The 144,179-nt window shown below is 40.3% G+C and overlaps 2 protein-coding genes across 3 annotated transcripts; one reads left to right on the top strand and one right to left on the bottom strand.

The window, feature by feature from the left end:
- Positions 1-45,359: 45,359 nt before the first annotated feature.
- Positions 45,360-101,094, top strand: FBXL4 (F-box and leucine rich repeat protein 4). Of its 2 annotated transcripts, none has more exons than XM_081140770.1 (9): positions 45,360-45,512; positions 59,284-59,391; positions 60,078-60,627; positions 69,341-69,689; positions 78,079-78,323; positions 85,120-85,333; positions 94,975-95,046; positions 98,347-98,659; positions 100,590-101,094. In XM_081140770.1, the coding sequence occupies exons 3-9, from the start codon at positions 60,116-60,118 to the stop codon at positions 100,751-100,753; spliced, it is 1,869 nt and encodes a 622-aa protein (XP_080996896.1). In that variant the 5' UTR covers positions 45,360-45,512; positions 59,284-59,391; positions 60,078-60,115; the 3' UTR covers positions 100,754-101,094. The 2 variants fall into 2 exon arrangements, with proteins under 2 accessions (XP_080996896.1, XP_080996895.1); XM_081140769.1 differs by having other exon boundaries at positions 45,368-45,512; positions 69,344-69,689; positions 100,590-100,830.
- A 22,801-nt stretch (positions 101,095-123,895) lies between these two features.
- POU3F2 (POU class 3 homeobox 2) lies at positions 123,896-128,095 on the bottom strand. The gene has a single exon (XM_081140245.1). It carries the CDS (start codon positions 127,939-127,941, stop codon positions 126,613-126,615), a length of 1,329 nt encoding a protein of 442 aa, XP_080996371.1. The 5' UTR covers positions 127,942-128,095; the 3' UTR covers positions 123,896-126,612.
- Positions 128,096-144,179: the final 16,084 nt, after the last annotated feature.

Raw genomic sequence — 144,179 nt, 5'->3', positions numbered from 1 at the left:
AAACACAATCTTAAAATTAATGAAAAACTCTCTTTTTGCTGGTTTCTGTACACCTAAGTCAAATTATTTGTTTTATTAATTTCCTAGGAAATAGTTGCTTAAATTATGCTGATTGGCATATTCTTTAATCTTTATAAATCAGATAAAACTAAAAAATGGGGCAAGTCTGTCTGATGCTAAGGGACAGTGGCATTTAATAAGGCTAATTTCATAACATATATAGCTAGTAATGAGTATTAATTACAAATGGGCTTTGATTTTCAAAAACCTATCAGCCTCATCAACAATCGCTTACTCTTTTTGCATTATTTGGGGCTAAGTTGCTCCAGTGTTCACCTTCCCACATCTTTTGTGACTCCACTGAACGAATCTCACAGGAGCCAGGAAAACCAAGACAACCATTGACCCAGTGTACCCACCGTCTCTCCACTGGCATGGTCTCTTTCTGTTTTCTCAGCCTTCCCTTCTTCCTTTCTTCATTCATTCAATAAATATTTGTTGACTTTGCGTTGGGCTGTGCTCAATGCTGAAGAAACAACAATGGATGATATAGGCTTGGTCACAAGCCCCTGGAACCCATAGTCTCGGCAGAAGCAACTATACAAGCAATTACAACGTAAAACAGAAGATGCCATAAAGGAGAAACATAGAAGGAGAGCCCAACCCAAAGGCCTGGGGAAGACTTCCTGGAGGAAATGACACAATAGACACCTAACCGATGTAAGGGAATTGGCCAGTGAATAGGTGAAACATGTTTCTGGCAGATGGAATAGTATATGCCAAGGCCCCTATGCAAAGGGATGTGAAGGAAATCAATATGGCTAGAATATAGGACACTCATGAGGGAGTGGTAGTGATGACACTGCAGCTAGAGAGGTAGGCAGGGGCTAGGTCATGTAGGACCCTGTAGACCATGCTAAGTTAAGGCTTCATCCTTAGAGCAATGGGGAGCCATTCCAGGAACTTCTATTCAAAGCATATATATCTTGTCTTTTCTATTTATTTATTATTGATTTTAGAGAGAAGATGGGAGGAGAGAGAGATAGAAACATCATCAATGATGAGAAAGAGTTATTGGTCGGCTGCCTCCTGCACGTCCCCTACTGGGGATCAGACCCACAACCCGGCATGTGCCCTGACCGGGAATCAAACCGTGACCTCCTGATTCATAGGTTGACGCTCAACCACTGAGCCGTGCCAGATGGGGACCTATATATTTCCTATACTCCCTCTTGTTTTTCATGGGCAAGGGGATGAGGGACATACTTCCTTTCCTTGACAAATATACTGTCCTCTTCATCTCCCTGTGCTTCCCTCTGTCTCTGTCTCGGTGTCTGTCTCTGTGTGTGTGCACACACTGGTAGAAAAGAATTTCCCAGCTGGATAATTGGGATTCTCTTTCTCCAAAATAGTCTTCCAAAGTCTTCTCTGTTATCTTGAATCCTCCAACTCTTTTTTCTAAACTGTGTCTTCACTGATTTATAAAGTATATTTTTAACGACCTACTCTTGCCAGTCATTGTGTGAAGTATGGGGATATAATGGTGGGTAAAAACAGACACACTGCCTGCTCTTGGAATTTACATCTTTGCTGCAGTTTTCTAGAGAAAACCTTAAATTTCCCAGTGATAAAGAAATAAAAGTTTAGATGCACAGTGCAACTTTTCCCCAAAAAGAGCACTTCAGAAATTACAGATCTGGATTGAAATGAATTATTGGCTCATGAGTAAGCCCTGTTGACATGATGACAATAAATATTTAGGCAAGCTGTAAACTGATGTGCGAAGGCCACAGCAGGATCTTAACGTCCCTGTCTCTTTTCCCTGCTTCACTCAGAAATGTTTTGTGAAAATGTTTCAAACTGCTGTAGTACACTGTCACACCAAAGGCAGGTTTCCAGGGGAAAAGCGGCAGCAGCTTCTCTGCCACCGCAGAGATTAATATTTTTCACTTATTTATATCCTGTAGTATGTGACTCCACGGCGTGCCTGAAGGTGCTGGAGAGCAGGAAGCAAGAGGAGGAGCACATGCGAGAGGGGATTAAAACTTGTGCTGGAAACAGAGGAGACATGAAAATGGGAGAAAATTAAGTATATGCAGTTTTTCATAGAATTCCGTGAGGAGCATATTAATTAAATCAACCTCATGGCTAAATTCACATCCCATAGGTGATATGTATTAAGGCTGATATAATGAGAGGCTGACTCTAAGTGTTCAAGAATTAGTCAATGACTATTTATTGACTACCTCTGTACTAGATGGCACAGAGAGACATAAAGGACAGAAATCCAGGGAGGATGTGAGAGTTTTGTTTTCTTTTAACTCCATGCCACTGGTTCCAACGCTCTGGTTAGGAGGAGCTGCTGCTCCTCAAATTGGCCAAGCCTTAGAGATTTGAAAGATTATTTCTGGAATGCTGTGATATGGACCTTTTTCTTAACCAGGGAACTCATGGGATCTGGGTTCCCTCTACTAGGGGCTCGCCTCGCCAATAGAACCATTGGGGTAATGTTTTACTGAATTGAAAGTGCATTGGGGCCATGTTCCCAAATCTGGCTGTCTATCAGAATCCCTGTGAAGGCTTTTAAAAATACAAATTCATGGCCTACTGCCGAACCTTCTGAATTTTCAGAGTACTAGAGTCCTAAATTTTCAAAAGCTTTCAGGGTGAGTCTCATGCAACCAGTCTGCAAATGTGTTGGGGAAAGACTAAATAGCAACTCATATTAAGACTATGTTGTTTGACTCTAGTTTCCTTTCTGAATTTTGATTCAGTTCAACAATGATAGTTTAAATATCTATTGGCTATTCTTTGGGAGCCACCGATAAACATGGATGAAAGTTTTTTTTCTTAATGTCAATTAATAGTTATAGTCATTAACCTGCTGAGAACTTCACAAAGTACGATCTTATTTAATGATCACAATAGCCCTAGGAAGTAAAGACTATTATCCCATTTTATAGATAGAGATACTGAGAGAGAGGCAGCTTAAATATCTTGACTAAGTCATGTCAGGATCTGAATCTAGATCAATAGAATAACTCAGGAACCTGAGCCCCTAACTGTTCTGCCTACTGAACCTATCTGTGGATTTAATAGCGATGAGGCTGAGAGGAAAATACTGTCCAGAGGGCGCAGTGCATTGTTTAAACAAGAGGGAAAAATTATTCACTGAGTAAAATGTTTTAAGTGGATTACTTGCCTAAAGATTTTTTTTAAGCTAAATTAGTGAGCAATGTGTAAGCTTCATTCAGAGGTGAGAATCCAAATTTAAAATATTGATGAACTAAATATTTATGAGTGTGAGTAGACCATTACTTATTTACATAGGTAGATGAGAACATAGCCAAATATAGACATCTATGATTTTTTTTTACCTCAAACATTTCCTAGAATTCCTATTTTGATATATTTTAAGTGATTTATATTTATATCAATGCAGAGATGTTTATGTAGTTCAAGGCTGGTAGATTTTAAGGAATCTTCTAATCTAGCATGTGTGTGATAAAAGCAAATAACAAAATAACCTTGATGTAAATGACATACTTTATTAAATTATGGGAAATAATATATGTGACCACAGAAGGAAGTTCCTTCAATTATTTGATTGTGCTTTTTAAAATTATCTATTTTTAGTGCCTATCTATATAAAATAAGTGTTTTCATATAAGATGGTGGTGTTTGCTAACAATTCTGGTTTTGGCCAGGAAAGAGGGTGTTAAAGATAAGAAGCATTTACAACAAACGTACTGGGAACCAATAATATATGTCATGATCTGGGAAGCTCCTTAACTTGTTTTCACCACTTTAATCACAGTGTGACTCTGAGCAAGTTACTTAACTTCTTTGTACTTTAGCTCCCTTGCCAGTAAAATAGGGCTGATAATAGTACCCTCTTCTTAGGGGGATTGAAGGATGAAACGAAGTAGTGAATGTAAAGAAGTTTCAACAGTTCTTGGTGTATAGTGAGCACCCAATATTATTGTCTCCTGTTATTAATTCAATTCAACAAATATTTACTAAATGCCAGTCAAAACAGCAATAGTTTACCATTTTGTGGATAACTGTTTGTTGCGCACTAAGCCACACATTTTACATGTATTATTTCATTTAATATTCACAGTAACCCTACAGAGTCAATGTGCTTTTTACCTTATTTTACAGAAGAAGAGCCTGAGGCTTAGAGAGGTGACACAGGTAGAAGGTGCTGACACCAGTGTTCTAACAAGCAGTCTAACCCCAGAGCTGATTTTTCTGACCACCAGGCTACAGCTCCAAGCCAGGCACTTGGAAGCAACAGTGAGCTGTAGAGCCAGGGTCCCTTGCCCTTGGGAAGACAGCCATTAATCAAAGCAAATTCAGCAAAATTTATATTTATATCATTGCAGTGATATAAAATTTATATTTATATCAACTACAAAAATAATTATGGTCTGGTGCTTCTCTGGGGAAGTTAATTGATTGAAGAGTCAAGCAAAATTAGCCTGATGAAGAAAAGGTGACAGTCATTGGGAGAGCATTCCAGGCCAGAAAATATGGCACGAGCAAGGGCCCTGAGGTGAGAAGGAACACGGCTCATTCTAGAGAATGTTATGTTAGCCTGAAATAGGAGAACATCAAGGCAAGAGAGCAGAACACTTTTTACCCAAGAGAAAACCAGATAGTATTGAGAAGTAGTCCATCGATGAAGAACTGAGTAAAGGCAGAAGAGTGATCCAAATCATGTTCAACTCAGAAAAACATGACAAACGTAAAGCCAAGAGAGTTGTAAATTCCCTCTCATCACGGGTACTCCAGACATTCATGGACAAGAGAAACTCATAAATTCTAGTCAGAAGCAGACATTTTGTAGGAGGCATTAGCAAATGAATTTGCATATGAAGATCAGTCCTGTAGCCCAGGGATCAGCAGATTATGGTTTGTGGGCCAAATATGCCCATTTTCCTGTTCTTTTACAATCCACAAGCTAAGAGAATGGTTTGCACATTTTTTTAATGGTTGAAAATAAATTCAAAGGAGGGGCAATATTTCATGACACATGAAAATCAACTGAAATTTACACGTCAATGTCCATAAGAAAAATTTTAGTGGAACACAGCCATACCCGTATGTATTGTCTCTGGCTCCTGTCATGCTACACAGGGACAGTGTGGCCCACAGGCTGAAAGTGTTTACTAACTAGCCCTTTACAGGAAAGTTTGCTGAGTTCTACTCTAGCCTATCACCATTGGTGGAAATTATGTAGCTGCAAAAAGGAATTTTAAAAACAGTACAAATGCCCTCCTGTTTATAGTATATAAGGCAAAAAGCCTTTATATTTTAAAACCTGGACTTTTGAACCTTTGCAGACACTGAGAGGGCAAACTCAGTGCAATTAGTGTCTAATCTTCTATCCAAGGAAACAACAGTCCAGCATATTCTACTGTGGATCTGTGACTCAAAGCAGAGACGGTGGCTTTGAGACCGCCACCACCAGTCTTGTTCCTTTGTATATCCAGTGCCCAGAGAGGACCTACTTCATAGTGCTATAGGTTTAATAAGTGCTTGTTGAATGAGTCATTGGCATCTTAAGCAGATGATGCGGAATCAGGATAATGAAATTTAAGGCTTCTTGACAGCATTAGAAGAGCAGCACTAACCCACCCCTTCCTAGCTGAAAATCTCACTGATTTCCTAGTGATGAAAGACCATGATTTTTCCTATAACCAATTGTTGGACAGACTGGTGTTGACAGAGTAAAAACATATTAACCTACTTCCCCTCTCACCCCAGATCACAGCCTTTAACTGTATTCTGCCAAATCTTCCTTTTTCATTATTCCATAGCAACATCTTCAACAGTGTCTTTTGGTTAAAAAAAACAAACAAAAAATGTTCATTCTAATTGAGATCGTTAGTTTCATATCCAATTTAATGTTCCTCCATCCTCCTGTCCAGAAACATCCTGGCTTTGCTAAAGGGGCTTGGCTGCTCCTTCCATTGGGTCTCGCTCTCCTCCCATGGGTTGGCACAGAGAAGAGGACAGTAGAAAGGAATATGAATCTCTTATTTACCTAGGTGTGGCCCTGGTCCTCTCATGGCTGTCTCTCCTTCCTAGCAAAGAGTGGCTGGCCACGAAGCCTTCTCTATAGCAGGTGTCCATATGCTGTCTCTCTCATAGGACAAAGATGTCCCAGGCCTTCTACATCAGGGTTCTAGCTCTTCAGGGAGGCCCTGCAAGGATATCACACCTCCCCGCTGCATAGTGCCCTGACCAGGGAAGTCCACTCAGCTCGGTCACTTCTAACCTTCCCCACTTTCATCTCTAGGAATAGGCCCCACTACCTCTTATTTTTGGTGTCCTCCTGTTTAGCTACCTTCCGCTGCATCATTTGACCCATCCTTGCCACACCAAAGGATGGCAGTCAAGCCACTTATCTTTAGTCTTCTCTCCTCACTCTGCCATCCTTCTCATTCTTTCTACTCAAAAAGTCACCCAGAGTAGTATGCTGCATACTACATGTTCAATCCGAGAATGAGAGGCCAGTCTCTTCTTACAATCTCAATCTCCACAAGTAATTCTCTTAAAGCCCTCCTCTTAACTTGGCAGCAGAATTGAGATCTGTTAGGAAGACTGAAGAAAAAAGAAAATCCAGACAGCACGCCCCACTGAGCTGATGACTTTGACTCCAGCAATCCCTGACTCACTGTGGTAGCAGATCTTTCATGCCCAGTTCTTAGTAAGCTCTAAAGATGTTTACTTCTCATTGTTTTTTGATGTCTTTATAATATGGACTAATTGGTTGCTCTTTAGTGTCAGCCTTACATCCTACATGCCAATTCCAGGGAAATAAAAATAATTTCTAATCAATATCTTGTTATATCCTATACATTTCTTGCACTTTGCTCTTCACAGATTTATGTGACCACCTGATATTAAGGGGGATGGGCATTTCTTCCACCACAGCTTCTGGGACACAGGCCTCCTCTGTGGTTCTGTAAGTCATCCATCACATCCATTCATATATTCTTTTTGCTGAGATTTATATGGACTTACCCAGTACCAAGTGCTCTTTGGGGGCAATGAACAAAACAGACAAATTGACTACCTTCATTGATCTTCTACTCTAGTAAAGGAGCAAACATTTTATATGTCAGTAGATTATTATAGATAAGAACCTGAAAGTAGTTGGATCTCACTGAAAGCCTTGAGTTGTGCCAGATTCTGTCTGTTTTACAATGTGAGTCTCTTTCTCTCTCTGTCTCTGTCTCTGTCTCTGTCTCTCTCTGTCTCTCTCTCTCTCTCTCTCATTAATTAACCCTTATTCTGTCCAAGCTATATTCATTTGGCCACTACAAAACCCTTCTTACTGTCCTCTGCCCTTTACCTAATCTACAAAAGAGTTTAATTTTTGTCTCTTGTGCCCTGAAATTAGAACTACTGGGCTTCTCCTGGGTAATCCATATCTCTTTCCCATCTTTTAGGACCGTGGTCTCCTGCCTCTTTGATCCCACAGCCCTTCACTGAGTCTTCATTATGACATTTTCCACATTTGAGGGCAAGGACTAGGTCATTCTCTTTCTGACTCTCTCCCCCTCACACACACATGCCCCACCTCTATCAACATCACCACCACTGTCCAGGCCAAGGCTTCTAACACTACCATCATTGTGCCTGTACAAAGTAGGAATTCAACAGAAATAGTTTGAGCTGAATTGTTTATCCATTAGCAATTAACCTTTCACAATGCCGGTGCAGTATTTTAATAACTCTGCCTGGTCAGGAAATATAAGGGCTCCCCCACTTTCAAGCTGGCAACAGGGATAGTTCATCACAGATCATTCTGTAGGAAGTGACTGACCCTTGCTGCCTAGCTGTCGGTTAGCTGTGGCTATTGTAACAATAACCAGAAGCCTTCACATTCCATGTCCTCTCATGATCCATGAACTCCCAGAAAGATAGATACATAAAGGAGAGGTCTGTTTCAAAAAGCTCTGCAGTGTTATCCAGTCTCTAAAACCTTATTTATTGTGTTCATAATACGTCAATTTAGGACTCATGTTTAGTCAACTCCACTGAAAAATGTTAGAACTACAATCTGAGCTCCCTTTGTTGGTTTGAATTTTCCATAAAAGAATTTCTTCTATAATGAAAATAACCAAAAGGGCTTTCATTCATGAAAATATTTGAGGCATCCGAAAGCCTGGTACATGTAGGAGTACTTTTGTACTGGTCTTTTTGAAGAGAATTTCTTTTAACTCTTTTTTAACTGTATCAAAAATGTTATGACAGATCTCTCAGCAATTGCTTCTTCACAAATGACCATAAAATAGACACTAATTTTTTAAAAAAATATTTTCACTGGGAGTGGACAAAAGTGGAGGGTAGATCAAGGTTAGTCTCAGTCAAAGAAAACAAAGATCAAAATTTTTGTTTTGATCTTTGGGGTAATGAGCTAGGGGAAAAAAAGGATTTTCTAAATCCAATTTAGGGCAAATTTTCTATAACAATTGCCGATAAAACAAAAGAATAAATTGGGAGCTTTACATGTCATTTGTTCTCCATCTGTCTTTGAGTAATTGTGAAACATATTTTCCCTAATTTTGTCCCTTTGCTACTTTGAAACTCAGCTAAAGACTTGATCATTGAGTTAAAACATTAGAACAATTTCTTGACCCTTTAGCCACTCAATAATTTCTAGAAAGATGGTCTTTCAGATCTTGAAAGAAAAAAGTAAAATTTATAACAGAGAAGAATGTAGAGGAGGATTATATTGGGGATAGGAATAGATAAGATTATAGCCAATGATTTAAAATGGTTTGGAATAGAATTAGATTTTATTTGCTTCTATTTGAAACAAGAACATAATAGATGATTCCCTCACTAACCCACTCAAACATCTAATATTTATTTTGCAGCTCCTGTGTGCCATAATGCAGAGTAAAAGTGGATAACTAAGGCTCATAGAAAAAAATACCCAGGTAATAAAATTCAACTTACTTATTTTGAAGATTCTGTTATATTAGCAGCATATAATTTCCTCAAAGCATTCCATATCCTTCTGTATTAAAGATTCCTAGAAGTTTAATTAAGCCTTATTCAGGCTTAAATTCTAGCTTTCATAAAATCTATAAAATTTCAATGTTTCTGGGGTTTTCTAAGAATTATGAAAGCCAAAGCACTAAAGTTGTGCAAATGAAATTGGAAACTGCAGGACTGGTGATTACATTAAGTGTATTCTACATGTGGTAAAATGTATGTCATAAAAGAAAGTATTTAACATATTGAAAAACTAAGATTTTAATAATAAAATTGTTAATGATTAATAATATGTGTTAAGAGGGACATATTTCCTTTTCATCCTTAAAGAATAAATCCAAAAGAAACATAATTCATTAGTTTAGTAATTAAGAGTATAAATTAAAATAGAAACTAGATGATATTTTGCCTTTAAGTCAACAAATATCATTTTACAATGATAATGCCTGTTGCTGGTAGGAGTTCTTGAAAACAGGCAACGTCAAATAACCACCAATAGGAGTATAAATTGATACAGTCTTTCTAAAGGATATTTTAATGCATATTTCAAAAATCTACCAGTTCTACTTTGAGCAATGAGAGCTACACAAAAAGATAAATCTAAGGACATTCATTACAGCATTATGCATAATAACCCCAAATTAAAAATCATCAAAATGTTCAAGAATAAGGATTGTTAAAAATTTAGGTCACATTTATGTTTTGTCATTTTTAAAAGTCATTAAAATCACATTGTTTAAGAGATAATGGAGAAATGTTCATCATATACTGTTAAGAAAACCCCCCACAAATGATATAGCAGTGTACAGTACACATGTACTAGTCTGCTCAGGCTACCATAACAGAATACCATAAATTTCTTTCCCATGGTTCTGGAAGCTAGGAAGTCCAAGATTCATGGTGCTAGTCAGTTCAGTTTCTGGAGAGAACTCTTCTCCTGGCTTGCAGAAGGACTCCAGGTGTTAGAATGGTGTAGTCAGACAGTACCTTGAGTTCTGGCTACGAAAGAATTCAGAGCCAAGACTCAAACTATAAGAGAAAGTTTATTTAGAAAGTCACAGAGGTAGAAGTGAGCTGTAAAAGAAATGGGCTCAGGAAACAAGTTACAGAGACAAAAGAAGGGCTGTTGGAGCTTAGGAAAAAGAGAGTCAAGGAAAACACTCCTAGGGGAAGGCTTGGCATTTCCAAGACATTGGGGTCTTTGTCTTGAAAGCTTTTATCTGCTCTCCAAAGGTGGGTATTTCAGAGAAGATCCCAGGGGAGGATCTTAATGGAATATTCATCAGCTTCCCAGGTGTGTTCCCTCAGAGTTGTGGTTTCCACTGATTGGTCGGCAGTAGGGGAGGAGGGGTCATTTGTCATTGCATCTGGTCCTAATGTCAGCCATGGTGTCCCTTGTCTGGTTTTGGTACTTCTCTGGGCCTGGAGCTTAAACACAACTGAGGCCTAGATATTACCCCTAGGAGTTAATGCTTAAGGGAATGGTCGTGCAAGGGCTCACATAGGAGTTGCATGAGGCCACTCTTGGGCCCCTTGTTCCTTCTCCAAGGGGGTCTACCACATGACTAGTGACATGCTAGGGGCAGAAAGGTCAAGGGAGGGTCTGAATCACTTGGCCATAGATATGCTAGAGGAGGAAAAGTTACCTGGGGGCAAGGTCCATATTTTCCAAGTTTTGTTTGTTGCTAGGTACCTGGGGCTTTCCGCCTTGGTGGCCTGGGCTATTGCCCTTGCTCTGCTCATGTCTATCTAACTGCTTACCACAGTTGTGTCCTCACACAGTGGAAAGAGGGAAGTGAAAGAGGGGGGGCGGGAGAGAGACTGAGAGAAAAGAGACTCTCTGGAGGTTCTTTTTATAAGGGTACTAATCCTATGGAATCGAGGCCTCACCCTTATGACATCATCTAGTTGTAATTACCTCCTAAAGGCCCTATTTCCAGATATAGTCACATTGGGACTTAAAGCTTCAATATACAAACTGGTTGGGGATGGGGGACAAACATCAGGCTCATAGAAGCATGTATATTTTTTAATGTACAACATGTATTATATATATATATATATATATATATATATATATATATATATATATATGGAAACAGGCCTGAGGGATATATGTGACATACATCAAAATATCAACAATATCAACAATTTTTATGTTTAGGTAGTAGGATTGGAGGTAGTTTGGATTCTTTTTCTTTGTGAGTTTCTGTCATTTCTAAATGTTCAATTAAGAATGTATTACTTGCCCTGGTCAGGTGGCTCAGTTGACTGGAACATCGTTCCATATACCAAAAGGTTGTGGGTTCAATTTCTAGTCAGGGCACATACCCAGGTTTCAAGTTCAATCCCTGGTTGAGGCGAGTACAGGAGGCAACTGATCAATATTTCTCCTCGCCACCTCCCTCTCCTTTCCTCTCTCTCTAAAATCAACAAAAACATATTCTCAGGTGAGGATTAAAAAAAAAAGAAAGAATGTATTACTTTTATAATCAGAAAACACTATAAAGAGCATATGTATTTCTAATCCCATTGCCTTAGCACCAACCCCCAAGGAGCCCACCACGCGCAGAGCGGGCTGTCCATTGCGAGGCCAGTCCTGGAATCGCTTTGGGCAATGTATGCACAGCACAGTAGGGAACAGAGAGACGTGCTGAACTTCCAACGGAGCCCATAAGAGAAAATACAAAGACAAAGCTTTCACGGGATTTCAAGAAACAGCCACTTCTCCAGGAGAGCCTTATTATAAACGGGGTGTCCAGAGAATATGAAAGCCAAATAAGAATAACGAACGCTTGAGAGGCACTTTTAACTTTTCCAAAGCACTCTCACATTTATTAATTCATTTGATCCTCATAACAACTGTGCAGGCAGGGCAGCTATTAGTATTCCTGTTTTAACAAAGAAGACAGAAAGGTAGAGAGCGATTAAGAGGCAAACGCAAATCACGCAATTAGCAGAGCAGGGCTGTGCTTGGGACCCAGATCTCGTGCTCTGGGTCTCCTGCCCTTGCACCCCCATTCACAGGGCTTTTTTCACAGTAGAGCATCGTGGAAACTCTAGCATCTTTTCAGCTCTTATTCACAGAAAAAGTCCCTTAGCTTTCTTGTAAAAAGAATGAAGTCAAGTAGGGCTGTAAGAAATAATATAATTCAAAAGGCAAAATACAGCCTGCTCTCATGCAGACTGAAGGCTTTTCACCCAGAGTGTATTACATACTTATTTCTGGCCTTAAGAAGGTATCACCTTTTCCACTGATTATATTCTGTTGCTCATTTGCCCTGAGACCTAGACAGGTAACAGTTTTTTAGAAGTTAAGTGTAGCAAATGCTACCATGGTAAAGTGCTTAGGGACAATGCTTATTTAACCCTGAGTTGAGTGACTAGGGGTATAACACAAAATTACATGGCCCTAACCTCTATCTTAATTAAAAAAGGATTTCCTATCTAAGGACATGATTTTGTATACTAGACAACTTCACAGTTCTAACCAAATGCAGTGTAAGCATATGATTTAATCATTTTGTTTTAAACACTCAAATATGGCATTTTGGGAGAGAGTTTACAACTCTATTTTTAATCAACTGATTTAACTATAGATATTATAACTGCAAATAAAACACATTTCCAAAAAGCTGTTGTCTTTAGAATTGTAAATCTGGCAAGGTTTTTAGCAGTGGAGTCTTAGATAAATAAAAAGTTGCATCTTTTTAAACTACGGGTGTTAATTGGGCTTTACTTATCATCAAGAGGAGGAAAAGCAGATGTTGGTCTGAAACAACCACTTATCATTCGTAGTGGTCCAAAGAGATGGCATTTTCTTTGATGCCCTTATTTGTTCTGATTACTATTGACCAGATCTATCTACTGGTCACATAGTATTCTGACTTGGAAATACCAACCAAGGGTAAGTAATTCAGGAGATAGCTGTTACTAGAGAGAGGGTCCAACCAGAATGTCACAAGCATGTTTTGTCGGTGGACTATAGCCACGTCAAGGTGAGAGAAGCTAATCGTTTCACCTTGAAGTGCTAAATTAAGTAGTGTGAAGAAATCAGAAGACAATGGCGAATTAAATGAGCTGAGTGAATAACTTGCTATTTCCTTGCATAAATAAATTTTTTGTGATGATTAAAGCTTAGCAAATAAGTTCAGGGGCGGGGGTGGAAGAGACAATTATTCCACATAGCAGGAGAAAGCATCTATAATTATTTTATGATAACTACTTAGAGTCAAACAGGAGACAGTGTTCGAAGGGTTGTGGTTGTATATTTATCTAGTAAGCTAGGAAAGGTAGAATTTGTCATTCTGACTCAGAAAACTTGGATTCAAATTTGTCCCTTTCAAAATGAAAAAGAAATATTAGTGCGGTCAATGAGTAGAAGTTCAGGTCCAAAATGCAAGTACTGAAGGCTATGGGGTTGGAGGCAAGTTGTTGAGGAATGAACAAAAATAAGAGAGCTTGCTGTCTTCTTCCTTCTTGCTTTATAAAACCCTTTGGTCTCTCTCGACGTCACACTTCTTTTCCTCCCTCACTCAGTTCATTCCACTTCAACAATGATGCTTCTTGGGGACCTTCTGAGGCCCAGGTCCTGCGCCCATGGGCACTGAGGAGCTGGTGGGAGCTGTTTCTCGTCTCAGGAAACTTTGGGGTAGGGAGGTAGTTCTATCACATGAATTTCTTCCTTTAGTTAAGAGCTGCTGCCCAGTCAGAAGACTTTCCACATCTGATTGGATATGGAAAGTAGTCTCAAAGCAGCTAATAAAGTTCTCAGCAGGGAAAATGCACATTATTAGGTAGTGTTAGTGAGCGACAGTTCCTTCTGGAACTGTCCATTTTGGTTCTTCCTCAAATGCATGTGTATGTACAGGTGTGTAAAGGTGGGCATGTATGGCTCTAGTAGGCCAGCCGTCAGCATGACATGGGATGTTGCAAGTCCGAGGGCCTAAGTCCAAGACTTTAGCAATCCTGCTTTTGCACGACTATTTATTCTATTTCTCAAGTTAGTGATTTTCCAGTTCATATGTGTTCTAACAGCAGAACTTCCTCAAATTTCTCTCAAACTTATACTGTTCCCACTTATGGGTAAGCACATGTCTTCTTGCTTTATAAAACCCTTTGGTTGAAACTTTTCTTGCCTACCCTAACTTTAACTCTTTGGTATATACTATTTTATTTTTATTTTGTACAAACCCTGACTAAGGAAATGTCTCACCAATACCTAGTACAGGGCACATGTACTTGGAACTTTCTTGCTTTCCTTACAGAAGAACAAGCCAACGGTGTCACCAAGACCTATAACAGAATGCATTTTTCCATTAAAACTGGGCAAGTTGGGGCCAAATGTCAAACCTGTTAGCCTTAAGGTTTACTGCTTAGTGCCATGTGATAAGCGTTGTGATGCTGAACCCAAAGAGGGGCACCAGACCAGGGCTGCGCAGTGAAGAAAGTCTTCCTGGAGGAGGTGTTGTCTAAACGGAGAGGTGAAGGATGAGTAGGAGTTAGCCAGGCAAAAGATGGGGAGGGAGTGCATTTCAGGTAGAGGATGGCTCAGCGAGAACTATTTTAGAGTTTAGAGAAGGTTGTGCATTCGAAGAGTTTGTGTTTCTGCCACAACTAAATGCCACTGACAACAGAAATTTACAACAGCTTAAACAGAAATTTATTTTCTCACAGTCCTGGAGCTTGAAAATCCAAGATCAAGGTGCTTCCACGGTTGGTTTGCTCTGAGGCCTCCCCTTTGCTTGCAGGTGGCTGCCCTCCTGCTGCCTCTTCGAGTGGTCTTTTCTCTGTGCACATGCATTCCTGGTGTCTCTCTTTGTGTCTACATTCCCTTTCCTTATAAGAAGTCAGGTTGGATTAGGGCCACCCTAACAGTCTCATTTTAACCTAATTACCTCTTTGAAGGCTCTATGTCCAAATACAATCACATTCTGAGATGCTGGAGGATTGGAGCTTGAGGGGGGGGGGGGGGCAATTCAGCCCGTAACAGAGTTTAAAACAAAAATTATTATTATCAGAGCACTGATTAAAGAGAAATAATTTGGTTGCATAAATTCTACAACCAAACCACAATGTCAAACACATCAGTATTTGGGGACAATTCAAGAGATTGCATTAATTGTTTCAAAAGCAGCTACAGGGTTTTCTCTTCTCCCCTCCAAAGGAACTGAAAACAATACTTTGTCCACATGAGTCAAAGATTGGGGCCTAAAAACCTCAACAACTTGAAAGTAGCTGTCCCTGGAATATTTTGTTAAACAAACAAATAAAAATCCCTGCCTTTTAAAAAGAACATATTCCCTTCACTCCATTAGCACAATATCAGGCAATTTTCCTTCAGGCTACTGGGGAAGAACTGACAACTCAACTATAAATGGTTCTTGTCCTAGCACTTAGAGTGACATCATCACCAAAAGACCCGATGACCAAGAGTAACATTGTGTGGAATCATTTTTATTAACAGGAGAGAAGGTTTATTTAAGAGTAGGGCAAGTGCCTGTGTAAACTGTAATGAGAAAGATCAGGCCTTAGGGGCATATCACTGTGTCTAACTCTAAGAGAATGACCTCTGCCTACGCTGTCAAGAGGCCTGGATTCAAGTACAAGTCCTGCAGCTTCCTGTGATCCTGATGTTGCCCCCGGCACTAACATTCTATGATTCTGCATCCCTCGTATATCGAGTCATGTCTGAAAGGGATCGCAGCTAAAGAGTTAAGGCTGCACTTATAAAGAATAAGTGCACGTCTCCAATCATAAGGACGAGCGGATGTCAGAAAGCTGTCCTCACCTGCCCCCAGCCCTGAGATCATGAGGATGGCACTATTAATGGTAGGACACCTGCTTTTCTTTTTTCTGGGCCTCTGGGCACTAGGCAGTGAAACTGTGCAGAACTTGGAAAGCTTTTGCCTGCATGATTTATGGCTGGAGCCAGTTCTTTATTCCCTCACTTTCATAAGCACCAAATTCTGTTAGAAAACTTGGGGGAAAATCTGCCAATCCTGGGCTATTTTGGGGTTTCTTCATCATCTCTTGACCTTTGATTTGACAAGCCAAATAACAAAATGAAAAATGGGTCCTGTAGTCTTGACCATGATTGCCTACCAGGGCAGGCAGCAAGAGCACCGGGAAACAAAAAGCCACACAGTTCCAAGGTTCTGAGCTAGTGGCAAAAGAGAAACTCAAGCATTCAGATACAAAGTCCCAATCAAGCAAAATATTTTAAGTGCAACAAATTATGTTTCTAATTTGCATCTATCCTTGTGGGATAGAAATGGAAGCTTAAGGAATCATATGTCATTGTAAGTGGCCACTTATATCAGGCTATCTTGAAGGAAACTTCTATGAGGGAGTGGCTACAGGGTCTATAAAATCTACTTGGTATTATTAATATCCTTAAGCTATTTCTCAAAGTTAACATTTAAAAACTTTGCTTACCAGTGATCACGATTTTCCTGTATCATGTTGTAATTTGGTATGAACATCAAGGTATTTCAGTATTGTTGAGGTTTTCCATTTTTGCTATACATAACATGTCTAAGTTTGAAAGTGAAAGCTAAGTAATGAGGAAATTTGCAAAGCACAGAAATATATTGCATTCGTTTCCTTCCTGAATTTTCCCTTGCAGGTAACTAAGAAGGTGCAATGTGCAAGTTAATCTATTTAAATGAAACCATAGCCTTTTAAGCTTTGAGGGGAAATATTTTTCAGACATTTACATGCATAAACAATTGCACTATGTAAGCTAAACTTAGTCATACAATCTACCTAGATCTTTAGAACATGCGCATACATTAAACCATCTCAAAATTAATAAAACTCTCTAAATTATGCATGGTGCAGAGGGTGAAAAAAGTTGATAACAGGAACTGCTGCTTGCTTAGTGCTATGAATTTGGTAATGCACTGAGAGCAACCCTATGGCTATGCACTAGAGAAGATCATAATAAGGTATAATTGTTGCTTGCTCATTTGTTAGAACCCCAAAACTATATCAAATACCACTTAATTATACACATAGAATACCATTACAGTGAAAACTCGCACTTGAATAGCTCAGCATAAGCGAGGACATTTAATATTATTTGGCTCCAATAGGTGCAAAAGAGATACAAATAGCAGCTGCTAATTAACCTGGAGTTCTAGGTTTGCAACCTCAAAAGAAAATCGAAAGAATATTTCCTGGCGTTTGAATATGTAAAGTTTTTACAGCTCCATCTGGTACATGCCCTCTGATTACCCAGAATGTTGGCTGGCAGTCTGAGGGACGCATTTGATAGCTGGCCAAGTTTAAAGGTCTATTGGAGGTAAAACAATGCCCACCCTTTAACAAGAGGGCCATTGTTCCTTAACAATGCAGCTCTCTGGCTTATTTGAATGTCAACAATTCAGAAAAGTTGATGTTTGGAGCCATCAAATAAAATGTTTTTGTGAAACAGTTTATTATTTCAGTGGTAATTATTTGAATGATTCATGGTAAAGGATGTTTGCTAATGAGAGCTTGGCTGCTGTAAATTCCAGAGAGACTGAATGCTCTTTGTGCTGACAAAAAGACCCAAATCACTGGAGAGCGACTGACTGGACAAATCATTCATCTATGCAAATGCCAGCCGAAATGGTCAGATGCATTTATTACCCTCCTCATTATAGTAAACAAGGCAGGAATCGTGACTGGCAGTTATCAACTTGCCCTGAAGTATGATTTGTTCTCCTACCACTATTTAAATGAGAGGAAAAAAGGCATGCCACCAGGGACTTTGTTGGTTTATAAAAGAGTAAATGTCACATAGCCCGGTGCTTAAAGACTTTTGATTGACAAATGTTTTATTTGACATATCAAACAATGATGGTTTTCATATCAAATAGTCCATATTTGTTAGCAAAAAACCTTAACCCCTTGAAGTTTGGCCAATGCTTTTCGCTCACTTCTGCCAATGCTTAGAAACTAGAACACAGATGGCAAGTTGCATTAAAGGCAATACCAAATATCTCCACACACAATGTGCAGAGACCTAAAAATACTCTGCATTGGGTGACAGAAATGACACAGTGTTTTATCACAACACATATAGTGTAAAATGTTCTTCTGAACTGATAATGCAAATTAAAGTGATGTTGACCTACTTGCACTTACTAAGTATTCTTCTGCTGTTTAGTGCAAGATAAGCTAAACATTAAAGAATTTATACAGCATATGTCACAGTGAAATCTAAATTGTCTGGTGTAACTCTTCTTAAATGTCACAACAGTGTCACAACACACTCAGGGTTTCAGGGCTTGCAGTTAAAGCCCCAGTACCCTCCTATAATCTCTGGTTCTCCTGTGCTCAAAACTCTTCCCTTCTGGTTTCCTGCGACTTGAGTTCTGCATGCTTCATTTCTGCCCACTTGATATTTGTAAGTATACCTGAAACTATAGAAGCGTGCCAGGCAGATGCGGGAGCTTACAGAGCTTGTAAGCAAGGCTGTGACTTGATACACATCATGCGACAACCTGCCTTGGAGACTCTTAGGTGATGTCTTCCCACACAGGCTTTCCTTCCTTTGTTGCTTTATTTTAGGCTGTCACAGCTACTGGAGTTGAGTGCCTTTTTCTTCTTAGAACCAAGACGGAACTGTTCATTTTGAAAAGCCAGAAAGTAACTGCAATCACTAGAAGTTCTAAACAAACCCATAACTGTGGCATGTTTTCCTAGCATAGACTCCAATGTGAAATTTCCATCGTCTACACTGAGAGTTAGTTTTGCCTTGGCTACAGCTAGTCTACTGTGTTTCATTCAGTTAAGCTGAATATTTCTAGGCATGTATGTTATGACCCTAAATATAAAAATAAATTCAGTCATTTTTAGAGATATAATTTGAACATTTTATCAAAAGAAATATGTCTTCCTTTAAATATATGGTTGTAAAAGTGGTGGTTCTCAACTAATATCATATCATCTTGAATATAAACTTTCTCCACAGAAATATTTCCCCTTTTAGAAGTTGCAGTTATGAAGGGGAATATGGTTATTAGGGGAGAGCACTTATCTCCAACGGTGCTGCTTCTACACGGAGGGCCCTCCAGCAGGACACTCTTGGCTGGTGTCTTACCCATCAATCAGTGGATTCTCTGGCTGGTGCACTTGGGAAAAGCCTGAGCCTCTTTCTCTGCCTGCCAGGGGTGTCTCTGCCCGGCTGCTTGGAGGGAGTATGAGCTCTGATCTGCCCGTGGAGTGAGAAGGTTGGGTCTCCTGTCCCTCCCGAGACCAAGTGAGTAAATCTTCCTAACTCTGGTCACCTTCCCCCTGACTCCTTTATCTCTCATGTGGTTCAGAACTTTGGTGAGCAGGAGAAATATGTTAATATTAACATACAATGAAATTTGCTTCATTGGTAAGATTTGGGGAACACATTTCTTCTTAACAAAATGGTACAAATGCATTACAAGAGCCTACACTCGGATGGCACTGGTAGTTCAGAGATGCCAGGGCTGAACAAGAAACTACAGGATCACAAAAGGTGGTAACACACAGCAGGCTTTATTGGGGAGTGCTTGGATGAGGTGGCAGGATGGGAAGCCCCTTCCAGCAAGAGACCCTCCAGACACCAAAACACAAGGCCACCACCCAAAAGAGGAATCAGGCAAGGAATCTCCCAGGGCAGATGTGGAAATCTGAGCAGGAGCTTTGTGTCCAGGTGACGTTGCTCAGCAGCAAGGTGGAGAGTGTCTGGGTTAGAGAACTCTGAAGGACAATAGTGGTTTGGTGTCGTTTATAGCTACAGGCTTTGTCTTATCCATGATTGACAGATATTGGATGCAGTTTATGGGGTATGTAAAGTACACATGCTCCAAGTGACTAAAAATATATTTATTTTGATTTTATTTAAAGCAGTTGGATGTGTGAGAACTTGAATTTGAGAGTGGCAGGCTTTGAACTCATGGTATTACCTTCTGTGAAAAAATAAATAGCACTGGGGCCATTTTAGGCTGACACACAGGGGCTGTCTCTGGCTCATTTATATAAATCCAGCTCACTCAAATTTTGTTTGTTTTAGAGGTAAAAAAAAAAAAAAAAAATCTCTTTACTACAAATGCCCTAGGCTTTGTTCTCTCTCTCTCTCCTTTTAAGGCTTTGTTCTCTTAATGCGCAGAAATGCCTCAGGAAGTGGGAGCTTTTCACTAAAGTAGTACGGCATACAGAAGCCCAAAGTGTAGGCACTTTTCTGATCTAATGAAGACTTGTCCTGAAGTCACACCAAGCACATGGCTGCCTATTTCACTCCCCAAAGGGGCTGAGAAGCACATTTCTTGATAGAAAGCTTCCTGAAGGCAGGGATTCCTTAGGGGACATTAAACAGGCCTTCAGAGCAAGGACTTTTGCCTTGGCTACAGCTAGCGATTTGGCAGTTTTGCTTTGACACTAAGATTACGTGTGTGAATTTGTCTAATCAAACCTGGGCTACACCAGCCATGTTTCTTATGCTTTCTGTAGTCAAACCTTGCTTTTGGATTTGTGGCCATAGCTGCTTCTTAGAAATAACCATCCTAGCCACAGGGCTTTGGCTGAAGGAGTTGTTTAGTCTTGCATGCAATTATAATCTACTGCTATTGATGGAAATATTATATGTATTGCTGGTCTGCTTTGCTCATTTTCTAGCTACAAGCTTGTCTTCACCCATTTGACTCTGACTATTGAGATTCAGCCCTCTGAGGTGTTAGCATGGTCATCTCTAGATAAGAATATGGCTACTAAGCCACACCGGCTGGGCTCAGTGGTTGAACATCAACTTATGATCCAGGAGATCTCAGTTCGATTCCTGGTCAGGGCACGTGCCCAGGTTGCGGGCTCAATCCCCAGTTGGGGGGCGTGCAGGAGGCAGCCAATCAATGGCTCTCTCATCATTGATGTTTCTATCTCTCTCTTCCTCTTCCTTCCTCTCTCTGAAATCAATATATATGAAGAATATGGGTAGTGAGATTATTTGCTTCCTTAACCTAGTTTATGTTGTTCTTATGCTTTGCCATATTTATTGTACAATTGGAAAAAAACTAGGAAGTTTTCATTTAAAAATACCAAACCATGATTAGAAGCTTGGCATCTTTCAACCCCACCCCCTGTTCTCCAGAGAGGGGAGAGAGGCTAAAAGTGTAAGTAATAATTGATTATTCCTACACGAGAAAGCCTCCATAAATATCCCAATTGTAGGGGCTTTGGAGAGCTTCCAGACTGGAACAGAGTCACATTGGGAGGGTGACACACCCCAAATCCAGAAGCTTCTGTGTTCTCTTTGTATCTCTTCATCTTCCTGTTCATCTGTATCTTTTATCATATCTTTTAATAAGCTGGTAAAAATATTTCCCTGAATTCTGTGAGCTGCTCTGGAAAGTTAATTGAACCCAAGGAGTGGGTCACTGGAACCCTTGATCTATGGCCAGTTGGTCAGAAGCACAGGTGACAACCTGGGCTCTCGACTGACATCTGAAGTGTGTGTATGATTAAAGGGGGAGAGGCACAACAGTCATGAGACTGAACCTTTAACCTGTGGGATCCAACACAGTCCCCGGCTACATAGTGTCAGAATTGAGTTAAATTGTAGGACACTCAGCTTGTGTGAAAGAATTGCTTATTGTGTGGAAATACTTCCACATTTGGTGACCAGAAGTGTCAGAAGTCAAGTGTTGTGGAGTAATAAAGGAGACTCACAGGGAAGAAACTCATAATAAGGAAAAACTAGGTATTTCCATACATAGGAAGAAGAAAAATTGAAATGTTTTATTATTATTATTATTATTATTATTGTTATTATTATTACACTGCTGGACTGTGCTCTATCTCTGTTGCCCTCATTCTCAGACTTGCACTCTTCCTGCGGTTGCAAGATGACCGTCAACTGCCCTTGGGATATAGTCTTCCTGGCCCATGCCCAACAGGAACTTATGAGAGTATTTGTTCCAGCATTCTCATTAAAAGTGCTGACATTTACTCTGATTGGACCAGTTTTGGTCCAATCTTTGAATCAATCTTTGAGTCCATCTTTGAACCAATGACTACAGTGATGAAATTTGACTTATTGATTGGCTTAGGCCTGGTTCTACCCCCTAGGGGTAAGAGGAGTCTCATCTCACCCCAACAATGAGAACCAAGAGAGGAGGAGGGGTGCATTGCTAATCAAAAAGTATCCAAGCAGTCAAACAACAAATGTTCACTGTCTTTCTGGCCACCTTCAAGTGAAGTGACCAAGAGAATAGCCACAATGGTGATGGCAGTCTTATGAGTCTCTCATCATATACCCAAATTACCTTTTCTGTGCTGGCTAATATGATTTTTGTCATGGAGAGTTATAAAAATGATTTCATTTTCTAGAAATTTTATATTGTTTAGTGTAGAGTACCTTGAGTCCCTGTTATAGTTTTTTCATTTTTATTTATTTTTTTAAATTTCCTGTAAGCTTTGAAGAATATGTACACATATATGGTCAGCCTAACTATTTTTGGAGGGCTAATTAGCAACGTTTATTAACAATGGTAATAAACTCTTTAGAATCCAACCGTGACTTTTCTAGCCTATATATATGGTCTAATGAATCATGATAGAAATTTTAGGTCATGTTTGGAATATTTAGCTAAAAATTTTGACAGGAGAAGGAACCGCTCAAATTATTAACATATGTCAAATGTTTTGAAGTTAATACTTAGAAAAATGGTACATGTACTCTAGATGATTCTGGAACGAAATTTTAAAAAAATAGCAATTCATTAAAGCACATATAGAGTCCTATAAATCATAGAGGCCTGCTAAATTCATTATTGACAGATCTACAGTGAGAGACTGAATATACAAACATACAATTGCCAGGTCATGTATAAAAATAGAACTTTGTTGTTGTTTTTTTCCTTTTTATTGAATGTATTGGGGTGACACTGGTTAACAAAATTATATGAGTTTCAGGTGCACAATTCTACAGCACACAACCTGTACACTATATTGTGTGTTCACCCCAAGTCTTCGTCCATCATCATTTATCCCCCCATACCCTCCTCTACCTAACAATCTGTTGTCCATGACCATGAGTTTTTTCTCTCTCTTTTTTTCTTTTTTGCTCAATCCCCCTACTCCTCCATCAGCACCCCAACCCCAATAGATGCTAGCCTGCATTCTAACTATGAGTCTGTCTCTATTTTGCTTGAACTTTGATCCATAATCTACAGCAACCAGATCAGGAAACCAACTCATTATCTACAATAACCAACCAGGAAGGCAATCTGCTAAATCACACTTGCAGAAAGTTAGATCACAATCTCTAGCAACTGACCCAAGAAGCCAAAAAATAACCTCTGCAACAAAATCACCAGGACTTGGTTAATAACTCACAGCTTCCCTAATATTTATCCCTACTCTCAACTAAGGATCAACCAGAGGAAGCCAAACATGCACTCTTAACCATCACTTAGGATATTGCCCTTCTAATTAACCTCTCTACAGCTTCACCATGCCAACAGCTTCCAGTCAGGACATACCTGAAGGTTTTCTTTTGTCTACTACAAAGCTTTCCCTTTCATTTGCCTGCCTTCAAGTCTCTGCCAAAGTGCAATTGATGGTGGCTGACTCCCTTGCTACAGCAATCTCTGAATAAAAATACTCTATTTGTTTTCACTTGGATGGTCTCTTTTTATTTTTTTATAACAGTTACTTGAAAAGTCACCAAATTGTCTAATGCATGTGTCCCACAGTCTTTTCTATACACGCAAAGAAAACTGTAATTTTGTTCACTTAATTAGTATTTTTCAGTTGCATAGTATCATTTTTAAAATATTAATTAATTCTACCAAGGTCCTCATATTGCTATCTCCATTTTACAAATGGAGTGACCAAAAACTGCTAAAGTGAGTAACCTATACTGTATGAAAGACAGAGTTAGAATTCTAACATGACATTTTCATTTCACAACTGATCTTTAAACAAACGTAGTAGGAATTGTAAGAGAAAAATATAGCTAGAACTAAATTTCATTTTTTTAAAAATCAAGGTCTATGGAAAGACAAGATTGAAGTTCCTGAAAGTTTGTGTACCATGGGCATCCTCTGATATTTGAAAGGGAACCATAGGACAAGTGAAAGAAATTGCTATTTTATTTGACTGGTATAAAAAATTCTTCTTAGTTGCTGTGTTATTTGGACTGGTAAAAGGTAACAGGCAAGTGGAAGAATTGTGTAGTTAAATGAAAATCAAAGGCCTAGTACCTGAGTAACCATGGTCAAGAAACTTCACCTCTTTCGACCTGTTTCCTCATTTTCTAAAATGAAGTTTATAACCTCTGTCTGCCAGACTATTATAGGAATTAAATTAGATGATGTGTGGCAGCAAATACATACTGGTTCCTTGTTTCCTCTGTTCAGAGTGCTGTCACTCTCGGGATCATAGCTGTACATTGATCCTATCGTATCACTGTTATTGACTTGACCATGCTCTTCTCTCCAGATTGAGTTCCCCCACGATAAGGATGGGGTCTTACTCATCTCTGTATAACCAGTGACTGATATGACATAAACACTCTGCAAAGGCTAAATATAGATGAAGTCTGACGTGATCTCAGACTTCAGGAAGCACATATTCTATAAGAAAAGAGTAACATGCATGATGTAATAAAGGAATGACACAAGACAGGAACATAGGGGATGAAATGTGTGACACTGAGTAAATTAAAAATAATGTGTAAATGAAGTTAGAAAAAACATCATCAAGGATGGATGAAAGATGAGGTAGACCTTAGCAAAGGAGAGGATTTTGCCACCAGGAGTAAAGTACAAAATGTGGTGCCAGAGAAATGTACAAAAGCATAGAGGTAGAAATAGACATGAAAGGCTTGGAGGGATGGTGAAAATATGAGCTTAACAAGTGGAAAATTCATTGTGGGGGATTTAAAAAAAGATTGCACATTTATGACTAGATCAAAAGGTGCCTTGAGTTTGTCAGCAGGTATTTCTGAGTACTTATACATGCCAATGCTTGCAACAGCCTATGTCGTCTACTAGCCCCCTAAGCCCCACCTCCTTGCTCTTTCTGGAACATTCTAGGCACTATCTTGCCTTAGGGTCTTTGCTTTTGCTGTTTCCTCTGCCTGGAATGCTCTTTCATCACCTATCTTTCTGCTCACATGCCTCAGGTTTATGCTCCTATGTCACCTCCTCCACGAGGCCCTTGATCTCTATATTTAATACAGCAGCTCCTCCACTCCATCCACTCTTCTACTTGTCCTACATTTTCTTTTTCTCAGAGCACTAAGCACCTCCTCACATTCACAGATTTACTTATTTATTATGTTTATCGTTTTATATCCACACTCAAGTATAAACTTTATGAATGGAAGTTCTTAATTCACTGCTGTGGCACACAGGACACCCCAATAAGCATCCCTGAATGAATAAATGAAGACTAGAAAACATTCAGTTTTAGTAAAATGAAAACAAGACTGAGTTTCCAAATTTAAGTAAATCCTCTGCCAGCCAGTATTAGAAGTATTTTTTTAGCTCCCAGTGTGAAACTCTGACCGCCTTGGTAATATGTGCTCAAGCCTGAATGGAATCTGCGCTCGTACTCACTCAACTGGAGGTCGCTTGCACGTTATAGAGGTTGGAGGAAAAAAGAGAAAGTGGTGGACGGAGCTCCACAGATTTCACACTGACATTAGGTGAAGCCAAGGAGACAAATGCCGAGCGGAAAGCTCTCAATCAATGAACTCGGTTTCAAATGTGTATTAAGAAAGCCTGAAGTCTTAATTCCTTTACTCAGAAATGTAGAAAGGTCAGGAACTTTTGTGACAGAATTTTGTTTGATCTTCTAGCTGAGGTTTCCAAATGTTTTTTCAGATATTTAAATGTGGACAAAAGGTCAAACATCTCAAACTAAAAGTTACAATCAGCCTTTAAAACTCGGTGTGTTAAACAGTTACACAAACTAAATCGCCATTCATCAGGGAGCAAGAGCAAGGTAGAAACAAAAGCTATGGCACTTCAACAGCGTCAGCACAAATGGTAATTTGGCAATCAGCTCAATTCTGGGCAAGAAAACTTCTTTTCCCGATGGAATAATGGTTGTTAAGTATAATGAGACTTTTGTGCCAACTGGAGAAAAATAATTTAGCCATACAATAAAAATTCAAATTGAAGTTTCTTATTAGAATTAATAAAATTATTTATTCATGAGACTCCAGTCATGTGACTTTGGTACTTTAACCAGGAATTAAAAGTTGGAAGACAGGAGTCATCTTTAACTCATTAATTTCTCCTTCATACATTGTATTCTATCAATCCATCATCAAAGCCTATGGATTTTTCTTTTGAAAGTTCACAAATGCTTATGCCTTTTCCATTCTTACTCTCATTCCCAAATTGAGGTCTCTCTGGCTTTTGTTTCTTTCTTATTCAGAGCCTGTGACTTATTACTTACAGCATAATCTTCCTAAGGTACCTCCTCCAACACTCGGCTTAACAAAGATGTATTAACCGCCCCCGGGTGTGGTCCACCACGTTAGGTGGTCCTCCCTCCTCTGTATTCCCTGCTGGAGGCCCTGGACTCATGGATTCTCTGTCCTCTCATCCGACCCAGAGCATGGGCGTCATGCTAGATTCTTTCTGGCATGTCAGTGTTACTCTCTGAGTAGCTCTTATTCAAATTCTTCTCTATTCCATGAGTACAGTCTTAGTTCAGTCAGGTTTTGCCTAAATTAATGCAGTAATCGCTTACTATATTAGCATCCATTCTTGTTCCCCTCAATCCTCATTATGTTCAGAGCAATATTTTTAGACATAATTCTTAGTCTGCTGGACCCTGTAAATTCTTTCAATAGTTTCCTATTACCTCCAGGGTAAATCCAACTTTCTTAACATGGAATGCACTTTTTTGGGGGTCTGGCCTTGTCTGACCTGAGATGTTAAGAGTTGGTGCCTTGGTGTCATTACAAGAGGTATCATTCTCACCTCTACCCTTTGTGTCTCAGACCTAAACATTTGGCTATGAGAGAGATGGAGCATTGCCAATCCAGAGCACATGCTTCATTCTGTAGGGTCACATCCCAGCCTTGCAAGGACTATTTCTAAAGTAGTCTATTAAAGGTTACTATTTTGCTTAGTTCCAAAGAAGGAAGTGAGAGCAGGTTCTTTTCCTCTAATCAAATGGTTCCTTTCCCAAAAACTCTGACTCGCCAATTTGAAATCAAACTGAGGCAAGCTTTAACGCTTCCTTCCAGCCTTTCTTGGACCATGTGAATGAGGAGAGGTTGCATTTCTAGTCCTGAGGAAGATAGAGGGCTTCATTTCTCAGCTCTCTAGGAAGGGTACAGGACTGGCTAGGATTAAAGGTGAGAACTGGGTGATGTGATATGGAGTCATATCACACCAAGAATGATGAAAACACCCTGTCTGAGCAGAGAAGGACCAGCACTTCAGCAAGTTGGTGTTTCCTGTTTAGGCTGCTTGCTAGAAAGTCACAGAGTACTTCCTCTTATGACGCTCATTGGGTGTAGACCAGCTTTTTACTGAGAGCAGCTGGGCTCTCAGGACCAGGACTGTGGGGGCAGGAAAGGGTTAACTCAGCAGGCCTTCTTGTTCAAATTCAAGGCCTACCTTCAGGGCTGGCCCTTGGCCAACTCCTGGGAGATAACCTCTGAGATCTTGGGATATTTGGTCTGATAAAAATGGTTTCATGTGCCTGAGGCCTTGGATCATGCTACATCTGTTTGCTAGATGCGTTTACCCTAAAAATGTAATTTATATGTGGAGTAACAGGAACTCTCATTCCCCGTTGGTGGGAATGCAAAATGATACAGCCACTTTGGTAGATAGTTTGCTGGTTTCTTACAAAACTAAACATACTCTTACCATGGGATCCAACAATCATGCTCCATGATATTTAATTTAGCCAAAGGAGTTGAAAACATATGTCCACACAAAAACCTGCATGTGAGTTGCCCAAACTTGGAAGCAACTAAGATGTCCTTCAGTAGGTAAATGGATAAATAGAAATGAGCTATCAGCCATGAAAAGACATGGAGGAAACAAAAATGAATATTACTAAGTGAAAGAAGCCAATCTGAAAAGATTACATACTGTATCATTCCAACTATATCACATTCGGAAAAAGTCATAGCTATAGAAACAATATACATATCAATGGTTTCTAGGGGTTGGGACAAAGGAGGAATGAATAGGCTGGGTACTGATATTATTTAGGACAGTGAAACTACTCTGATACTATAATGGTAGATATATGTTACTACAAATTTGTCCAAACCTCTAGAATATACACCAAGGATCTTAATTTTTCAGTGTAGATTCATCAGTTGTAATAAATGTACCACTCTGGTGGAAGATGTTGATAATGAGGGAGGCTATCTGTGCATGTGTTGGGCCAGGAGATACATGGGACATTTCTGTACTTTCTGCTTAATATTGCTATAAACCTAAAACTGCTCTAAAAAAAATAAAGTCTATTTAAAAAGAATAAAATATGATCAGAGGGAGGGGGGCAGGGGCTGGGTGAAGGTGGGTAAAGGTATGGGGAAATAAGGGACATCTGTAATACTGTCAACAATTGAAAAATAGTAATAATAAATAAAATATGATTTATGGAGAATGCCTGGCAGGTGGTGAGCTCTGAGTAGCTGTGATCATTCATGCAACCTTGTAAGCCTACATGACAGACCTCCAGTAAAAACCCTGGACACCAGGACTCAGGTGAGTTGCTTTGGCAACACCTTGTATGTGTTGTCAAATAACATTGCCAGGAAAATTAAGTGTGTCTCTGTGCAATTCCACTGGAAGGGGTCACCCGGACACTTGTGCCTCGTGTTTTTTGGACTTCACTCTGTATATCTTTACCTGTTGCTGATATTCATATGTGTCTTCTCACTGTAATAAACCACAACCACTTTCTCAAGTCCTAAGTCCTTTCAGAGAACCATCCAGACTGACAGTGACCTTGGGACTCTTGACTTAGCTGCGTATGCACACAAACCACCAAAATATGTTTCCAAAAGCTAATCACATACTTAGATTTCAAACATTGTCTTTTCAGTTAAATTTAAATTTGTTACATTACACATCATATTCATCATCTACTATTAGTTTAATGCTTTTAGGCTCCACGATAAGGGTGCCTTTGCTTCATAAGCCAATGTCTTCCCCAGTCAGCAGAGGCTAAAGGGGCAGGTTGTTTTCGCTCAGAGCTGGAGAGGCAGTGCATCTCATCCCAGCTTTTGAAGGGAGTAGAAACAAAGCAATTCAGGAGGCTCTCCTCAGAAAGGGGCAGTGTACCCTGCAGGCCCTCAGGTCTTCAGGGACTTGTGTAACAGGACCAACACATTCCCCTTTCTTTACCCTACAGGTTGTATGATGAATTTAACTATAAAGGAATATCCACAATTATAGTGAATACCCAGTGTGGTTCCAGGTGTGGCCAGGGCTACTGTTTCTGTTCTGCCCAGTTTGGGTGCTCTTTTTATATTGAGCTGGATTAATGACTTTCTTTGTATTCCCCACTGTTCAGATCCTCTGATCTGCGTTCAGTGATCACCTCTTCACACCAGAAATGTTAATGTCAGTTCCAGAGCATGAGTAGCCTTTGCATGAGCATGAGCTTCATCAGTTGTATTCCTCCCTGACAGCTTGCTACATCAAGTGTCGCTGTGGCTGCCTGCTTTCCCAGGAGCAGGGCTTTCACTCCTGTGTGGGCTCGGCGCTCCCTGCCTTGTCCCCCGATGCTCTGTCCACACCCACTGCTCTAGGGTGGTGCTATGGAAGGCACCTTGCCTCTCACTCTTCATTTCTGGGAGGAGGAAGTAGATAGAATTGGACTGAAACAAGCTCCTCCATTGCACAGAATGTATGGAGTTTATGATACCTTGTGGCACCTCAGGGTGTTATGTTTAACTATTTCATATCCAGGGTAAGAGTAGGTGATAGTCATCCAAGCATGGAGTATCTATCATTTTCACACTTTCAATATATCAAAATAAACTCCCCCTTTTGCAATACAGAATAATATGGTTTTTCCTCTTGGGACCTATTAATACATTTTCTACTATTGAGCTATTTTTGCATTTTTGAAATTAACTTTGCTAAGTTGTTTTAAAACATTAGAAATTATTTAAAGTAAATGGGCTTATCTTTTACTTAGGAGTTGTGTTGGTGCTTTTAAGGGCTATTGGTCTGAAGTTTGTGTTCTCCTTGTTAGATGGATGCTAGCTTCATATAAGGAAGAGAGGCAGTTTCTTTCTTTATCCGTGTTCTGGACCAGTTTATATAACACAGAAACAAGTTGTTCCTGGAAAGTTTGAAGTAATTCATCTGTAAAACCATCTGGGTCTTACACATTTTTGAGGAGCAGTTCTATAACAACTTTATTTTTTTCCATAAAAATTTGCTTATTTAGATTTTCTATCTCTTCAAGGGCCAACTTTGGTAATTTATATTTACTTAGACTACTGTTCACTTCTTGTAGATTTTATTACTATAGAGCTATGCAAAGTATTTTCTTGGAGTTCTTTTAATATCCTCTCTGTTCTCTTTTTCATTTCTAACTTTGTGTATAGGGCACTTCTGACAGCATAATTGGTTCTTGCATGATTGTTAGAAGTTAAGTCATTATTAAACTAATTATTTTTGTCCTATAGATACAATGTTACAAATCAGAGTTCTGATCCTATTCATACTATAAAAATACTAATGTTAATCATAGAAGCAAATGCAAGGAAAATACAAAATACAGCTGTTAACTAGAAACCCATATTTATAGATTCATAAAACAAATATTTAGAATAAAATATAGATTACAACCCCTTTTTGAGGATTTTTCTCTGTGGAGTTATACTAAGTAGGCTTTCTTAAAATAAATTCAGAAAGTTTGGATTGAGTTTGTTTTTTTCTGTTTCTTGAAAGATTCCTTGAAGTAAATAGAGATGCTCTTCATTGATCCAAGTAAGATTTTCTCCTTGACAATTTTGCTGTGTAGTTTTTGAACAGCAAATTCTTGGAGGTGGGGTTATGTTCATGATAATTCCATGTGGCTGATTATAGAGTACAAGGAGTAGAGATGAGTCTGAAGAGAAAGGCAGAAGCAGATGACAATGTATCATTATGTTTCGTACCAGGTGTAGAATTTTGGGCCCAATCCTATAAACAATGGGGCACTATTGAAGTTTTAACCATTTATGTAGTATGGTCATATTGCATTTTATAAATATATCTCTGGTAGCAATGTAAAACAGGGATTAGAAGGGAGAAAGCATGAAGGCAGAGGTACCAGTTATGAAGGCAGGAAAGTGAGTTGGGAGGTAGAAGGGACAGATTCAAATGTTATTTAAAGGTGAAATGGCAAGTCTTACAGAACAATTAAGTGTGAGGGGTAAGGTAAGGGGAGACATTTAGATTGGTTTCAGATCACCCATGGCCTGCATAATTGGGTAAATGATGGCATCATTAGTTAAGGTAATTTGGAGAAGGAACAGGTGTTAGCAGGAAATTGATAAATTACTTTGCACATACTGAACGTTCAATGAATATTCTATGGAACATTCAAGAAGAGCTGTGTTTGGGAGCCAGTTGTCTATACTAGTCTAAAGTTCAGTGAAGAGGTTTGAGCTTGGTTATGAATTTTGGCATGGTTAGAATATGCTAGCCAAAACCATGAGATGCATTTGCCTACAGGGAGTGTTTGGAGGAAGAAATAAAGAGGGTTCAGGATCAAATTCTGGGAAATATAAAGGTTTGAAAACAATTACATTTAAATAAAGTGTTTTCATCATTCCTTTCCCAAACTGGGCCTTCTCTTCTGATAAATATCTTCTCAAGTACTTAGGCTCAAGGCTTGGGGTTATATTCCTGGCTCTCCTTTTATGGACAAACAATTTTCAGATCCTGTTGAGTCTCCTCTCATCAGGTGTCTGGTCTCTGCCCCTTACTTTCCATTCTCCCTGTCTCTACCCTAGACCCCTAGCATCACCCATTTGGCAAGAACCGCCCCCAGACATAAAAGGTTCTCTTATCTGAGATCATTGGGACCAATAGCTTGTCAATGTTATTTTTAAGTTCTGTAAGCAAGGAATTAGAAAATTATGACACACATACCTTATGAAAATAAAAGCGTGCAATCATTCATCATCTCTTGATGTGACCTTAGCATTTTCCTGACTATTTATTTATTGGTGTTCTGCACTGTCCTTCTTTTAAAAGCCATATTGTGGTGCATAACAATAATAGTAATAGTAGTTAGCCTTTGTTTAACCCTTTGTAGGTAGCAGATACCCTTTTATGCACTTTAAAAATTTAAATCTATTAATCCTCACTATTAGCCATGAGGTCGATACTGTTAGTAACTATATTACATATAAGGAAACTGAGGCACATAAAAGCTAAGTAAATTACCCAACGTCATATAATAGCAAATGGTAGAATTGGAATAGGCTTCATTAAGTTTAGCTCTTTGGCTCTTAATCACTGTGCTACACTGTAACATCTACTCTAAAAGTCCAAGACTCTTACAAGTAACCTGCCAATAGAGTCCCTCTAGATTTTCATTTGTTCCCAATCTTTTACCCTTGCCTAAGCCATCCTTATTCTTGCAGCACTTACTAAACACTTATTTTGTCTTTCCAAAGCAGGTAGTTTGGTTTTACAGAAAAAATTGCCCTTATTCCTTTTGCCCTCATAATTAATTGTGTTAAAATATATATAATTAAATGATGTAACTGAAGTTCATAAACAGATTTGGGAGCCAACATCCTCACCATTGGTAAGCAAGCAACTCATGTGGAAGGAGTAGGGATATAAGGGAGACTTGGACAGTGTCTTGCTGGTCTCAGCCTCCAGGGTGCAAATCAGCCAATGGACTTTAGAGACAACACTGAGACCAGAAATTAACAAGGCATTTTGGTTAAGAGGAGGTCAGTTCAGAGAATTTCTGCTCTCTCTTTGTTTTTAATCTCTTGCTATCCTGCCTAGGGCTTTCAAAGTGAGTCATTTTCCTAAATGATTATGTCACTCACCTGATCAAAAACATGCAGCCATTTCTTCATTACCACAGAACAAAGTCCTGTGTCCAGTGTAAAACCTAAATTCTCAGCACGGCATTTAAAGTCCTCAAGGACTTATACCAAACCACCTCTCCAGGTACATTCATCTTTTCCAAGCTCCGGGAATATATTAATCTGTATTGAGGTTGAATATTGAAAACCCATAATAAACTTTTTTAATGATTCCCCTAAGCGGAGTCCAGTCTTCTTGTTAAGTCCTCTGCCTCTCTCTTTATTCAAGAAACTGTGACAGCTACAGAGGGCATAGGAAAGGGGAGGAGAGGGGCAGAACAGATTGCGGCACAGTATTTGTTCTGTGAGCTCTCTAGGACCCTGTGACAGGTTGTATTTTCCAACGGCTACGGCAGCATTTCAGGTTTGACATGCTCTTTAGAACCTTGCCATTCCTCCTCCCAAGAAGTGAGGGCTCTGTTTTCTCACTTGAATTTGAGCAGGACCTTATAACCACTTCCACAGGTAAAATATGACAGAAGTGATGCATTACGGCTTCCAAAGCTAGGGCCGAGGAAGGGTATTGCTGGCCTACCTTTGGCTCTCTCCCTTAGGACGCTTGCCCTTTAAACATTGCCACCACGTTGGGATGAAGTCAACCAAGGTTTTTTGCAGAGAGCCCACGTACAGAAGTGCAGCTAGAGAGGAACTCGGGCCCCCAGCTGCCCACGCCCGTGTTAGTGGCCAGGCGTGTGAGCGAATGAACCTTCAGTGGCTCCAGCCCTCTGCTTCGAGTCTTGCCGCCGGGGCCCAGGCAGACCGGAGCAGAGGCAAGTGCACCCCACTGTGCTGTGTCAGAAGCACAGCCCGCGGAATCTGAGCATAATAAATTGTTGTTTTTCTCCACTAAGTTTTGCAGTAATTTATTATGCAGTCATTTAAGTGGATCAGGCTTTTGGGCAGAAAAGTAGATAAATTGTATGTTTAGGGGTCCTCCTCCCATAATTTTAAGTTAGAAATGGTTGGAGAAGCCCCTCCATTTTAGGATTACTTGCTCAATGATTTAGCCCAAACTCCCAATCCCCTTCTTGAGGGCGAGTATGAAGTGACACTTGGGGCCTGACTTGCAGTCTCAGCTGACAACTGTCACCCAGTGGCCCTTACGGCTTGTCAGCCATCTTCACTGCACACCGGGTTTATCAGATGGGTGCCAACATTGTCTACCAGATGATTCCTTTTTCCTTTGGGGTACTCCTTAGGCCCCTGGTGAATGTTTAAACGCTAGTAATGCCATTCTCAGTCATCTTGGGCAATCTGAAGCAGTGAAATTATTGTACATGTTCTCCATGGAAAATTTCTTTCCGCTTTAGAATTTCTTCATATATCAATCTGTACTCAAGACCAATATTTTCCACAGCATCGAGGAGAAGAAGGGAAAATCATCATAAAGTGCTGCAGGTAGAAAAGGGGTAGGAGATCCGTTGCTATACTCTTTGCAACTCTCTCCTCCCGATGCCAATGCATTTCCTGCCCCCTTTCCCCGCAGGCTTTTCTTCATGCCCTTGTCTCTGCCTGAAAATCCCTGGAATTGTACCTATTTTCTTGCTCAGTTAAACGTGCCGACTCCTTAAGGAGCCATGCTTAGTGGCAATCTTGTCCAGCTTTATGCTCACACGGAATTTTCTTCACAATGCTTTTAAATCTCCTTTGGAATAAGATATTTATACACACGGATATTTGCGCGTGTACGTGCACAGGGAAGCCCTCATTAGTTTTCATGTCCTTCACAACATTTAGCAGAAAGCCTTTCCCATAACAGACCCTCAATACACGTTTGTTTTTTTAAATTTCTGAATTAAATTTCTAAATGAAAATGAATGGCGAAACATTATAAAAAGGATATAATAGTATAAAAAGGTTTCTATAATTTATGTTATATTATGTTACAATAAGCTTCAAAAATTTAAAACTGATTAGAGGACTCAACCTGTGTTCGGGGTGTGTGTATGGGTGTATACATATATACACATATATATTTACGTGTAATGTGGTATCTCATTTCCTTAGGCATTTCAATAAGTCATTGTTCCACTAGTTAGGTGTAACTTTGGATGAAACTCAGAAAAGTCTTTAAGGACCTACCTGGGAGAAGCAGGGGATTTTAGGGATGGCAAGTTATTACATACCCTGTGTTTAATCTGGATGGTTAGTGGAAGTGTACCCAAATTATTCAGTTCTGATGAGAATTAATAAACTCTTACAGGGACTAAGTGTGCAAATTTGAACATCAAAAGTGATAGAAAATATGATAAGAAAGAAATTTCAATATTTTAACATAACTTTAAGTTAAAAAGTGTGTTATCACATTTCTATTTCAAAATACTTGCTAGGTATATTGAATAGTTTCTACTTTGGAATTGAGATAAACTGCATAAAATAATTGTTTAGAACAAGCACATATGAATGAATTATTCCTTATTAACAATATAATGTACATCTATTCAAAAATATTAATATCAATCCTTTCATTATGCAAGATTTTTTCCAGCCACAGCATTCCAATTAACATACCCATCTATTTCCATATGAACATGGATCTGTGTTAATTTTACACTAATTCCTAAGATGAATAATTGAGATATTGGATGCAATGCCTCAAAAAACTGAATCTAGTTTGGTGCTTGAAGTAGCGGGTCCTGAGCCATGAGTTAATCAAGAAAACTATACATAGGTCTTCATTAACATACCAAGAATCAACCCACCGATAACAAAATCACTGAACATGCATGTTTAATGGCATAAAATTCAATCACACCTAATTCAGCCCTAAAAGATCAGTATCTTAATAATTCCTTGTGTTTGTATAGACTAGGACCTTTCTTGTTGAGAGAGAAAAGTTCTTTTGCTTTTTTTCTTTGATTAACCACATTTGAGAGAAGATGCCCTTATCCGCAAAATACCAAGAAGGTGAAGTAGCTCAGTCAAGGTCACACTGCCAAAGAGAAATCTAAATCAGCTCCAGACATTTTAGCTGCAATTAGTGCTCTCCTGAATCCAGAAATAAACAGGACAAAATAAATTTCTATTCTTGGACACTTCCAAAATATTATATGGTCTCAAATGGTGCTGTCATCAGCCTCTGCCTCCCTCCCAATGCTGTATGCAAAGAGCAAGGAAGGTTAGGAGAGATGGAGGAGGCATCAGACAGGAGTTTGCAGGCTTTGATTCTGGAAAATGATATAAGTGGAAACTAGTTGGACATCTATGTGTCCAACTATTATGAACTGTGGCTTGGTCATAGACCTTCTGTAGTATGGCTTCGAGGGTTTCTATAACATGATCTTTCGTGACCATGAAATCAGGCACAAAGCACCCAGTAGTAACACTGGCCACTTTGGAAATGCTTGAGGTTCAAAGGTTGGCATGTATGTGGTTCTGGGCATTCCAGGTGCTGGTTAATTATGAAATAGGGGTACTGGAAGTTTGAAAGCAAGGTGAAATTAGTAACTTGTCCTAGGCTCTTAATATGACTTTAATCCTTCCTTGGATATTATTTTGAGGCCTGGTTGGTACTTGTATCTATGTGGATGGTGCCAGATAAAAAATTTTTTTAAAAAGAAAGAAAGAAAAAAGTATAGAAAAAAAGAAAAACATGGAGTAGGAATTAGGGTTGATACTGGATCTGGGTTGGAAAATCAAAAGCACATCTGCCCTCATCCCTCTGTTGGAGGGCAATGGAAGCAACACCCACTTGTCATCCTGGAGTAGATGCTCTTTAGAAATCCTTCTAGTTATAGCATTATCTTATCTTGCTTAAGGAAAGAGATTTCAAAATTATAGAACAATAAAACATATTCCACATGCTATATTTTGTTAATTTCCTTCCCTGAAAACAGAGAAATGTGTGTGTGTGTTTTTAAAGAGATAACTTAAGGTAAGTAAAGTACTATAAGGTCATCTTAACAGCAACAGGTAAAAGAGCAAGATGTCCTCTGTTTAGATATGTCAACAGCAAAGCATGTGAACAGACTGATTCAACACATTTTCAGAAGATGAAGTTGTATTAGAGTCTTGAAGAAAACAAAGCTGAGGAAATTCTGCCCATAAATCAGCAATTACTGGTAGTTAGTCAATATCACAGGTTTGATAAAGTGCCAGAGCCCACTAATGGTATGAGAACATTAAGTCTTTGGTCACAAAGTCACAGCAAGACCTTGCTTGGATTTACTTTGGAGCTGTCTGGGCTTGGAGCTGTTGCTGTGAATAACAAATCTGATGTTTTTCCTTTGCCCTCATTCCTGCGCTACACTTGCACTTGGTGCAAACAAAGGCAGGCTGGAGCAGAATAGCAGCTGGAGGCGTGACACATTGGTTGAGAACTTTGACATGTAGAAAGTTAAATTGGTCATGTAGTCTTGGTACATGCTTAGAATTCTACCCCCCAAACTCTTCTAATATTGACTGCTGGCTTCTCTTGAAAGATGGGCCAGCATAGTCTTCTGAGACTAAAGGTATGCCCACTTGTGCCATCGCCACATAGATTTTTCTCTTGCACGTGCCTTTTCAGTAAAGCCAAAATAGAATATGGATTACCTCCCTCTATTCCCAAGGAAATCTAAAATTATCTAAAGGAGTCAACACAAATGTTTAATAAGATTCTATCCATTTACTTTGTTCAAGTCTCCAGTGAAAGTTGAGGTTTTGCTTTGTAATATTAGCAGCTGTTCATGGTAAATCTGCAGAGTTCAGATACGATATTCTGCAAATGAAATGGCCTAAATATTTCTACTCAAAGTGTAGTTCAGGGTTCAGTGGCATACAGATCATCTGGGGCCTTGTTATAAGTTCAGAACTCAGGCTCCGACCCAGAATCAGAAATTGTATTTTAACATACTAGTCAGGAGATGCATATGCACATTAAAGTTATTTTTTTAATTGAATAAATTTAACATGTATCACTGTGTAAGTTTAAGTATACAACATATTACTTTGACACATTTATATATTATAAAATGATTGAACTACATTAGTGGTACTTATTGCATTACATGATTATAGTACAATGTTATTGTCTATATTCATTTCACTGTGCATTAAGTCTCTATGGCTTATTTACTACTTGTTACATGTTTGTACCCTTAAACACTGTCACTTTAACCTTTACCCCACCCCCTGGTAACTACCATTTTACTCTCTATTTTTTAAAGATTTAACTTTTTTAGATTCCACATATAAGTGATATATAGTACTTGTCACTATCTGGCTTATCTCACTTAGTGTAATGTGCTCCAGGTTCATCATGGTCTCACAAATGGGAAGATTTCTTCCTTTTTGGTACCTGAAAAATATTCTATTGCACATTAAAGTTTGAAAAGTATTGGCTTATAGGACTTCTACTATTTTTTACTGTAAATACTATTTGTCAGGCATTCCACATAAAAGAATTCCTGCTTAGATTCCCATCTGTATTTGGAGGCACAGACGAAATTGGAATAGAAAAAGACACCAAACAAAATTTGTATGTGAGGTTCAACTCCTGCTCTAAATGAACATAAATTCTTATTAGGAGAGAATAAAATACTGATATTGTCCTTACAAAAAATGGCCCCTCCCATTCTCAAAATATGACCTTCAAAGAAAGTAGCTCAAACACCCACTCTTCTGAATTTCAAATACTTGTTTGTGTTGGTTCCCTAAAGAGATACTTCTGAGTGATTGCATTAAGCTTGCTTTCTAGCTGTACTAAAGGCTATGGAAAAATATTCATTATTAGGGAAATAGGACGCACAAATCTAAAATTGGCTCAAGACCTCTCATTCTATAAAATAGTCCAACACCATATGAATAGCAATCTATTTAGTAAATAGTAAATAAAGTGCCCAGTTCCATAACAGATAGATCCCAACTGACCACTGTTAAATCTTGTCTGGCCCACCTCCAAGTTGTTTGCGCTGTCCTGGCAGCCGCAGGCATTCTCCGGGGGCAGGAGGCCAGGAGGCGGGAGGAAGAGGGAACGCTGCCAGAAGCCCATCCTGGCTTCTCACCCTCTTCTCTTGGTGACTTTCTTTGTGAGTCATTTGATCTGGAGGAAAAGACCCCTCCTCTAAAGCAATCAAATATCTCAACATTAAAGGCTGAAATAAGCAAGAAAAAATAACTAGAGAATAGTATATAGTAGGGAGCTTTATCTTTGGTAACATTTTGAGAGACCATTAGAGAGGAAAATTAATTTCTCCTCAAAATTTGGAGAACCTATCACTTTGTAACAGAAAAAAAAGCAAGCCTTGTTTTAAAATCTGTTTTCTATATTTCTTTTTTTCTTTTTAAATGTATATTGTTGAAAGTATTACAGATGTGCCCCTTCCCCCTCCCCCCCATGATGACTTTGAAGTAGAGGAATTTCTCCCAACAGGATACTGAGGACTTTAACCAAAACACCCAAACAGTATAACTTATAAAGGATGACATTTTAAGATGCACTTTTAGGGAGCTTCTGTCAGATTATGTTTGTCCTTTCACATGCTATCCATTAGAGACACAGAACTGCTGGGCGAAGGAAATGCATCGTCAAAGGGTACTGGTTTGGGGGGAAGCTTTATAGTAAAGGTTCATCAATCATTGCAAAGATTTCATTTTAAATGATACTTAGTAACTTACTCTTGAGTCATTTTTATTTACTACATATGTTTTATTGCTTATATTAACTAGATGGGAAAATATTTATTTATGGCTCAAAAAATAAGATATACTTCTTTTTTAACTTTAATAATTTTTTTATTTTTCAATTATAGTTGACATACAATATTATGTTAGTTTCAGGTATACGACCCAGTGACTAGACATCATATGACTTACTAAGTGATCACCCAAATAAATCTAGTACCCATCTTACACCATACATAGTTATTGTAATATTATTGATTGTGTTCCCTATACTGTACTTTACGTCCCCATGTAAAGTAACTACTAATTGTACTTCTGTAACTACTAATTGTACTTCTTAATCCCTTCACCTTTTTTACCCAGTCCCCAACCCTCCTATCATCTGGCAACCATCTAAATGTTTTCTTTATCTATGAGTCTGTTTCTGCTCTGCTTGTTTATTTTGTTTTTTAGATTCTACATATGAGTGAAATCATAAGGCATTTGCCTTTTTCTATCAACTTATTTCACTTATCATAATGCCCTCTCAGTCAACCCATGTTGTTGCAGATGACAAGATTTCATTCTTTTTTACGGCTGGGTCATATTCCATCGTGTATGTGCACCACTTCTTTATCCACTCATATACTGATGGACACTTAGGTTGCTTCCATGTCTTGGCTACTGTAAATAATGTTGCAATGAACATGTGGAGTATGTCTTTTCAGTTTAGTGACCTGAGTTTCTTCGAATAAATATCCAGAAGTGGAATTGCTGCGTCCTCCTTTGTCTCTTATTATATGTAGTCTTTGTTTTAAAGTCTGTTTTGTCTAGCGTAAGTATTGCTACCAAAGCTTTTTATTGTTTATTTGTCTCCATTTTCATGAAATATCTTTTTCCATTCTGTCTATGTGTGTCTTTCGATCTGAAGTGAATCTCGTGAAGACAGCATATGTGAGGGTCTTGTTTGGATACACTTCTTTATGTTTCAAAAGACGTGGGTAACTCAGAAAATTCTATTATCATCATTTTTTTGTTCTAAATACACAGATTATGTTACAATGGGAAAGGGACATTCATAGTTGTGCAAGGACACAAATAAATGGATGAACACTGTTTGCTGATCTGGATAATCTAGTCCCCTAAAATCTTCCACCGAGGACACAATAATTATGAGAGATTGAAGACTGAATTACATGGAACATTAATATTGAAATTCTCAGATAATCACATATCACTTTTGCTTTACTTGTATGGACAGAAAATCTTTGCTTTTTTTCTACTGATTATCATGTCACTTTGTGACCAGACTACAGGGATCTGCTTAATACAGACACACAGGAACTCTTTTAAAAGTTCACTTAAAAAAAGGAAAAAGTAGGAAGAAGAGGGACTACCTGGGGCAATGGTCACAAGCTTCATTTTCACAGCTGAGTGTTCCATCCATCAAAGAACCATAGGCTTGAGGTTACTTCAGGAAGAGATCTATTCTATCTACTGTCTCCAGGTGGTATTTCTCCTACATTATTCTTGACCACTGACAATCTTTCATTAATGCTAAGTTTTAAAGTAAATGATCCAAGCTACATAAAAAGGAACAGTACAAGTCAAAACAGTACAAACAGTATAAGTTAGTTTTTATTTTTAAAATAATTTTTAAAAAATATTTCAAGGTCTCCCTTCTAGGCCTGTTCAAATTCAGTCTAAACTTTTATGAGATTATTTTAAACCATATTACTGGTTTCTAGTTAGTAATCACTTCTCAAAGATATTAGAAGTTGTTCACTGGAAGCTGAAAGTTAAGAGACTTTCACTTGAGTCTTGGCTTTGCCAACAACCTGCCATAAATTTGGGGGTAAATTATCCAGTCTTTCTAGGCTTTTCTCTCATCTGGTAACAATTGAAAGGATTAGACTAGAATAAATTTGAAAGTTCTATTCTGACAATTTGTGCTGGAAAGACTCAATTTCTGATCTTCAACACGTTTTAATAAATATTAATAATATTCATACATTTGCATACTACTTTATAGCTCACAAAGTGCTTTCACATATATGAAGTCTTTTAAATCTTTCCAGTGCCTGCAAGTTGGGCACAGTTCACAGAAGTGAGAACAAGCTCAGACAAGTTGTAACTAATCCAAGATCACAGAGTTACATACAGGGCAGAGATGGGTAGACAGGTCTGCCTACTCCCAAGTTCAGTTTTCTTTCTACTGTATTCAGTTACTTCAAGGATATGGTAATATGGGAGCATGATTAGTTAAGTTTTTGTTAAATCATAAAGTAATGTGGTATCATTTTTAAAAACCCACTGGATTTAAAGCCAGAGAATTAGGTTTCATTGACAGTTCTGACACTATGATTTGAGGAAGTCACTTAACCTCTCTAAGCCTCATTTTCCTCATCTGTAAAAAAAGGGTTTGGACTACATAACTTTTGAGTTTATTTCTTGCTTAAAACTTTTATTTTCTTCTTCATGACTGTAACTGTTTCTAGATTAATATTATGATAGATTAATATTAAAATGAAATTTTTTATTGACTATAAGAGGTTTAAAAAAAGTGCGCTAAGAGATCATTCCTACTGACTGTTATTCATGCTCTTTGGCTACTGGCATATTAAAAACGTTGAACTAATATCACTGACTGAACACCATTCTCCAACAAACTAGTTAAGATTTCACAGAGGTAAATAATTTTTGCTGCATTTTGTAAAAAATGCCTGGAGTTGTATTTTCTGAGAGGTCCTGGCTTGATAGAAAAACTTACTTGGGAACCAATGATAGAAAACCTAAGGGAGCTCATTGCGAAGACATTTTTGGCCCTTTCTGCAGTGTGCTGAATGATATCTCTACTTCTCTGATATAGTTTCTTATTGTCATGCATAGTCCTCACCTCAAAAGTTTATAATTGGTAGACATTTCATTTTAAAATAAATATAAAAAACTTGAAAATAGTGAAGGGTTATGATGATGAGTGTTTCAAGATTAGAGACAAAGAAGAGTTTTGAACCTGCCCCTTCTTTGCCCGCCTCTCTGTCTGAGTAGAACATTGTAACTTTTGAAGCTAACATAGAATGGGGCATAACCAGCTTGCTGAGCTGGTGACTTTATGCACAATTAAGCTTTGTTGGGACTTCCTTTATTTGTAATCGTACTGTTACGGCGTGGGATGCTATTCAGCTGCAAACCACATTCCACTTAATAACTAGGCATTAGTTCACCCATTAAATCAGTGCCATCACTAACTGATAAGTATTGCCCTTTTCCTTGGCCTCACTTGGCTCTTCTGCCCAGCAAACAAAGCATGGCAATGGCATTGACCTTGAGACAAGAATATTGGGGGGAGGGTAGATTGAGCAATGATGACCAAAATTTCACCTAGTCACAGAAATAGAACTTTGCCCTAGTCTTTTCCTTTCCTTAAATATAAACTTGCATACTTTCTAAGCAGCACTTTAAGTGCCTTTAAAAACAAAACTAAACAAACCAAACAAAAACACTAAATAAAATAACTGCACCAACTACTACATCTCTTAAACACTAGGAAGCTGAAAATGTATGGAGGGTCATGCACCAAAGGATACGCATAAGAATGATCATAGCAGCATTGTTTGTAATAATCAAAATTATTAAACAGCTCAGTGCCCATCAGGAGTAGAATAGATGAATAAATTATGGTATATTTATACAATAGAAATTCAAGAAGCTACCGCTACACTCAATGACATAAATAACTCTCACAAACCTAATGTTGAGAGAGAGAAGCCAGAATCAAAAGAGCATATAATGTATGAGTCCATCTATTTAAAAGCAAAAACTTAGCAAAATTAATCTCTGGTATTAAAAGTCAGGACAATGGCTACCTTTGGGGCGGAGTAAAGGGTAGATATTTAGGAGAGCACGGAGGGGGCTTGAGTACTAGTAGTTATCTTTTTTTTTTTTTTTTTTAATCTGAGTGGTGACTACACTAAGCTCTATACCCATATTTTGGTCATTTTCTGAATATATTTTATACTTCAATGAAAAGTTTATTTGGAATTATGTCAGAAATGAGAAACTGCTTTAGTTAGATTGGGTCTGAGTGCCCTGAAGGCATCAACTCAATTAAGTCTCATCTGCAACCATGAAAGGGTCAGTTTTATTTCCTTATTAATATTTTGATTTTTAGAATGGACTGAGATTACAGAAAAGTTGCAATGAGGATACTACAGAGGGTGGATGTGCACTACTCGTCCACTTCCCCCTTATTCTTAAATTACAATAGTACATCTGTTACAACTAAGAAACCAACATTGGTACATACATTGCTATCAGCTAAATTTCATTCTTTTTTCCACTTTCACTAGTTTTCCCATTAATGTCCTTTTCATGGTCCAGGGTCCTACTAAAAATACCATATTACGTTTACTGGTCCTGTCTCCTAAGTTCCCATCTGGTCCAACAATTTCTGTTTTTTCATTAACTTGACAGTTTGTTCAGGCATTTTGTAGGATATCTGGGTATTCTGATGTTATCTCAAGGTTAGACTTGCTTACCGGGAAGAATATCCCAGGGAGGAAGTGCCCATCTCCTCACACGTATCAGGGTGCATGCTATCAACCTGGTTTATCGCTAACGGTGTTAACTTTCATCTGGCCAGTGTAGTGTTGCCAGGTTTCTCCACAATAAAGCTACTTTCCACTCCTCCATACTCTTTGGAAGCAAGTCACTCATGCTGCCCACACTCAAAGGAGGTTGAGGATTAACCTTCAATTCCTTCAAAAAACTTTTTTTACTGATTGATTTTAGAGAGAGAAAGGGAGAGAGAAAGACACACACACACACAAAAAACATCGATTTGTTGTTCCACTTATTTATGCATTTACTGGCTGATTCTTGTATGTGCCCTGACCTCGGTGGAACCCGCAACCTTGGCATATGGGGGTGCTGCCCTAACCAACTGAGCTACCTGGTCAGGGCCAATTCCTTTTGTTAATTTCCCGTTTCGTATACAATCTAAAGTGCACATCATATATCAGCTCAGTTCATATATATAATTTAAAAATAAACATCCTTACTTGCCTCTTTAGGAGCAATCAGATAGCAAGTTTGTGTAGTTCAACATCTTGTCATTACTCAATGTTTTTCTATCTTAATGGAAACCTTGTAATAAGATAAATGTGATGCAAACTTTTAAAAAGGTGGTGTTATATATATATATATAACACCACCTTTATATATATACTGAAAACTAAAAGCGACTGAGTAAAGGAGACGGTGAGAGCGCCTCCGTCAGAGGCAATGATCACCGGCTTCTGAACGCTGGGAGGGAGGTGAGCCTGCAGGAAGGATCTGTATCTGCAGCAGCAGGAATTTGCAGACTTGGTGAATTATACCTTTCCAATGCATAACTTTGTTCCACGTTTCCTGAGGGCCAATCCCTAGGCATCGCCTGATCCCCCAACGCTGGACTGAAGACGCCCTAGCAGGACGACGCTACAGGCCGCAGGGTGGTACGAGAGAGATTATTGCCGCAGTGGACTTGGAACCACTGCCGGCGGGAGTCACTAGACAGTTTATAAAGTACGCCGGGGGCTGGGAACCCTCCGCGCAGCAGAGCGCGGCGCGGCCGCCACCGCGGGCCTCCCGCCTGAGCAGCGCCCCGCCTCCCTCTGGCCCCGCCCCGCCTCCCTCTGGCCCCGCCCCGCCCCTCCTCGGGGCCCTCGCGTCTTCCTTCCGGGTCGCGCTGGGCTGGGCGCGCCGCGGTCACGCAGGAGCGCGGGAGTTTGGGGCCCGCCCTCGCGCCCGGGCCTTCCCGCGCCGTCTGGCCGCTGGTGAAGCCCTCGGCGCGCGCTCTCCCGGACCCTGCAGGGTACGGCCCTTTCTTTACTTCTCCCTACTGCGGGTCTCCGTTTTCTTCCTTCGGCGCTGGCGCTGGGGCTGGGCCTGGCCAGGGCGGAGCGCGGCGCCGCGCCCGGGGAGCCTGGGCGCGCGGCGGAGGTCCCGCTCGCCTCCCCTCCCCCGCCGCCCACGCCGCGCTCGCGGAGCTTGGTGGGGACCCTGGAAACAGCTTCCCGCCCTCGGGCGCTTCTCTGGCCCCGGCCTGCCCGCGGGGCGTGAGGTTGCCTGGGCGTGCCAGCGGGCAGGGTTGTTTACACCGCGGTTTCTGCGGGCTCTGGTGCCTCCGCAGTCCCTGGTGGCCCTACAGCCCCGCGTGGGCCCCCTGCACGCCTGTGCTTGTTGCTCCTGTGTGCGCTTCCTTCATCTTCCTCTGGGTCCCATGACTGCTGCCGGAGCAGGCCCATGTCTTTATTGAGGACTGACTGCCACGAGATGCCCGGCAGCAGCCTTGTTTCTATGTTTAGGGGTGTCCTTAGAGTGCACTGTGATGATGAACGTCCGCTTTGCCTCCCTGTCAACATGTTAGCAAGGGGAGTGGTCTGGGATTTCCTTGACGGCTTCCCAGGTGCTCTGCCCCAGCGTCGGGGTGCATTCACTAATTGAAATATACGCGTAATTAGAAAGTCCAGCTCACTGACGCCAGGTGTGGGATCTTGTTTGCTCTGGTCTGTTCAAGGACACAAGTTGCCTTTACTGCTTCCTGGCCTGCACTCCTCGGTTTCTTAAATTCAGATTATAGGCACATTTTTTTCCCCTTAAAGCTCACTTTATGCTCCTGTTGTCCGTATTACATATTGTACCTCTTGGCCGAGTAGAGGGAGATTTTCCGATACATCGATACTCCTATAGTCCTTTATTAGACCTTAAGTTCTTGGGGGAAAGGGACATTACTTATTTCCAGTGGCAATGTGTATCACCCTATAGTAGGCACTCTGTAATTGTTCATTGAATTGGATTTTTCTTTCCACATCTCTTTTCTGAGTACCAGCTTTTAGAAATTTTTACGACTGTCCCAAATTTTGACTTTTCTGAACCCTGTATTTTCATGCTCTTCCTTTTTATTATGGGCTTGAAAATCAGGTCAGCTCAATGTAAGATGGTTAATTTCTTTTTACTAATACCATGATCCAGTAGTGCAATTATAGCCTCCTGTATAATGGCACCTTAAAATGTTGCTAACTGCTTAACAGTTTAACAAAAACTGCCCCTTCTTTATTGAGTTAGTCTCATTGCCTCAGCCTCTTACAGAATCCATTTTAACCGCATGGTTCTAACTCTGGTATCTTAGACTGTTCCATAAATTGTGTATATCTGCCTCCGTCTTCTTACAGCATTTTTTAATGGTTTTATCCTTCATTTTTAAATCCTTAACCTACCTTAACAATATTTAGGGTAAGAAAGGAAGTAAGGCTCTAACTCCCCCCGCAAAATTTGTAGCCAGTGACCCCATCATTATTTGTTGATTTCTACTTTTCCCAGCTTTATAACAAATACTATATTTATCCTAGGCTGTAATTCTTCTTTATCTTGGAATTTCTGAACTGTTGTTCAGTGTTCTCTGACTTCCTTTGCTGATACCATGCTGCTCTTATTACTCTAGCTTTATAATGTGTTTTAATGTCTAGGGATTCAAACAATGCCTTACTGTAAACATCACTAAATATTTTTGGAATGAGCACATTTAGTGGGGTAAGTTGATTTCTTTTTTTAACCTTCCCTCCTTTTGAAGTTTCTTATGTCACTGTATATAACATTATCTTTTAAAATTCTTTTTGGTATTTCATTGTAGGAATAACCCCCAAATTTTAATATATAACCAATCCCCTGTTGATATTTAGCCAATTCCAAATTTACTTCTATTACAAACAGAACTACAGGGATCATTTTTGTATGTGTATATTTGTGCATTTGTTTATTTCCTTGGTGTAAATGTTTAGATGTGGGATTGCTGGGTCAAAGGCTAGCTATGTTTTAAATTTTGATAGATTGTTCCATATTGCTCTTCAAAAGGTTGTTGTAAGAGCAAATTTATACAATTTATGAGAATGCTGCTGCCATGTCATTGCCAAGAATTGTCAAGGCTGAGATTTTACCCTGCTTGCAAGCTAGCAATCTCATGGATGCTGGCAGAAGACATGAGACTCCTGGGTTAGAGACAAAGCATGGCAATAAAAGTAGCCAGAGGATCATCATTTTCTTGTGCTGCTTCCTTGAACCCTAATTTGCACTGGGTGATGTGATGAGGGCCATATGATTCTAGCACACGCAGTAGAGTGCATTACTGGAGAAGAACCCTGAGCTTAGGGAACCTGAATCTTTCATAATAGGCTGCAAGTAAAGCTGCCTAACCTTTGCCCTAGATAAAAACATTATTTGTATTATGCTGGATAAGTGAACCAACCTGCCCTCTCCTCCAGAAGGAGGCTTCTCTTTATCAAGGATTTTTGCTCTAGAAACACCCTTGAAAAGATAGTCTGGAACAAAGGCCCCCAGTGCCCCTGCTTATAAGACATGCAGAAATGTGAGAGACCTGTGAAGACTTGTCTCAAAATCATTGCTGCTAAGATGATACAGTCATTTTTTACATTTTTGTAATTTTATGGATGAAAAATACTACTTTATTACTGCTTTAATTGTGTATTTCTTTGCTTATTGATGGAATTGAGTATCTGTAAATGTTTATTAGTCATTTGTATTCTTTTGTTACTTATCTGTTTATATTCTTTGCTTAGTTTTCTGTCAAAGTGTTCCTCTTTTACTTACTGATTTGTAATGGCACTTTACATATAGTGCCTATTAATGACTTGGTATGCCATTTACTAGTATTTTTTATAGTTTGTTCTTTTAATGCTGTTTCTGGGAGCTTTTGCTAGATGGAAATCTTTACTATGTATATTGTCAGTTGTGCTATTCTCTTTCTTTGTGGCCTCTGAATTTCCACCCCATTATTATTAAAATATTCTTTGCACATATTCTCTTATTGGATATTTTATATTATATATTTAGGTTTAAAAAAATGGTGACTATGATAATAGTCTAAATTTACTTTTCTAAATGTCAGTGCATTTTCCTAAAACATTTTTGATAAACTGTCCTTTCCCTGTTGTTTTGATTTGACACACCCATTATAACATACTATCTCCTTATTTATTATTTTCTCAAAACTGACAAATCAGTAAGCAAAATATGTTTGTCTCCTACAGTAACTATGAATTTGATTGAATTTATCCTTATAGATTACTATATGTAGTTGTTTTCTTCAGTGGATTTTAATCTTACAAAATATAAAATATATTTTTTGCCCTGTTTAATGATTTTTGCCTTGGAGTCTACATTGTCTGATATTACTATAGCCATCTGTGTCAGTTTTGTGTATACCAGATAGGTCTTTATTGCCCATATGTTGATTTTCAGCATTTTGCTTTACTTGCCTCTCTACACATCAAACATCATACAGCTGGACTTTCATTCTCCTTTCAGTCTTCACTCCTCCCAATTTGAAAGTATATCTTTATTTATTTATTTGCATTGTAAAAAATCTTTTTTTAAAAAAAGATCTTTTTTTATTTTTTTAATTTTTGTTCAGAACATCACAGACGTCCCTTTTTCTCCCCAATGACCCGTTCCATCCCGCCCCATCTCCCTCCCCAGCCCCTCTCCACACCATTGTCCGTGTCCTTGAGTTGTGCATATATGCATATAAGTTCTTTGGTTAATCTCTCCCCCTCCACCTACCCACCCTCCTCCATCCCTCTGAGATTTGTCAGTTTGATCTATGCTTCCATGTCATTGAATCATTTCTGTTCATCAGTTTATTAAGTTCTTTAGATTCCACATATAAGTGAGATCATGATTTGTCTTTCTCTTTCTGGCTTATTTCGCTTAGCATAATATTCTCCAGGTCCATGCATACTGTCCCAAATGGTATGAGACTCTTCTTCTTTACAGCTGCGTAGTATTCCATGGTGTAAAAAGATGATTATACATTCACATGCAATTATAAGAAATGATACAGAGAGACCTTGTGTACGCTTCATCCAGTTTCCTCCTGTGGTAACATCTTGTATAACTAACTATAGCATATTACACCTAGGAAATTGACATTGAAACAATCTACAGACCATACTCAGATTTTATCAGTTTTATATGTATGTGTTTAGTTCTCTACAGTTTTATGTAGATCTTACGACCACCACACATAGCCAAAATACCATTTTATCACAAGGATTCCTTGTGCGAAAGGGTTTATCTTTTAGTAGGAAAATTTAACTTACTCATATTTACTTTTTTTTTCTCCCCTGCAGGTTTGCAAATTCTAGAACCATGTATAACTGACTTTCTATTACCCTCACACCTCCATTTAATAAGGTGACACTTTGACTCCTTGCCCTTCCCCCATTCTTGGTTCTATCGATTTTATTTCCTTTTACATTACATTTCTTTTTTGACTAAAATACTTTTTTGAGTAATGTTGTTTTTTTATCCTCACCCAAGGATATATTTTTTTAAATTGATTTTAGAGAGAGAAGAATGGGGAGAGAGAGAGGCATATTGATGTGAGAGGGAAACATGGGTCAGTTGCCTCCCATACCCACCCCAACTGGGGATCAAACCCACAGCCTTTTTGGTGTATGGATGACACTTCAACCAACTTAGGCACCTGGCCAAGGCTTGAGTAATGTTTTTAAGAAGAGTTATGGAAAGTATACCTGCATATCCAGAGATATTTTTATTTTGTTGTTTGTTTCTATGTGAATAAGAGTTTTAGTCAGTTTTTATCCTTTAGAATTTCTAAAGTATTACATGATCATCTAGCATTTTCTTGAATTTTTGTCAGGTTCAATCTCTTCTTGAATTTATTTTTGGTAGATACTTGGTTTTTTTCTTTTGTATTCCAGGTCACTTATCGGTTTTTTTCCATTTTAATTTTCAATTTATTTGGCCATCATGTCTTTAATTTCTTAATTGTTATTTTAAATTAGCTTGTTCTTATTTATGAATCCTATACCCTGTTAATTCGCACTAAAGTGAATTAACTATTTAAAAACTATTTTCCTATTTTTTGCTTTAACTTACATTAGAGACCATTTGCACTAATTGCCCAACTTGTTCCTCCCATCTTCAAGATGGCTAATTCTACTCATATTTATCAATGCAGATTTATATTGACTGATTTGGTCCTGGTTGGGAATATTTCTGAAGTCATAAAAGTCACTGTTCTCTTTTCCAGAAGGTAGTTCCCTAAGGCTGAGTGCATAGTTGGGGCTCGGTGATCAGACTTTGCCCTGGGCATAGTGAATGGGCAGGACATGGAAACTAGTAGGTATCTTTTAGGGTGTGCTGGTCCAGAACAGACGAATAAGCTAGGATGCCCACAAACAAGCCAGTACTAGGGTATCAAATCTTCAACTTGACTTGTCTTGCCCAAAACAAAGATGGAAGACAAAAGCATACCAAATAGTTCCATTGCCCTAAGAATTCCTGTGTGGCCCCTTTTTAGTTACCATAGTCAATCTGGTCTTTTCCAGTGACTTCCTGGCAACCACTATTCTGTTTGCCTTCCCTATAGCTTTGCCTATTCCAGAGTATCATATAAATGAAATTGAACAATATGTACCCTTTGGGTTTGGCTCTTTTCATTTACAAAATACATTTTAACATTTGTCTATGCTGTTGCCTGAATCAATGTTCATTTCTTATTATTATTGAGTAGTATTTCATTGTATGGTTGTACCACTGTTTATCCATTTGCCTGTTGAAGTACATCTTGGATGTCTCCAGGTTGAAGTGATTATGAATAAATCTGCTATAAACATTTGTGTACAGATTTTTGTTTGAGTGTAGGTTTCGATACAATCAGGTAAATACCTAGAAGTGGAATTGCTGGATGGTTTGGTAAGTGTATGGTTTGGTAATAGACTGTCAAACTTTTCCAAAATGGCTTTATCATTTTGCATTCCACTGGAAGTGTTTGCAGCATCCAATTTGATATCATCTTAAAATTTTATTAATCTGTAATTAACTGTTCCCAGATGTAAGATATTAAATACTGTCTGTCCCAGGGTTTGCCCTTTTGGAACTATGCTTGATACTACCTACTCAAGTAAAATGTTTGCTAGGACATACAAAAATATGCCATAAAAGGAAAAGAAAAGATAAGTTGAACTTAAACAATTTTTATGTTAATAAACTTTTCTCTTTAAAAATATTATCAAATAGATGAAAAGGCAAGCACAGACTGGAAGAAAATACTTGTGAAACATATAAAGATTGGTCAATGGGGGGGAAAGGGGTACATCTGTACTACTATCAACAATAAGATAAATTTTAAAAGAAAAAATGTATAGAGAACTCTTACAAGTCAAAAATGAGAAAAAAAATGATTAAAAAAATGGACTAAGACACTTCACTAAAGAAGATATAAATGGTTAACCTTTAAAAGACTGCATTTAAAAGACAGCATCATACAAACTCCATATATTTTCCAGGATCAACTGTACAAATAATGGTTTCTTTCCTTTTGCCTGTGAAAAAGAACGTATATGCTTAGGTTTCTGAGTATTTAATTAAGGAGATGAAAAAATGCTCCATATCATTACTAGTCAATTGATAACTGCAAATTGAAACCACAAGCTATCACCCACCCACTGGAATGGCTAAAGACTGCCAATATTGACTATCGGTGAGGCTGTGGAGTAGCTAGAACTCTCATATAATGCTGGTAGAAATGTGAAATGCTACCATTTGGAACCATTTTGGCACTAGTAACAACTGAAATGTCTGTTAACAGGTGAATGGATATATCCACATAAAGCATATGATTCAGCAATAAAAAGGAACAAATGGCTGATACAGAGATAAATCTCAAAGATGTACAGAGGGGGAAAAACTAGGCACAAAAGAATACGTATACAGTTCACTAATATCTCACTCTAGAATAAAGGACAATCTGATTTATAGTGACAGGAAGATCAGTTTTACTAGGTGCAGAGAGTGGTTGGGTGGCTGGGAGGGGACACCGGGAAACCTTTTGGGCTGATAGAAATATTCTATATCTTGGTTCTGGTGCTGGTTACATTGGTATATGCCTTTGTCAAAACTCATTGAATTGTACACTTAAAATGGAGTACATTTTCTGGAATGTAAATATACCCCAAAGTTAACAGTATTACACTATTTTAGTTAATTGCTCTTTTAGTTTGAATGACTAGCAGTGGCATACCTATGATCTTGTGCTTGTGTTTTGTTAGGGAAGCTAACTAAATTCAGCATATTTTTATTATGTAAAATGTTCTTTATTTTAATGTACAAAAATGTATAACTAGTATTTGGCTAACGTAAATTTATGTTTACTTTATAATTTTAATAGATTTTTTTCTCTCTTTAGTGAGTCTACTAAAATTATCCTTAACCAAATATTCCTAATTTTTAATATTCCAGGTTTTAGTTAAATATAAGTTGTGTATCTGCCAAAGATTTGGGGGTATTCTAAGTGCGTAGTTCTTCCCATTCAGATGGTTTATTTGTACCCATCATTAAACAGTGAAGAAAAGGTAAATATATAGATACTATGGCATAGTGACATTTGTATATAAGGTATTTTATATTATCATAACTGTGAAATAAATTAGAAGCATGTTTTTCCTGTCACTTTGTGATATAGTGCCTTGGGCAAGAAGAGGATTTCCAGATCCACTGTATCAGAAAATCACAATTCACTTTTTTACAGCTCTGCTTTTTCTTTTCTTGTTGTTTTTTTTAATTGACTCTTTAATTCTTTTTTCTTGCTACTAAAGTTTATAAATGTCCCTGCCAGCTCTGAAAATGCCCCTGCAATATTTCATAAATTTAGATAAGCTTGTTGAAGAAAGTCCAGGAAAGAAAGAGTAGAGAGAAAACATTCTGCAGAACTAACCATTATTATTTTCTAGTTTAAATTAATTCTAAATCTTATCTCTTGTTTCTGACAAGTCTATTCCTAGTTTGACTTCGTAGCACTTCTTGATAAGTCCTCGCCATTTGTTCATTAACTCAGCAGAAGTTTTGAAGTGCCCACTGTATCCCAATACTACTTTTTGTATTTTCCTGGAAGAGCAGGAGGTACTGTTTGTCTCTTTGGTTTTCAAGCTTTTCCCTCGGCCTTTACGTTTTTGTTTTTGTTTTCCTTCCTGTGCCCCTGCCTTCTGCTTTACTTGCCTGGAGTTTCAGGAAGCTTTAAAGCTGGACTGGAGGCTGTATTCTCCCTGTTCATCTGCCTGGTTCAGTTAAGAACTCTACCTATTTATTCTATATTGGGGGCTTGTTGGTTGAAAACTATAATCATAATTAAAATGTTTTAACTGGAGAATTTGCTTAGAGGAAGAGAGGCACATAAAGTCATAATATTCCATCACAGACATCTCCTTATTGACATATTTACATTTTTCAGTATAGTACATTGGAATGTGAATAATTATGATGAAGGAAAAAGATGCCTTTGTTAATAACAATATCAACCTGTGCTTTTACCCTTGTTCTTATATTACTGACTTTCTTGAACTGTCTCTTCTCTCTTGTTCTTAGGTTATCCCATCTTAATTTCTTTTTCACCTGTAGTTTTTCTAGTTCCCCGTTATCACCCTATGGTCTTGACAAAGATTTGGAGTACTAAAAAAATCATTGTATTTGAGAAAATAGTTTCTTTTACCTCTCCAATCATCTCTTTCATGAATCTTTCTTTAATATCAATTATAGTGTCTTTGTGGCCAAGGTCAAGTCTTGTACATATTTAGGGGCTCCTTTTATACTAAGAGAGGTTACTACTTTTTTTACCTTCTCTTTGAGCAGTAAAATTTTAATATGTATGTCATTTCTCATTGGATGGCTTCCTATTTGTGCTTTGCTTTTTATTATCTATCTTTCCCTTTTTCTCTGTATCAAGGAACTCTTTTTGCTTCAGTTTTGGTCTACACGTGCCTCATCGTGAAGATCCACTGCTTTTATTTCTGTGTTTATTTTCATTATCTTCTGCTATCTACTCTGCCAATCTTCAAAAAACAGAACACGTGTTCTTCGAACATATACTGTCAGGTACTAGGCCCTAAGGCTGCAGATGCAATTAAGACACATTCTCTGAACTTGAGGAATTTATTGTCTGTTAGGGTATAAAATGATCTCAGCATACAGCGTGTGAGAGCAAAGAGAAGGATGAGGTCTGGACCTGACTGAAGGCTGGATGAGGGTGCAGGCTGAGGAAGAGCAAGGCCGTTGCAGGGGACCCGGCCTCGGTGGCAAGCACAGGTGCATCTGGTGGGAGAAAGCAAGTGTGGTGGGTGAAGACTGGTGGCAGGGTAGGTGGAATGTTCTGGAATATCACTGTATCAGAAAGACAGCCTTCCTTCAGTGGTACCTCAGTACACTTGAGAGAGGAAGAAGATGACCCAAGAGGAAACTGAGAAGCAGTTATTTGAGAGATGGAAGGAGATATAAGCATATGGTGCCTGGGGAAGGCCTGGAAAGAGGGCTGTTGATGAGTGTCAGCTCTGTACCAAATTTAACTATAACTCCACGCTTCTTGATTAATCATTTCTTCCATTTTCCCATGTCTTGATTTCTAGACTCAACCAGAAAAGTCCTTTCCTCAAAATAGTGTCTCTTGATCAGTTTCAGCAGGATACAGAAATAGCATTTAAAGTTCGTCCTCTTTTTCTGCAGTTAATACCACATTATGCACTCTTACCTTTTGGTACTGTGCTGCAAAGCTGCCTAAATGCTCTCTTTTTCTCTCACTTCATTGACATGTCTCTGCGGGATATTTTGCAAGTAAGTATTGTGTTGTGACTGCCTTCACTATAGGACACTGCCGTATTGCCTGGCCTTATTTTTCTGTCTTTTCACTTTAAGGTGAGCATCCTCTTGAGTTTTAAACTTGTTTTCCAGGTTCCTTGATCACACTATGAACCTAGCCTTTGCGTGGCCCTCGCTCGAGTTCATTCCCATTGCCTCCTTTTGTTTATTTCATGAAAAGTCCTTTCCTTCCTCCCTTTTCCTCTACCGAAGCACAAGCCGTCTTCTCTGCAGCTCCTGCCATCCTGCTTCTCTCCGCCTCATCGACTCCCCATCTCACTTCAAGTCTCAGTAGTAAACATATGTTCTCCCTTGTCTGTACCTCTTAATTTCTCTTTTCCACTGTTACTTCTTTCTCTGTAATCTTACTATTTAACTTTGTTAAGCATTTTATAATATGAAAGACGTAGTGAAAATAAAGCATTATAATAAAACCATGTCCTACAATGCACGTCTTTTCCCAAGGAGTATGAAGGCCTTGTGATGCGAGTTAAAGTGGCTGTTGCTTTGCATCCCTTGATTGTACTGGTATCAAAGCTCATTGTGTTCCAAGAATTTCCTACTTCATAATCTCGGCAGATAAGTGATTGAATTAAACAACTAATAAAACAAAGGTCACCCTATTTCTAATTCTGACTTTTTGTTAAATGGAAAAGGATATTTTTGCAAGAGTCTTTAAAGAAGCATTTTGAATGAACTGGAAAAGAAAATGTCTCCCAAAAGGTATATTTTTATAATCATCCTTTTGGAAAAATTTAGTGTACCAGACTAATACTTATTTGCACCAGGTAGGAAAAATAATTTTGTTTTTCAATCCCACTCTCCTCACAAAATAGAGTTATTGCATTTTGTGCGTTGGTTTATTGCCCACTCGGATATTCAGTGGTTATCACAGATCCCCTTCACACCTTGGCAAAGGCCCAAACAGTACGTGGACAGTTTGGAATCCTGCACTGGCCGTCGCTGTCCATATGAGTCCTGAGGCTATGACTCTATTCCCCTTTTCAGCTTCACTTCCCAAGGAAAAGTAGGATGAGCTATCCTTTCTCCTCCGTATGTTCTTCCCCACCCCCAAAACACTTTTATGTGTCATCTTTGATGATAGAAAGGAGTTTAGAATCAGTGAAGTATGTTTATAACAATAGGTTTGAACATTTTCTTTATTTCTATGCCTAGTTTATTTACAAAAATAGATTTTTTATTTTAGATTTTTTGGGAATACTTTTGCTTTTAAAAGAATAAATATATTTGCTTTTTCAAAAAAATTTTTTGGTCATTTTTAATTCTATCTCACAAAAAATTAACTCTAAGGATTATTACTCGTTGGAAAAAATAAAGTATCCATTTACATTTCTCTTGCACACTGAAGATATTTGAACATATAATTAGTATATTTACAGTTTATAACTCACTTTTATATATGTTGTCTCAATGCAAAAGTTTATTTAACTTTAACAACCTAAAAATGATATTACCCATATGACACTCTTGCTGCTTTTGCTGTTATCCCATAATCTGCAGTGTCAAAAGCTAGCAGGGAAATGGTTATAAACTTTGTGTGGTTTGTATGTCAAATAGAATTTGACTTTCACAATTTGTCTCAATCTTTTTGCCAAGAATATGAACATTCACGTGAATGATGATATCTTATTTTGCAGATGTTTCTTTGGTTTTATAAAACTTTTGCTTTCTGATAAATGCAGTTTTATAAAGAGAGTGAAAGGAGGTTGGTTGAAACAATTTATAGACTTGTGGAGTGACAAGTGATGTCCAAAGATTATACAGTCAGATTCATCCATCCACCGTGGCACTGTGGCAGATGGTATTCTGCCCTTCTCCTGAAGGTTTCCAGGAACCAAACATCCAAATTAGCTGATCAGTCAATTGAGTTGGATACTTACACATCGTTGTTTATTTCCTAAATTTCATTTTTATAATTTAAATTTATTTCATTATTTTTATTCTTTTAAAAAGAGAGAGCAACCAAGTAGCTTCTTTGAAAAATCATCCCTCTTAATTTACCTGGGGGCTTATTTTGAAATAAAATATATATGGTGAAAGAAAGACCTGTATCATTTCAATTTTTGGTGTAAAAGATTTGAGATTTGTGCAGTTGTAAAACTTTTTTACTTGACAGATCTATACTTGTGGTAGGTGAGATGTTTGCATAAACAAGTGAAATACTAGATGATTACTATTTCCCACATTTATAACATGACCTATATACTTCAGCACTTGGTGTTATATGTCCTGAGTCGAACCTGATTTGTTGATTCATGATACATCAGCACTAGGAACATGTGCTGTAGAAACACCTTATTTATTTTAATAAATGCTTTGCTACTCCAGAAAAAGTCTTGTTCAGATTATTCTTCCATTTAGTGAGTCTACCTACTGACTGTCCCTCATCGTGGTTTATTTTCTCTTGTGGTCTATAAGTTTTTGTGTGATGCATCTTTAGAAAGGGTTTAATCTCTTTCCTGTGTTGTAAAGCATCCCTGCAAAGAGGTTTTCCCATCTGCCCCCAACAGGTCCTAAAGTATTACCGGTTCAGGGCTACTTCTTTTTGTATTTTTTGACTTGGGGATGGAGTATGGATTCTAAACCATGAAGGCAGTATGAATTTAGGTGCACACTCTGTGCATGGTACATGCCTAAGAGGGTTCTGATTTCACTCTGGTGACTTGCCCCCATTGCCTAAGTTGATGTCACAATCTCCTTTGGCTTCCTGGCCAGTGAACTAAGTTTTCATATTCCTGGCTTCATGGATAGGGTGATCTTTTCTGAGTTTTGGCTTTATGAAGGTACTTCCAAATGGGACCTGTGCCTTGAAATAGCATTTGTGCAAGGGTATTAGAAAGTCTCCTTATAACCCTTAAGGCCTGTAACTGGTTCCATGGAATCATATTCGCTTCAGCTCCTGCTCTCTGCTCTTTGACTTTTTCTTTGTTTCTCATAACTGGATTTTCCTCACTTGTTTCAAGCTCAGCTGTTTGTTTATTTTACTTGTTACATTTTGTCAAGCGTTTCACTGTTTGGGTCTGGCTGGGATGGAGAGACAAAAGGATGCGGCTAGGTCATTTTAAATTATTTTAAGCTTATGTAAATGTTTTGTTTGCTTATTGCCTTTTTGTCAACATGTCAGATATTGTGTGCTTACTTTGTGCTGAGTACTTTGAGAAATGAAGATCTTTGGCTAAGTTCTCTCCTTCAAGAAACTTAGTTCTATGTAGACCCTTGTGGAGGTAGGGTATATATCTGATACAGAGGTGGTACAGCAGATTCCAGAGAATAAGCCTACTCATGTGTTTTATAAATTATAATGTCTTATAGCCTTAGTACTAAAGTTTAGAAAGGCTAGCACATTGCTCTACTAAAGAAAAGTTGGTACATTCCCCTTCTTTGATTTAGGTGAAGTTAAGCTCAAAACTTTACAGATACAAAAATAAGCATGCTTGATTTCTTGTTTGTGTAGACAAGAGGTCAGCTACTTGGTGTAGATGGGTCAGGCCTGGGTAGTGAACTGGTAGAGCTGGCCAGGAACAATGGCAGCCACCCAAAGATCACAGACCTCTTCTAACTGGGGTCCTCTTGATGGTTAAATGTTGCAAACTCATCCAAGTTTTAAAAAACACTATTTGCTCCTAATAAAATGTCTGTTGGCATAGTTTGACGCATAAGCTCTGGATTTACAACCTCAGTATAGAAAGGATTCATTATTATGTTTTTATACATTCTTTCATAAAATTAACAAAATATATTAGTTGTTTATAATAGCCCACAAATTCAGAAAAGTGTGACCTACTCAGTTTGAAAGTTCTGTGTAATAAGTAGCTGTTAATCTATGATAAATCTTTTGGGATAGTTGACTTCCTAAGTTAGAAATTAAAATATTTTCTAAAATTCTTATCTTACAGGTAAAAGGATGTCACATATCAACATTTGTACATGAAGTCAACATGAAATTTTCAGGCCACATGGATGAGTGCCAACTCTTGCATATCCTGTGACCTTTCTGTCTGGGGGTGAGTGGTTTCTAAGAGTGGCTGGCAACAAACCAGATGCCAGCCTGCCGTGGACTGCCCTAACAAATAATGCTAAGAGTTATAAATTAAACACTGTCTAGTGATCTTTGATGTGTAAGGCAGCTAATTTAGTTGGTCTGGATTAACTGTCAACTCCAGAAAACTATATTCCCATAATGTGAAATATGTACTTAGCATGTTTGTACAAGAATAATAATTAACAATAGGGAATTATTTGTTAAAAAGTGAAATTATAAAATGTCTAAGATTCTTTTGGATTTACAACAGTATTTTAGTGGTTCACCATATATTTTAAATAATTTTAATTTTAAGAGTTTAAAGACTTAGTATTTCTTGAGGGATAGTTATAATTTTGTAAAAAATAGGGGTTTTGGGGTCATACATCTTCCATTGCTTTATAATATTAGTTTTGCTCCTCATATAGCTTAAAATTGTATACATTTCAAGATTTAGATTTCTTAAAAATACATTAGAAAGATTATACCAGAGGTTCACATTGATAGTGAATTTTATTTTTTCAGTTTCATTCTGGGAAATTACATTGGTTAAAAAGCTTGTTTATTACCTCATTTTCATGCATTTTTCTGCTTATTTAAATTATTTTACTTTATCAAGCCATTCAGTTTTTTAGAACATCCTTCAAAGAGTTTATGCGTCTTTCGCAGGACACCTGACCTTTTGAAGCTTCATAATTCACATCTAGATGTCACCGGTCTTCCCCATGTTAACAGTTCTGACCATGTTTTATTATCTATGCCTGCGGCGCCGAGCCAGAACAGCTGCGAGAGGAGAAATGATGAACAGCCACAGAGCCATAGAATCAAACAGCCGGACTTCCCCTCTGAATGCAGAGGTGGTCCAGTATGCCAAAGAAGTGGTGGATTTTAGTTCCCATTATGGAAGTGAGAATAGCATGTCCTACACCATGTGGAATTTGGCAGGTGTACCAAATGTATTCCCCAGTTCTGGTGACTTCACGCAGACAGCTGTGTTTCGAACTTATGGAACATGGTGGGATCAGTGTCCTAGTGCTTCCTTGCCGTTCAAGAGGACGCCTCCTAATTTTCAGAGCCAAGACTATGTGGAACTTACTTTTGAACAACAGGTGTATCCTACAGCTGTTCATGTTCTGGAAACCTATCATCCTGGAGCAGTCATTAGAATTCTAGCTTGCTCTGCAAACCCCTATTCCCCAAGTCCACCAGCTGAAGTAAGGTAAGACTCATTTGTTAATGACCACGTCACATGGCTGAAAGGTTTTGGTTGTTTTAATATGGCAGGGCTCTTTTTTTTTTTTATTGGAGAGCATTCTCGTATGTAATTTAAACAAATTTGATTTTAAAATTTTTCCTTAGTTTTCTGATAGGAAAAGGAGGATCACAACTATGAAGATTTAATACATTCTTCATACCTATAACACCTCACACTGTAATATTCATAGACTATGAAATTTGTGTGTCACAGAATTTACTGTAAATGAAAAGTGTGATTTGGACTAAGTGGGACATGGAAAAATCTGAGAAGTTAGGAGCAAATATGGCTTCTAAGATATTTTCAAACAGGCATCCTGTTACTGCTTTTAAATACTTTGAGGAGATCCTTAGGGGATTAGCTTTAATGTTAGGTGAATGCTCTTGTAACAAGTATATTTATTTAAAAATAAATGTTGCTTTAAGTAATTCATGCATTCTCCCTAAAAGCCTGTTTATTTACATCCTTAATTTACATAGCAGTGCCCCCCCTCTCATTTTTGTAGTTAGCCTGCTGATTTTTAAAAATATAATTATTTTACTAGTATATTCATGTGTTTCACTAATCTAAAAAGTGCATAGTGCAGTCTTGTATGTACCCTGTTCTGCATGTGCCTAGGACTCACCCCTCCCTCCTTGAAAAAAAAACACTTATCCACTCCTTTGGATTTTTCCACGTTATTTATAAAATATAAGCAAATAGAAATATATTCTTATTTTCTTCATACACAAAACTAAGCACACTATTCATATTGTTTTGTACCCTATTTGTTTCATTTAGTGTTAGATATTGGATCTTTTCATAAGTGCAAAGAGCGCTTACTCATTCTTTTCTAAGTTGCAAGTAAAGCACAGTGTATATGTGCCCACTTATTAACCACCCTCCTAGTTATGAACACTCAGTGGTTTCCATACTTCTGCTGTTATAAACATTAAAACAGTGTATAGCCTTGTCATGAGTCACTTCACATATGCAATAAATTCTCAGGATTGCTGGGCCAAGGGTCCCTGTATTTGTAATTTTAATATGTAGTGTCAACTCTCCCTCCAAAGAGGCTCTACCTATTTATATTTCCAATAGCAATGCATGTGCACGCAAGTTTTGCCAAAGCCCCACCTACTGAGTGTGTTAATACATTTTAATATTTTTGTCAATTTGGTAAGTAAAAAATATCACTTCATGTTAAGTTTAAGTTAAAATTATTATCTCTGAGATTGAATATCTTTTCATGTTTAAGAGCCACTGATATTTCCTTTTCGTTGAGCAATCTGATCATATTATTTGCCTATTTTTCTATTACTGGTTGATATTATCACGATCACTTTATTAATTTATTCTTTAAATATTTGTGTGTCTACCATGTGCTAAGCATTATTCTAGGTATTAGGGATACAGTGAACAAAAAAAATAGACAAAAATCCCTGCCCTTATGAGTTTATTCTAGCCCCAGAGCAGTTTGCTGGCATCTGTTAAACGGTAGGACCCCAGCTGCCAGTGGAGGAGTAGTGGGGGCAGGGATCAGCTGCCACCTGACATACTGCTTCTTTGAAGTCTGTGTCCCCTCAACTCTGAGGAGCACCTCCCAGCCTACCAGGAAATACACAGAGCACAGCTCAACTCAGGCTGGAGATTGCTGGTATGATCCTTTTTTGTTCTTTTCAGAACAGCTGTGATAATTCATTGTGAACGATATTATTAATGAATCAAATGATTTTATTTATTTATTTATTTATTTATTTATTTATTTATTTATTTATTATTTTAATTTATCTTCACAGAAAACCAGCATCTTTTAATATACAGATTTATTTTTTTCTGAGAGGAAAAAAAAGTACTTTGGGCAGGATGCTTTCTTATATGAGAATGGATTTATTGGACTCTGTCATTCTTTGGCTCTTTCCTACAAAGTTATCCACTTTTTTTCTTAAAATGCTGACCAAATTTGGGAATGAAATCTATGAAACATGTAATGTCTTTCTTCTAATCTAAAACTTAATGTCTGCATAATTGATTTTGAGTATAAATTATGCTCTTGGTTCCTAGCTGAGAGCTCTAGTGAGTGATTGTGACTAAAGTGACAACTTTATTTGCAGTGATCTCTAATGTGCTTAACTGATTATTAGCTTTATTCTACAGAAAATACCATTAAATTTTAGGAGAGAAAGAATCTAACCAACATTTATTATTACAGAATAAAAAAGGGCCTTTTTAATTTTACTGATTATGAAATTAATAGATGTTTCATTTTTTCAAAAGCTTGTTAGGAAATACCAAAAAAAGAAAATATACAGGGGAAAAACTTCACAATTCTTCTGCCCAGATTCAGTAACTCTTAACATTTTGGTGAATTTCTTTGGACAGTTAGAAACATTGATTGATCTGCCAGTTCACACTGGGAATGAAAAAGGGAGCTAAACAAGCATGGCTGTGTTCTTTGAGTTTACAGGCTAGCCTGGAAGAAGACTGTGGGATTGGAGGGAACGTAAATTGGTGGAGGGAAGAGCCTAATTTATGGAGCTCGGAGTTTTCCCTGAGGCAGTGACTTTAAGAGCTGATGATTGAGGGAAGCTTTAGTTTGGCTAGGAAAGGTAGAGAGAGAACAGCACATTCAAAGGTGAAATTATGGGCCAAGATCCTGGTATTTGAAGACATCAAAGTCCAAGAGTGTAGAAAACAAACTGTTGAAGGACCACAGGCATGGGAGTGCCATTCTTAAGATCTAGAGTAGTGGTTTCCAGACTTTGGGATTTCCTAGAGCTCTTGGATCAGTTCCCAGAAGCAGACCTTGAGAAGACTATTCCTATGCAAATGATTTGTTATAAAAGTGCTCCTGGAGAGACCAGTATGGGAAAGTGCATTGGGGAAGGGAAGAAGTCAGACAAGGATGCAATTTCTTGTATGCAGTCCCAGTCTGCCTGGAGGCAAAGTTACTGGAAACATGGGCTCTTGCACTCCTGCAGATGTCTATCTTCCGCTATGGGCTATGGGAATGGAAATCTTTCAGGCTCATGCGACACTCTGGATGCAGAGGCTGTCCCAGGTAGTTCTCTGAAGATGGCTGCAGGTGAAAGCCCTTAGTGAAGCAAGCAGATCTGAAGGATGCGTCCAAAGAACTGAGTGGTAGATCAAAGCAGAGCACAGGTAGGGAAAGTCAGCTATGATACACTAGTGAATTTAATAGTAATGATGATAAAAACTAGAGAACTGATACAGATTATTTACTTAGTCAAATTATTTACTTTGGTAAATAAACACACATTAAAAAGGCAAACAAATGAAATACCAACATCATTTATTATTACTATCATATCATATTAAAAACTTCAGTTTATACTGAGAAATGAGCACAATCAGAATCTCAAAAAAAGAACAGTTGGCAATTTTATGTGTATATATGTGCATGCATATAAATATATATATGTATGTATATATATATATTTCTTATATTTTACATTTAGCCATGGAAACCTCCATCACACACTATTGTTTGGGAACCACTGGGCTATACTGCTTATTAATAATTGAGCACACAGTTTTATGCCCACTTTAGGAGTTAGCAAATGAGAGTGTGTATTGAAGTAGCTCGGGAATTTGCAGAAAATGGACTTATAGTCCCAAACATTCAGAATTTAAAAATAACTTTTCCCCATTTAGTTTGGTTTCATTTCTTTGTTCAAAGAGTACAGTAGGAAAGTTGCAGTCTATAAGACCTCATAGTCTTCTGATTTCTTTTCTAGCACCCTATTAAGGGGAAAGAAAAACAGGTAGTGTCGAGTGTCCTGGTCCTGAGGATAAGATCTTAACAGGGGTTGCAGTAAGAGACAGGGAATAGGTTAGCACGGTTACACACTGGAAGAGGAGGAAGAAAATGACTAATTGAGGTCATATTAAACAATCTGACTGGAATAAAATTATTTGGGGATAAAATTTAGTGGTATGGATCTCTTCTGGATTATTTATTTACTTATTGAATGTTAAGAGCATTTAACCATATAATAGTGAAGCTAAGAAAGGAAGGAGAAAGAAAGTGGCTGTTGTAGAGAGAATTCGCTGCAAAAGGAGTTGCTTAATTAAGCAGTGATTTCACGAATTGGTCATGGTCTGGTCTCCTTTACTTTGTGGGCCAACAGCATGATTTTGCCATTTAAGTCAGAACTGACCATACCCTTTACTGGTTGATTCTTTTTAAAGTAGATGCCAGTTTGTAAGTTCCCATCAGAGATGGGCTGGGAGGCAGGGAGTGAGGGGGCACAACCATCAGAAAACTTTTCCTTTATTCTTGTCACTTTCCTGTCCTATACCTTCACTTTCACCTGGTGAAAGAGAAAGGTGTTGGCAAGAGAACTTTCTTTGTGCTGGCTACTAGATATACTTACTAACCAGGAGAAGTTTTGGTTATCGGGAACCTTTCTGCATTTATATGCCTAATTTCCGACCTGAATATGTTAGAAAACTTGCTTTCTTGGGTTTCTATTGATCAATAACTCTCTCCCTCTCTTACCTACCTGCTGCTTCCTTAGCCCTAGAGAGACTTTCTTGGTGGCGTAACAATAGATCAGCAGCTGCACAGAGTGGTTTGTTTGTTTCCAACCACTGGACACATAGTAGGCATTTAGCACAATCCACAGAAGGAGACATAAGTATGCTGGTGAAGAGAGTGCTGTTGGTGACCATCCCAGAAGGGCTACGAATGTAGACTGAAGCAGAGGCTGAAAGGGATTCCGAGCTGAATTTTGCACGTATGATACTATAAATTTAAAATACAATAGAACATTAGAGTCTGGACAGTTTGTCTAGTAGATAAATACAGAGTGTGAGCACATATAGTGAACACATAAATGTATAGACTACAAAGGCCATGACTTAAAGCAGTTTAATCACATCAGCACTGCCCTGAGTCTAGAGGATTAAAGACGTTGGTGCTTCCTCATAGCAAAGTGTATGTGTGTATCCGTGTGCACATATGCACATTTGTTTACATACGCTTGCTTGTTCTCACTAACTAGTCTTTAAGATCCTGGCTTGTGTTTTCCAGAATAAATAGTTACTGTCATATTCTTGTTTGCTAAAATAGATACCTTTCTTTTTCTAACTTTGAAATAATATATTCTAGTTCTATCAGTGAATTTTAAACAAAAATTCACTTTAATTCAGATACCCCCAAATCAATTTATATTGGCCTCATAGTTAATGTTAATTTAATTCAAATAGCCACAAACCTATGAAATAATTTTTCCATATTTTAATCATTTTTCTTTACTTTGTAGATTATCAAGAAAAATCAAAATGTAAAGTTTTTTGTTTAGCTATAATTTTAAATATTTCTAAAAACCAATAAGATATTTATATTGTTCTACTTTAAGTATGCTATCATATTTATAACTTTATATGTATACTAATGAAATACAGGGTGGGGCAAAAGTAGGTCTACAGTTCGTATGGGAAATAATCCAATAATTAATATATAATAATACAGTAATAAACTGTGTTTTGCATACTCACAACAGTAAATCTACTTTTGCCCATCTGTATATAATGTTCATGCGATCTAGAAGTCAGAAGTAAGAATGGTGCTAAAATAGCATTAACCCTGACATACTAGAAATGTTAAGTCAATTTAAAGCATCATCTTTACATCCCCATGACTATTTTGTAACTACCAATTTGTACTGCTTAATCCCTTCACCTCTATCTTCCATACAGTATAGGGAAAATAGAAAATAATATTGTAATAACTATGTATGGTGCCAGTTGGGTACTGGAAATACCAGGGAGAACACTGTGTAAAGTATATGATTGTCTAATGCTTTGCTGTGCACCTGAAACTAATACAAAATAATAATGAAAGTAAACTGTAATTGAAAAGTAAAAATTTTAAAAATTATTTTTAAATGTTAAAAGAAAAAAAAATAAAGCATCATTTCACCTTGTCTATTCTGCAAGGTAGATAGAGGACTAATACATTAATTTTTAATTTAAATTGTATTTTTCAATTATGGTTTACATTCAGTATTATTTTGTATTAGTTTCAGGTGTACAGCATAGTGGTTAGGTAATCATATACTTTACAAAGTGTTCCCCCGATATTTCTAATACCCGCCTAGCACCATACATAGTTATTACAATATTATTGACTATATTCCCTATGCTGTACTTTACATCCCCATGACTATTTTGATTAATGCATTATTAAAATAGAATATTTCTGCTCTAATCAGTGCTTTTCTTTAAGGTTATATTTGTGATTTTATAATGTAATTTACATTATACTGCAAATCAAGCTATACTTGAAGAACATGTTTGTGTATTTATTTATTGCAAAGGACCTGGCAGAGGTGATTTCTGTATTACATTTTCAGTGTTTCTGTTAAGACTCATAAAAACTCATTGAAGCTAAAAACTAGGCAGGTTTAGTCCACATGTACTGTAAACCAGTGCAGGCAGTTATTTCACAGAATACTGAGTAGTCCTTATTTCTTGGACATGAGTTGTTCCTCCAGCATCATTTGATATCATTTTGCAGTAGCAACAAAAAGATGAGTAAAACCAGAGTTTGAATTTTCTCATGCATTCCACCATTTACTTCATGATTCTTGGAAATATACTGTCCAGAATTAGGAATGCATTTTCCCACCAACATGGTTTTAAATGTTTAATACTTCTGTTCCCTTGTACCTATATGGCTAGCTCTGTTTAACTGCATAGATTTACATTAGAGTGTTCAAATCAGTTCCATTGTTAAGAACCCAAAAATTTTTTTGCAGGTAAGCTCTAGGCGCATTTCTTAGGTCCAGGCTGGCATTCCAAGTTCGCTTTTCTACTTTGTCACAGGAAGTAGAAGATGCCCAGCCTGCTTTCCTTTTCTCTTCAAACCTGCCACAACCAGCTCTGTTCCTTAGAATTCTTCCCCTGCTTCCCAGCATTGGTTACAGAGTGGAACCAATCTCTATTCCTACTCTAATGTTGTCTCCAAATACAAATATTAACAGGCTCTTTATGTTTGATGGGTTTAATTCCTAATTTTCAGTAGAGAATCAACAAAACTAGCAAATATGGGGTGATTATAAAGGTGCTAGAAACTGCAAAAGTCCTACTGTTATGATTAATGATATGTAAAGATTTTTGAAACTCAAAATCCCATTGAGTTTCTGCCTTATACTTTTATTCTTAAAGGTAGAAATTACCATATTTCCCTTCTTCATTTTCCCAAGATTGATGCTATATGCCCTTATCGCTCCCATCTTGGCCTAAAGACTATCAGGATACCTGTATATTGATGACTTCTATAGTTTGGGCTCAGATTTCTCCCGAGTTTCACATTCTTTTGCCTAATTCAGTTTCCTAAGCACCTTGCCATAATCATTTTTTACTTAGATCTCAATAGGTCATTGGGCCAAGGATATGAACTGGCTAAGTATATTGGAGGGGGAAATCCTCATATGATTAATAAGTGTATAAAACATTTTAAGTGTTATTAGTAATCAGTGAATTATAAATTAAGCCATACAGAGATATGGCTCTCTATGAAATTAGAGATGATTTTTAAAGATAAATAATGGTTTCATTGGTCATTTTTATATACTATTGGCATATGCTTTGAAAGCAGTTTGTTGTATGTATTGAGAGACTTAAAAATTTTCTTAGTCTTTGACATAGAATCTTTGTTAAAAAATTCTGCAACCTAAAGTAAATTAGAAATAGAGGAAAGGTGTTTATTGAAGTATTTTGTTCTATATTTCTTATTTTCTCTGATATGTTAGGAAACAATACTGGAGAAATGGTTACATGTGAGATTAACATGAAAATATATTTAATGATGCTGTGCTATGAGGAATCTTTAAGTAATTTTGGAAAATGGTTTTATAAGAAGACTTATATGAAGAGATGGAATATGAGTTTTTGCCTTGAAGGACAGGATAATCTGTAGGTTGGGCATTTCATTGGGGACCGACAACATGAGTAAAGACACAAAGGTAGACATAAATTTATGTTCTGGACAGTAATGATTAATCTGGCTGCAAAGGAAGAGTTCATTTTGGAGGAATAGGAGAGAATGCTACTTACCCGCTATGTGTTAGATACTTGCTAGGCACTGAGGGCACAGGATGACTGAAAGATGGCAATAATGGAAATTTAGAAGAAGGGCATGTATAAGAGACAATTTCATGAACATTTTGAAGAAATAATGAGTGGATAAAAAAATCAAAGATAATGAAAGTTTTGATTTGGTATGACATTAGTAACAGAAATGAAAAAGCTGGAAAAGGAGACCTCTGTGAGGCAAGGTGGTCAGTTTAGTTTTCACAGCTGGTTGAAGACAGGCACGCAGGAGAGTTTTATTTATCCTGTGTGCTTTAGTCTTACTTTGGGTTTTCTTTTTCTATAAAACTGATTGTTGTTCTTCATATACCTCTATTTCAGTTTTTAAGATGAAATCTGCCAAAAAAGGCTTTCTGAGGAGTTGTAAAAGTGATTTAAGTAGTAAAAATATTTAAGTAATAACATCTATGGCATTTAGTTCTTAAATTTTTTTCATATCTTGGAAATAATACTTGTGTTTGATTCTCTTATTTAATGCCTTTGCTTCACACTATAATGTATTAGACATGGGACCATAACCTTAAGGTAACAGTACATCTCATTCTAAACCGTATTATAGGGAAGTTTCTTTCTTTAGCAGATGGGAGATTCTTTGGTCAGAGAGACCTACGAAGGTGAATGCTTCCCAGGCTCGCCAGTTTAAACCTTGTATTAAGCAGATAAATTTTCCCACAAATCTTATACGGCTGGAAGTAAATAGTTCTCTTCTGGATTATTACACTGAATTAGATGCAGTTGTATTACATGGTATGAAGGACAAGCCAGTGCTTTCTCTCAAGACTTCACTTATTGACATGAACGATTTAGAAGAAGATGACTCTGAAGAACAGGATGGTTGTGGAATGGACAATCTTAACAAAAAGCTTAGCAGCACTGCCCTCAGGGAAGGGCCAAATAATGGATATTTTGACAAACTACCTTATGAGGTAAGCCAAATATATTCAGTAGCATTATTGGATATGACACTTTAATTTTTAAAAGTTTAGGTATTAATATTTATTTTGTTCGATATCAGAGAAATGGAAGCCTTGGTAAGGTGCACATAACCTGATGTCTTGTATATTTTGATTTTGGAAAAACTGGACAAAATTATATTGAGTAATTTCACCACTTTGGCTTTGGATTGACTTTAATAATTTTTGATAAGCTATTAAATATATGTTATATCACTAATTAATAATAACTGAAATACATAAACCAATAATAAATCATACTCCACTTTAATTCATAATTACACAATATAAATATGGGCAATATGTGTTTAACTTTATACCAGTTAAGTTAAAGATGATTTGCTCTTAAAAGTAAGTAGATTAATAAGATTGAGAGAGGAATGCTTATTCTCTTTAATAGTCCACTTTTTGTCCAAGTGTAATTTATTTTTCTATGCCAATTCTGTATTCTGTATTCTTCCAACTAGCTATAATTTTTGGCCTAGACAGGTATAGAGTGCCTTTACCTAAAGTCTTGTTTCCAGTGTGTCTCTATAGGGCGTTTCTACAGCATATTTAGCATCCCTGGCTCCCAGGCATCAAATGCCAGTAGCACACCCTCTGGGGGTAGGAGTAGGGCCTGGCAATTGTGTTCCCTGCTAAGAATTGCTGTGTTTGGTCAAAAATAGTATAATCAAAAATTTTAAAGAAAAATTTATAACCTCAAATTTTAACCAATTCATGCCCAGCTGGAGTGGCATAGCGGTTGAGCATTGACCTATGATCCAGGAAATCAAGGTTCAATTCCTGGTCAGGGCACATGCCCAGGTTGCGGGCTCAGATCCCCAATAGGGGGCATGTAGGAGGCAGCCAATCAATGACTCTCATCATTGATGTTTCTATCTCTCTCTCCCCCTCTCCCTTCCTCTCTCTGAAATAAATAAAGACATATTTAAAATTAAAAAAAAAAATTAACCAATTCAGACTATCTCCCTTCCAAATTGGTGGGTATTTCAGGTTTCATTATAATAACACAAGTAGCTTAACTTGCATGGAACAATAAGATAGCCTCTTGAATGCCTATCAGTAACTATAATGCCTGCACAACATTTTATAGTTAAAATGGTATGGTACATCCTGTGAAGTAGCTAAAGTTGCCACAGAAAGATGAATTCAAGGTTCCAAAATAATTCAGTCAGTAAGCCATGGGACCAGGATTCAGCCCAGGCCTTCTAGTCAAGTTTTGTGTTATGGAAAAGAAGTGTCACAGATTGGTCAAGACCCTCTGGCCTTTAGTGGGAGGGAGGAGGGAAGATGAAGGAAGAGCTGAGTTGGGGAAAGAGAGGAGCGTGGGAGAGGGACAGCCTTGTTCCCCAGGGCTCCCAGGAGGGTCTGTCCTAGCAGCAGTGGGAGCAGTCCATCTGGAGGAAACTAAATCACTTCTTTGATTCCTACCCATTTCCTAAAACTACAAAATAGAAATTTAAATTTAGCAAATATATTTTAAACAGTTTATTGAGTTTTATCCAGACCTGACAAAATACTTGACACACAGCACTTTAATGAGTGAGAGGAAGTTCATAGAGAGGGGAGAGAATGTACAAAGGTGAGAAGTGAAACTGTGTGACCTTTTTGGGAACTCTAGCATTTCAGGATGGCTGGAACAGGATTTGATAGCAGAAGCTGTAAGAGATGAAATTGGATACAGGCTCAGGGTTGCCTCCCTGCCAAACTCCACAGGACACCATTCACATAGAAGACAGTGATTGGGACATCCTAGCCTTGGCATTGCACAGCCTACTCTGCTGTATCGTGGAGGGCTCTGTGGGTTTTACCAAGAGGTTTACATTTTATCCCTTCAGACAGTGGTCCTTAGGGTGCCGTGTTACTCCAGTACACAGCAAAATCAGTTGGGGGAGTCATATATACTTTAGACTTTAAAAATAATTCACTTTTGATAAAAAAAATTTGATCCAAGATTATGTCTGTAATAATTTCACACTCACTTTCTTGTGTTCTTTTGTAGCCTTCATTGGCTTTTTTTTTTTCAGTGGGAAAGAAAGTGTGGAATAATAGCTAACATTCCAGGAATTATCTGTAAGTAATATGTAGGCATTTTGCACATGCTTTGGCCCACAAATTAGAATAATTGCCCAGGTGTTTGTTACCATGTAAACTTTGTATTTTGTATGTGTCATGGTATAACAAAGATTGTGAACCTTTTCTGAGGTCATTAGGAAACATTAAAGGTCTTATTTTATTTATTTAAAAAGGGGGAATAACAAAATAAGATTTCTGTCTTAGATTACTCTGTTGGTAAATGAAAAACAGACCAAAAGGAGATCAGGGTGAGAGGCAGGGACTCCAGTTAGGAAACTGCTGCAGTTATTTGGGCAAGAAAGATGAAGCTCTTGATATTGGGAGTTTTGGAAAGGATATGAGTGGGAGAGGGACTCCAGATATGCAGAAGGTAGAAATCAAAGGTTAACTAGTGAATGTGGAGATGAAACAGAACATCAGAGGGACTTTAAGTTTCTGGTTGAAATGACTTAGTAGGTGGACATGCCATTAATCATAAAACAGTGGGTGAAAGTGGGAAGGACATACTGACTTTGAGGTGCCTGTGATTCATCAAAGCAGACTTGCCTGGTTGGGGACAGTAGGCAGTTGCTCTCTGAGTTTGAAACTCAGGAGAAAGGTCTGATTTTACATTTGAGTGAGTCTACTCGAGAGAAGGAAGGGGCACCATAGTAGATGAAATTGACCAATGAAACTCTGTGAAGTGTGAATAAAGGACCAAGAACAGAATTCTGGGAATACTGACATCTAAGAATCGCATAGAGGAAGACAAGTCAGAAAAGGCACTTAGGACACATAGGAGATATCTTAAAAGCAAAGTGATAGGAAGCTAAAGTATAGAAAACATCAAAAGGATGTAGTCAGCCACATTGCTGCAGAGAGTAAGTCACAAGTGCCCACTGGTTTTTGAGAGGCCTTTGGGACTTTGGTAATCCTTTACCATGATCAGTTCAGTGCAGCCATGGCCATAGAATGAGACTGAGAAAGCCTTGCCATATTTCGTTAAGGCATCAAAGAGGGGGGAAGAAGCAAAGACATAAAGTGCTTACTCTGTAAGTATAAGCAGAAAAAAAAAATTCTGTTAATATACCCTAATTATGGGCTGTAACATGGGTAAAGACTGTCCACCAATAACGAATAATACTGGCATCCCGACTAATACTCCTCCCCTTTGGGCCACACTCAGAAAGAGCATATCAAAATGAGGGAGTGTATGTAATTGTTATGGGTATATCTCTTCTCACTTACCTTCTCAAGGGAGAAAGGACGGGTGAGTGGTGTGGTGGAAGATGCAGCAGAGCAGGTTGTTTGTGATGCAGGTTGGGAGAGATTTCAGCAAGTTTATCTGCCGAAGGGAAGGAGCCAGTAGAGAGGGAAGCTTCCAAAACATGCAAGGGGTTTAATCAATACAACAAAGTCATGTAGAAGAAACCCGGAGATAGAATCAGTAGTCCTGTAGGACATGAATTAGCCACAATGAAAGCAGAGTACCACACATAAAGGGCGAATGATCTCACAGTGACTAAAAAGAGAAACTCCTTTTTAAAAAAAATAACCCAAATTTTTCAAAGGTAATGCAAATTAGTTCAAGGGGAAAAACACATTTAAATATGTCAAGTGATACAGTGTTTTCATAGTTGAAAATAATTGTATTATGAGTAGAGTGGATTTGAGGGCAGATAAATTGTGTTTTGGGAGCCCTTCCCAACACATCATGCCCTACATTCACTGTGGTATCAGATGGTACTTTATGCTAGCATACTCCAACATAAAAGCACATTTTGACAGACACTAGATACTAGATGAGTAATGATTAATGGATGTTGTCTTGTAGTCCTGGAACCTGTTATCTTTTATTTAATCAAAATCCAAAAGTGTTTTTTCACATGTCACATGTCAATGTCCTGGTCTCAGTGACTTTTCATTATTCTTTTTCTCTTCTGATATTTGCTTAAAATGTAATATTAATTATCACAGAGTGTTTTCACATAGTATACATCTTTTCATATTGGCGACTTTTGTTTGGAACAATGCCAGAAATTGCTGGGAGTTATTTAAATTACAAATCATCTGTAAAAAGTAAATTATTTATCCTCTGATGCAGGGATATATTTAACTTTTAATGTCTCTTTTCTCTAACTGCTTAAAAATTATACTGAAATAACTTTTTTTAAAAATATATATCTTTATTGATTTCAGAGAGAGAGAGAGAGAGAAACATCAATGATGAGAGAGTCATCATTGATCGGCTGCCTCCTGCATGCCCCCTACTGGGGGTCGAGCCTGCAACCTGGGCATGTGCCCTGACCGGGAATCAAACCTTGATCTCCTGGATCTTAGGTCCATGCTCAGCCACTGAGCCACACCTGGCCAGGCCTGAAATAACTTTTAATACTGTAGTTAAGACAACAAACTTTTAATTCATTTTACAAATGTTTAAGGTCCTACTGTTGCTGAGCTCAGGTAGCTCATAGGTTATTTCAAACACTTAAGAAACAGATGAATCTATACTATTTCAACTTTTTTATGGCATGAAGAAAAAGAAAAGTTGTCAATGTTTTTACTGAAGCCGATTTAACACTATGGCATATAAGAAGAAAACTACAGACTACTGTCATCCCTCGGTATCCTCTGGGGATTGGTTCCAGCCCCTAGCCCACCCACCTCCTCCACACCAAAGTCCTCAAATGCTCAAGTCTCTTGTATAAAATGGCATAGTATTTGCATATAACCTAATATTTGCATATAACCTAAGCATTTCCTCCCATATACTTTAAATTATCTCTAGATTACTTATCCTCCTGACATTTTAAAAAATTTTATTTTTCAATTAGAGTTTATATTCAGTATTATTTTGTATTAGCTCAGGTATACCACATAGTGTCTAGACAATCATATCATCTCAGTGGATGTGCAAAATTGGTTGAGAACTGACAGCTAGATAGATATCCACATTTTTATCCGTGTATTTTAAAAAGTATGTACCTTATTAAGCTATCTACTAATTGTCTACTACCAAATATTATTAACCAAAAGCTAGCACCATTTTAAATTAATCAAACACTAGAAATACATTATCAAATATAGTAGCCACTAGCCACATGTACAATTGAGCACTTGAAACATGGCTAGTCTGAGTTGAGATGTACTGAAAGGGCAAAATACATGCAGGATTTTAAAAACTTAATAAGAAAATAATAAAATATCTCAGTAATTTTATATTGATTACATGTTGAAATAATTTTAATAGCTCATTAAATATTAAAATCAATATAACCTGTTTCTTTTTTACTTTATTCTATAACTTCTTTGAGGAATAATTGACAGATATAATTGTATATATTTAAAATGTACATGATGATTCAATATATATATATATATATATATATATATACACACACGCACATTGTGGAATGACTATCAAGATTGATATAATTACATCACCTCGCATCTTAACTCGTGTGTGTGTGTGTGTGTGTGTGTGGTGAGAATGCTTAAGATCTACTCTCAGCAACTTTCAAGTACACAGTACTATATTAACTATAGTATTAACTTTAAAAAAATGTAGTTACTAAAAGTTTATGATTACATATGTGCCTCATATGTGTGGTCATATTCAAATTAAATCCAGGAACAAGACAACAGTGTTACTTATTATTGTTCTTAAAGTACTACCCAGTGCTAGAAGGTGTGAGAAATAAAACTCATAATTTTTTGAAAGGAAGCTGTAAAATCATCATCATTTGCAGACAATATATATCAGAATACTCAGGAGACTAAACCAAACACTATTAGGAAAAATAAGTAAATTGGCATGTTAATAAGTTAACAGACTTTAAGAACTCTAGGCCCCCCCATGCTTTTGAGTAGGAAGACATAATAAAGGTGTCAATTTTCTGTAAAGTAACCTGTGTATTCAATGACATCCCAATTAAAATACAGACTTTAAAAAAATTTGTTTTTAATTGAAAAGTTCACCTAAAAAACCATGAAAATACTCGGGAAAATGCTGGAAGAGTGATTGGGGGGGGGCAGCACTAGTCCCACCAGATAATAAAGCATATTATGAAGCTATAGTACTGATATTTGTGGGTCAACAATGAAGATAAATTCTCTTTTGCAACCAAACAATCCAATATATTCCAACTTTAAAAAATTTAGAACAAAACTTATTTGACCCAGAGAGCTATTGATATGGGAGAAATAATGAATGAATAAATGGAACAGAAGAGAGTCCAGAAATGGACCAATAGGAAAGAAGGAAACATTGTCAAAGGGTTAGATGTTTGTGTTTCTAAAAAAGAAACCTGTACATTAAAAAAACAAAAAACCAAAACAGTGCCATACTTTTTTTCCCTTTTATGACAAAAGTTAAAGTATTGATACCACTACTGTCTAGAAAATGTGAATCGTTCCTTTTATACACTATCTGTGGTAAATTGATACAAACATTCTGAAGGACAGTTTTGTGTTTGTATCAAACTTTTAAATGCATGAAATTTACCCTAAGGTATATTTGTAAAATTTGCCAAGATATATACATACACACAATGATATTGCAGTATTATTTGCAATAGGGGAAAAACAGGATGTACATCAATGAGCAATGAGTTAAATTAGTATGTTACATATAGAAAATGGAATGGGGTGGATTTTTATGTGCAGATGTAGAAGTATCTACAGGATATGTCATTGAGAAAAGCAATGTGCAGAACAGCATATATAGTATCATTCTTTTAGTGCAAATCCAATAATAGAATTTCATACCTATTTATCTGGAAGAGATCACAAACACTATTAACAGTGTTTACCAATGGGGAGAGAGATTGTTAGAAACTTCTCATTTTCTGCCTTTCTTAATGTTTGGGTTTTCTAATGTTTTATCTGAATTTTCTTTGGTTGTTTTGTGTAATATTCTATATGTCAACAGTTTATATGTTATCTGGATGATGAGATTTTAGATTAATTTAATTTCCTATATTTCCCTGTTTTTATAACTAACATACACCAGACACACACACACACCTTAATGCTATTTTTTAAAAGCCCAGTTCAAGTGTTAAAAAATAAATAGCAAAAGCACCCTAAGCCTTACCATACTCAATAAATAATTCGTCAGCACTCTTCACTTTTTATATATACTCTTAAACTTATTTTAAATATCATGTTGTCACTATTTTGTAATATTTTGGTCTACAACAGTGAAATTCTGGCCTGACGTTAATACGGGGCCTACATAGCCAAATAAATTGAAGAAGGGTATTTATGTTAAAGGGCATATTTGCAAAAAAGAAAGTAGCTAGAGAAATACACTGCATTAAATAAAATAAAAAAACCTCAACCTTCTCTGTCATTAATGATTTTTACCATTTAGCAAATATTTGATCTTTTTTTCCTTTATGTTACTTGGTTCAACATCAGTTATTTCGCAGTAGTTCTTTGAATATTAGTTTGGAAGCCCCCAACTGTTCACCATTAAGAAAAAAAAATTGGGGGCTAGCTCAAGGAAACTATTTTAATTAGAGGTAAGAATCTTTTTTATTTCTCCTCTTTAATACCTTTTCTGTGTCTGTCCACCCCTCCATCATCTGTGCTGGTGCCTGAAGCCTGCTCCTGTTTTCTCTTTTCTGGAATTGTGCAGCAGCCCCCTGGCTGCCTTCCCTTCCTGCCTCCCTGCCTCTAGCAGGACCCCCTGCAATAATCTTTCTAAAACACAAATCTGACCATGTCACTCTGCAGTTTAAATCCCTTCAAGGACTCCTCATCGCTTTCAGAATAAATCCCAGCTGCTCTGTGACCCAACTGTCTGTCTTTTCACCTAGTTTGCCACTTGCCCTTTAAAGCTGAGCCTTCCTGGTACAAGTTCTCTTTCACGTTGCAGTTAGGCCCAGGTCTTGTGTTAGACTCTAGTGGCAGCCTGTGCTTCTATCAAAGCTATTAAAACATGTCGCTGTATTTACCAGCCCCCACTGGACTCTGAAAACTTTGAAAGCGGGAACTCTTTTCTCTTTGTCACCAGTGTTTAATGTGTAGCAGATGTTTAGTAAATACTGAATCTATGAAAAATTGTATTTTTCAGCAGATTAGCAAAATACATCTTTGCACTGTAAAAAATTACAGCCTGAGCTGAGTATACTTTGAACAATTTTGAAATGTAATAGAGTCTTAAGAAGGTATGATTTCTTCTGTTTTGGATAATTTGGTTGAATTTTGATTTCTTAGTATGTGAAAATAGTGTTATAAAATATGTGATACTGTTGTTCTGTTTTTCAGTCTTGTTCATTTTGGTCTCTGTTTTATGTAGCTCATTCAACTGATTCTGAATCATCTGACACTACCAGACCTGTGCAGATTAGCACAGACTTGCAAACTGCTGAACCAGCACTGCTACGATCCTCTCCAGTACATCCACCTCAATCTGCAGCCATACTGGGCAAAGCTAAATGACACCTCTCTGGAGTTTCTGCAGGCTCGATGCACTCTTGTCCAGTGGCTTAATTTATCTTGGACTGGCAATAGGGGCTTCATCTCCGTGGCAGGATTTAGCAGGTCAGTGCCAAGCTCACTGAGGATATTTCATCAGCAGGCTGTACTTATTATGTAGTAATTTCCACAATAAAGTTTGAAATGATATACCATATACTTTACAGAAATAAAAAAGAAATACATTTTGTGCATCATCCTGTTCAGACTGCTTCTGCTTATAAAAGCAAATGAGTTTCACCATCCTCTTTAGCTAAACTCCATGGTAACATGAAGGGAAACTATGCCCTTTACTTCATAGTTTTTAAATCCCAAGTAACTTTCAGGAGAGCTCCTTTTTTTTCTTATATTTCCAGCACAGATGATTAACACATTTAAAAAAACTATTTCCAAATCAAAATCTACCTCTCTAATGTGATTTGTCAGAAATGGAAAACAATTTATTATAGAACATTTTTAATTAAATCTTAATTACATGTGCAATACATCACCCAAATTTAGAAGCACATTTAAACTAATTATGATGAAAATGCAATTGCATGCTAAACAGGCGGCCACACTTGCAGACCTGCCCAGGTGTTTCTGCTCCTTTCTATTTAAGCATTTAGTTTCCTTACTAGTAAATGTCACCTGGTAAACATGCGAAAGCTTGCACAGTGCATGTTCATTTAGTAATGCTGTAGTCATTTTTCTTACGATACAACCAGGTGTTTTTCTCTTAACCTTGATGATAGTTATTCTCAGTGTATGGTACAATCTAACCCCATCATTTCATTAAGTTAAATAATGAAAGAGTAGAAACTTTAGGAAAATTACCTATTATTTTTGATTAATGAATAATCTGTCCTGTTTTTAGAAGTTAAAAATGAACTTCAGCACATCCCTAGTAGCCACATTCTTGAACAGTGGTTTATAAATTAGAAATTTATATATTGAGCTTTGTTTCTCTTTTACTTACATTATAAAAATAAATATGCAGTTCCAGAAAAGAAAACAAATATTTAATACTATTAGATTCGGATAAAATAATAATGTTTGAAATAGTAAAAATGTGTACAAAATGCTAATACTGATAGTGTATGCAGTAAAGTAAAAAATATACACAAGCAGGTATATTTTTTAGCACATGTTGAAACCTTGATGCAGTGACTGTCTGTCTTTTCTGCCGGAAGTAGAGCCAGGGGAACGGGGTCTTCAATAAAACATTACAGTATTGTGGGTCAGAGAGTCTAAAGATTTTATAGCATGCTGTGTACACCAAATTCTTTTTCATTGTGTAAATTTACGTAAGAGGGGATATCTATGGTAGAAAAATAAGGCATTTCTTTCAGCAGTGTGATTTTGGTGAATTTTTAAAAATTGCTGGACATTTGACAACTTTCTAGTGGAATACAGTTCAGCCCTTCCTACTACCCCTTACCCAAACACACTTTATTCGAAAGTGTTTCTCCCTGCTAAAACTGAAGCTAATGATGACCATTGTGGGTATTTAGAGCATACACTATGGATTATAATCCAAGACAGCCTGAGAGCAGATAGAACAATTGTTGTCAGTAAGCACTGCTTTACATTACAAAGACCTTTCCTTTCCAGTATTTTAAATAGATGTTAAAGGAAACATTGGCAGTGAATGGCTGAACTCCAGCGTCTTTGGCAAAAGGTTGTCTCTAATAATGATATAATGAGTTAAATGTAAAGGTAATATTAAATCAATTTTTTAAAACTCTCTTTATGTAACTCATTCTGATGCATGAGCAGAAACATAAGTTGTGAGAAGAAAACTTAGCAATGCTATTTTTTAAATTTTAGACTCATAATGACTAAAGATCTTCTTTTGCAAGATTAAAGCTCCAGTCTACTTTCTCATCAGCAATTTCTGTTTCATTTTTAATTCAGCCATGGTAGTTGCTGTGACGCTGTTTGAATAATCACAAAAGTATACATTAATTTAAGTTTTCCATATTTTACTGTAGTTTTCAGCCAGTAAAACCATAAATTTTGATGGCAGTCCTTTAAGCATAGTCACTGTTCCCAGTAAGAAAAGAAAAAGTTTAAGTAACGGGAGAGAATCTTTCTCGGATGGGAGATGCTGGAGTTTTGCCTCCTGATTGCTGTTGGCCCCCACGACTTGACTGCTGAATTGATAGTCATTATGGCTGGCAGGCAGCATTCCCAGAATAAACAATAAATATTCATGGCTTGATTATTAATGAATAATCTATGAATAAGTATGGTCTATTTGTGCTCATTACTGTGAAGAGGACTTATTTATAATACTTTAAAGAAAAAAGTACATTTTTAAACTAGAGACCAGTGATGATAAGCTGCTTCTTGGGCATGTCTTTGGGAAAAGTTTGATACAGTTTATTTTTGTTGCCTAAAAACCTAATCCTCACAAGTTGTAACTGTTTAATTGGATTTTAAAGAATTTTTTAAGGAATTTTATATTATTCAAAATATCATGGAAATAGGTTAAATTGGAATAACAATAATTTAAAACTTTTAATCGGTTATTAAATTCTATCTACAGATTATTGATTTGCAACTTGAAGAACTGCTTATGTATATTATTACTCATTAAAATCACAGCTATTATAATTCTACTTTTCTTTTATAATATAGTTCCCTAAAGTCTTGGCTATTCCTTAGTCATATCATTCTGATGTTCAAAAGCCTTAGGTTCATTTCCCACTACTATTTTCTTCAGATCGTTACTCAAACTGATCACCTTCACCTCCACCTTAGTTATGCAGAGATTTTTACCCCTAAACCCTCCACGTCTTTCCCTCAGAAACATTCTTGGATGCTTCCCAGATTCAAGAACGTTATTAGATGTTTTGACACAGAGCTACAGTTTTATGAGATAAAGAGCTTATTGCCTATTCATACATTAGTTTATTCAATCACTTGCCTGTACTTCATACAGTGTCTCTTTTCGATCATCAGTATGTAGAGATTGGAGACAATTTTCCCACTTCCTTCTATTATTGCCAGATAGAACCATACACAGTTAAGCAGGAAGTTTTGTTTTTAATGGCTTTATTTTGGACCAGATGTAATAAATAATGTTCCAAGTTATTTGGGATTAAAAATTATCTTAAATGTGCTGTTTTATTAAGCTCAGTGAGGGTCAGCTAACAAAACATAAGATTAGGGATCAGAAGTGATGGCTATTTATATCTAATTCTCCCCTTACCTTTCTACATCAGGTGGATTGTGAGGATTAGTGTCTTTTATTCTGTGATGAGTAAACTCAGATTAAATCATTCATTCATGTGATGTTAATTATTTTAGGGTGCAAGTTGCCATTTAGTAAATTACTTCTTATGTGCTTACATTACTCTGGACAAATTAATTCACCTCATAAGGATAAGCAATTTATTTCTCTCTCCAGAGACTCCTTTTCTCATAGCAGGAGACCTAGTTTGGGATTGTTTATCTGAACTTAGGTCTTCTCATAATACCTTCAATATCAAGAAGTACTTTATGAGAACTCATGCAATGAACAGGCTGTAGGAAATAAAGAAGCTATAGGAAATAAAGAAGCTATAGTGACCAGTATCACAATTGAGATGAATAAATACACTTTCAAGACAAGAACATTATGTAATTATGCATTTGTACATGAGCAGCATTAATGAAGGAAATAAGAGTTGTATTCCGCTGATGGACTGGGTCTGCTGACACTTCTGCCTTCTTGGAATGGACATGTTATGAAAAAGGAGGTGATGTAGATCTTGTAAGATGAGGAAGAGAGACTATAGGGATATTGTCCAAATAATTGCTCTGAGTGAAAAGATGCACTATAGGAAACGAGAGACAGAAAGGCAGTATAGGCATGGTCATTACTGTGCTTTCAAATTCGGCCATTCCTTAAATCAGCGTGGCAAGTTTTCTAGTCTGTTAACAGTTGGCTTTCTGGCGATTGGCTTGATATTACTCTGTAAATTCTTTAGAGGGAGTTCCATACTGAGAGTGAGGAGAAAAGGTATGTTAAAGTATCCCAAGTCCAATATGGAAAAGAATTTTAGAACAAAGGGCTTTGTCAAATAATGGAGACTTTCGAGAGATAAGATGCTTAAGCATTTTAATTTTAAAAGAGTTAATATACTCACTTAACTAATGTCATCTGCAGTTAATTTCAGACGTATCAAATCAAAGTAGGATTTCATTAGTTCTCTGAAATAAGTGTCCATTTATTTCTAGGTTGCTAGCTTATAAATAATAAAGAACTACCCATAACTGCTGTGTACACTCAAAGTAAGATAAAAATGTTAATTTTGTCATATTCCTTGGGAATAGTTTGACCCTTAAGGGAAAAATACCTGAGTCGTAGAACTTTGTTCCAGAATAGAGGGAACTTTAATTCTTCAAGTGAATTTTCATAATTTCAAAATTCATTCAACAAGCTCCCATCAAATGTTTTTTACATACCTGATACTGTGTTCAGTACTGGGTACAGCAAGGATCTGTTTCAATTGCCAGATTAGTCAGTAAGGAAATTATAGTTAAGAGAAGAATAAATAGTGGTTGAGAAATAGAAGAGCCAGAGTTCAATTCAGTATACAGAAGGAATATCCTAATTTGTTATACATTGCCTACCTTTGAAATAGATCCAGAATCTCAGTACCAAGCACCACATTCAGCGCTACCACGTGGACCCAGTGCACCATCCTCTCTTCCCTGAATATTGTAGTGGTATCCTGGTGGTCCCCCTATTTTACTCCTATTTCCTTCAGAGTTTTAGCCCCACAGAAACCAGAGTGATAGTGTTAAAACACAAGCAGGTTGTGTCTGCTCAAATCCTTCCTATGACTAAGAATCCCATCTCCCTCAAAATAAAAGCCAAAGTCTTTATAGGACACATGCTGTACGAACTGTCCCTTACCTCTCTGATCTGTTCCTCATCTCCCTCTCACTTTGTGCCTCCTGCATCCCCCCCCCCCCCCCCCCCCGCCACACACACACAACTTTGCCTGATATCTGCCTCACTCACCCCCTCACTTCCTTTGGGTCTTGACTCACCTCAGTGAGGCCTCTCTGACCATCCTACCCACCCTTGGCACGACTTCTTCCTATTGCCCTTCCGCGCTTTTATTTTCTCCTTGGCACTTTTCACTCTCTAATATACTATTTATTTTACTCATTTACTTGTCTATAGTCTACCGCTCCTACCAAATGTAAATAAGTTCCATGAGAACAGAGACTGTGTTTTATCCACTCCTCCCCAGTGCCTAGAGTAATGCCTGGGTCACAGTAGGAGCTCAATAAATATTTGTTGAATGAATGGACGAATGTGCTTGATGCAAACTGCAACTTAGTTTATAGGGTTAGCAGAGGTAACAGTAGTGAGGTGGGTGGGAGGAAATCCAAGGGAGGAAGTAGCTTGAGAGGTGTCAGAGAATTTTAAGGAAGGGTGGGCAGTTGTGTGAAATGCCACAGGAAGTCAATGTAATACAAACACTGAAAAGAAAGACCATTGGATTTGCCATTTAAAAGGAAAGGCTGAATTTAGGGAGAGCAGACACATTGTGCCATGGATTAAGAATAAATGGGTGTTCAAGTGTAAATAAGATGTGTGGGCTTCAGAGTTATTTACAATATTTAAAATAAATTTGTAGCAACTGTATTTTTTTATTTTCATTTGAATGTGAGTTGGCCAAAATTTAACTTTAAAAATTTTTAGTGTTTGTGGGGTTCTTTGACCTTTGCAAACTGCTTTCACTTGTTTGATGTTCAAAACCGTGAGAGTGTGTGGTGAGTACTGTTATATAATTCTAGTCTGCCTTTTATGCAGAGAAAATGCTGAGACTTGGGTGTGTGCCTTTTCCAAGGTTACATGCTGGGAGGTAGTAGAACAGGGCCAAAAATCCAACTTTTAACTTAGAAGTGCAGTGTTACTTCCTTTACTTAAGTGATTGATTTAGTCAGTTTTATTTTGTGTGTGTATTTGTAAGCTAATTAAATCACTTAGGAAAAAGATGTGACATAAATAAACTAATAGTATGTTGCTGATGTGACACTGAGGTAGACATGAGAATGTCAAGAGACCTGGACAGGGATGATTGGTGTACTATTTAAGGATTCAGTTTGCTCAGCTGATAGTTTCATGGATTCAAATATTCTTAGACACATTTACTTTTAGATTATTTTCAGATGATGATTATGGACAGGATCATTTTCCCCCATCTGTAATATAACTAAGATAAAGATTGTGGTTTTTTATTCTGAGAGGGAATTTTGTGTCCTCTGCATTGAATTATTTCTGTGTATTTTATGTGAAGCTGCAATTGAATATCTTATAGTCATTTCAACATCAGTGTAATTGCTAAATAGTAACAGTTACAAGGAACATATCACAACAGTACAGCTAAGCCAACCCAGAAATGCACTGAATTGAGAGGAGGCTAATCTGATTTGTTTTGAGGTCATTTAATTAAACCTGTCACTGTGCATCCTACGTGCAAAATAAACTATCCAGTGTTGAATGGGTACCGTGTAGGGGGAAATACCTTCCAAGAGTTTAGAGTTTTGTTATGTTTTGTTTTGGGCCTCTAACAACTTAGATGTGAATTTCATGTATGTTGGTAAAACACACTCTCTGCTTTCTTAATTTTCCACTTAGCATGAGTTGACGTTGTTTTGTAATTTAAGTCCATTTTATCTTCTCAGGTTGATTATGTTAGCCTAACCATGCCTATTTTAGTATGTAGTAAACGAGAATTTAAATGAAACAAGTCTTACATTTTCCTTCATAGAAATCCATTCTTCTGAAGTATCTGCTTAGAGTTGATATAATTCCAGAGTACTTGCAGAAATACTTTTAGTTTTATGAAAATCACACAGAACATTGTTTTTGCAGGTTTCTGAAGGTTTGTGGATCCGAATTAGTGCGTCTTGAATTATCTTGCAGCCACTTCCTAAATGAAACTTGCTTGGAGATTATTTCTGAGATGTGTCCAAATCTACAGGAATTAAATCTCTCATCCTGTGATAAACTACCACCTCAAGCTTTCAACCACATTGCCAAATTATGTGGCCTGAAACGACTTGTTCTCTATCGAACAAAAGTAGAGGTAAGAATAACTCATTTATATCTTTGTTAGTGTAATAGCCAACTGAATATTAAGTTGCTTGTAATGATGTGATTTCTGGTTTTTGAATAGATATGGATATGAATTTTAGGATGCCACCTGGCTATTCAAAAATAATTAGAACTGATTCATTTTAAAATGATTTAGAGTCTTTTGTGTTGTTTTTTTTAGTTATAAGAAAATATTCTTCTCCGTGCTCTTAAAATTTTTGCAGTGCTGTTCATGCTTCCAGGTAAAGAAATAAGCAACAGGCTGAGGTGAGCTGAAATGCTGGCAAGGAACGAATTAGAGAAAGGAGTGGGAGCATGGTATGTGTGAGGACATTTGCTTGGAGCAGGAGGAAACAAAGTTGAATAGTTAAAATTCCTGATACCATAGCTTGTGAGTCTCATTAAAGAAAAATGAAATTATGTCATATATATTGAGCTACTGGCTTTTTCCACATACTATCTCTGTGACATCTTTCCAAGTCATTGCATATACCACCTGACTGTTTTCATTAACTGTGTAGTGAAAAATCTCTTTATCAGAGAAATAACAAATGTCTTCTTATAACATCAACCAAAACAAAATATAATCACTTAATAAGCTATTTACAGTTAGTGATGTACATTTGTGGAATTTCAGTAGACTTGGAGCAGTAAATATACACCTAGTACAGAACAAGGCACTAATACGTTAGCGAGAGATGAGTGGACTGTCTTTATAAGAAGCCCAGTGCATGCTAACAGTATCACAGGTTTGTACTTGGTTGGAGAATGGTTCATGTTGGGAAACCTTTTTAGAAGTAATGACCCTAGAGCTGAGATTTAGGCCCTGTTTACTGCAAGATCCCACAGTAATTAGTGAAATGAGTTGGAAAATAGGATAGTTTCCTTTTTACTGAATTTGGGGATCTTTTAAGGTTGCATAGGCAAGACTTTAGGCAAAAGATGGGACTTAGAGGAGAAAGAAACTGTAGTTGTACTTAGTTTCTTCTTTCCATGACAAGGAAGTAATTATAGTAGAGTTAGAGATGTAATTATTGGATCAAGGACTTTGTTTCCATTCCTTTGGTCCTTTTTATCTCTATTCACAAGATTCTTATGATGTATGATAAACATTGATTGCAAGCACTTCTTTAACCATACGTGATGATGTATTTTCAAAAGAGGAGTACTATAAAAATTTAACTCATTAAATAGACTTTTAAATACTTAAAAGGAAAACTTTTATTTTGAAATAATTTTGACTTAAGAAGTAAAAAAAGCTTTATGCAAGAAGTTGCATAAAAATTAGATTCCCCTACTGTATGCATATTTTTTCATTTATTTATTAAATGTAAGTTGGGAAACCATAAAAATCCTAGAAGAAAATATATGCATATTTTTTCCTGAACCATTTGAAAATAAGTAGAAAATACAATTCTCCTTTACCCCTATAGGGGCATATGTGTGCAACCTACTCTTAAATACTTGTGTTGTGGGATTGTATTACCCTAAAATGCATACATTGAAGTTTTAACTCCTAGTACCTCATAATGTATTGGAGATAGGGTCTCTAAGGAGGTAATTAAGGTTAAGTGAGGTCATTGGTGTAGGCTCTCATCCAGGATGACTGGCGTCTTTATAAGAAGAGGAGATTAGGACACAGACACACGCAGAGGGAAGACCACTGGAAGAAGATGGTCAGTTTCAAGCCAAAAAGTGAAGCCTTAGAAGAAAGTAACCCTGCTGACACCTTGATCTCAGACTTCTAGCCTCCAGAATTATGAAAAAATTAATTTCTGTTGTTTCCACTACCTAGCAAGCTAATACAACTTGTAAAGGAAGCCATAAGAATAACTTTTTAACATATTGCATAAAGAATGTCTTTAAGCAAAGCCCTGTGTTTTACTAAAACAATCTGGATTAGTGTTAGAAGTTTGAGCCTGTTTACCTTTTCTTTGTTTGGAAAAAAAATAATATCTTGGAGTAGGGGTGTGATGGGGCATGACAGGTAGCTCAGTAAGAATGTAATTCTGTTGCTTAGCAGCAGACAAGAAAACCAAGAGTGTTTTTTAAAAATCGGAGTTATAAATGGAACACCTGCATCCAGTTTTGATTGCCTCACTTCAAGAATGATAGAGCATAAATTGAAAGAATCTGAAGTGAAAAAACTGATTACAAGTATTGTGGGGGTCTAGTATATGACAGTAATCTGTAAGTGTGGATCAGCAGCTGTTTACCTGGCCTACTGGGCTGGGACAGCAGTTTCGAGGACCCTGCTGCCTTCATCTTCATAAACCAGAAGACAACAAAAGTAGTTGATCTTTACTTCTGTTGGATATCAATGCTCTCCTCCTATTTTCTTCTTTCTGTGCCAGTTCATTTGGCAGAATGGATATATAAGTAAAAATGCGTACCACCCTGTCTGTTGATGAAAAGCACCTGAGTTTTCCTACGAAACATACATGAACTGCCTTCTTAAAAAGTAAGATTTGATTTAGTGCCATGAATTTGCTTTCTGGCACATAGATACAGCAGTCTTCTTAACCGTATTCTTATTAGATTTAAAAGACACATTACTGTATGTTGGTAAGTAGAAGCAGAGATAGCCTTTCTTTTAATAGAACCAGTGCAGGTAGCAAACTCACACTGTCAATCAAACTGTATGGCGAATGAAAGGGATGGTTTTTCATGTAGCAGAGCCAGTGCTGTTAACTAACCAAGACCAGGAGGAGAAATCGAAATAGGAAGAACCTACTTTGGCCACCTAAATTGACTAATTCTGGCTGTCATTAACTGTCACCTAAAATGCAGTATTTCAAACTGATTGATTTAGCTAGATGACATATAAAACAAAAGGATATTATTATTTCTTAAACAGAATCAAGAGTTAAGATTTTAAGAGCTTGTATTTAACTTATTAACTATCTTATACTAAAACTAACAAAATTTCCAAAAAGTCTTTGATATATGTCTCCATGCAAGAATGTGTCTATATGTCTCTCTATCCTGATTGTCTTTGTAGAAGTTGCAATGGGAATATGAGGCTTTTGATGGGTTTGGGTGAGTGTGATCTAGGGAATGGGCTGTGGTTCCATCAGGGACAAGAAGTCTGACTTGTCAGTGTAGTGGAGGCAGGGGACAGCACTTGGGGGTCAGACTCACCAGCAACCACATTTATGACAGTGACCAGTAGACCAGGTATGAGAAATCTATTTGGAAAGGACCAAGATAGCTGATAACAACATTCTCTCACTGTTGGCATGTCACAAAACAGCTAGTGGCTGGGTTTGCCAACTCCTGCTCTAAACCACTGAGCCTGGTTCAAAATCAAGCCCTTTACTATCTGGAAATGAAGAATTAGTTTCTCCTTTTTGCTTTAGCATCAGTGGCAGTACTTTAACTCTGAATACTAACAGCATGGTGAAAGAATATTCTAAAGATATTCTAGGAGGAAACTGGTTAACTGGATTTAGAGAGATTGCAAATTGATCTATCGATGTGTTTTTAGAACCTGGGTCTTCGCAGTCTCTGGCTTATCATGAGCTCTGCTGGACAAAGTCATGAAACCGTTAGCTTGTGCTTGCTCGCCTCAGTGCTACCTGTCAGCCCTTTGATTTATCTCTACTTGACTCCTTGTTACATACCTCACAGCATCTCTTCCAAGGTCAACCTTGCTTTTTTCTTTGGCTATCACCTCTGTCCCCTTATATTTTGGTCTCAGCATTTGATCTCACATCTCTTATTTAGCAAAGATGTGAGATGTCACTCAACATAAATCTCTTTTGTTCTGTGTTAGTTCTTTTTTAAGGTGGAAATGAAAAATGATAGTCCTCTCTGCTATTAAATGAATTTTTAAAATTTCCAATTTAATGTACAGACTGTTTAAATTATTGTAAAATATTTGCCTGAATAAGTTTAGTATGCCATGAATTCCTCTTCTATGATTTGAAATTCCTCCAGAATACATCTACCCTTACACAAGATGTTTTCTAAATATATAATTATTAAATCTTAATTCAACAATGAGTTGTTTGTGCCTTAAAGTTATAATCTTTAAGAAAGACAATAAGCAATAGTTACAGCTTCTGTAAGGAACAGTCTAGGTAGGTCAAAATGGTAGTCTTGACAATAAGTTTTTTTTTGTCTTACTCTTATTTTTAATTAGAAGAACCAATTCAGCAGGAAATGTATTTCAAACTATATCAAAAGAAACTTGTCCCAGCACAGGAGTAGTCAGAGTAGGTGACTGTTTAGACTGCTGTCCAGCCCCACTGCAGGAATTGGGTGGAAATCTTAGAGAAAGGAGAGTATTTGGGCCTGGGCAGATATACCAAAAACTATAGGGTGTCCCAAAAAATATATGCACATACTTTGAATAATTATAAAGGCAGTGTTTATTAAAATACATTTCATTTTCAAAATTGAGCTATCAACTTTTAAGTGTATATACATTTTTTTGGAACATCCTATATACAGTTACCTGGCATTGGCCCCGCCTCAAGTTCAGAAGTAGCCTAGCTTCCTCCTGGTTTTGCGATATCCCCCACAGCACTGCAGAGCAGGACCACTGCACTTTCAATAGAAGCCCTGGTTCTGGATGGGGGCAATGTGCAAGACCCTAAGACAGAGAAGAATAAAGACTGAGGGAGGGGGGTTGGAGTTCAAAGAAGTAAACAAAAGATTTTTAAACAACAAGGAAAGAATATTTTTAAAAATAACAAACAAGAAATTATGGACCTTAAATAGACTACAACAGCAAGAATAAGTGGTTGTGAAAAAGAACTGATTAGAAATCTAGAAAATAAATGGTAGTCATTGTAATAAAAAAGTAAGTTGATAAATGCTAAATTAGACAAAAAGAACTAAATTGGAAGAGAAGTCTGAAGATGTGCCTAAATGTGTAAATGCCTTGAATGTTGGACACTGCTATCAGTAGTTTATATATTGCATATTTATCTATTGCTATCTATCAATCACCCTGAACTTAGTGGCTTAAAAAAAAAACCTATGTTCATGATCTCACACAGTTTCTGTAGGTCAGGCATGTGGGAGTGGTTTGGCCAGGTAGCTTTGGCTCAGAGATTCCAACAAGGTTGCAGCCAAGTTGTTGCTGAGGCTGCAGTCATCCCAGGGCTTGACTGCACCTGGAGGACCAGCTTCTAAGCTCACACACGTGGCAACTGGCAGAGTTCCTCTTGAGTTGTTGGCCAGAGGCCCCTGTTTCTCTCTTCATGGGCCTGCGTGTTCTCATGACATGATGGCTTTTTCCAAATGAGCAATGGGGGAGGGAGGAACCCAAGAGGAGCCACAGCCCTTTTATAACTGTATTAGTTAGAGTTTTCCAGGAAAATAGAAATAAGAGGGAGAGTATATGTGTGTGTAGCTTTATTCTAAGAAATTGGCTCATGTGATTTGGGAGGCTGGCAAGTCCTAAGTCCTACAGAGTGAGTCGGAAAGCTGGAGACTCCGAGAGCCGGTGACGGAGTTCCAGCCTAAAGGCCTGCAGACTGAGACCCAGGAAGCACTGATGTTTCAGTTTTAGCCTGAAATCAGGAATAAGCAGATATCCCCGTTCAAAGTCCTCAGGTAGGAAGAATTCTCCCTTACTTCGGGGAGAGTCAGCTTTCTGTTCTATTCAGATCTTTTTTTTTTTAATCTTCACCCGAGGATATTTTTTCCATTGATTTTTTTAGAGAGAGTGGAAGGGAGAGGGAGAGGGAGAGACAGAGAGAGAGAAACATCGATGTGAGAGAGACACATCAATTGGCTGCCTCCCACATGCACCCTGACTGGGGCCAGGGATGGAGCCTGCAACCAGGGTATGTGCTCTTGGCTGGAATCAAACCCAAGACCCCTCAGCCCACAGGCCGATGCTCTAACCACTGAGCAAAACTAACTAGGGCTCTATTCAGATCTTTGATTGGGGGAAGCCCACCCACATTAGAGAATAATCTGCTTTCCTTAGTATACTGATTAAATATTAATCTCACCCCAAAACAGAAACACCCAGAATAATATCTGGGCCCCCTATGGCCTAGTCAGGTTGATACGTAGTATTAACCCTCACAATAACCTAACATACCATCACTTCTATGTTCCGTTTGTTAGAAGTAAGTCACTAAGTCCAGCCCACACTCAGGGGAGGAATTAAGTTCCACCTCTGGAGGGAAGGAATATAGAATAATTTGTGATATATTTTAAACTACTGTAGGCACTGGTACTTGGGAGACTCCAATATTCATTTAATAGGAGTTCCAGAAGAAAAAAAAAAAAGGAAGAAATGATGGAGAAGCCATATCTGAAGAGAGAATTGTTAAGAATCTTGATTGTTCATGAAAAAAGATGTAAGTCTTCAAATAAATGTTCATTCAGGATACGAAACTGAGTGAATGAAAATAAATTTTTATGTAGACATATTGTGATGAAATTGCAGAATATAAATGATAAAGGGACAAGAACTATTAGAGAGAAAAGACATTATTTACAGAGGAAGATAATTAGACTGACAGTAGACTTCTTATCAAAATAATAGGGGCTGATAGGTATTGGAGTAATACTTTAAAAATGATGAAAGAAGATAAATGTAATCCTAAAATGTTAAGCCTGGCTAAACTTTCATTCAAGATTGAGGAGATATTAAAGGTTCAATATGTTATTTAACTTTCTGTGACTCAGATTCCTTATCTACAAATGGGAATAATGATATCTATCTTATAGGTTATTTTCTGCCATGTTTACTGATATATCCCAAGTGCCTAAACAGTGCCTAACATAGTAGGCATTTGATAAATATTTATTGAATGAGTGTATAGGGTGTTGTGAAGATTTATGTAAATAAAGAATTTAACTACTCAATAAATGTTTGTTGTTAAGATTTTACCACTCATAGATGCTCACTAAGAGAACTATTAAAAATAATTTTCAACAAGGAGAAAAAATTCAGGAAGAGGGTATCAGATAAATAATTATGACACAGAAATTGATAAAGTGCCAGTAAATTAAATAATGATCATGGGGGAAGAAAGAAAAACTAATCTTTGTATTATTTTTTAAACGGTAAACTAAAATCTTTAAGGTGAATCTAAAATATGAAAGAGCAAAAGGCCAAAAACGTTAGTGTTTTGAAGAATGAAAAAAGGATATTTTCCTTACCAGATTTATAGATTTATTACAAACTACAATAATTAAGACAAGTGTTAGCGCAGGAAAAGGCAAATAGACCAGTGAAACAAAATGACCCAGCAGTAGACTCACACATATAAGGGAACTTGATATGACAGAAAGCATCACAGATCAGTGGATAAGGTAGAATCTTCCATAAATTGAAGTGGGATAGGTGGTTATTCCTGAGGAGAAAATCATGAAATGGGATATTGTATCCTGTATAAAAATTAGTTTCAGTTGGGATAAAACCTAAGTGCAAAAAAGAAAAACTTTAAAGTTGTCATTTAAAAAATATATAATAAAAGAGTATCTTTCCTTGGGTAAAGAGGGACTTTTTAGAAAAGACAACAGAATACACACATAAAGATTGATGTTACTATTAACATTTTAAATTTCATGTCTCAGAAGATTCTAGAAACAAAGCAAAATCACAAGTCTTATATTTAGGGGAGATATTTGTAATGCATGTAACTCACAAAGATTGGTATTCAGCATAAAAAAAGAATTCCTACAAGTCAAGAAGGAAGAAACAATCTAATGGAAAAATCAGCAAAGAATATAATTAATCAGTTTACAGAATAGGAAATACTGTATGTGTGGCCCATAAGCATGAAAAGATTTTCATCCTCACTAGGAATTACAGTAATGCAAATTATACCATTCCATACTCATCAGACAGGCGATGACAGAAAGGATGAGAAGACTATATGTTGGCAGAGAGGTGGGGACCCCACACTCTTACACAGCTAGTGGGGTATTAACACAATCACTCAGGAGTGCTATTTTGGAAAATCTAATAGTTGGAATGTACATAAACACCTGAAATTCTACCTCTAGTGCTCTAGAAAAATGCTCTTCCACAAATTCATGGAAAGCACTATGAGAATGTTTATTCTAACATTCTTTGTTGTGGTAAAACTTGTAAGCAAACTAAATATTAATCTAATGAAAGCATATGCTGAAGTATATTTGCATAATGGAATAGTATACAGCAGTTAAAAAGTCAGTGAACTAAAGCTGTGAGTATCAACATGGACAAATCCTTCACTAAGGAAGATGCAGAAGTATATGCATGATAAAATACTATTTATATAAAAACCATGGAGAACAATACTGTATGCTATTTATGGACACATATAATAAAATTGTATAATCTTCAGGCATGTTTTTAAACACTAAGTCATGATAAAGGTCACCTCTGAGGAAGTATGTGAATGGATGGAGGGATTCACAAATCAAGAAAAGATAAATCGCAAAGAAGGCAAAATGGATGTTTGTTATACTGGACTCTGTACTTACAAAACAACCTTGTTGTAAGGATCTGGTACTTTAATAAAAGCAAACCTCATGTCATTTCCCCATCTGTTAGTAAGTTAAAATAGTTAAGTATTATGGAAAATCTGAAAATTAACTTATCTTCTGTATCTCTTCTAATATCAGCATTCTGAGTGCTACACGGGATTGCCTTGTCCATGTTATAAGTTGTGTTAAAACTTAAGCATTGTCCTCGCCAGTTTGCTCAGTGGTTAGAGCTTCAGCCTGCAAACTGAAGGGTCCCGGGTTCAATTCTGGCCTCGGGCATGTACCTTGGTTGCATCATCTTTTTAAGATATGATTTAGTTCAAATGTTTAAAAAGAAATTTTGCCACAGAAATTGGAGTAGTTTTTTTCTTTCTTTATAAAATAAAAATTATAAATTTGAATGTTTTGCATTGTTTGTTTCCCACAAGTTTTCATGGCAGACATTTCAGTAAATGAAGTTATGACTGAAGAGATATTTTAGGTCCTAGGATTATGTCTCAGTCTAGCATTTCTTTGGGTTTCTTGAGTGATGAGACGGTTTTCATTGCGCTACCCAGGATAGATGGGCCGAAATGGCAGGGACATGACTAGAAAGTGCACGTTGTATATGTTTCAGTCAGCATGTTGCTAGTGACAGGTGTTCAATGGTTGTTGGGATCCTTGTCAGCGAAGAGAATCCTTTGACATTAACGTCACCAGCTCAATCCTGATTTCAGGTGACTCTATTGGCAGTTCCATCAGGCTGCAGCTGATCGGTGAATGTCAGAGCTGCCGCTGTTCCTCACAGTGTCACCAGCCCACTGTGGGTTTTTTACTTGTTTATTTGTTTTTGGAGGGAGAGGTTGTCTAGTTTGTCTTGTTGTTCAGTCTTAACCAGACTTTCAAATTGCTTACGTTTGGGAAATGAAATGAGAGGTCATGGGGGATATAGGTATCTTTAGGGCGTGCAAAACCATATACAGAGTGATGACTTACGTGGAGACTAGCAATGATTACCGTGACTCCCAGCCAATCAATGGTGGGAGCACCTGGGGACTCATTAAGTGGCATTTGTGGTGTCTGTAACCTAGGTTTTGAGCTCTGTTTCCGGAGAAGTAGTGACAGCCTTTAATGTCTAATTGACCTCTTCTCTTTGTTTCACTTTCTTTCACTTTTCACGTTTGCCTCTGATGTGGTCCCTGGTGGCAGCAAACAGCACTGCTCAGCATTTTAAACTTCTGCTCAGAGCTTCAGCACCTCAGTTTGGGGAGTTGTATGATGGTGAGTATTTGAGAATTCTTTATACTCAGTTGCTCGTTCCCTTTTCCTTCTCACCGGTGAATTCTGTCCTGGCTCATCCCACCCCACACCCACCCACAGCTTTTGTGATTTACGATGAACTATTGGACCTGACTTGCAAATGTTTTTCTTAAATTGGAGAGTGTGTCTGTGAAACACTGACATTATTTAGCCGTGAGAGCAAGGAGAGCAGTGTAGTGCTGTAGAAAGAGTTTGGTTCTGCCTCAAGTCAGGTGTTATCTCAGACAAGATCTCTGCCTCTCTGGTTTCTTTATAAGCGATCAGTCATACCCATATGCCAGTAGTTCAGTGAATTTTTAAGTTCTAAGATTACTTCTGGAAATGTTGATGATAGTAAATAGGCTTATTTTGTTTGTTTTTTGTTTTACTGGCCTTACTGGGTAAGATAAAAAGATAGATATTCTGTGTTGGAACTCAAGTTTTCTTGAATTTTACTGGTCCATGAGATCCAAAAGCGTAGGAACTATTCAACTAGTCTCTAAAGTCCTTTCAGATTTCAAATTATGACTTTATGTACCATTAAAAGAGCTCATGGGATGAGTTTAATCTTTTTCATCTAAATTACATGACTTATAAATAATACTGACACTCAAGGGACTGTAGAACTCTTCATTGTGTGTGCGTGTGTGTGTGCACACGTGCATGCGTGCACGCTCAGAGGAAATGCATCTCCCAGTATAATTGTGAGCAATCCATTCCTCTTCAAGGTAGATTTTGGAGATTCCCCAACCATCCCAGCTTTGCAGCCACTTACTAGGAAGGCCAGAAAAAGCAGAATGGTTGTGAGATTCCAGAGAGGTTCTCCGGGTGTCCTAGACTTGGATTCAACAGGGACAATCACTGACCTAAAATAGATCCCACTTGAACACCTTTTAGAGCTCAGCAATGGCTTCAGAGATGCCCCAAGGTTCAGCAATGCAGGCTGGAGAGGCCAATAATAATGCCATATTTGTCTCCATGTTCCTGCAGTTTTAAATTCTAGTGGTTAGGCCTGATTAAACATCAACTATGGGCTCAGGCCCATCCTGGTTTCTGGAAACAGTGTTGGGAGCCCACTAATTAGATTTTCCTTTCATCTCGCCAGATTCTTACTTTAGTAAGTCATTTAGTCATTTCATGAGCTTCTGTTGGGTCCTCTAGTGGCCCTTCTAGATGGGCCCTATGACATTCGATTGGCAGTTTCTGTGACAATACATATTTTTCCTGTGCTTAAACCAGTGTTTTTCAATTTTACCCGACTACTGAACCCATTTTTCCATATTATATCTATTAATATGTAATACACTATGGTAAATGCTGCTTTAGAAAAATAAGCAATATTTAAATTAAAGTATGTAGTTACTAGTAAAATATTGTTACCATTGATATTTGTTGTCAGGAAATGAAATATTAAGAACTTGACATTAAAGTTCAGAAATAATGCTAATATTGCTGATACTACCATTACCGTCATGATCAGAACATTTTCTGCTTGTCATAGAAATTCTGTTCTTACTTCACAGCAGGCCCAGAGTTTACCAGGACAGTAACAGAGACAGCTTCTAATTGATACCTTAATACTATGTGTATCTCAGTTTCTTTTCTGTCAGTTGACCAAAAGGACAGTTTGCTATTTTATTTTTGACTATCAAAATAATAGTGATCAGAATCATGGGTTTCCGAAAGTTGTTAAATGTTTCTTTCTAAAGAAGCAAATTGGCTGCACTAATTATCAAAGCTACAGTTCTGTGCTGTTCAGGTATGCTCACTGAAGTGAGTAGGTGTATCCTTCCCAATCTGCTTCTCATGGCTTCTGCATGATTCTACCATATAGTTGCTAAAGACCAGAAATCATCACCACTATATCTAGTCCATCAGCTTTAGGTTCTGACTCAAAGCATAGCCCCAAATCTGTCCATTTCTCCAGTTCCACTGCTACTTACTTAACCCAGCCCCCTGTCCTCTCTTCTCTAAGCCAGTGCAGACTTTTTCACTGGGCCTCCTCCCCCACTGTTACCCACCATAGACCATCTTTCAGATAGAATTAAGAGGGGGTTTTGTTTGTTTTAATATAAATCGTATTTGTTTCTAACCCTCCATTGATTTTCTTAGCACTTAAAATAGAAATGAAACGCCGTCATGGCCTAATGGCCTCGCCCCAGCATAACTCTCTGCGCTTACAGCCTGTCCTGTCCTGTCCCTCACTACCCAGGCCTACACTGATCTCAGTTCTGTCTGTTCACTGGACTCACCCTGGAGCTCCCGGCAAACACCTTGCCCCTCCTCAGCTCCTGACACTCTGACTACTCTCACATCACATCACCCTGTCTTATTATCTTCACACCGCCACTCTCTGAATTTATTTTGCTCATTTATTTGTCTGTATGTCTTCCCCAGAAATGTGAACAGTCTGTCTGTCGGTTCACTGTTGTTCCTAGTGTCTGGAGTGGTGCTGGCCCATAGTAGTAGAGAATGTGATTGAACAGCGAAATAAAAGGAAACAATCTGGAAGTGTTTGCTATTTTGATTCCTTTTGACTCCTGGTGATAATTTTGATACCTGATTATAACAAAATCAAATGAGCCTCTTAACATTTAAGAACCTGTTTAAAGAAACATTATTAAAACATGTAAAGCCCATGAGCTTAAATGTTTAATCCTTGGTTAGTAAAGGCTTATCCTGGGATCTTGAGCTAAATCATTGGGCACCTCCTGTAACTGAGAATGATTAACATATTGTAATCTAAATTATTTTTGTATTGTATATGCAATCCCCAAATGCCTCATTTTACCCGAACCAATATCCTTATTATTACTGTCAGCATATTCACATACTGTTTTAGAGCCTAGTAAAGAGTACACCTTTATCAGGGAGCTCTTATATATGTACCAAAGTTGATTAAGTATATTTAAAATAGAAGAAGCTAGGTCTTGTCAGGGAGTAGCAGCATCAAGGTCAAAATGCGAGGCATATGGGAACAACATGGAATCCTCAAATTTTCATGAGAGACTGAGGGTTTCAGACTGCTCTGGGATTTCATTCATTAACGTCCTCTGTCTGGAGTCCTGTTAAATAGGTTTTTAAGTAAGTGATTACTCTTGCTGTCTTATGAGGCAGTTGCAGGTCTGTGAGATGAGTGGGCAGATCTGTACCAATGAGAATGTGGGTATGTTTTACACGGAAGCAAACAATAGGAGATGATTTACAACGTTTTAACGAACATTAAGAATGTTCGTATTTCTGAGCATAATGTATGAAAGACTGTTATGATTTGATTTCCAGATTGAAGACTATGATGTGATCGCCAGCATGATAGGAGCCAAATGTAAGAAGCTGCGTACCCTGGATCTGTGGAGGTGTAAGAACATCACTGAGAATGGGATAGCAGAGCTGGCGGCCGGGTGTCCGCTTCTGGAGGAACTGGACCTCGGCTGGTGCCCTACTCTGCAGAGCAGCACTGGCTGCTTCGCCAGGCTGGCTCGCCAGCTCCCAAACTTGCAAAAACTCTTTCTTACAGCCAACAGGTCTGTGTGTGACACAGACATTGAGGAACTGGCATGCAATTGTACCAGGTTGCGGCAACTGGACATACTAGGTAAGGATACAATATATAAATTTGTTTTAAAGCCCTGACATAAGAACTAATGTCAGACTTTTTGCAAAGAAAAAAAACAACTTATTGGATACAATAAAAATTTTGTCCGGATAAGACTGCTTGATTTGAGAGGAAGTGCAAGATAGGTTAAGTGATATGGAGAGGAATTATATCTGTACTTGAGTAAAAGAGTGAGGACAATAACAGAATTTTATCGTTGAACCCATCAGAAAGCTCTAAATAACCATTAATTCTTGGTCTAGCAAGAGGAGTGAGAATTTATATGAGCTGTATTCTCCATTTTTATTAAGGACATTTAAGAAATTAATCCATTTGTCTAATGAATTCCAATATATATATATATATATATATATATATATATATATATATATATATATAATCTTCTTGATGTTGAATTCTTGATTAAGAAATATTATAAAACCTCTATCCCTAATGAAAATCCTTTAGTTCTGGGATTTTTTTAAAAAATATATCTTTATTCATTTCAGAGAGAGGAAAGGAGAGGGAGAGAGAAACATCAGTGATGAGAGAGTCATTGATCGGCTGCCTCCTGCACACCCCCAACTGGGGATCGAGCCCGCAACCCGGGCATGTGCCCTGACCGGGAATCGAACCCCGTTCGCCTGGATCCCAGGTTGACGCTCAACGGCTGAGCCACGCCCAGCTGGGCAAGTTCTGGGATTTTTTGTGTCCTTATTTCAATTTCTCAGCCGCGAACCCTGTGAGTTTTTGTTACTTCTTACTTCCTTTAGACAGAAGTACTAGCAGTGCCACAGTTGTCCCACATAGGGCTGGCACTGTGTTATCTGGTAATCTGTACTAAGAGATCAGTCCATGAAGTTTAATTATATTTTTTCCTCTTTATTAAACATTCAACAAAAGGAAAGCCTGAAGATTTTCAACACCTGTTTTTGTGGTTTTAGTTAAAATCTCTTCACAGCTCAGGTTTATGATACATTCATAGATGTTTCTTACATAGTTCCATGTTATTTATTCAAGCTACTTCCAGGCAGAAATTCTTGCCTATTATATGCACACTTTGGGCTAGATCCTTCATCTAGGTTACGTTTTTCTTAACTTTCCTCGTTCAGGGAGTTGTGGCAGTATAGTTACAGCTTCCGCAGCCCATATCAGGGAGGGCAGTAGAAAGGAGTTCTCAGAGAAAAAGCATAGATTAACATTTCAGAAACTTCAATCCCTATCCCAGTAGATATATTATGTTATACAGTTGTGAACCCCGTCCCCACCGTAAAGCTATAGTTAAGCAAGAAAGGTATTGTTCTAACAGATGACATCTTAGAGCCTAGTGATAATTTAGCTTCCATCTGAACATCCCATAATCACTTCAGATTTAAAATGGACTAAATAGTACTCATCACCCATGACCTGTCTTCCAGTACTGCCATTTTATACTCACCACTTACAGTAAAACTTATCAAGTTGTGTTGTAGCTAATAGCTTTCAACTCTGGTCACTGAGTTCCTTGCATCTCTAGTGCTTGAAACAAGTTTCTACAGGGAAGTTGCTCAGTAACTGCACGGCGTGGAACTGGAGGTTGAATCAGCGTAAGCATCGCTGACCGATTTGACCCATGGATTGAGGAGAAAGAGATTCAAACACTTTTAAACTGGGGTGATAGGAACAGGAAAGTCTGGAGAAGCTGACTGAAGGGACAGGATGTAGGGGTGAAGAGAGAGGGTAGAGTATTGACATTTGATGTCAAATGGGCTGGGAAAATTCAGTTTGCATTTGTTTTCAGGATTGTTCCCATATGCAATGTTCTAAGAAATGTTTTTAATTTTTAAAAGGCAATTTAAGTGTATTTTAAACCATAATAAAAGGACTCTATCAGAACATTATATAAATATTATATTTAAAGTGTTTTATGTGGTTTTGTTTTTTTGAACAGGAACAAGAATGGTAAGTCCAGCATCCTTAAGAAAACTCCTGGAATCATGCAAAGATCTCTCCTTACTTGATGTGTCCTTCTGCTCTCAGATAGATAATAGAGCCGTGCTAGAGTTCAATGGGAGCTTTCCAAAAGTGTTCATAAAAAAGAGCTTTACTCAGTGACTTTATATATATTCTATAATAAAATTAATGTGCTTTTGTAGGGTTGTATTTTAGGAATGGTTTTGTTTCTTGTTTTGTGTGGTTTTTATAATGGTGGGAATGTCTTAACCCATTAAAATATTCGTAGATTTTAAAGAAAAATATGAACTATTCTGCCCAGCCAGGCGTGGCTCAACGGTTGAGCATTGACCTAGGATCCAGGCGATCGGGGTTCGATTCCCGGTCAGGGCACACGCCCGGGTTGTGGGCTGCAGCCAATCAGTGACTCTCTCATCATTGATGTTTCTATCTCTCTCTCTCCCTCTCCCTTCCTCTCTCTGAAATCAATAAAGATATATTTTAAAAATATATATATAAACTATTCTGAAGTACAGATAGGCATCACCATGTGCATATGTTGATCCATGACAATATGATTCTCACTGGGCATGTTTATCACTGGAAGGCAGTGATAGAAAGAATTCCAGTAGATCCCTTCTTCTCTCGATCATTTCCTTTTAGCATGTATTACATTACAGCCTAATCACTTCCAACTGAAGGTTAGATGGAGGCTCCTTGACTACACAACTGAATGGATTTTGGAAAATGGAAATTTCCTTTATATTTGTATCAGGGTCCAAAAAATCCTTTAGACCTATAGTTTGAGCTCAGAGCTCAGAACATCTGTTGCAAGTTTATGTGAGAGTGGAGATCTCGCTTATTGTCTTAGCCTGTTGGTAGCACAGGAAGCATATGAAGCCGTTCTGTGTTACTTCATAATTCAAACAATATTAGTTGCCATAAAAATTACATAAGTATGTTTCACATATAAACACTGTTTAGCTCCACACAGCCACACCCCACATACATTTTCTTGATCCACTCATCTGTTGACAGACATTTAGGTTATTTACAGATCTTGGCTATTGCAAATAATACTGAAATGAATGTGGGAGTGCAGATATCTCTTTGAGGTCCTGATTTAAAAAATTTTTATATATGTATACCCAGAAGTGGGATTGCTGGATCATATGGTATTTTTAGTTTTAATTTTTTGAGGAACCTCCATAATGTTTTTCATAATGGCTGAACCAATTTACATTCCCACCAACAATGTACCAACCAGGGTTTCCTTAACAAGAGAGAACATACAAACTATCCATTAAAATTTGAAGCCAAATGACCCATTGTTACTAGCATTGTCAACTGACTTAATTTTTTTTATAATTATTTATCTTAGCATTTTGGTAAGATAAATCATCTTCCCAGTGGCTAGTAATAAGGACATGTCCCCGACTCTGTGAGCATAATTATAGTATCCTTTCCATTTAAATTGCTTGAAATAAGACCCTAAAAAATATACAATCTGTAGCAGAAAACATTTAGACAGTTAATATTTTTCCCTTTCTTTGTATTGATTAGCTTTGAACCAATATGTAAGAAAGAAAACTGATTTCTTTGTGGAAGTATTTTTACTTTTTTGGGTTTTCTAGGAATTAAGACCAAAAACTCATATTTGCAAGTGTAATAATAGTGACCAGGAGTCAATAAAAATTACATAATGAATGTTTGGCTTTTCATTTTTTACTTTAAGGTATTAAAAGGTTGCTATTATCGATAGGGTAATTTTAATTTTAAAAGCCATTTATCACACATTTATCAGTGTTGCATCCAGTTGCCCCCAGTTTAGCACATTTAATATTGGTACTTCAGGAGAGCGCTTTTTTATAACCACTATGAAAATTTCGTCAGTGACCCTTAACAGAATATTAGCTGTTGCCAAATCACTGTTTAGCCGCTCTCATTTTATTCGTAGAGCCTAGTTCTCTAGCAGTACATTAATGTCAATAAACAAACGGGGTGATGATTGGCTGCAATAGCTAGAAGTCAAAAGGTAAAAGAGATAAATTACTTTAATCAGAGATAATGATTTATTATATATTTTTTATAAATACAGCTAGAGGCCAAGATTTTTCTTTTGGCACAGTGGAAATAATGCTTAAGGTTTTTGCCTATAAATGAATTACTGGCTTAAATTTTAATACATGTGAATACTGTTACTAGTTTGGAAGGAAAAAGGTGCCCTGGCCAGTGTGGTTCAGTTGGTTGAACATCCTTCCAGGTACTGAAGGGTCAGCGGTTCGATTCCCGGCCCTCCCCTTGTTTCTCTGACATCGATGTCTGTCTCTCTTTCTCTCTCTCTTCTTCTCACTCTCCCTTTCCCTTCCTCTCTCTCTAAAATTAATAAAAACATTTTTAAAAAAGGAAGGAAAAAGGTAATTATAACATTTTAAGAGGAAGATGATTATCAATGTATTTAGTAAATTAGTGAAGTCTTAGCTATACAATTTTTAAAGAAAAATTTAAAAGCAAACCAGTCCTATGATCAGTAAATTGAGTAGGTAGTTCTTTCTGTTACAAATGAGAAGCTAAACAGACAACTGAGATGTTTTAAATTTTATTTGTATAAAAATGCTGTTTGGTATCTAATGGTTTTATTGTTTGTATTATTCTGTACTTTAGGGTAATAAGATAAGCTTGAGTATCTCGTTAGCTCACTTTCAAAACTGACCATGTCAGTACACTGCTGTATACGATGGAAGGTTTGGGTAGAGAGGTTTGTGTCGCGGCCTCTGTGAAATGCGGGATAAGCCTGGAAGATGAGGCGTCATCTAACACTAACACTAACAGTCCATCCTCATGCTATGAAAGGACATCAGCTCAGGTGCATTTTAAACTCTAAAGTCACACAAGTCTGCAATGAAACCATAAGCTGAGTTCACACTGTTACTTCTATTTTTCTCTGTAGTTCCGCCAAATGGGTTTTATTGACTTAAAGTTTGGTTTGTCACATAAAACCAAAGTTTGATACAGTGTTTTCCTACTTTTACTTGTGAGGTATCATGTACTGTTATTTATTTGCTTTTTGTAGAAGCCAGTTCCTTCATTGCTAATTAGCTCCTAAGTTGTCCCACAGTTCTTAGTCATGCCCAGATGACTTTTGGTGAACTAGAATGGAATAAATGACAACAGATGAGAGACAGCCATCCATCTATTTAGTCCAATATATGTATTGACAACAAATAAGTATTGGCATCTGTGTGCTAGGCACAGATTGGGGTGGGGTGGGGGGGTGGTTTACAGAATGCTTATCAGTAACCACAGAGCAAATTTCAAAAACTGTTATGTGCCAAGAAAAAATTCTGTGGTGAAATAAGCATGGGATACAATGGCCTCAGCAACATCAGGCAGGCTTCTTTACTGCTGCACTTCAGAACTGCTAATATCTAGTGGACACTGACGGTGGGATGAGCCAAGGTCCATAGTGGTTCCCAGCTTTTGGTGGAATGCCTGTCACCAGTTTTTGAAAACTTCACTTCCTCAGAGCATAGTTTGGAAAATGCTGCTAAGAAGCATTATATGGTATATTATGGAAGGTATTCACTACAGTGACTTTTAATATACTTGCTAAAGAGTATGCATTGTAATTTGTTTCTAACAAAGATTTTTAATTTATTAAGATGAAGATTAGGAAGTTGACTAGTACTTTGGTGATGTAATTTAAAAAAATATTTCTGAGCATGATTACTCTTTTGGGTTCATAATTTCTAACTCAAATTTTATTCTTATATTAGACTTTTAGACTTTGTGTTTACTTTTCTGTGAAATGTGAACCATGTCTAGTTATTGGGAATGCCTAAAGGAACTGCTGTACCATCTGATGATTTTTAATATCTGTATATAGGATTCTACTCTCAAGTTGCTTTATTTAATATTTATATGCTGTGCTAGTCCATAAACTATTCTAATAAATTAATTGTGTGTTAATTTTTAAAAGTAGAAATGTTAAATTAATTTCTTATCAGTGACTATTTTAAATTTGTTTAATATGTAATTTTTAAAAATGGGTATAGTAACACAATTTACTACTAGCATTCATTTTCCTTAAGTGTATGAATGAAGGAAGGTAGTAATTTATTACAAGAATCATTTCTTCCCAATGAATACTTTTATGTGAATCCTGTTCTATGTGTAGTCACATATATACATATACATATTTATTTCAGTCTCTCAAATAAATATGTGTTTAATTTAGTTAAACTTTTTTTAGGGGGAAATTCTATTTCTGCAATATGTTCTATAGAATAGATATTGCTGCTAAGATTACAACAAAAGCTAGAAAATTATTAATACAAACAAAGACTGGCTCGCCATTTTTCTTACTTGAGATGTTTTTGCTGATAGATATGCCAAATAAAGAACTGATAGTGTTGAAGCCCTGTTTATTTTGTTTAAAAGTCCTAAAAATAAATCTACCCAGTAAAACCTAAACTGTTTATAAGTCCTTATAATGAGAAAAACTGAAAGACCTTAAAGTGTGTGTACCTATCATATGTATCCTTACAGTTTGTCAGCATTGTGTCACGCATGTGTAACTACCCAGAGAAGAGAGACAGTATTCAACTATGACTACTGTTTTGCTTCTGTCGTTCAAAATGTCTTCTGATTTCCCATCTATGAACACTCCTGGCAGAGTCAAGGTCTCATTTCCTGCTGTAGGCACATCAGCTTAACCAGTGCCTAGACTCTGAGCAGAGCAGTGTTCCTGGAGTGGCGCCAGGCCTCATTTCTCAGTGCCTTTAGTCCTCAGCCTCTGCCAGAAGCCACTAGCCTCAGCTTTAAGTCTGTAGCCTTAAATGCTCCCTCATAAATCAAACTAGGCCATCTATTTTTTTATACTTTGAATATTAAAGTACCAAATGTTAAAGAAGGTGAATTTTTAAGCCTAGTACATGGAGAAATGTTTAACTGCCAACTCTCTGGTGGAGGTAAAAGCCCTGATTTGTAGCACCTTCCAATTACTGTCGTGTAAATTTTCCCACCACGATTGCTTTCAGGTTTCCAGGCTTCCAAAGTGAAGTCAGCCAGTGCTGAGTTGGAATGAAATGCACACACTTTGCTCTTTTGAGTTGATAGGAACTGGCTCTAGCTCACCACTACCAGATGAAATTATTAAACGCTGATCTCCTAATTCCTGAAAAATAGGCATAATAATCTATAGCCAGATTTCCCCTAGAGTTGGTGTTATCTATAGTCAAGTTGTCCTTCAGAATCATATGAAATTCTTCCTTGCCACTGAATACATTAAAAGAATAAAATTAAAATAGATTTCCCTAAACAAATAGCCAATAATCATTAGTAGAACATTTAAGAATAATAAGAAGGAAAACTTTGAAAAACCTAATGAGAAGCAAATTATTTTTGATGTAATTCTGACATTGGTCATATAAATTGATAAAGCATTGTGTGTTTGTGGGATTCTAATTTTAAAACACAGTTCCATATATTTCCATGGACTTCAAAATTACATCCCCAGATAAATTGTAACATTTCCTTTCTGCACACTGGTACAATTTTACATTATAAAATTGTCATGTAGATTCATTACATCTATTTTCCAAATGCAATGACCATAACTCAAATATGTACCTGTCGTATACCAAACTCTAAACCGCATTAAAAACATTCTGTCACTAATGTTTATACAGACACATTGATAAGATACTTACACATCTTTATAACAAAGATTCTTGGCTTGGGGACCTCAGGATTTTAAATTTTGGTATCTCTCTGGCTCAGGTACCAGATTTTTGGTCCAGATTTGAGAGCATTTATGAATTAGCTTTTACCAGGTTGCAATGAATAACCTCCAAAATTTCAGTGACTTTCAATAACATGTATTTCTCACTCATGGGGCATGTTGGCTGTTGTAGGTTGGTGGCTGTGGCTGTCCTCCAGGCTGTGGGTCAGGTTCAGGTCTGCTCCATCCAGTGCCCAGGCTGAAAGAGAAGGTCCTTCCTAGGTTTTGCCCTTCCAGTGGCAGGGGCAGATGCAAGAGAATAGATAGCAATGTGATATGGACCTAACGGTGTTTAAGCGAATATACTCCTCACCTGGCCTGTTCACATTCTGACGGCCAAAGCAAGTCATGTGGCCACGCCTAGCCACTGAGCAACAAGAAAACCACTCTTCATACAGGGAGCCATGATAAGTCATAGCCAAAGGTGTTGGGAAAAGATAATTCTAAACAATAATAACCCAGGTACCACAAATATTTGAACTTACTCTGAGTAGCCAAAGTATGTCAAAATAATTTGAAAGGAAATATCTTAATTTTTAAAAAAGAAATATATAAACCTAGTTTAATAATAAATAATAGGCTTCAGAATATAAACCTACTTAATAGGTTGGTTCAGAAACTTTAGAAGGATCTTCACTCTTTGTATTTCACTTTTTGGAAAATAAAAAGATTTTCCCAAATATCACTGTTTTTAAAGGCAGTTTTATTTCCTTTTAATTTTTTATCTACTTTGAAAGTCAATTTATTACTTTCAGATTTATCATACCTTTTGCAAACTCTTTTCTTTCCATCTTTTTCTAGTCTATTTTTAAATTATGTGTGATACTTTTTTTCAAATTATGGTGATTTAAAGTTAATATTTTATTTCAACAAGTTTTAATTACTTAACTGAGATATGAAACTCCAACTATGAATTCAGTGTTGGTGGAAGGAACCAGATTTACATCCCCATGAAACAGAGCACTTACCTTTTGTGATACATGTATGAGGCAGGTGTTTGAGTAAGGAATAGCATTTGAGATTTCCTCTGAAAACTAGAAATCTTCTTGATTGAAAAAGCTAAAGGATAATTTATTCCTCAGCATCCTCTGATACATGCCCTCTAACACCAACTTGTGTACTGGCAGAGGCTTTTATGCCATAAAAACATGCCTGACTGGATCAGAACTGAGGTTATTTAGACAATAGGCCCAAAGCACTTTGAAAACTAAAGGGAAAAAGTAGCTGTTGCAATGTTCACAACTTCTTTAGTACAATAAGATTAAACCACATTAAAACTGCACTTATTTGAGCATTTTCTCTTCCCTGGCCTCGACTTCCCTGCTTGTTACTTACTGCCTGGCCTGGTGCCTAGAAAAGCCCTTTGTGCCAGTGGACTGTCAGGAGGGAAGATCTGGGTCATCTCACCAGGTAGGAACTGGGCCCAGCAGAGGCGTTTGCTAAAGGCAGGGGGAATGTGGACGAGGCAGTGGAAGAAGGTAGTCACGAGCACCAGCTACGGTCATGTGGCCAGTTACAGAACCGGGCTGTGATTCTCATGGGTATGGACCCCTTATTCTGTTAGGAATGTGTTTGTTTAGCAAATATCTTAGTCATCTTCCCCCTTTTATCTCCTTGTCATGTAAATCAAATGTAATGACATACAGTGACATTTAGTGTTTAAGTATTGTTAACTTTCCATCACACTAAGGAGAGTAAACATCAAGAAGAGTAAACAGCCCTGGCCGGTGTGGCTCAGTGGTTTGGGCACCGTCCCAGTCAGGGCACATGCCCCCTTTGAGGGCTCGATCCCCAGTAGGGGGCATGCAGGAGGCAGCTGATCGAAGTTTCACTCTTACATGGGTGTTCTCTTCCTCTCCCTTCCTCTCTCTCTAAAAGTATCAATAAAAAAAGACTTTAAAAAAAAAAGAGTAAACATCATCTGAGAGTTTTTTGCACCCTCTTCTGGGTTTCGAAAAGGTTAGTGCATTTTTGGTTGTATGCAGAATAGTTGTATCTTAGGTGAAATTATGACCCTCTTATTTTATTTGGAAATAATGGAGATTATTGGGGGTTAATAGCATATGGGATTCAGGATATGTGTATGGATGCCCAGTTGACAAGGGTGTACTTGAGATGGTTAACTTTATGAGTCAACTTGGTTCCACAGAGTGCCCAGATATTTGATCAAACATTATTCTGGGTGTATTCGGTGCTTGGATGAGATTAACATTTAAATTGGTGGACTTCAAGTAAAAGAGAATGCCAACCCCCAGTGTAGGTGGGCCTTACCCAATCAGTTGATGGCCAGAATAGAACAAAATGCTTGGCCTCCCTCCAGCAGAGAGAATTTTCCAGCAGACCCTGTTAAGATATCGTCTGAAACATTGGTTCTTCCTGGTACTATCAGACTGCCTCTGGACTCAAAGGAACATTGAGCTCTTCTGGGTCTTCAATCTATCAGCCTACCTTGCAGATTTTGGATTTACCAACCTCCATAATCCCATGAGCCAATTCCTTATAATATTTTATAAATCTGTATGTATACATGCGTACATACACATCCTATAGGTTCTGTTTCCCTCGAGAACCCTAATACACTTCCCAACAAGGTCGAAAACGCTTGTAACCTACTATAAAGGAAATAAAGAAATGTTATTAACTGGATTAAAAACATTTTATAAACGCTAGCAGAAATTTGTATTACATATATGTTATTGGAGAGATCTAGTCATTTATTGAGCTCTAAGTGAGACTTTTCTATCAACATCTTGTTACCCACCTTTCAAGCATTTGCTTTGTTTTTTTACATCACTTTTATAGGGCTTTTGCTTTTTTGTGACCCTGAGACTCAGAATATTTCAATTAAATACTTTATCACTGCAGACAATTTTTGTAAATTCTATTAGTCAACAACACTGATGTACAATGAAACCTATTTTCAACTTTATGTATTACCAATAATGGTAACTTCATTTATTTCTTATAAAATAGTACAAAATGTTTTTGTTGTTCATGATGCTACCTAATCTCTGTAGGCTGACTACAAGCTAAGAAGAAAAATTAAAATATTTAAATATGTTGGCTACTAGATTCAATCAATTACATATGAAATTAGGCCACAGAAAAAAGTACAAAATTATATGATACACTTTCTGAATCATTTCAGAAACTGCTGTGAGATATTGAGGCTCTGTAGAACAGTTTACAAAACAACATACAAGAATTAGTGTATAGCATTAGTAGTCTTCCTACAAGGGGAAAAAAAGCAATTTTTGAAGTTCCTTCAAGGACAAAAGATAATGGATGTTTTTATAGTTTGCATCTGGACTAACTCTATTAGCATCATTAGTGGTAATGTATTCCAGAAGCCATTTAATGTAATTATGCAGATAATATTTTTTTCATTAAGAATGTTGTGGAATTTCAAATAAGTACATTTTTTAGATGAAATCTTTAATCTTCTAGGAGTAGTTTTCTATAAAGGTCTATTACCTCTACAGTAAAATATAAGGGAACTGTAGGTTGAGACCAACAATCTTCACTTTTGTAACTCATTTAAATATTGATAAAACCTATTTCTTTCAGTTGCTAAGTCAAGATAGAAAAGGTTTTCCAAGTACCTTTACTTTTAGTTCTTAGACTAAAGGTGTGTAAAATATAAGCATTACTATATTAAAAGTACATTAATTGTAGTAGACATATTTTTCTATTTAAATTTATTTTTATTTTTTAAGCCACCTTTTAACCTTTCTTGAACTGCCGCCCCGACTTTCTTTGGGGAAATACGCCCCTCAAACTCTCAGGACACATGGTTTGGATGGAGCTGATTCCTTGGTTTTGAAAGCTGGCATGTGAACTCAGGACTGATCAGTCAGAGCATTGCAACCCTTACACACAGGTACACACACACACACACACACACACCCTGATTGTTTAAAGAGATGGGCAATAAAACTTAATTCTGGGCCTTAGTGGAACTCTTAAGCTGGGGCACCTTGTAGTACAGAGAACAAACCTAACATGACCAAGATCAAGATGACCTGGCTCAGTCCTGATGAGGCCATTTGTCCCCGGCGTCAAGTCATTTCAGGAGTTTTATGGTTCATGATCCAATGAATTCTATTTTTGTTTTTGTTTGTTTGTGAAGCCTGTTAGATTTAGTTTCAGTTACTTGCAAATGAAGGAGCCCTAGTCATACATAACTATTTTTAAAAATATTCTTACAAGCAAGTCATTTTCTCACCCACTTCCTATAAAGGGCAGGTCCCCTTGTCCTTTCCAGTGTCTGCTGTCAGGGGCCCCGTCCCTCGTCCTCCAGCCAGAGCACACCTTCCCGCTTTATTCAGCACTGCCAGAGCACTTTCTTATGTACCCTTTCCAGCTTTGAATTCTCCACCTAAGAATTCTAATTGAGTTGGCTTACACATAATATTCATACGCTTCTGTTGTGTTGGAAATTGGTATGTATTTGTATACTTGGATTATAAACTGTGACAATTGTAAATTATACTGATATCAGAGTAGCTCAGGGTTCCCCACACACTTAGCAACAAGTACAGTGTCATTTGGATTGACCGTGTGAAATTTTTCATTTAGTGTAAAGTACCTCATTGACATTTGACGTACCTCGGAGGACTGTGAGTTGGGCAGGAATGGCACCCCAAGAACCTTTAGATACTAAATTTTATTACGATGCAGAACTAGTAAGACTTCCTTTTGTGAACAGTTTCTTACGATTTCACCTTACAGTGCAAATATGCCAGACCTATAGCAAAAACTATTTTATATTATTCTTTTTCCCCCAGTTATTTATTGCATTGTAACAACTTCAAAATGCATGGCTTAAAACAACAGTGATTTCTCTGTCCCGTGCTTCTGTGGATTGTTTGGGCACCGCTGTTCCTGCCGGAGCTCACACCTGGCTGCGTTCAGCGAGCTGGCTGGCTGGGCGGAGGTTCAGCTAGGTTGTTGGTTGTGGCACGTCTCTCTCTTTCCCTCAGGGATTCTATTAGTGCAAAAATAGAGTTTCAAGGTCTCTTCAAGTTTAGCCTTGAAAGCCATGTAGTCATTTCTACGGCTGCATTTTCTTGATCAAAGTGAGGACCAACCCAGCTTATACAGGGATGAGCATAAGTAGGTTTACAGTTGTGAGTACACAAAACAGAGTCTATTCTTGAATTGTTGTATTATTTATTATTATTAACCTCCTTTTGCCCACCCCTGTATAGAACTGGTGGGGGAGGGGGAGTAACTCTACCACTCCATGAGTAACAAAATCTCATCGCAGAACAGGGGCTATCGTGACCATCTTTGGAAACAATCTACCTCACTGTTGTTTTTATTTATTATTGGAGGGTAAAACTAGTATGCCTTTTATTTCTGTATCCTCTTGATGCATACAGTAGAATCCTTCCTGAACCATTTAATACTTCTTAAAGTACTAGCAATGAAAAAGAAATGCTTTTCATCGTAAGTGAATATTTCTGAAATGGCAGGTAATAGGACACACAGTTATTTATACGTATACACGTATGCCAGGCTATTTTCTTTGGCTTATATACACAACTAAGCTGATAATTGTACAGGTTTTGCTCATATTGAAAAAGGCAAAACATAAATGTTATAATTACTATCTATTCTTCCTTTTACTCTCCTCTACAGAGCTTCAGTTTTTGAAAACATAACTGGTTTAGAAGAGCTATACAGGCCTCGGAACCTATAGGTTGCATCGTATAATTCTGAAAAGTGTTGCAGTGTATCCAAGACACCTGTCCTTTGCATTCGATGGTGCTTACCTGTGGTAGGGGAGAGAGAAGCCATTCAGGAGCCATAATGGAGAAGCGAATAACATATTGCAATGTTTTATTTCTCAAATGGTGTAGGAAAGCAGGTATTTGTTATATTTTCCTTTAGATGAAATATTGCCAAATTATAAAGAGAATTTTATACTTCATATTTATTATCTGATTAAGATACCATTATAATCTATGGTACCTGAGACTCTCTCATAAATAATTTTTCATTAGTTTCTAAAATGTTGTCTAACTATACAGATAATTCTGATAATTCGGCCCCCGTGCAGGACCATTTCATAATACCTTTTTCTCTTCTTTCCAAATTAATTACGATAATGACAAGCACAGAGATAGGTAGCATCCGGCAGCTCCTCCACTATTCACGTACATCTTCTAAGTCAGAGCCAGTAGCCTCTGCAGTCCACTTAGTTGCACCTAAAAGGATTTTTATGTGGTACATTTTGTAAAATATGGCAGGGCGTGGGGTGGGCTGGTGGTAGTACATCTACATGTGAAAAGAAAAATGCTTGCAAAAGGAATCCAGAAAATTTTAATTCCCTTAATTAATTAGGGTTAAATCTTATTCTGACAAATATTGCAGAAAATAGTTTCTCATTTTTCCCCAGGATCCCCAAAATATTAATTTCTAACAAACATTTTCCGGTGAAAAGTTATTTTCTGAATACTACTTAGGAAGCTTTAAAACAAACAAAAACAAAACACAAAGTCCCCTGGTGAGCTTGATTTAAAATGGGAAGTGGAAATTAAAACCAATGTAAGGTGACTATCTGATGTACAAAAGAGAAATTATACGAAAGTCAGTTCATGCTCCATCTTTTAAGCAGGCAGTCTCAGTTACTTTACACCATATTCAAGAGAATATTGACGTACTTGTGTTCTACTGGCCTCTGTTCACATCGCCTTCCTTTTTTCCTAACTCAAAAGACCATTCTCATCTTTTGAAGGCTAGGAAATATTTAAGAGGAGTTTTTGCACTTTAATTGGGAAATAGTATTTATATAAGCACATATATTATCCCAAAACCTAACCCCTCATAGTTTTAGTTGACATATTAAATAAGGAAAGTTTAATATGTGTCTAAACGTCTTTAAAATAGACTTCCTTTGAAGTCCCTTAGAAGCAAATAAAGATGTGGATAACAACATGTGGCAGAAGATGCGTGAAAAGATAAGTGATAAGGCTCCAGCAGGCCTCCTTTGGGGAGTGACAAGCAGCCTGGCTCCCGTCCTGCTTGAAGGTTCCTGGGAACTGTGGATAGTGCCGACTTCGCATGAAAAATGGGTCGCCTCATTTGTGTTCCTTTTCTCTCCCCTCCTATTTTCTCCGTCTTTGTAAAGGAACACCATTGAGGAAAGGGCTAGCACATGATGGGTACTTAATAACAATTTCCTGAATTGAAATTGAGTTGATTTTTACCAGGGTCAGCCTTACAGGCAGGTTCAATAGATACATAAATGTTGCTTGACAACCTGCTGTCCTGATGGCTTTATGGGTGTGTGTGTGTGTGTGTGTGTGTGTGTGTGAGAGAGAGAGAGAGAGAGAGAGAGAGAGGGGGGGGGGGAGGGAGGGAGAGAGAGAAACAGAAACAGAGAAACTAGTGAAGCTGGCACATGGGAAACAGCACAATTTCTACAGTCCTCTTTTTGTTATCACCTCTGTCCCTGTCCAAACGTAACCAGGGTCTCACCATCCTTTCCGTCTCCTGTGCGGCCCTGCAGCCACCCCGGCCCAGCGTCTGCGCGTCTCCCCGCTTCCCTGGCCGCTGAGGGCCAGGACTGCTCCCCCGCCCTCTCTCGGCCTGACCTCCCAGCTTCTCCCCCGACCTCTCGGGTGCACTGCCCCGCGCCCGTCCTGAAGCAGCATTTTCAGCGGATCACGCCGGGACTACAATGGCCTTTAATTGCCTTTTGAGTCTAATTAAAACTTCAAGACCCTCTACCAGCGGGCTCGGTGCGCGGGCTGCCTTAGCTGCCCTCTCGCGCCCGGCGGGCTGTGCCCCCGCCCCGCGGGCCGCACCCGCGGGTCCCGCCTGGCAGCGTGCTGGGCGCCGCCCACCCAGGGCGCCCGCTCCACTTCTTTCTTCTTTCTGCCAAAGTACTCTCTCTTAAAAAAAGAAAAAAAAAAAAAGAAATGCTAAATTACCTTTTCCTTCCAACTTTGATTATCCCAACTAGGAATCCTAATGGATTAAATGTGGGCCTGTCCTTTTGGAAACGCCTGTGCAGGTTCATGTACCCGCATTATCAACGCCTTGTTACGGGGAGCAGTGCCCACACCTCCTGGTTCAGGGCTCCACGCATTTGGCAGAAGTCCTGTTGTCCTCTGGCTAGTGGCCTGGCCTTTCCTACAAGCAGGTGAAGGTGCATCCAGTGTGTTCTTGGCTCTTGCCCGATGGGCAAGCTCGGAGGCCGTCCAGGTGCGGTCCCGCTCCCTCACCCGCGCTCCCGGCGAGCTGCCCCCGGCCCCGACCCCGGGCGGAGGGAGCCCCTGGGGCCTCCACGCGGTCGGAGGGAAACCGTCCAGGTGCAGCGCGGGCTGGGGCCGCCGGGGAGCCGACCGCAGGCTGCAAGGCAATCCGGGCCGGGCCGGCTCCCTGTCCCGCCGGGGCCCGCGGGCCGCAATGCTGGGGCCCTGCGCCTACGCTGGTGCGGTGGCTCCAGTCTCCGACCGCCTCTGGCTTCCCCAGGGAGAACTCCTGGAGAGACAGCGTGTTTGTAAAACAAACTGGCACAGCCCCAGCGGCCCGGTTGCCAACCAGAAAAGGGACGTCAGCCCTGGTGCTGCCCGGGGCTAACCCTTCCTCCGCCCGCGTTTCTGCTGCCCCGGGCCCGCCCGAGCCTCGGAGCCTTCGGGGCGCCCGCGCAGGAACTCCCGCGTAGCTGCCCGGTCGCCTGCGCCCCACCCGCGCAGGGGCCGCTGGCTTCAGCACTGCGGGAAAACGCCCAGGACCTGTCTCCCCCACCCCCTATCCGCCCCCGGCTAGGCGCCCCAAGGGGACCTCTTGTCTCCAGCAAAGGGAACGACTGGCCAGAGCCACTCCTCCGCTGGAGAGGCGCAGGGACACCCAGGCCGGTGGACTCGACCTTAAGGCGTTGGAAGGACGCTCCGAGTGGGACAAGATCCCCTGAGTGGCGGAGGGTACCCAAGAGGGGGGGACCGGCTTCTGCCACAGCGCCCCACCGGGCCACTCCAGGCTGTCGCGTGCGCCTATTGGACCCCAACTGTATCTCCAAGCCCAGAGACTGGATGTGGCCTTCTTAGACCCCTGGAGCTCTCCACAGGTGGGAGGCCTGGACCGATGCCCGATGAGACGCTGGTGGTTAGTGGTGGCGTTGCCGCTGCTGTTGCTTTATGTGTGTGTGATTGGTTTTAAGTGTACGATCCCATTATTCGCTTCCCGTCTAATGCAGCCTGCTGTGAATGACACCCAGAGAGGGACGCTACAAACGTCGAGAGGTTGTAAGATGTTAGAAGGAATGGAGTGGTTCGAGGAGTACTGGGCTAACCCTCTGGCCACAGCGGCGCTGCCATCGCTGCAATTACTACTGTAGGCGCAGGAAGCCCTAATGATAGTTTTAGCTACAAGCCAGGGCCTGAATATCCTAAATGCAAACTATCCCGTGCAGTGGCAGCCCTGATTTAAAGCTAATCAGAATCCATGGTGCCTTTCCTGGATAATGCGATTGAGATGGCCCTGCGAGCATTTCTCTTTCCCCAGGCTGGTAGGCATACGGCTGCATCATTATTTTTAAGTTAAAAACATTTCTTGCTGGACAGTCACAGCAGAGGCCTCCACTGGAGTTGGCAACAACAGCACTTCACATTGGACTTGCCCTTTATGTGCTTTCATGTGCATTATTTCACTTGAACTTTTCTTAAACCCTATTGGAAGGAAAGAAGCAGTATATTCCCATTCTGCACATGAAGAAACTGAGATTTGGAGGTGTCAGCTGACTCCACCCCGGGGGGCTCACACATAAGTGCAGGACTGGTATACAAATAAATGTAGGTGTTCTGATTGCAAAACCATTTCCAGTTGCATTACTACTGCAGGGTGGCGCTGTGGTTCTTGTTCTCGCCTCTCTCCTTGTCATGTGAGGTGAGATAAAGGTAGAGGGAGAAACCATTCAAGGTGCAAATGCCTATAGTGTGGGGGCAGGGCTAATTAACCAGGCTCTGAAGGAAGCAAAGTTCAGCTCCACATGCTGAATTGATACTTTTGGCAGATTTTTTTTTGGGGGGGGGGAGGGGAGGTGTCCTTATTCTGGAAAGTTTTTCCAACGATAGGTCTCTGTTCAAGTGATATCTGGAAACTCAGTTTTGAACCCTAAAACTGAACAAACCTACTCTACAGGAAGAAGTCACAGGTGGAACCTGGGATGAATTAAAATAGCACTCACTGGGCTCCCTTTTTCCTGATGAAGGATTCTGCCTGTTATTGAAACTTTGTTTCTAACCTGCTATTCTGGTTGTGATGCTCCCTGAAAAGCTGGGGCTCCTCTGAGAGACTGAAGACTTACCTATCACAGTTCGAACTTGTAGGAACCAAGGACTGGAGGAGCTATGCTTTCCTTTTAACCTTTATTTGGGAACTTTTCTGGTATGGAATGTATGGTCTTTCCCCTCGAAGATTTTCAGATCCCTACTCAGGAACCACCTAGACCTGGATGTTTAGAAACCTTTGTATGAGTCATGTGCATGGAGTCACCTTCATAAGTATTTGTCTAGGAGGAGCTGAGGGGGAAAACCTAGAGCGAGGAGAGAGGGAGAGGAGGGGGCAGGAGAACTGGATATGAAAACATTTGAACAGATTAGGTTGTAAAATCAAAAGTAATTCCGAGCCGACGCCACTGTGGGGCGCCCAAGTTCTACTGGGCTTAGGCCTGCGGCCGTCTTGGGTGCCAGGACAGCAGTCCCGGGGAACAGATGCGCTGGGGGCCGAGAGCGGCGAGGAAAGAGGGAAGGGAAAGGAGAGGAGGGGTGGGGCTGGGGTGTTCTTTATTCTCCAGTTAAAGTCGCCTGGGAGACTTTGTTACATAACAAGTCTGTGCGTGGAGGAAGGAGACTTTGTTAGAAGGAAAGGAGGGTGTGAGTGGAGGAAAGCTCTTAGAAGAGAATCTGGGACCACTAGGCTGGCCAAGGAGCACAGGCGCTCCTCTTCACTTCAGAAATTCTTGGGCTTCTCAAACTGGGGCCGTGACCTCCTTTAAAGGGGGCCTGCGAGGAGGGGAGATAGATTTGGAGAGGATCTGCTCCCCACAAGCTACCTCGCCCAACCTCCCCACCCCCACCCCCTTTTGGGGGCCGCTGCCTCAGGGAAGCTGAGCTCTTTCCCCTCCTGGGCGCCGCGGGGTGGCCCATCCCATCTGCAGCCCCGGGGGACTCCTCAGATGGGATGAAGGGCGGCCTCCTCCCGCCTGCCAGCGCCTTGGATGCTCAGACCTCAGCTGCCGCGAGGCCCTGGTTTCACTGCTGTGCGGCTTTCCGCTGCGGACTGCGGGGCGCAGGGCGCGGGCGCGGGGGCCGGTGGGGCGGGAGGGGGCACGGGGCGTCCGACCAGACCCCGCGAGGCTGAAAGCCCGGGCCCGCCAGGGTTTATTACATCCCAGCCACCGGCAAAGGTTAGGAACGCGCATTTAGAGACGGGATAATCCGAGTTTAAATATTAACAGTAAAAGCAGAACCGGTGGAATATTTACCTAGAAACCGAGCAGATCTCCCTTTGCCAGGGGAGAGGAGCGCAGAGGAGGCCCGGCTCCCAAGCCCGCTGCCCTGGCGAGGCGCTTCCCGGTGGCACCGCGGTCAGGCCAAGACTCACACCGGAGCCTCCTGGGTTGTGGTTAAGGGGGGAGGCCGAGGACCCCCTCGCTTGGCCCAGTCGATCGGAGCCTGCGGGGTGCAGTCCAAATCTTCTGCTTTGTCATATTTTCCTTTTTAAGGGCCTCCCCAACACAAAAGGTGGCGGAAAGTACGTTGGATCAATAGCAAAGATTGTTATTTAGATAACGAATTAATCTCCCTGTTATAATACTTTTTATAGTGAACTTTGCACCCCTTCCATAAGAAAAAGGAATTTAAAGGGAAAAAGTCTCAAACAGGATTAAGGTTTTAATTACAATTCCCTATCGAAATACTATGTTTGATGAGCTGATCTTATCAATTAATAGTAACATTAAAGCTCAAGAAACAGGTTCACAGAAAATATGCTTAGGGGCGTCTTTCCCGGGAGCTGGCGGGGCAGCCGGCCAGCGACGAGGCCCTCCCGGCAGGGCTGGGACCTGCGTCCGCTCGGACTCGGCCGGGCCAGTGCCCGGCGCGCACGTGGGGCCCGGGCTGGGGCGGGGCGGGGCGGCGGGGCCGAAGCTGGGAGACCGGGCCGTGGAGTTGGGAGGCAAGTAACAGGCGCCTCTTCCAAGCCCAGGCCCACATCAAAGTTGGGGCCCCACAAGGGCCGTGCAGTTCACTGCGTTTGGGTCAGCGTTATATTCCGGGGGCAAATAAAGTAATTTGAACATGCACCAACAGTTTTCCATAAAATACGAGTTAAAAGAAGTAATAGAACTAATCACTGTCTCCTCAAATCAAGTAGAAAACATTTCAATGCACTAATTAGAGTAATTAGAATAATAAGCCTCTGCCTATATGTGGTGAGACAATGTGTACAAACAACTTTATTTAATGTATACTGGTAATCAGCGATGCGTGCCTGCTTGAATGCTTAGCGCAATAAAACTACCCTCCGTCCGCCCAAACAATCAAATACAAATTAGTTTAATGATTGTGCCTGCTGAATGTCTTAGAAATCCACAGGCAGAGGCGAGTAAATAGAAGCATCCTTGTTTGCGGGCGTCCGGGCCCGGGCTGGCCGCGGGGCCCGGGGAGTGGCCGTGGGCGGCGGGAGCGGGCGGGAGGCCTGGCGCTCCGGGCGGACGCGGGCCCCGCGCCAGCTCAGACCCGCGCCCCAGCAGAACCCCTGCCTCTACCCCTGGCCGCCTCCCACCCTCCCCAGCCAGCTTCCTGCCTCGGTGGCCCCGCCGCACACCCCAGGACCCAAGACCTCCTCGTCCCCGCCGGGCCTCACCTCCTCCGGAGGCAAAAGGCTGCCCTAGAACTCCCAGCGAAGGCTCTAAGAATTGATTTCCTACCACCAGGCGACTCCTCCCAGGGGCCTTGGAAGGATTAGGGGGGCAGGGGAGGGGGCGCCATCCGTGCTGCTAGTGCCCAGGCCGCGGAGAACCCAGGCCCTCGGGTGGTGAGAGGCGGCCCCTCCCCGCCCGCTGCCCTCAACACTGACTTGGGAGGGTGCAGTGTCCAGAGGGGCTCCCAGGTCCCCTCCCCTGGGGAACTGACTTTCTTCCCGTGTAGACCTAAGAGCGACTTCAGGCCCAGCAGGAAGCGATGGGCTGAGAGGGTTTCTGGGCCGGCTGTTTCAGCGCCGGGAGGCTGGGAGCTGAGGTCAGGAGCGGCCCGAAGTCCGACGGGCGCGAGCTGAAGGGCCCGCGCTTGGGAACCTGGCTCGCGGCGCCGGCTCCCGCCCTCCGCGCCTTGGCCCTCGGCAACCTCTCACCCCGGCTACCCCCGAACAAGCAAACAGAAAAAGGCCAGATTACTCCACAGGCGGCCGAGCCTTTTCCTCCCCAGTTCTCCTGCAGTTGCCTCCCCTCCCCTGCCCTCCCGGGACACCTTCTCCCACGGGTGCCTCTCTTATGCAGAAAGCAATGTCCAGGCCCCAACTTTGCAGTCAAACGGAAAAGCCACGCAGACAGAAAGCTAGGAGATTCCGCCGCCCCTGGACCCTCGACTCTCAGTCACCGTTGCGTCCCACGGTGGGCTCCAGCGAGGCCCCACCGCCTCACCACGACTATAACCAGCTTCCCCAGGGGTCTGGCCACACCCGTGGTATCTACCCTCCTCCAAATCACCACGTCGCCTCTCACTCTCAGTTGGGCAATTGCACCAGCCACCCAGCCCTCCCGCCACCTCCAGGGTCTCCCTGGAGAGGGGAAGGGACCGACTGGCCCAAGACCTTGGGGCTGTCCAGCTTTCCCCTAAGAGTTTGGGCGTCCGAGAAACCGGTTCTTGGCAAACACTCAGGGGCTGCTCGGCGTCCCAGAGCCGAGGCCCGGGCTGGAACCCTGGGAGCGCGGCTCCTCCGAGGCTCTCCCCTCCCGCGCCGGCAGCCTGGGCGGCCTGGGCCTTCCCTGGAGCCGCCAGGGCCTCCCCGAGGGGGGCGCGTCTGGGGGGGGCTCCTCTTCTAGCCCGCAGCACACTCCCCCGCAGGGCGAGGGGCTGCAACAACTTTGAAGCACTGTTTTGTTAGGGGAGCAAACAAACAAAAAGTTATTAATGCTCAACCATTCTCTTCAAAGTCATGTGCCGTGGAACATAAAAAATTGAGATTTATTAAGGAATGAGATTTCTTAATAGCAGGAGGGAAAGGACTCCCAACACTTTTTACAAGGATTTGCCTGAACCTTACAGCCCAGGCATTTGCAGTGGCTAATTTGTTACAAACCGCAAGAAACTTTTCCCTTTGCCTAGGCTCCTGCCAAACTCGCCCTGTGGCTTTTTTTTTTTTTTTTCTCTTTTTAAACAAGCCCAGAGGAAATGTTAGTGGGAGGGAAAATATATGCCCCAAATAAAAAAGGGTGCAGATTCAGATTTACTCCACAGCGAGGTTTCTATCACTGCCGTTCTGCACACCGAGAGTTAATCGTACACAATTTATAACAATCAAAATCCCCTCCATATTGCTGAGATGGGGTCCTAATGTCCCCCTGTCTTTCTAAAGTCAGTGACAAGTGAATCTTTGTGGGGCATTTATTTCCTTCTTTTTGCTAGATGACAGCTCCCCATTCTGAGAGCAGAGAGCTGTTTGCCGCAGCTACAGACCCCTCCAGAGCCCAAGCTCATCACGCAGGAACCGCATATGGAAGTCCCCCCACCCTCCAAATCCCAGACAAAGAGCTATAAAAACTCAGAAAGACGTGGAAGGAATAAACTTTAAGATATAGATGCACTTTTACTGGTGTATTAAATAACATTTCAGACATTTTTTTTAAAAAAAGAAATACATCTTAATGTTATCAACAACCAGAATTGTAGGAACAATAAGAGAAGCCAGGGTTGTTTTGATGGGGTATGATATTGTTTCTAAAACCTCTAACAGCTAAGCCAAGCAGAGTTGTTATTAAGGTAAAGGCAAAGTACTACATGATAAAGTTAATTAACTTTTTTTCTTAAAAAACAAAAAAGAAACAAATTTCCTAGCTTCCCACCAAATACAAGAACCATGTGGAAATATTCTGATTGTTTCTTTATCTCCGTAACTAAGCAAAGCCTTAAACAAAATTAAGAAGCCATTTTCTGGCACTTCTGTACCCACATCTAGATAAGGGGGTATTGAAATAACTCTGGCCCAAGTTCTACGAAGGTGGGCAAGTTTACTCCGTGTTTTGCTAGCTGAGTGGCAAGCCCCTGCCACTTTGAACTATTACCCATCCTGAATAGGGAGTGGTGGGACTAGGAGCCAGGAGCCCTGGTTCTCTCCTACCACCAACTGCCCCCTGTTAATAGATTATGTATCACTGAAAAAAGTAAACTTTACTGAATAGAGAAAATGTATAAAATGTAGCTGTACACCTCATTTCTTGTTATTGTCAAGATTTATCCCTAGTTTTTAAAGATGCATCCCTTTCTTTGATTTTAAATGGACACTGTCCCTTTTGCCTCACTGAAATATACAAGCAGATGCAAAGAAACACTTTTACCTTTGACCCTCACTTCACCGCCCTTCCATCTTTTTTGGTACAAGCTCCATCCTTCGCTTCACTCTTTAACTTGTCTAGGGATTCAATAGACTCTAGAACAGAGTCCTATACACTGATTGAAAAACCAACAAAGACAAATCACAGAGAGGCCGATGATAAAAAGATAATTTCTCTCCCCCAGCAGCCCAGCACTCGCGAGCTGCTCCCACAGTGAGGCAAATGAAAGGCAAAGGAGTGCCACGTAGGGACCTACGTGTGCAGGTACCAGCTCACTCACATGCCATTTCCCCCCATTGTTGCTGCTGCATCTCTTTATTGGTTCTTTTTGGAGAAATAAGTAGAAAGACGAGTGCCTTTGTTAAAGCCATTTCACCAGAAAAATTTGCCAACCAGTGTGTGGCTCCCACTGGCAGGAGCAGGAGGGCAAGGAGAGGAGTGCTTTTGTTGCTGCATCTGAAATATAAAGGAGGTGACTTCGTGGGAACCGAGAATGTTTAGAAGTGCCAAGCATAATATTATTTGTGGCCATTCCCTCCATCTGACCTTCACATAACTCTCCCACATGATCCTTTCTCCCTCATCTTACACCATAAATTTAGAAAGTGGCATATTTTGAGGAAACACAGGAGCTCTTTCAGGATGGCTGTCTTCTGCATTATTGTCTTTAGGGAAAAGAAAGGGTTTGTCATTGTGTCTAGCCAACATTTTAGGGGTGACTGCCCCACAAATTTCTCCCAGTGGCAGTGATGGAGTTTTTCACCTTAGCATGTAATACATTCCCCCAAACAGCATCGAAACCGCCTGAATAGCTTTAGAATCTGAATGGCAAGCATGGGTCAAAACCATGGCCCATCTGTTTAACACGTGATGGTTTCCAGTCAGTAGCCCCCGTGGCTAAGAACAAAAAAAATGCCTTCTCAAGGTCCACTAAAATGCCCTGCAGAGGGCAGATGCTGCTTGTTTTCTCCCTGCAATGGAGGAAGATATTGACCCAGAACTCAAATCTATACCCAGCTTAAACATTTTACCCATCAGCATGTCTGTGGTCACAAAACACTTCTTCTTTCTGTCACTTCGTTTTCAGACTATTGATAAGATCATTTGGCTGAATCTGTTTGGGACCTGTGTAATATTGACTAGGAGTTAGAAAAGATGATCAGATGTAATAAGCCCAGAAACTACCTTTCAAAATGGACATTTATACTAAAACCAATGTTCCAAGGAGGACTTGAAGTACAACAGCAAACTTGTAAACTAACTCAATGCTGCTTGGATTTCTCACTAACCTTAAAACTGATTTGGGTAAGTGTAATGTTCATCCACGACTATCTGAAACAATCTGTTATTGGCACCCCAGTCTTGAGTGCTCCAAACGTTCTTTTCTTGTTTTAGAGGCTGTTTGTTTGCCTGATGAGAAATAGATATTATTGTGTAAACCATTGCAAAACCCATCTTTTTCTGTAAACCTATCAGGAATAATATATAGGACCTACCTCTATCACTTGGTAAACACACATATTGCATATCATCAGAGTTGTTCTTTGAAAGATATTTGTAAATTACTAAAAAGAATAATTTCCTTAACTAAGCCTTGTTTTTCTGTAGATCCCAAATTATGTGAGGACATGTGGGTAAAGATTAAAGTCCACCTAGTTCTATTGATATTTTCCAAAAAAGTAAAATTGGATAATGTAAAACTAACCTGGAAAGAAGATACAGGGATACCTGCATATATTTAAAGGGGATAAACATCTCTTTGTCAGACCATGAAATGGCAAACAAATTGAAGCTCAAACCCAATGACCATTTCACTTTAATGCTATAGGCATAGTAGATAAACTGTTTGGGATTGATAATTTTTTGTAAAGAAAAGTGAATCAGAATAGTAGTCTCATTAAAAAAAAAAAAAAAAAAAAAAAGGCCCCTGAAAGTTATCAACGTGAAACCTGGCAGTATATGCATAAAATTTATTCCAAAACTTTAGGAAGTATAAAGGAAGGGAAATGTTTTACATACAACTCAACTCAGTATAGGTCTAGGAATTTTTCCCCTTAAAACTTGGCACTATTTTTAAAATAAAATAAAGATATTTCAATAATTAGAACAAACTATGAAGGTATTGTGCATTTCTGTTTTATGTAGATAATAAAATATTACTTTAACATAAATATATAAGGATCTCTGCGTTTTTATTTTCCCCACAAGCACAACCAAATGTACCAAAACGAAGTATTTTTTAAAGAGACTGAACAAAAAAAATTACATCCCATATAGATTTTGCTCACCTACTCATTTAAAGCTACAGAAAAACAGTTTCCAGAACCTTTTTGCTTTAAAAGAAATAAATATACATTGAGGCAGGCCACTTAAAAATGATATGAAAATATTTCCCTGGGTAGCATTAAAAAAAAGAAAAATAGACAAAGAAACATTTAAACTATTTCTGCATTTCAAAAGACAGATATTAAACATATATACATAGTGGTAAGGTTCAGTGGCAACTTTCATCTTAGTAAACCTCTGAGAGTTAGAGGAGCTATAGACACATCCCCTGAACTCCAGCTTCTAACCTTACCCACTTGGTAATAAGAATCTGAAAATTCATTTCCTCCCTTTACCCTTGGCTATTTGCCCTGCTCTGGATTGCTTCACTAAAGGCCAGTCCCCACACCTCAGGAACAAGCAGTGTGATGCACCCCAAGCAGCCTCGCGTCCATCTCCTTGTGACATTCATTGGGGGAAATGAAATATAGGCAAATAAATATGCCCATTATAAGTCATCATTTATCTTGCAAAAACATCGAAAATGAAACAATCACTGGTGTTTGAAAATACAATATAAAGCATATTTCCTAAAACCTTAACTACTGAGTGCAATGCTAATCTGATGCTGAACCATAATTTTATGGTATTGAGATTTAATTTTTTAAAATAAAATTTTACCTAATACCTAACGAGAGAAAAGCCCCGATCTTTTAAGATTAATAAAAAGTGTTTCCCCTTTTAGTGCCCTTTTGTGCTGATTATTTTTAAATATTTTAACTGATCACAGTTTAATGGCATTTATTTTCAATACAGTTACAGGTTTTGTTTTGTTTTTTTCACCTACACTTCCCAGCAGATTCTTTTGTTATGGGAGTTAACCGTTTTCCATCAAGATAAGGTAAAAAAATGCACTTAAAACTATTAACAAAGGGAGAAAAGGAAGGATTGAAAATAGCATTTTCCCTCCACTTCATTTGGCTTCTTTAGTGAAGGGGAGGGAGCAGTCCAAGTCAAACTTGTATTTTCTGTAAAAAATTACAGGAGAAGGTGTGGGACCTTAAATATAATTTGATATACAAATGACTAGTGGAAAAAAACCCCCACAAAAAACCAGTCTAGAGTGGAAATATTCTCTGTATGCATGTGGGTATTTGTGTGCTAAGAAACACAGTCTAGGCATACACCATTAAGTTCCCAGATTATTTTCTTTATGTTTTTTAAAAAGCTATTAGAGGAACAAAGTTTAACTTGCTACCGTCAGCACAAATAATCCCTCCTAAATGAAGTTATTAAAACTGAAGGCAGAGAACTTTACAGGGGGTGTCTGAAGATATATATTTCCCCAGTTCTCTTCAAAGTACCACTTTCTGTTGGACAACTCTGAAAATATATTTAACCTCCACATATTCTCTGAGCTCTTTCACAATGGGCCTGCGTGATAAAATGAAGCAGTCAGTCACTCACTATCGATTTTTTCTTTTTCTCCCCTCTGCAGCCTCCCCCAGAAACACTGCCTGAAAATGAAGTTTACTTTGTGGCTGGTAAAACAAAAACCAATGCTTGACTCTCGTTCTTTGTATTCCAAACTGGATTCTTGCCTTGTTAAAGAGGGTAGACCGTGCACATTTTCTGAAAGCAGAGAATTATTTATTTTGTATTAAGCCAATCGTTTTTGCTTTGGTAGAAGGAGCAAATACAAGTTGCACCAATGTAAGGGAGGAGACGGATCTGAAGGTAACCAAAGTTCACAAACAGTAAGAACAAGTGGCTACACTATAACGATAGAAATGGAGAGTGGCCAAGAGCTGGCTTCAACTTCCTCCTCTGAACAGAACAAAACAGAACACAAACCCCGGCAATTTCAAAATTAACGCTGGGAGAAAGAAAAAGGTGTTCACGAATTTGTTCATGTAAACTTCAATTTTCTTGCAGTGCAAATTTATGTGGTTAGATTTTGCCTACATCCAAGAATGTGTGTATTTTTTACTCTTCCCTGATGGGGATCCACGTTAAATAAACACAGCAGCATGTGCCAACTCCGGGCATTAGGAAGCTGTGTTTTGTGTTTATCACGGCGTGGTGGATTTTTGTTTTTGGTAAATTATTTAGTTTTGCCAGGTATTTTATCTCATCTCTCCCCCTCCCCCCCCCTCTGAGACACTCTACTCCATTGCCTGGGTACTAGCCTGTAAAGGTCAAAACACATCATTACACCTGCTACCGTTTAAAGGATAGTCCAGTGCCTTAGTGGCTTTCCTTATTTTTTTTTCTTTTTAAGGGACGGGGAAATAATAATTAAAAATAAAAGAACAATCAGAAGTTAGAGAGGGAACAAGGGGGCCGGGAGAGGGCGGTGGGCCGAAGGGGAGGGGGAGCCCCACGCTCTGCCCCTCCCCCCGCTCGAGTTCACTGGACGGGCGTCTGCACCCCGTGGTGAGGTGGCGTGTCCCTACTCCCCCCGTACACATCCTCGGCGCCCGGCAGAGTCCCTCCGGGAGGGGTCATCCTTTTCTCTTTCTGTCTCCTGTTACAAAACCAAACTCTCACCACCTCCTTCTCCAGCTGTAAGCTGTCCGCGAGGGAGGTGATCTCCTGGGCCGAGGGCTTGGGGCATTTGAGGAAATGGCTCTCCAGAGCCCCCTTGACGCTCACCTCGATGGAGGTCCGCTTTTTCCTCTTGCGCCCCTGCGCTGCGATCTTGTCTATGCTGGTGGGGCTGCCCGAGGACGAGTCCGCCTCCTCCAACCACTTGTTCAACAAAGGCTTCAGCTTGCACATGTTCTTGAAGCTCAGCTGCAGGGCCTCAAACCTGCAGATGGTGGTCTGCGAGAACACGTTGCCGTACAGGGTGCCCAGCGCCAGCCCCACGTCCGCTTGGGTAAATCCCAGTTTGATCCGCCGCTGCTTGAACTGCTTGGCGAACTGCTCCAGGTCATCCGAGGTCGGCGTGTCCTCGTCCGAGTGCGGGTCGTGGTGCGCGCCCGGGTGGCCCGGCGGGCCCTGCGGGGGCGGCGGCGGCTGCTGATGCGGGTGCGAGTGAGGGTGCGGGTGGTGGTCTGCGTGATGCGGCTCCTCGTGCGCGTCCCGCAGGCCGTGGTGGTGCAGCCCCGCCGGCTGCCCGCCGGCGCCCAGCATGCCGTTCACGGTGAAGCTGGGCTGCGAGTAGAGCAAGCCGCCGTTGGACGCTCCCATGGAGGGCGGGAGGTGCGCCGCGGCCGCCGCGCTCCGCCATGCCCCGGGCCCCGGGTGGTGGTTGGCGGCGTGGTGCACCAGATGCGGCGGCCGCTGCTGTTGCTGCTGCTGCTGCTGTTGCTGCTGCTGCTGCTGTTGCTGCTGCTGTTGCTGCTGCTGGTGCTGCTGCTGCAGGGCGCCTGGCCCGTGCAGCTCGTCGCCGCGGCCGCCCTGCTGTACCACCACCGAGGGCTTGATGTCCGGCTGGCCCAAGGGGCTGGTGGACCACGGGGAGCCGTCGCCGCCGCCCCCGCCGCCGCCACCGCCCCCGCCGCCCCCGCCGCCGCCCCCGCCGCCGCCGCCGTGGGACAGCGCGGTGATCCACTGGTGAGCGTGGCTGAGCGGGTGCCCGTTGCTCTGTAGCGCGCCGTAGTCTCCCTGTACCAGGCTCTGCGCCTCGCGGTAGCCCCCGGCGCCCTGCTGCATGCCGCCGGGCGGCTCGGCGTGCACGATGGAGGCGCTGGAGGTGAGCAGGCTGTAGTGGTTAGACGCTGCGGTCGCCATGACTCTCGGAGCCGGACTGAGCGCTCCGGTTAAAGGAGCCGCGCATTTGACAGTTACTTTTTCGCCTCGGGCTCCTCTCTTCCCTCGCTCTCTCTCTCTCCTCTCTCTCCCCCAGCCGACAGCTCCGACGCCCGCTCCGACGCCTTCTGTTGCTGCTCCTGCTATTACTGCCGCCGCCGCCGCCGCCTCTCGCCCTCCCTCGCTCCCTTTCTCCTCCTCTCCCTCCTTCTTGCCTCGCTCACTCTCAGACTAGCTCTGCGCTCCCCCCTCTCCCTGTGCTCTCCAGCTCTCTCCCGCTCTCTTGGCAAAGCCGGCTCGCAGCGGCACGCGCCTGGGCCCCGCCCCCTCCGCCCCCTCCCATTGGCTCCGCGCCCTTTGATTTACGTGGATACCACTAGCAACCTCCCAGGCCGGCGCCGCTGATTGGCCCAGAACTGCCCCTCCTCCTTCTCCCCCCGGGCGCCGAGTCCTCCCAGCCCTCCTCCGGTGCCCCCTCGCCACCGATTCAGATTCTCTTAGATCTCACCTCCCCTTCTCTCCCACCCCCCGGCCCCCACCTCCCCTCTCCAATGGGCCCCGCCCCCCATCTGTCTCCCCAGCCAACTAGCCGGGAGGGGTTGGGGGGCTGGGGCCCCGGGCCTGCCCTGCGCACTGTCATTCACAGCCACTTGGAAGGCTTGGGTGGGTGGGTAGGGGGTGTCAGTCCACCTTCTTTTCCCAGTAGGGCTGGGGCGGAAAGGGGGAGCGGTAAAGAAGGAGGGAGGGAGAGAAAGGCTGAGCTGCACCCAGCCAAGAGGCGTCCGATTTTTATTCACCTTGGGACACACACATATCCGCGTCTCTTAAAACCTAAAACCAGAAGCCAGACTTGCTCCGGGTGGAAGTCTCCTTTCCCCACACGGTTAGAATGTCAGTGCACACGTGCTCCTTGCTCCGGGGTGCGCGGACACTTTTGCCCCCAGTGAAGGTCCTGCCCTTCCCCTCCACCCCGACGCTGGCGGAGGCTCTCCTCCGTTCAGGCTGCAGGCCCAGCTGTCTCTGCGCCCCTCCGCGAGCGGCCCCCACGAGAGGCAGGCTCGGCCCGCGCACCAGCTTGCGAGCGATTCCCGTTCAGGCGCGGAGTTGTCTGCTTTGACAGAGCAGCCGGCCGGCCTGAAAGCAAAACAAAACTCTGAAAGTCTATGTCAGATTCCCACACTAGGGCGCGCGCAGTTTTTAGTTTAGAAAACTGGGAGGCTGCGCGCAGACCTCTGCCTTGTGCGAGGCTACAGGAGCGCTGGCAAGGGGTGCTCAGCCTCCGGGTGCGGTGTAGGCACCAAGGGCCGCCCCGAGAAGCCGAGCCTCCCGGGCTGCGCGAGCGCTTCCCTGCGGTCCCGGCGCTCTTCGAAGCAACTTTTCCGTTAGCTGCTTCAATGGGGGGGGGGGGAGGGGGATGTGTGATGGAAGACTGGGTGATGCTAGGGGAGCTTTCCTAATCAGTAAGTTCTGCGGACGCCAGTGGGTGGAGATGGTCAAACTCAACTCTCAGACGCTCTCTGGCGAGGCTCCCGGCTTGTCTTCAGCCGTGAACTCCACCGCGAGGCAGCGGGACGGTGCACTGGCGGCGCCGCTCCGCCCAGCTCCGCCAGACGCGCTGTCAGTTTCCGAGCCGCCGCGGACCGCTGCTCGCAGCCGTTCCGAGCCTGCGAGTGGGCTAGGAGAGGCCTGGGCGCCGACCTGGGCTGAAGCATCGGGACTACCAAGCAGGACCAAGCTTACGGCGGCGCCTGTATTTCGAAGCGAATCACAGGTTTGCTGCCTAGAGGGCGAAAATACCCCAAGGAATTGGATCGCGTCCCCCCCTTGGCCCGCGCCTTGTAGCTCTAACGCTGGCCCTGCTGGCAGTCGTGGGTTTGAGAAAGAAACAGAATCAACGCTCAAGGGGAGTACTTTGGGGGTTCTGAGCATCTTAATCTAGGCACCAAAGTAGAGCGGGCCAGAGAATTCATCATGACTAACGAGGAGCAAGCTCTTTGGGGAGTGGCTGATCTGTTTATAAATCACCACTTTGAGCACCGGACCGGGCAGGGCACTCTGGCTGAGAATTTCCACGTGCCCTGTGTTTATTAGCGTGTGTGTGGGAGAGAATGAAATGGTTAAGGGAGGGTCGAGTCCACAGGCTGCCAGCGGGACGGACCGGCATCCCCCACGCGCGCACCCACGCGGTAAGGAGAGGACACACACTGCGTGGTGCAAGATCGCAGCGCAAGCGCGGAGCCACTCTGGCCGTGCGCCTGGGGTCTGCTAAGAATCCCGTAACTTTGCCTAGCTCTGGGAAAAAAGGAAAAAAAAAAAAAAAGCCCGACCCACAGAGAGCGCGGACTCGGCGGCTGGCCCTTGCACGTCTCAACTAGGAGCCGAGAGGCTGGGCAGCGGGCAGGACCGCCTCCTCCTGGCAGCTGCCTCGCGTCCCTAACCCTGGGCGCGCGGCTCCCCTGGGGCTTTGGGAGCGCAGAGGCCGCTTGCCAGCAGCGTCTCTTCCCGGCCGGCCGCGGCCCTCTCACTCCCCTCCCCCCCCGCCTCTTCCCCCTCCCCACCTCGCGCCGGGAGACCCGGAGCTCCCACAGATGGAAGAGTGCAGCCGCCGAGAAGGGCCGCGTCCGGGCGCTCCGCAGCTCCCTCCCCTCCCCGCCCCGAGGCAGGTGTCTGCTTTTCTCTGGATTTGATTTCACAGTTCTCTAGGGACAAGTCCCTTTGCAGCCAGCGGGGTGATACACTCGAGCGAAGAAAAAGGTTTCTAGACGCATGTCTGAGGGAACCGAGGCAGAGGGGCTTGGAGTCGGTTTAAAAGTCTCCCCCACCCTCCTCTGTTTCTACCTCCCCCGCCCCCAACTCGGGTTTAGGGCGCCGATTTGTGTTGGTGGGGGTGGGCAAGAATAAGCTGCACGTGTGCGTCAAAACTTCTGTCTGCCACGGGACTCCACTGGCCGTTACTGCTCCAAGATCCATCCCGTGTTGACGTCTCGGGTCTCCACGCCACTCCACCCCCGCCCCGCCTCATTTTACTTGCAGGTGACGGAGCCCAAACGTTCCCAACCGGGTAAGCTCTGGTAGTTCTACGAGATTAACACACCCAATAAATCCTCGGGAGTACACAAAGCAATGCCCTACCCCTGGGCCTCAGCCTCCTCTCCCACCCCCGCCCCCGGAGCCCGGCCAATCGCGGAGAGGCGCGCTCGGTGGCTCTAGGTGCCACCTCCCCCGGCACACACGCCGCCCCTGCCTCCCCGCCAGTTGCCCCAGGCCCGGTTGGCGCGAACGCGGGGTTCGGAGGAGCCTCGGCTTCCTGCCTGCGGCTCTGCACCGCTTCTCCCTGGGGCTCCGGAGACCTGGGCTCCCGGAGGTTTTACCTCCAGATGGGGGCTTCTCGCTGCTCTCCCCGCCCCGTCGTCCGCGCCTTTCTCTGCGTCTGACCAGGCAGGAGCAGAGTCCGCACGTCTGCCTGCCGTTTCCACCCGCACAAGAGCACGTTGAAGGGGTCTCGGAGACACCTCCAGGTTTCGATTCAGCTCATTCCCTTTCACTGTTCAAAGCAGCTGTTCAAATACAGAGGCTGCTTACGTTGACGTGGAGAGGATTTCAAACGACCCTAAAATGCTTTGAACTGACAAGGTGTCTCGATGTCTCCCTCACTCCAGCACAGCTCCCCGAGCTCACTCTCTAGGACAATGGACGAGCAGACGGTTCCAGCGGGCCTCGCTGCCTCCGGGGCGGACTGAGGGGGGTGTCCCCTGGGCCCCTTCCTCAAGAACTGGCTTGGGGCACCTGCGAGGTGATCATGGCAAGGGTGCCAGTCCATTCTCTTTCCTGAGGAAGGGCTCTCTCTACTCAGTCAGCATCCTGACCTGGACTAGCCTGAAAATTGGTGAGAACTCCCTCCTATCCTTGTGCTCGCATGGAGAGGAAACAACTCAGCTAATCGGCGCTTAACCCAAAAGATCTATAATTATTCCCACATTGTCACACCTCAGAAAGAATGAGGGGGCCTGTATCAGTACCTTCACCCTAGGCTCCCAAAGTCTTCACCTGAGTTAACAGTAATGGGACCAACCCACGCACTCCAACTTGAGCTCTAATTTATTAACTTGTTCATCTAGTAAACACACTCACACCATATGTAAAATGTCATTTATTTATTTCTATATACCAGGACTTGACAGGAAAACTACCATACATTGAGCTGAAAGAACACGGTTATTAAAATAGAAATAAGATAAAATAAAATAAAGAGGTGAGATTGTAATCATTTGATAGTCTTAATTAATTTATTATCTATGTATTCCTAAGGTGAAAAAAATAGAGAAACAAAGTAAATTTTCTTAGGAGGTGGCAACTGATTTAAGGGTAAAATTACCTCCTGGTGTTTTCCTTTAAATGTACCCACCTTGGAGGAGAGCTTGTTTAAATACCTTCTCCTCCTTCTCTTCCTCCTCCATCTTCTGCCTCCTCCCAGTCATTCATTTCCAAGCTTTCTTCTCTCCTGCTAGCCCCAGAAGTTGTCTGATTTGGTGGAGAGCTCCCCCATATTTGAATGGAACTTCTTTGCTAAGGGCCTACAGAATGTCAAAACTGAGGCTCCCACTTCAGAGCTGCAGTTTTAAACGGCCACTGCACACAAAGAGGCAGCTGGCTTCTTTAATAGAAACCTCCTTAAAGCTTCAAGAACTGCAGGCTTGGGATGCATTTATAAGAAGCATGGAAAATGCTTTTCCAAGTTGCCAGTTCTTTTGAGAAATACAATCAACAATTACCCTTAAAAAGGACAGAAATTAACATCTTTAACTATGTAGCAGCACAGTGTCTCTTGAATTAAAAAACAGCAACAACCCATATAGGTTTATATGTTGCCATCTATTCATACATTTTACAAGTTTCTTCATGTTCCTCTGTCCCCATGTTATAAGTGGTCTTGAAGAAGGAAAAGTTTTCTGAAAGTTGAAACTCTCATTCTTCATATGCTTGGCACTTCTGTTTGTCCATGCCTCACATACAGACGATTCTATTTTATCTTGACTACTGTGTAAACCAGTGAGATGTAATGTTCTAAGTTGAGTATTTGAAATGAAATTATTTGAATTCGTGGATATGAATCTCTTTCCCTTTTTATTCCAGTTCTGAATCTCATCATTAAAAGTGATTCCCCCCTTTGTAGTCCACAAGTGAATGTTTTATAGGCAGGCAAGGCATGAAGACTTTTAAAACCATATCACCCAGGCAGTCTAGCTGTTTCAGGGATTACTTTGAGTAATTTATCAAAGGAAACCTGTTAAATTTTGAGTGGTGAATATGAGGCCTTGGGGTGGGGGTGGGGGGGAGCATAAAGGAACATTTCATCAACGTGCAAGATAAATTCTATTTGTAGTTAATACAGCATCTTTATATTGAAATATCAGGAAGAGAACACAAGGCGATTGGTGGCTCCTAGTTTCTGTCCTGAAAATTCGTTTTCAAAGGAGTAACAGTTAAAGACTTCCTAACAATGAAGCCTGAAGGTGTCCCTCCCCACCCCAACTCCCCTACCCGCCTTAAAGCAGGTGGATGACTGGCCACCAGGAGGGAATGACAACTCTTTTGTAAATTAAAGTGATTTCAACAGAAACCACCTTAGCTCTAAAGCTTTTGGAGATGTACTGGGATGAAGCTCTTGCCGCAGTCCCTTCCCTCTCTTAGCTTCGCGAGCAATCTAAGACGCTGCAGGAGAGAGGCCAGGGCGACCGCAAACACCTGCGCGCAGACTTGGGGGGAAGGACGTCCTCAGCGCTTTCATTGGTGCGGTGTCCAAGGGCTAGGGCTGGGTTTCCACCGCTGGGGAAAACGAGGCTGCATTCGGTCGAGGCTGAACTTCGGGTTTCTTATTCTGGCTGCACAGAGCACGCGAATGTAAATCTCTTCTAAAGTGTACAAGCGCACTTAATAATTGTGCTGTTAGTGTCCTGGGGCCAGCGGCCAGCGGGGGAGAGCTGGTGCACGGGGCAAATTTTTTCTTCAGAGCTTTTAACCACTGCGGTAATAGCTGTGGGCAGGGACCTTCTGCTAAGGTCTCTGAGTTTTAGAACTTAGTGAAATTAGAGATGACTATTTTTAAAAGGCAGGTTTCCAGAATAATGGTTCCTGAGAATGTAGAAGCTGACGTTGTCCGAGAGAAGACGCAGAAAGAGGAAACCTTAGGCAGGATGAAGCGAGGAGACCAGCTCACTCCTCTCATCTTCCCTGCGATTTTTCGAGGGTAATCTAGGGCAGCCGGGTCCCAGCATTAAATGCAAAATAGGAAAACAGGACGCGGCCGAGTCACAGGCCTGATCACATTAACGCCCTAGGTCAGAGGGAGAGAATAATGAATAGGCGCGGAGCTCAGTTCGTGGAAGGGAACTTAATTAACCTTGGGAGAGTGAAAGAAAGTCAGAGACCATGCCTAGGACCGTGGTTTAGGATGCTTATATTTCCGTGAAGGTGTTCGAAGGGGGGTGAGGGAGGGTGGGAGAGGGAACAGTTTGCTTTGTGCATTGTACTAATAATTTTTTTAACCCTGAAAAAAGCTGGAATTTGTGCCACTCAGGGCCATCCAGCCACTCACACAATCCCGCGGAGCACTCCGCGGTGGGAGCCCCTGAGCTCCGCCAGGAGGTTCTGTGTCCTGGCTTCGGCCTACAGGGGGGGATCAGTCGGCTGTGGAGAAGCGGCTGCCGCGTCGCGGAGCCGGGTCCCGACCTCCCTAGGGGCTGCCCGGGACCGCAGCGGGGTGGGGGTGGGGCAGTTCCCGGCCACTGAGCCGCTGAGCTTCCAGGCTGGTCCCGGCCGCGTTCCGGGGGAGGACGACTGAGGGCGAGGAGCGGGAGGCCGGGCCATTGTCCAGGAAGGGCGCATTTTTGTCCTGATGCTGCTGGTTGCTATAGCAAGGAGGGAAATCCAAACAGAAGGGCTCAGTTCGCCTCCCTCGGGCCTGGGAGCAGCGTTCCCTCCTCTCAGCCAAAATAAAAGTGCCTGCTGGGGCCTGGCACCCCTTCCCGGGAGAGCCGAGTGCGGGCTGTAGGAAGGGGCCCGGAGGATCCGCGCACGGAGCAAGGGGAGGGGGTGTCCGGCCACGCAGGGAAGGCCAAGCAGGTTACTGCTGGAGCCGGCCGAAGGCACCAGCCACAACCCCCCCCCCCCCATTTGCTTCCTGGGGTATTTTATATTTTACTTAAGGAAAAAAAAAATTCACAACCTTCTCAAACTCATGAAACTCTCCCGGTGGGTGAAACCCCTTCTTGGCCCTTGGCCGGGGCTGATGGCAGCGACCGGGCGTTGGAAGCGCCGTCGGAGGACAGCGACTTGCGCGCGGCGCGCACCCTGCACTGCGAAGGAGGGAGAACACCAGCGGCCAAGGACCTGTTTGCTAGAGTTTAAACATCACTCAAAGGAAATTTTGCTAGAAAGAAGTGTAGGTGCAAATTTCTCACATTTAAAAGAGACTCTTATTTTGCAGTAGTTTTTTTTTTTTTTTTTTTTTTTTAAAGTCTTGCTATTCAACTTTGAAAACAGTGTGTGGAGGGGAAGGTTACAATAAAGGCTTTTTACAACTTATAATTTCTCCAACAGTGTGGCTCAGAATAACTGGAAGGAAACAGCAATATTTAGTTAATTGTGAGCTGTTAGCTTTAGAAAATTTTGAGTTGGTACTTTTAGAGGGGGGAACATTAGTTTACTCTAAGGCAGGTAAAAAGTTAAAATTTTATTTGTGGGGAAACTTATCTAAGCCAAAAAGGACTGGATAGTAGGGGCTTTAAAAAACTAATTCTCCCTAACTCTCCTGTGACTTTTAAATTCTTTCTCCCCTCTTCCATCCCCTCTCTCTCTTTCTGCCTTTTGCCCAGAAGCTGACTGAAAAACTAGAGAGAAAACTTTTGTCAAGTGAACACCATTTGAAAGTCATATTGAAAAGCATTTCTCTTTCTCCTCCATTCAAATATATCCTTTCCTTTCCAGTGACAAGTCCCTTAAAAAAAAGTTCACATAACTTTGCAAGAATTTCCTTAATTTGTAATAATATTCACATTTTAAAAAATGCTTGAAAGAAATCATGTTAATGAAGAGAACATTTGCAGTAATTTGGTGATAATTATCAGCATCACCACATATTCGCAGAGGCTTGAACAATACGTGTTCGGAGAAAAGCAAAACACATTATTTTAATAGTCTGATATGCAAACTATGGACCGTTCAATTACAAGGCTTAATAATGCATACATGATGTGATCTTGTTATTGGGATGGGAAGGTCCACGGTGAGTCACTCCTAAGACCAAGTGTGCTCTCACATCCAGTAAAACCCATTGCCATGGATCCGGGGCCCCTGCCAAACTGCATTTAAGAGAATAAAAATTAATGACTGAGAATTTGAGCGTTAAATTAACATTAATTATATGACCTGCATGCTGGAAAGATTAAATTTCTTACGCCCTAATTAGATAACATCTCCTCATACATCAAACAGTTTCCATTCTCATTTCCAGGTTTTAGTAATACAATACAAGATGGGGAGAGGAGGTAGCTGAGGGTCTTCCTTTTCTGAGGTCAGAGTTTGGGGGTGTCTAGCCACCATCTCCACTGCTTTTCTTTTCTTCTTCTGTTGGCTCTTCAGCGGGAAGAACCCTCCGATTGGAGGTCATAACACAGAGAATTAAGCTCATTCTACACTTTAGAGACTGTGGTAGCTGGAGAGCAGAGAGCATGGTGGGCGGCCCCCAAGTGGACCTGGAGCATTAAAGGGACCTGTTGCAGCTGCCCTCAGAAAGCTGGGCCACCAGTCAGTGTCTCAGGCCAGGAAACCAGGCGGTAAAACCTTGCGGGGGAGACGCAGAAGGGAGGAAAGTGCAGCCCAAACGCACCAGGACCCTTTTAGAATAGAAACGTCTAAGCTGGAAGTGCAAGGATGCAAGTGGTCCTCAACGCTGTGTTTGGAAAAGAAAAAGAGTTTTCCTAGGGAAGGAACAACCAAAGACAAGAGCACTCATTTCCTTTGTGAAGAGGTTTGTAAGAGGTTTGTCTGTCATCTCCCCAGCAGCGCCCTGACATTTAGAAATCTCACACCGTTTCAGCCACAGGCGCCCACGCCGGCGAGGCCACTGCGGCCTCTGTCTGACCCTGTCTGGGGTGAACACTTGCCGGGCGTGGCCACGGGGTGAGGAGTGGGCGGCGGGGGGAGGGGGTCTCTCATATTTGGAAACCTGTTGCTGATGAAAGGGAGCAGAGAAAGGGCAGGATTAGGTCGAACAGTATCCCCCTCTCCCCCCTCAGCTCCCAGGACAGATGGTCGGTGTTGGCGCGTCCAATCTCTCTGTTCCTAAGACACGACTTGGGGGTCCCAGGCCTCCAAAGAAAGCTGCCGTGTACATTTGGTTTGGGAACAATGCACAAGGGCTTCAATCCCTGGGATTAGGATTCGGAGTTTTCCCGGGACGTTCCGTGTGGCCCCAGACCTCTCACGTTTCCTCCTGCCCCTCCCCCCGCCCCTCCCCCAGGGACAGTGAAGAATGCCGGGGCCCTTTGGGACAGCTGCCCCGAGAGCCCGGTGGGGTGAGCCCAGCAAGATTAAACCCTCAAGGCGGCAGATTCTCAGTCACTCAGAATAGAGTTTTTACGTGTCAGCGTTTCCATTCAGCCACTTTCAGGCTTCTGGGGAAAAGGGCGGGCAAGCGTGAGCGCGCGTCTACGCGGTCGTCAACCGTGGGATAGCGGGGGGAAAGGGGGTGTTAGGAAGGTGAGCAGATGCGGGCAGAGGAGGGGCCGCTTCCTGCGTGCCCCCCTTCCCTCGGTGCGGTGGAGAACAGAAGGTAGAGCGGTGGGGGCGGAGGGTGGGCTCCGGGGCGCGCCCGGCGGGCGGGCGCAGGGGACGCGCCGCCTCCAGCGGGGAACCCGGCGGGTCCCGCCCGCCGCTGGCCTCCCGCGCGCCGCCCCACTTGCGCTCAGACTTGGCTGGTACTGAGCGGACTCCGAGCGCCTAGTGAAATCCAACCTCAGGGCTGTGCCGAAAGTTAGCCCACCCCGCCTCCGGGGCTGGGAAACGTCCGCTCAATCGCGCCGGGAGTCCGGGGCCGGTGGGTTGCGGGCGCGGAGGCGGGGAGGCCGGGAGGCGGGGCTGCGCTCTGAGGCCGGGAGGGGCGCCTGCGCGTCGTCCGCGGAAGGCAGGGACTTCACAGAAGTTTGGCGACTTTTGAAACCCCGCGCTTGCTCTCTCCCTACCCCCCGCTCTCCCTCCCTGCGGACGAGTAGGCCAGGGAGGGGTGCGGAGGAGCGGGGAGGTGAAGTGCAAGCGGATCGAGGGTCCGTCCTGCCTCCCGGCAAAATACAGAAACCTCTCCCTTTTGGCAGAGAAACGTCTCTTCTGGCAGGTCCGCAGAACTACAACGCCGGAGCTGCTGTGGCAAGAACTCCGCAGCCCCGCGAGCAACTTGGTCGGAGAAGCCGCCGCGGGCTCGCCCGGCCCCTCCCCCGCGCTCCGGGCTCGGCGGCGCGGACGCGGACGCCCCGCCCCGCGCCCCCAGCCGGCCTGCGCTCCAAATGGTTACTCCTTTTAGAAATTGGAAAATCAATACTAGTTTAGCTTCCTCCATGAGACGATGCGCTAACCTTCCCGGGAGGGAAACAGCCGACGGCCTGGCCGGCCCCTGGAGGATTTTACATAGAAATTTACAACGAAGGAGGTTCTGGAGAGCGCTGCTCCGGTCGGTAGCGTTACTGTAAACCCAAGACACACCTCCTACGTATTTTGTGTTTGGACGTAGTCGGGGTTCGGTTAGATGATCCAAAGCTTGCACCTTGGGTATTTACGCTTCCTGTTTTCTTAAACCGCATCGTGGATGGTTTCGTGTTAGGTTCAGATGCCATGTGCAGCGCAGACAGATTTCATATGCCTGCTGCGGATTGTCTTCAAAGTTCTAGTTTAAAGAGCATTATGTAAACCTCTCTATTTACATAAGAGCTTTAACTCAAACCTCTGAGAAAACCGTTTGTTACCAACTGAAGCGCATTCAGGGGAGCGGCATAACCGACCTGCGCCTTTACGACACTCTCAAGAACAGCGGTTCATTCTTTCAGAAAAAAAGAAAAAAGTAGGTGTAAGAAGAACTGGAGTATTTCGCTTTTTTATTCAGCCTGGCTTTATATCATTTGAACATTATTTTTAAGCTTAATTCAGCCAGCAGCAGCATTTGTAGAATACGCTTTCAACCTATGTCGTCAGCATTTATCTAGGCCACAGTCCCCTCAAGTTTAATCCCAAATGTGAGAACAAATGTCATTTTAGTTATAGAATCAATCAAGTACAAATTTTACTAAGTTCTAAATTACAAAAAGGATTCATGAATACGTGGTCACTGTAAACAAAAGTCAAGCGATGATAAAATACACAGAATATTGTTTTCTTTTCATTACCTTCACCCCCATAATGCCCTCCCCTTTCCCACAGATGAGTGCAGCCAACAGTTTGAGTTTCTTTCTCTCTTCCTCTGCTTCCCTCGCCACTCCTTCCCCAATTCCCCCTCCCCCCCTCTACTTACTAAAGGTTTTGAAATGTTTTTATTGTTGTGCACTGCTACCATTCATTTTAGGAAGGTGAGGCCTGGTGAAAAACAGTACAAGATTGGGACACTGTAAAGGACAATACGTCGCCCCAAATCACATGGGAAGCTAGCTTTGGGGCATGGCTCTATCTCTGTTATTGCATTAGCTGGGAAAAAAAAGTTACTTAGACACTGCACTTTCATGTCATTAAAAAAGATCAACAAAGGTCCTAGGGAAATCTTTGTTTAACTGTTAGATGATCAGGAGCTGGAACCACCTCCTGGTGACCACCTTCTATTTAAACAATCTCCCCTCTCCCTGCAAAACCAGGACAGATGCTGCTCTATAGCCATGCTTCCAACACGAAACTTAATCTGGTTAAGGGAAGGGACAAGATTCCCATACATCCTCTCACAGGACGCCTCCTCTAAGATGTAAGTAAGTGGTGCTGTGGGTAGTGTTGTTACCAAGAGAAACTGTGAACCAGACAGGTTGTATCTCAAGTGTCCTATCACTTACCACCCTTCTCCTCACTTTTTCCTATCACCCTGACCACACAGGGTCTCATACTGCCCTTTGTGACATTTTAACGCACTTAGAATCTTTCCTTTGAGGGACTCCTCACTGTTGCCTTCCAGATCATCAACAATCTGATAAGATAGTCAATACCAAGGTGTTAGAAGCTGATAAATGCTAAGTGGCATTTACATGTTTTCCCAAAGCAGCTTAGAGGGTCCATATCATAGGCCCAAAACAATGAATCTCGAATTGGAATTTAAGACTGTGGTTGGCAGATGGGGAAGATATTTTAGGCAAGAGAAATTTTCAGCACTCCTAAAATATAGCCACATGGCCTCTCTTTAAAGACCAGCTCTATCTCTGTGTTCTACCCAGATGTAAAATTTATACTGGAAAAGCAGTACCGCTGTGGAATTCTTTATTAGTAATTGAGCAGTGTTGGAAATGTTTTAATGGGATTGGTATTGTATTGAAGAATTTACTTCTAGGAACAGTTTCCATGAGCCTGACCCTACTCTCTGGGGAGAGTGACCAAGACAGACCAACAAAAGTTTTTGCACCGCATAGTGATTGGTTCGGGAAGTGCACCTGACCTGAGCAGGTCAATCGGGGCCGATGAATATTAGCCTCATAATCTTGGCCAGAATGCTGACGAGAAAAACAAGTTAAAGTTCTTATTGCCACATGCACTAAAGCATAAGCCTTCATCACCCAGGGGCTCTGTTGTGCAGATAATATGTTAAGATAAACCAATACAAAGAAAAACAAAAGGCAGAATAATAGAAGATAATATAATCCAGCCCCTGAATTTAGACGTGCCTAAAGTCTACCCTTGGATTTTTTATTTTATTTTGTAAGGCAAGGAATCATTTCCCCCTGCCCCCCACTGAAGATAGTTTGAGTTTCTGTCACTTGAATTTGAAACAGCCATGACTCATGTTTCTCATATTAAGGGCAAAGGGTTGAGCTAATCACACATATCAGTTCATGGCACATTGTCATCACTGGTTCTAGCACCGCTCTTCTCATATCTATCTTCCTTCCTTCTTCCCTCCCTCCCTCTCTCCCTTCCTTTTCTTCTTCTTCCTTTATCCTCAGATGTCACTTCAATTACTGTCTCTGTCACCATTCTAATACGGCTGTATGTTTACTTAAAATGCATATTGCTTTTCTAAAGGAATTATTTTTGACTTATTTAAATGGCATTGTCTCGAATATCTTGTGTGTCTCTTGCCTTTTTGCTCAGTACTATGCATTAGTACATATTTATGTTGCCATGTGTACGTCTAATCTGTTGCTTCTAATTGCTGCATTAGTTCTCCGTCATGTGTGTATCAGCCAAGCTCCGGTAGGTAGAAACAAAAACACACTTGGTATTTCAACAGAGAATTTAACATAAGGAGTTGATTACATGGCTGAAAATAAAAAAAATAAAGATTAAAGAGAAATAGAGGTAATTGCAGCAAACAGTAGGGCCAGGGGAACAAATATAAAGGAGTGGGGGGATTAAAACTTTAAAGATTGGAGGAGGAGCCCCAGGGAGCTGGGCCTGGGATTCCGAAGAGGGAGTGCTACTCAGCTCGCACTAACACCTAGAATCAGAGGAATAGTCCTGAAGAGTTGAGACTCAAACCTTAGGAGCCACTGGCAGCTGTTGCTGGTGCTTCTGAGGGGAGCCGGACTGAGGAGGCTGCTTTGGAGGTGCCCAAAACAGTTGGAGGTTGAAACCAATGTTTCTGCCAGGGTCAAGTACCTTTGCTTGGGTGACACTGACTGGGAGAACACGCAAATAAAAAGGAACACGTGCCGCTGCTCTCTCCCCGTCCTTACAGGCTCCCTCTAGGACCCTTTTATGACAGATTTTAATAAGGATCCAGCTGACGGGATAGTCTGAAGAGTCTCAGCCCTAGTTTTACAAAGCAGGATCTAGAAGAGCACATTTGGAGTTAAAGGACATAGCATAATAGGCTTCTACACTTTTATACCAGAACGTTATGCTTCTGCCTAGTAAGTTGCAACTATGCTTCACAAACTTCTCCCCTCCCACCCTCCAAAGTAGACCCAGTTTTCCCATAGGCATTGTTTCCATGTACGCGCAACAAATACTCCTACATTTCAGGTACCTAAACACTAAATTTAACTAACACCGACACTCCTTACATAAAATAGTAGTAAAAGAGAAATGGAAATGCATATAATAAGCAAGGAAGAAAATATGTTTAGCTGCTACGTGTCCATGTTTCTAGAACTGTAGTTGTTATTTGTAACTTTCTTTTCCCACTACCCATTCCATGTTTCTTTGGCTTTCAGCCAGCACGTTAGCTAGTTCTTTACCTGGCCCAAAGACCCATACTTCCATTTATGAAAGGTTTTAATACTTAGTGCTCCTTCCTTTAGACAAATAAAATTAGTTTTCCATTAACTCTTACTTGTGGAAATGGAAGTTCTAACAGCCATCCCAATGGGTCCCCCACTGTTTTAACTGCCTGCGTTGTATACAAACAGCCTTATTTCTTTTTGTTAGTCAGGATCAGTCATCCTAGTCAGTAGAGTAATCCCATTCTTTGCCTGTTGGCTCAATGGCCGGAGGAACCCAAAGTGGACAAATGGCAGCGTGAATTGTCAGTTCAATGGAACAATATGCCCACTAGTATAAACACTCCTTCAACGGGAACGAAGACCCCTAAACTAACAGAGCACAGCGTTGTGGGGATCCTAGGGGGTCACGAGGTGGAATAGTGACATAGATTTCTAGATCCCTCTGTTCTGGCCATGGGAGAGACAGTGCCATGCGTTGGTGACTGATCTAAAGCATATGATGACATTTTATAAGACATAGCTCTGAACTTTCGGCATGTTCTTAATTGGTGTGGTAATGATTCTTCACAGGTCATTCCAACATTTTGTTAGGTCAGTTGTAGCGAAGTGGTGGGAGGTTGTGGTAAGACCAGTGAATTCCACAGATACGAGCTCTTTTTTTTTTTTTTTTTTTAAATATATCTTTATTGATTTCAGAGAGAGGAAAGGAGAGGGAGAGAGAGACATAGAAACATCAATGATGAGAGAGTCATTGATCGAGCCCGCAACCTGGGCATGTGCCCAGACCGGGAATCGAACCCCGATCGCCTGGATCCTAGGCCGACGCTCAACTGCTGAGCCACGCCTGGCCGGGCCAGATACGAGCTCTTTATTGTACTTCTTTTGTTCTGTTAGGTTCTTTGGTCAAAAGTAATATTATGTGAAGTTTAACAGTTTTGCATTGAATAGAGTGAATAAGACTTTCTGTAAGTTCACAGCGGTGGTTCTGGCAGAAGCACCGAGTAAAGACAAGGAAAATCCATTTTAAAAATACATGCGCATCACAGTTAGAACAAATTGCTGCCACGTCCAGGAGGGAAGGATCTGATGTAATTGGCATACCAAAAAGCAGCTGGCAGGTGCCCTCAGGGAATGGCGCCATTTGGGGTGTTCAGCACTGGAACCCCCTGAAAGGGGAGCACCCGACGAGACACGTAGTTGCACCAGTGCGCAGCCTCCCCTTCGCTGTCAGGACCACTTTAGACTGTAATATAATCATGGAACTGATATCCCTTCATGTGCACAAGTCTCCCCACAGTCAAGCGGAAGGAATTACACAATCATGTGGGTCAGCGAAGGCCATCTTACCATAATATCATGCTATAATTTTTTTTCACTCAGTAGTATGTCTTCGCTATCTACCTATGCTATTTTTACATCTCTTACGTTGCTTCTAACTTTCTCCAGTTATGAATACGCAGAGAGCTTCAACTCTCAAATAATGCTACAGTATAACAAATAATGCTTATTACATGTTTTCTTAAGAGCTTATGGGAAAGTTTCTCCTATCTATGTATCCATCATCTATCTCCAGATAGCCAGGTGGACCTGCGACATAAGGTTTTCAAATACTTATTTTGACTGAATTCTATGCCAGAGTATTTTCTCAAATGGCTGTACCATTCCACATTTACCCCAGTGGTGTATGATGGCCCTTCTACCCCAGGGAGGCCATGTGATTCATTGTACAAATGGAGACACTTTTGGCAGTGAAAGCAGGTACTTATAATTATGCAGAACAACATGAATAATCCAGGACTATTTCAAATTGAGATGTGTTGC

This window comes from Miniopterus schreibersii (genome assembly GCF_964146895.1).
Source record: "Miniopterus schreibersii genome assembly, chromosome: 6".
Classification (NCBI taxonomy): Eukaryota; Metazoa; Chordata; class Mammalia; order Chiroptera; family Miniopteridae; genus Miniopterus; species Miniopterus schreibersii.
This window is presented reverse-complemented; position numbering and strand designations above follow the sequence as displayed.

Bases quoted from the DNA above. Each gene is read 5' to 3' on its own strand.
- POU3F2 (XM_081140245.1), bottom strand. From the start codon at position 127,941: ATGGCGACCGCAGCGTCTAACCACTACAGCCTGCTCACCTCCAGCGCC.
- FBXL4 (XM_081140770.1), top strand. From the start codon at position 60,116: ATGTCACCGGTCTTCCCCATGTTAACAGTTCTGACCATGTTTTATTAT. The intron at 85,334-94,974 runs GTAAGAATAACT...CCCTGGTGGCAG, and splicing joins TCTATCGAACAAAAGTAGAG to CAAACAGCACTGCTCAGCAT. The intron at 98,660-100,589 runs GTAAGGATACAA...TTTTTTGAACAG, and splicing joins GCGGCAACTGGACATACTAG to GAACAAGAATGGTAAGTCCA.